At 36.9% G+C, this 122,223-nt stretch overlaps 3 protein-coding genes across 6 annotated transcripts; 2 read left to right on the forward strand and 1 right to left on the reverse strand.

Moving 5' to 3' along the window:
* The first annotated feature begins 47,840 nt into the window (after nucleotides 1-47,840).
* On the forward strand, nucleotides 47,841-49,115 carry LOC129729154 (odorant receptor Or2-like). The gene is made up of 5 exons (XM_055687635.1): nucleotides 47,841-48,074; nucleotides 48,131-48,214; nucleotides 48,276-48,791; nucleotides 48,851-49,059; nucleotides 49,112-49,115. The coding sequence occupies exons 1-5, from the start codon at nucleotides 47,841-47,843 to the stop codon at nucleotides 49,113-49,115; spliced, it is 1,047 nt and encodes a 348-aa protein (XP_055543610.1).
* A 17,956-nt stretch (nucleotides 49,116-67,071) lies between these two features.
* LOC129729155 (odorant receptor Or2-like) lies at nucleotides 67,072-68,537 on the forward strand. The gene is made up of 5 exons (XM_055687636.1): nucleotides 67,072-67,305; nucleotides 67,372-67,455; nucleotides 67,517-68,032; nucleotides 68,095-68,304; nucleotides 68,358-68,537. Exons 1-5 carry the CDS (start codon nucleotides 67,072-67,074, stop codon nucleotides 68,457-68,459), a joined length of 1,146 nt encoding a protein of 381 aa, XP_055543611.1. The 3' UTR covers nucleotides 68,460-68,537.
* Nucleotides 68,538-74,586: 6,049 nt separating this feature from the next.
* LOC129730031 (protein peste) lies at nucleotides 74,587-118,130 on the reverse strand. 4 transcript variants are annotated; one of them, XM_055688996.1, is made up of 7 exons: nucleotides 117,639-118,130; nucleotides 91,262-91,461; nucleotides 90,685-90,990; nucleotides 80,731-80,937; nucleotides 75,720-76,226; nucleotides 75,582-75,655; nucleotides 74,587-75,525 (listed from the first exon to the last, which is right to left on the reverse strand). In XM_055688996.1, exons 2-7 carry the CDS (start codon nucleotides 91,382-91,384, stop codon nucleotides 75,117-75,119), a joined length of 1,626 nt encoding a protein of 541 aa, XP_055544971.1. In that variant the 5' UTR covers nucleotides 91,385-91,461; nucleotides 117,639-118,130; the 3' UTR covers nucleotides 74,587-75,116. The 4 variants fall into 4 exon arrangements, with proteins under 4 accessions (XP_055544971.1, XP_055544970.1, XP_055544972.1 ...); XM_055688995.1 differs by lacking the exon at nucleotides 117,639-118,130 and adding an exon at nucleotides 102,265-102,414; XM_055688997.1 differs by lacking the exon at nucleotides 117,639-118,130 and adding an exon at nucleotides 102,260-102,369.
* Between the last annotated feature and the right edge of the window lie 4,093 nt (nucleotides 118,131-122,223).

The following is a 122,223-nucleotide window of genomic DNA, read 5'->3' on the forward strand; positions in this document are numbered from 1 at the left end:
ATATAGAAATTGTTTTGTCTGCTGATATCTGCAGGTTTTGAGGTTATCTTTTAGTAAATAAGTGCGTTGTTTCGTTAAAAATCGTCAATAAACAAAGAAATATGAAAAATAAAAATAAACTTTTTTTGATAATAACATTGTAGAATATTGAAACAACATTGTAGAATATTGAAAAACTGTAGAAAATCACTACTAAAATGTTATATCGAAAAAATTTACTTTTAGTGTCAATCTGTAGAAAAGTCTACAAAAGTCCATTTAAATAGGCAGATAAAGGTATGGTGTCTTTGATAAAGTTGTTTATATTAGGATGTGCTACAACTTCGCCGAATAAAGTGAATTTTCATTTGCGAAAATGAAAAAAGTTAAATTCGTTTTTCACTATATTAAACACAAAATTGCAACCTCTATAAATTATATACCTCTATAAAATAAATCTATTTATATAAAAGAGAAGCTTTGTATGTATGTATGTATGTATGTATGTCCCAGCATAACTCTCGAAGGCCTGAATCGATTTCAACTAAACTTGGCATACGTGTTCTTTGTACAAAGGAAGTGGTCATAGAGATATTGGATAGGGGGAGGGGTCACCCTTAAAGAAGGAGGGGGTCAAAAGTAATAAATGTTCATACAGAATGGAAACCTTTCATAGAAATTTTATGATTTTCGGGTTCTTGGGCCGGAAGTTGATGTCCAGAGACCGAAACATGATGTTCGATGCCATTTTCAATCCAAGATGGCGGCTTCCGGTTTCTGGGAAGCCATTTGAAGCTGTGGAAAACGCTCACAAACCCCCCAATGTTGGTATTTTCGGAGCAAAAATTACTCTTAAGAGCCAGTTCGCGAGAGGCGCAACCGCATGTTGTTTTGATGTTCTCCGATTGGGCTGAAATTTTCAGCGTTTGTTTGTCTATTCAAGGTAGGATGTTTTGCAAAATTTCAATTTTTTTCATTGAGGTTAAATGGGGCAAAACGGCTCTTGGAAATGATATGTCCAAAAACGTCCATATACTAAAAAGTGCAATAACTCCTGCTAGACTTGATGGATTTTCCTAAAAAATTATGGCAATGAGGTAAATTGACGAAAAATACGCATTTTTCTTTTAAAAATTGTCAATTTTCAGGGTCATCCTACTCTTCTCAACATCGCTAGAAAAAATATCTGAATATGGCGTTTTGTAGAGCAACTCAAGAGCTTTAATGTCATGTATAAGCCAAGTGTGCCAAATGGGGTAAAACGGCCCTAGAAGGTTTTTTTCAAGAAACCGTCAAAATCATTTAAATTACTATAGTTCCTGCTAGACTTAATAGATTTTATTGAAAATTTGGATTATCACTGTACCTTACCAGAACTACCTACTTTACCAGAAGATACACAATTTGGGATAAAACGTTCCTTGAAGTTTTTTTTTCCGAAAAAAGCCGTCAAAATCACCAAAACTGCAAGATTTTGGGTTAGACTTGATAGATTAACTGAAAATGTAGATTATTACACTAAGTTAATACGAACTTCACGGCAAGATGACTAAGGGGCCATCCACATACCACGTGGACAGGTTTTTGACGATTTTTACCCCCCCCCTCCACCGTGGACAAATGCCCATATAAATTCTTTTTTTTTTTTGTAAGGACCGTGAACATTACACAACAACCCCCCCCCCCCCCCTCAAGCTGTCCACGTGGTATGTGGATGGCCCCTAATACGAACTTAAGGGCAAGATGATTCCAGAGTGTTGGCCAAAAAATCATATTACTCTGGTTGCTGTTGTATCAATAAAAATGAACAATTATTTAAAAAAATCACGAATTCGAACACTAATGCTTTACAATTTATACTCATGATGTTCTTCAACATTGTAGATTTATCGGCTTAATCAGTCCGTGTATAGAATCAAAAACGATTTTTTGTTTCTTGAACCGACAATTTCGGTGACTTTATTTTAAATAAAGTCACCGAAACTGTCGGATTAAGAAACAAAATATCGTGTTTGCTTTTATACAAGAACTGAATAAGCCGATAAATCTACAAAATTAACTGCTACAGTCGACAAACAAACGATGTTGTTCCGCGTTCATCAAAGAACCATCTTCCTTTACACTAAGTTTGCCTACATAAATATTGCAGGGAATCGTGCAAATAACGATTTTATTTGCTCCACGGATAAGTAGGAACTCGGTTGGAATTGTTTATTTTCGCAACCGTCATATCGATAATATCTTTTACCTTGTTTGATGCTTTTTTTGAAGTCAAGGAAAACTATAGTCCTTTTTAGTCGATTTCCAAAAGATGCATCTGGATATTATGTCTAATAAAAGCTCTGTAGTCATTTTATGAAATGCTAACTTCGGGTTCTGGACCTTTTCTGTAGAGAACATAGCCCCCCGAAAATCGCTAAGTATTTTTCAAGAAATTTTTTTTTTTCGTTATGTAAATCTATTTGTCACTTTTGTCATCTTGCCCTCAAGTTCGTATTAACTTGAAGTAATAATCTAAATTTTCAGTAAATCTATCAAATCTAACCCGAGTTCTTGCAGTTTCGGTGATTTTGACGGCTTTTTTCGAAAAAAAAAAATCTTCCAGGAACGTTTTACCCCTAATTATGTACCTTCTGGTAAAATTGGTAGTCCTGGTAAGGTACAGTGATAATCCAAATTTTCAATAAAATCTATTTGGTCTAGCATGAACTATAGTGATTTTAGTGATTTTGACGGTTTTTTGAAAAAATCCTTCTAGGGCCGTTTTTCCCCATTTGGCACACTTGGCTTATACATGACATTAATACTCTTGGGTTGCTCTACAAAACGCCATACTCAGATATTTTTTCTAGCGATGTTGAGAAGAGTAGGATGACCCGGAAAATTGACAATTTTTAAAAGAAAAATGCGTTTTTTTCGTCAATTTACCTCATTGCCATATATTGTGACCATGCGTTTTGAAATACTCTTAGTGTAGAATAATACCACAAATTTTTAGGAAAATCCATCAAGTCTAGCAGGAGTTATTGCACTTTTTAGTATTTGGACGTTTTTAGACATATCGTTTTCAGTTGCCGTTTTACCCCACTTAACCTCAATGAAAAAAATTGAAATTTTGCAAAACTTCCTACCTTGAATAAACAAACAAACGCTGAAAATTTCAGCTCAATCGGAGAACATCAATACAACGTCCCTCAGAAAGGCGGTTGCGGCTCTCGCGAACTGGCTCTTAAGAACCGGTTATCGGTGTCTGACGATACTTTGAAACTTGGGTTGCCGACTTCCGGTTTCTGGAAATCTGCGAAAATAATAATTGAATTATATACTTGGCAATATGGGTATTTTCGGAATCGGAATGACGTCGTCATACGAAAATCGATCATATATTTCCAAATATTGGCCTTTTTTGAAACGTAGTGACGTCTGTTTACAGCCAAAAATCGGCTTTCTAGAGTTTCTAGAGAGGTGTTTCAAAACATCCAACCATTGTGCCGTGTCAAATAAATGTTGTGTAAACAAAAAAAAAAAACAAAAAATCCAACCTGCTTTGATCCGTTTTTGGATCGATTTCTTGACATATTTCTTACATAATTTGAAAACAGAGAGTCCAATGTAGCGTTTTGGATAGAAAGTATGTTTGGAAAAGTTGCTGAAGCTCAACTCTTACCGAATTGAAGTTTGGTTAAGAGTCTCAGGTTAAGAGCATCGATCAAATAAGATAAGAGCTCCTAAAATCCAGTTATTTATTTTAAAAAAGTTTTGTATGTATGTATGTTCCAGCATAACTCTCGATTGACTGTACCGATTTCAACCAAACTTGGCATACGTGTTCTTTGTACAGAGGAAGTGGTCATAGAAATATTGGGAAGAGGAAGGAGCAACCCCCAAAGAAGGAGGGGGTCTTAGTTGGTCAGAAAATCAAGTTTTTTTATGCATTATGTGAGCTTTCTGAATGAATACGATAGTTTTTAGGCCTTTGGTCATGTCTGAAGACCGGAAATTGATTTCCAGAGACCGGAACATGATCTCGAAAAGAGGAAGGGGCAGCTATCAAAGAGGGAGGGGGTCTTAAGTTATAAGAAAGTCAGGTCTTTTAGTGCCCTACCCAAGTAACAATTTAAGTCGTATTGCATTCTTTTAGCGGTTTTCATGACCAATTTCTTAAAACTGCTGGTAAAACTAGAAATACTATCAGAACCTCCTGATAACCGCTATAAGTTTGCTTTACAGCCAGGTGGCCCACCCTTGCCAAGCTTATTGAAGCAATTATAAGAATGGCAATTAAACTGCTTCAAAACCACATGGAAAGAGTACCGCATACTATATGCAGCTGGCGTTACCTCTTTAAGTGCGCAATAAGTTTGGTTGCATTATTGCGCTCTGCTACTTGCCACAATAAGTCCAATTTTTATTTGATGTTGATATTGTAGAAAGATAAGGCATAAAGAGGGGTTTTTGGTAGGTTTTGTAGCTCTCAAGCATATGCGCATGAATTTTTGTCGTGCATTTTGAGAACATAGGCGCTTAAAATTTATGCGCCATCAATCATACTATCATACTATACGGGCTTACAAAAATGATTTGATTGTTAGCGATATTGTTTCAGCTCAGTTTTTCAGAAAAAAAATCTAGACGTGTTCTTTAATGCTGAGATAGATCAAAATCAACTTTGGATGTTCAATTTATTTGTAAGTCAGACGACGATTCGATTTTCGTTTCAAAATCATAAAAAGTTTCAAAAATATCAATATGGGGCGGTTGGTAATTAGTTGGTATTACACACATCTTACGTAGACTGCGACAGAATTCTGTATCACACTAAACCAACTAAGCCGCTTTTGTCTCACCTGTATGTATATCATTGCCTGCATATATTTGTTTACAAGTTTGACAGGTTAAAACTGGGCACTTATTACAATTTCATGAGATATTTATCATAGCCAACTAGTAGTTTTTTAGATTTTGAATGACCGCAATAAACCTGGTTTCTATGTTATATGATAGCAAGCTGGAATGGTTTTATGGGGCAATAGATAGTATTAATAAAACCAATAATAAAGCAAAATCACATTGACTCTTGCCGGTTTTATTGTAAGTTTTATTAGAGTTTTATTGACAGCTATCAGTGTTCATTACGACTTGCTATTTTTTGCAACGGGTTTAACCGCCATAAAACCGTTGGTAATATTCATTGCTGTGATAAAATCGTTAGAAAATCAAGTAGCTAAAGAATTGTTACTTGGGTATGGGAACTTTTTGAAAAGGTACGATAACTTTCATGCCCTCGGTCAGTCATGGCCAGAAGTTGATGTCTAGGGACCGAAATATGATATCCGATGTTTTTCTAAAACAAAGATGGCGACTTTGGTTTCTGGGAAGCTGTATACAACTGTAGAAAACGTTTACAAACCTCCAAACATTGGTATTTCGGGAACCAGGATGACCATTAGAAACCAGAAATAAAAGTCCAACGACATTTTTTAAATTCAACATGGCGACTTTCGGTTTCAGAATTTTGTGAAAAACGAATATATGTTCTGCAATTTATATATTTTCGATATCAAGATGACGTCCAGAATCCAAATATTCATGTCCGGCGCAAATTTTTTAATCGCACATGGCAGATTACATTTTCTGGAAAGGTTACTAGAATACAAAAGAAGGCTTGGACGTAATATTGAAACGTTGTTTTGAAATCAATTCCACGATTTCTGCTTTCTGTCAAGCTTTGTAAAATTGAGTAAAATGGTTAAATAATGTCAATATTTCTAGAAAGAGAACTATGTTCAGAAAAAGACAACGGGCGTCCAACGCTTTTTTCAAATTCAAGAAGAAAAATATTCAAATACTTCCTGTTATTAGGTTCATAGGTCAGAGCTGACTCCCCAAAACCGAAAATTGGTGTCCTAACGTTTGGTATAGTGAGGGTTGTTTTTCTGCATTGGAAGTTATTCAAAACTTGAGGAAAATTTGGAGATAGTCCCCGTATCTCCAAATCGTTAATTAATTCATGAAGACTGATGTTCAACTATAAGGATGATACAAAAGTAAAACGAAGAAACATAGCAAGCAATAATTTTAACTATCAGAGGTGAGCTTAGGCTATTGATTATGTAATTTCAGTGTAACTTGAGTTTATTGTAAGTTAATCGATACCATACCGTCGAAGATGCCGATGAGGCAATCCATTTTACAACGGAATTTTTGAACTCACTCGACTCAGCTAGAATGCCTCCGCATCGATTGTTAATCAACGAAAAAGGTGGTATATAAGCAAGTTTATAACTAAAATAGAAATATTATTTGATATGATGGGTTGGAAAAAAATATGGAAATATAGAAAATTATAGAAACAGCAGAAATTTTTGCACGAGCAAGGCCGGGTACATGCAGCTAGTATATTATAAATGAATCAACTATGGTGAAGGCACTACGGCTCTAAAGTCAAATTTTTGGGTCAAAATTATATCAATCACGATTTTGCAGCTTTAGAAACAGCGTGCCTCTGGTGTACAGAAAAACTCTGAGAACGAATTTTAGGGAACTGAATTTTTCACTCAAGAGTTAAGTTTCAATTTTTTTCAATTTCAACATTTTTGAGAATAATCAAATTTCAATGATGCGATATGATACTAACAATAATTTTAAATCGTAAAGCTTTTGACAACTATCTTTCGAAATACATACATTCGTTTAAAATTATCTCCCAGATGGTCTCGAAGTACGACGCTGGCCTAACAAGTCAGTCGTCGTAGGTTCGAGTCTTGGCTCGGGAGAGACTCTTAGTGTCAGTAGGATCGTAGCGCTAGCCCCGCAATTTACATCCGTTTGAAACTTTGAAGTAAAAATTCGTCTTACATTTCTTTATTCAATAACTTTTATCAGAAGTTTGGGATTTATGTTAAATTTTTAAAACAAATTTTGTTAGGGAATTATTGAATTCTTTTTTAATTTATTGTATAGTTTGGTGTTTGTGTTCTAATTATCTTAAAATAAATTCAAAATAACTTGAAAATGAATGCATTGACGAAGTAAATTATTATAAACTTTTCTGTTTGAAACGAATATTTAAATCGTTTAAAATCATCGAAAATAATTTTAAAAATAAAGGTACAGGCAGTTATGGGTCAGCTACAATTATGGGTCACTTTGACGCAAATACGTCTATTCTCACGACACTGAATAATTTTCATAAACAGTGGTATTTTTTGTAACTTACTTGTAACCTCATTTATACGTTTCAAATTATTTAAACTTGAAAATGTCACTAAAAACTATGATTCTGCTCGGTGCAATAAGTGAAGTGACCCATAATTGTAGAAATGTTACATTTTGCGGTGCACAATTGTGAGTCAGTCCATATTTTGGCTATTTTTATTACTTTTACCTGATAATAAAATTTCAAGCTTCCTAAAAAAAATTTAGAACACATTAAACTCTTTTTCTTTAAATTAAAATGTAATGTTTATTAGAATTTTTCGATAATTTTTTTCATAGTGTATATTTTTTTGTAATTCACTTTTACTCTCCTACAATTCGTTTTATACATTTTTTTATATTGCAATAGTTTCCAAGCTTCAAAGCTTTGAACAAAACCTATGCCAAAATTCGTAAGCCTTTTTAGGAAATTAGTCTTGAGTCTGAAAAATTTGTCCACCCGCGGAAAAAACTCAGTTTGCTAAGTCAGATACGTGTGCAAAGTTTCATTCAATTCAAAATTCGATTCTTATTTTTTTTATTTATTTGATTCTTTGCTTACACTTGCCAATTTTTCGTTTTTCTGACTCCTCGACTTCTCGATTCTTGACTTTTCCGTTTCGTGTTTTATTAATTTCCGAATTTTCCACGTTGCGTATGTTCAACTTATTGAAGCTTAAGCTTTCAATTTTTAATTCTTTGCCTATTAATACAGTTTTGTTCTTTGCTTAAGGATGCCTCGATTGTTAGTTTAGCTGACTCTAAATAATACATTATTTCTATACTTTCTAATAATTGAAAAATAAATTACCCTTTTGTAATTTTGTTGTTGTTGTTGAGTTTTCCTAGAAGCGTTTTAACGTAGAACATCGTCTTACTTTCATACGCTGGCATGCTGTAAAAATTGTAACAAAAATGGAACCTTTCTAATACATGTTACGTTATCACCACTGAACTGCTTTTGATCACTAATATCTTGATTGAAACGTGAAGGTTGCCCCGAACTTATAGTATAACTATTGGCATAATTTTGCGATGGTGAAATAGTAAAAAAATTAATTAAAATTCAGTTTAGTTTCGCAGTTTTCAACTAATCATAACGTAGCTTTCCCTTCGCTCGCTTTCAGATGCTTGTTGGTTTACTATAAATAGAGAATGTGCGAAAATCAATCACTCAGTTCGTTGTGGTAGCCGTGACGATCTAACGAGCGATGTATACTTCTGGCTGGTTAAACTTGCTGTAGCGGTAACAAATCCTTATCATTATCGATTTCAGTTGCTCTTTATCTTGCTGCCACTGAACGGTTTTCGAACTGAACTTCTGATAATTAAAAGTATTCGTCTCCAAAGTTTTTCAATAATTTGAAATATTTATTTTTAATTTCAAAATTTTTACGTTTTTCTAAAGTTTCGATTTTTTGGCTTTTTAAAATACTAACTTTCTATTTTTGATGATACATTTTTTCGATTTCGGGCCTTGTTTTCAATACTTCATACACTGCGGATTTCCGACTAATAAACCTTCCGATTCTGCGACTTTTGCATTCTTGGACTTTTAGATTCTTGGACTTTTTGACTCTTCGAATTGCCAATTTTGACAATTGTCGACTCTATGACTAACCATTTTTAGTTTTATGTTTTAAACTTTGATTTTTTTTTTGTTGTATTCAATTGTCCAATTTTTCCACTTCTCGATTATCTATTTAAACGAAATTTTATTTTCTCAACTATCATATTTTCTGATTTCTTATATTTCCAATTCTTTGACTTTACGAATTTTCGATTTCTCCATTTATTGATTTTTGAAGATTTGAAATTTTCGCTTTCAACTTTTCTACTTTGCGAATGTTTATGATTGAGTTTTTTACTTTTTGTCTTTTTTTCACTAGCTTTTTTTTCAAAATAACCTCAATATTTTTGGTTTAATCCTCTTATACTTTTCGACTATTAGACTTTTCCCATTTTTGACTTCTCAATTCGTTAAAAATTCAATTTTCAAACTTTGCGTTTTTATTTTTTACTCATATGCATTTCAATTATGCGACGTTTCACTCTTCAACTTTTTTCGATCATAGACCTTCTCGCTTCTGGATAACTCGACTCTACAACAAATTGTTGCTTTTTCAATATCAATTTGCCTATAGTTTAATTTTTCAACTCATTTATTATTTTTGCTTCTCGAGGTTTAGACTTTCCAACTTGCAAACTTGTCGATCATTCATTTGCTAAAATATTTTTTTAACCTTATGACCCATATTTCGATTTTTTATTTTGCTTGTTTGTCAACTTTCTGATTCTTGAACTCTAGAATTTTTATTTTTGATTTAGAGTTTTCCAATTTTTTGATTTCATGTTTCCTCGAAAATTTTAATTTTTGATTTTTCCGACTTTATTTACTGCCGGTACCCGCATAACTGTTTTACTGATTTTTGTCAGTTTTGAGTTAACCCGATGTTAATCGACCTAATTGTTATCGTATTTTCCGAAAAAAAATCTAAAATTGATACTTTTGTATGGAAAACATGGAAAAAATACCAAGTTGTGTTTGTCCCATATTTAAAGTACCCGCATTACAGTCCACTGCATAGTGGTACATACTGAGAACATATAATCTTGCTCCAGATTAGTGTAAGTATGTCATTCTATTAACTAGACTAATGTTGTTTTTCTGTAGTACAATCGACGTTGCCGGTGATACTGCCGGTTGCTGGTTGAATTTATATGGGATGGGACAAAATATGCGAGTACTTTTGAAATGTACCCGCATATTTTGTCCCATATTGTTTTTTTTTTCAGGTTATATAACGTAAAGCCAATTCTACTCATGGTTTTTTGTTCTCAACGTTGAACTTGTGGTGTCATGAAACTGTTCTGGTCATTGGTTTTGGATGTAATAGCTGAAAATCAGAAAATTTACGCATAATATTAAATCGCCGTTTCCTCAACATGTTGTTTTTCATTATGGAACAGTTATCCGGGTACCGGCAGTTTAGACCTATTCGACTTTTCTACATTGTGGTTTTTAGTATTGAAAAGTCCGGGCTTTCATTTTTTCCTCCATTGGCGACTTCTACTGTTTATGTTTCGATATCAAGATTTGTTACTTTCATTTATGTTAGGTTTTCCAAATTATAATATTACATATCTTAACGCGGGGGTCCTTTGTCCTGTTTTACCGTTTTTTACTGTTTTACTGTTTTACTGTTTTACTCTTTTACTCTTTTACTGTTTTACTGTTTTACTGTTTTACTGTTTTACTGTTTTACTGTTTTACTGTTTTACTGTTTTACTGTTTTACTGTTTTACTGTTTTACTGTTTTACTGTTTTACTGTTTTACTGTTTTACTGTTTTACTGTTTTACTGTTTTACTGTTTTACTGTTTTACTGTTTTATTGTTTTACTGTTTAACTGTTTTACTGTTTTACTGTTTTACTGTTTTACCATTTTACTGTTTTACTGTTTTACTGTTTTACTGTTTTACTGTTTTACTGTTTTACTGTTTTACTGTTTTACTATTTTACTGTTTTACTGTTTTACTGTTTTACTGTTTTTCTGTTTTACTGTTTTACTGTTTTACTGTTTTACTGTTTTACTATTTTACTATTTTTTTTTGTTTTACTGTTTTACTGTTTTACTATTGTTGTGGTTATTCTGTTTTTGTTTGTTTTCTTTTTCTTTCCAATTATTTTTCCTCCCTAAAATTGTTATCCAACGGATTTTCTATTTTTATTTTTGGTATTTTTTAACTTCTAGACCGCTTGGTGCACACTCCAACTACACAAGAATTTGTTTCCACAGCTGTCATGGTTTCTATTTTCAAATCAAATAACATTGTTACGAACGATTATAAATAATTACTTTCGACTGTTCGAGGCCACCAGTAACACGTTCTAATATGAAAGATAGCCTCGCATGGCACGCGGCAGTATAAGGATGTGGGTTGTTTTCAGAGCTACCGTTTTTCTTTCCTTTTTTTTCCAAAGGCCTTCTAGTTAGGCTATCGCTGCGAATCACGAGCGTGAGGTGCGTGCTTCTTTGCTGTTGTGGTTGCGGTTTGTTTAATCTTTTTGTTACTAACAAGGGAACTATAAACACGGTCTCTCTTGCATGCGACAAATGTGCCATAAGTGCACAACAAAGGTGTGCGAGTTCTTTTTTTTTGTTACCTCCTTCACCGGCGCTGGTTGTTGCCTCGCTCGGTAGCACTCTGTAGGGCAGGCGCGCGTGCAGCTTGTTATACTTTACTACTCTGGCAGAGTCTTGCATTTCCTGAGACTAGCAAGTGGCTGTTGTTCAGATAGTATGGTAATGCACAATCGCCTTGTTGTTTTTGCTTTTTCTTCTCGAGGCAGAGATAGCACTCTATCGATAGCCATATGAATGTGTAGCGGTGTGGCCATACGCGTCATATTTGTGCGAAAATGCCTCGCTGTCTGTGCTGGCTACCGCTTAAACGCCCCCCTGCAACGTGAACGGGTGCCATTCGGAATAAGGCATAGGAAATCCTATAAGTCATTGGCAGTTGCTTTGTTACTTTTGTTTATGCCGCCGGTTTTCTGTGCCCGCTATATTCGAACGACGTTCTGGAATGTCATTTCCAATGGCATTTGAATTTCACTGCAAAAATGCTCCCCCAAGTGTTTCTATTTGCGCTAATATGCTTTTTGTCTGAGTCATGCATACACACACGCGCGTGCTTGAAACTCCTAGTGCAATAATTATAGCACCAACAACCATTCCATGGGAATCTTTATACCTGACTTTTACAGATAGAGTAAATGATTCAAAGTAAATTTGAGGTAATGACGAAACAGTTAACACGCGCGTGATGGTTGTAGTCGTCTGCATGGAAGTTGTTTTTCAGGTTAGAACTCCCCGCTCTTCTGCTCTACAGAAATTAAAAACCAATTATCATATTTCTTTGATAAACAGGCAGGAATTCTCAAAAAAAAAATATAATAGGGCTCTTCTCATACTGCTGGTAGGCATCTAAGCAATTATAACATCTTTAAATTCTAAAACTTTGTTGAAAAAAATTTGCTTAGGGTTGGAAGCGGAATAAATGATCTGGGTGGTCAATGCCAAAATTATAAGACCAGAATTTTCGGGTAATATTAAGAACGAAATCGTATCTTCAGAACGGCTAGTCTGACATCCACAATTGTTTGGATTTGTTACGTAAAATTTTGCTATACATATTCCACTTATAAGTAGGTATAACAAATGGGAGTCGTTATGGACCCTCACAGTGAAACCACGTTTGCCACGTATCTTTTAAACAGAATCAAACAGTTTTTATACAAGATCACGGCTTTCGTAACTTTTTACTTAGAATTGCATTGCATATTTTTTTACATCAAAGCATCAATATAAAAAAAAACGGTTTTGGTCAGTCTTACAGTGAAAAGACTACTGTAATGACTCGAAAAATATATATTATATTTTTTCAAATTTGCTCGGACATCCAACATTAAAAATTTACCGCTCATAAATCGTGCACGGTATAACCAGAGTACCGAGAGTACCAGAGTAACAATTTGCTGTGATTTTTTACAGCAATTCAAAAAAATCAGTAGTAGATTCTAATCTGTTTATACAGTAACTTTGACAGCGAAAGAAAATTGATCGACTCATTTTCAAAATTAACAAAAATTAACAACGAGCTCAAAAACTAATTTTAGTCAGTATCTAAAGTTTTCTTTAGGCACCCCCTCTACTTTCACAAAAACTTAAAACAGTTTTGACACGCGTCACGTCTCACTAAAACATTTCGCTTTCGTTATGTCTAGCAAATTTAGTTCAATTTATCGCTGCACTGAGCAGCCAGACAACAACGAAGACCTGAGACATTTTTGTTGACGGCCGACAGTTTACGACTCACCATAAACGTCATTTAACGTGTGTATTTCGGTTGTGTATATTTGCAGCTTTGTCGTGTCGTGTCTCTTTGATCCATCGAATGCTGATAAGAACATTGCGGCACAACGGTTGTAGACGAAACGCAGACCAAAAACAGAATTCAAACAACAGTCAACTCCTTTCCGATCAGACTAGACAAGTCGTAAGACCGATTCGCGACCTGGTTTCAGAATTCGGGCTCACTCAACTGACCGAAATTTACCGGATCATGGTCAGTCGGAGAAGATATTGCTGCTTTGGTGTGATCATCGAATCGACATTCGACAATGCATATTTCTTTGTTTCTTGGTTGAGAAGTCTATAAAAACCAAAGTACCGGCTGGCACCGGCGGCGGCGGTGGTGCCGTCTGCTGCCGTCACGACTGTCCGAGCTGCATTCAAACATTATGATCAGTACGGACTTGCAGAGCGGTGGGTGATTGGCAAATCATGCGCGAACGAAAGATGTTTTTAGCAGGTTGATTGTCAATTGGAATTATTGATTGAATTATGGAATGGCGCTACCTAGATGATCGGTGGATCGATTCGAATCGATTTGGTGATGCTCCGACAGGTCACGAATTCGTTGTGGTTTGTTCGTTAGGGTGTCTGCAGGTTGTTCGTGTTACGATGCCAATTGAGGGTTATGATTATAATTTTATGATTTCATACTACTTGGTCAATTGGTTTTCTATGATGCATAATCACTTCATAGGCGGATTCCCGACAGCTAACAATCGATTCGCGTTTGTACGGCCTTACAACCTCCAGCTATTTTTAATAGTTTATATTGTACCTTTCACTGTCCCTACCAAAAGGTTGTACAGATTTGTAATATTTTTAAGTTGTTTTTTTTTTACCTTGTACTTGAAAAGTTGCATTCAAACCGCTCTGTGTTCATTTGTTTGATCACCCTTTCAAAAACTGAGCGTTTCAGCATTCGCATTCAGTTGTTGGCACAAGTCGTTATTGTAATCATTGATAAACCGAACCAATCGGTACAAGGCTTGTTGGAATAGTAATCGTTCCGCTGTGCAAACGACTAAGGCCAACTTTCCACTTCGGCTGATGGTAGCCGAAAATCTGTTGGTCAATCTGTCGAAATCCTGTTAAGTCTCGAAGCTGCGCCTGGGTAACCGAGGCAACAGCGACTGGAGCAGTTCGCTATGAGCATTTCGTAATTCCACCCACCGCATCGCGTTGCTACCAAGCCAAGCCAAACAACCAACCGGCTAGTGAACGCGAACGCGGCATTCCATTGGTTTCATAACGTCGTGACTGGCCGATTTAACTGCACACTCAAATATACTCGTACCATGGGGGAATTTGAATGTCACTCTAAGATTAGAGTAGGAACGATCCGCGCTGCCCGTTCGCGACAGCTTTGTAGGTGGCATAATTATAATGCAACGGCGAAAATAGGTCAAGTTGTCACCAAAGGCCCCGTCAGCTGTGGGGCCACGGAATCGCTCATTCGAACAAAGTAGTAGCGGCACTGGCCTCGAACGCACGTTGCGACGTCAGCCGGGGGTTGCTTGGTGGTAGGTTCCGAATCAATGGCCAAACCGGCGGTGCGCGGTAAAGTTTTTTTTTTCTCCCTTTACGTCACTGTCACAGCAACAACCGGCAGCGGCAGCAGCCAAGTGTCACATGTAATTCGCGCCGCACGTGAGCGAGTCACCTTTGCGGATTGTTTTACTATTTTTCTTGCCGGTATAGATACAAACCCGGTACCTACGATTACCTCGCCTACTGTGCAGTGCAATGGAGGACATCATCACGTTAGGTAAATAGCTTCTACGAAAAACACATCAACAAGTGGTTTGACTGAACAGGGAAAAGGTAAACAACTAGATAAATGGCTGATTTACACACGTTCGGTGGTGGCTCGTGCACTCGGCGGCAGCGATCATGCCGCACCTCTGCAGGTTTCGGGACAGGAAAATAAATTGCCATGTTGTTGTTAATCCTCCATCGAGCATTTCGGGCTACCCAGACCCACTTCGATTTTAAACTCAATTTTAAATAAATTCAATTATTCAACCAGCTTCCTGAAATTTTCAATCCGTAACAAAGCCAAAGCAAAGCTACTGACATTTCGCTGACGAAACTTGACCATTCTGTTCATTATACACAGACTTTGCTGCCAACTCTTAGTATAGAAGCGACGATCCTATTGATACTAATAGTCTATCCCGAAACCGAGACTCGAACTTAAGACGACTGGCTTGTTAGGCCAGCATAGTACTCGAGACCAGCCAACAAAACTACAGAACAATAAATTAATCTATATCTATAAATGCGAATGTCTGTCTGTCTGTCTGTCTGTCTGTTCCCTATAGATTCAGAAACTACCGAACCGATCGACGTGAAAATTTGTATGTAGTGGTTTTAGAGGCCGAGAAAGGTCCCTATGATAGTTTGAGACCCCTCCCTCTTCTGGAAGGGAGGGGTCTCATACAAACGAAGTACAAATTTCTGTACAACTCAAAAACTAACCAAGCAAATGGAACCAAAACTGGCATGTGGATGTTTTTAGGAGAAACAAATATGTACATATTGGTTCGACCCCCCTCCCTCCTCTGGAAGGGAGGGGTTCCATACAAATGATACACAAATTCCCCCACATCTCGAGAACTAACCAAGCAAATAGAACCAAATTTGGTAGGTGGTTGTTTTTAGGGGTAACAAATATATCCATAATGATTTGACACCCCTCCCTCTTCTACAAGGGAGGGGTCCCATACAAATGAAACATGAATTTCGCACAAATTGGGTATGTGAATGTTTTAGAGGTCACAAATATGTCCATAATGGTTCGACTCCCCTCCCTCTTCTGTGAGGGAGAGGTTGCATACAAAAAAAAAACAACAAAAAAAACACATCAATATTGTTTTCGGCACATTTTGCATGTTGTAGGATAAGTACAACGATACACCGTGCCCCAGTGCTGAGTCGAGAAAACTTCCAGCTCGAAAAGTTCCTCGACCTGATCGGGAATCGAACCCGATATCACAACCGTGTAGGAGAGCTAGCCGACCGACATCGCTAACCACAGAACCACGGGGACCACTAACTAACCAACTAAGTGGAACCAAATTTGGCAGGTGAATGTTTTTAGGGGTAACAAACATGTCCACAATGTTTCGACACCCTTCCTTCTTCTGGCATATCTCCAAATACTACTTCGAAATCTAAGATGGCGACCTCCGGTTTCTGAAAAACAGCGGTAAATGACCAAATACCACCCAATATGGGTATTTCCGGAATTGTTACGATGCACTGAAGCCACAAATCGACCTTAGACAACATTTCGAATTGTAAGATGACGACTTCCGGTCTCTGGAAAACAGCCGAAAATGGCCAAATAACACCTAATAAAGGAGTTTCTTAAACCAGAATGACGAACAGAGGCTAGAAATTGTCTTCAAATGCCATTTTGCAATCCAAAATGGCGACTTCCGGTTTCCGAAAAACAGCAGCAAATGGCCAGATACCACCCAATATGGGTATTTCCAGAATTAATCACGCACTGAAGCCACAAATCGACCTCAGACAACATTTTTAATTGTAAGATGGCGACTTCCGGTGTCGGGAAAACAGCCGAAAATGACCAATATGAGCGCTTCTTTAACCAGATTGACGCACGGAGGCCAGCAATTGTTCCCAAATGCCATTTCTAAATCCAAGATGGCGACTTCCGGTTTCCGAAAAACAGCGGCAAATGACCATATACCACCCAATATGCGTATGTACGGAATTGTTATGATGCACTGAAGCCACAAATCGACCTATCAACTTCAGGCAACATTTTGGATTGGAAGATGGCGACTTCCGTTGTCTGGTGAATAACCGAAATTGACCAAATACCACGAAATATGAGTGTTTCTTTAACTAGATTGACGCTCAGAGGCCAAAAATTGTCTCCTAATGCCATTTCATTTTGAAATTCAAGATGGCGTCTTCCGGTTTCTGAAAAACAGCGGCAAATGACCAAATACCACCCAATATAAGTATTTCCGAGAATGTTACGATGCACTGAAGCCACAAATCGACCTCAGACACCATTTTGAATTATAAGATGGCGACTTCCGGTGTCTGGAAAACAGCCAAAAAATGACAAAATACCACCCAATATGAGTGTTTCTTCAACCAGAATGACGCTCAGGGGTCAGAAATTGTCTCCAAATGCCATTTTAAAATCCAAGATGGTGACTTACGGTTTCTGAAAAACAGCCTGAAGTGACCAAATACCACCCAATTTGTGTATCACCGGATCCAAAATGATGCAAGGAGCTAAAAATTGACCTCAGACACCAGTTTGAATTGTAAAATGGCAACTTCTGGAAAACAGCCGAAAATAACCGAATACTACTACATGTGGATATTTCCGTAATCGAAATGATGTATAGAAGCCAAGCATTGACCCTGGACACCATTTTGAGTTCGAAGATGACCACTCACAGTTTCTAAAAAACAACGAAAATAACTGAAATGCATTCAATATATTTCCGGAATAGAGGAGATGTACAAAAGCCAAAAGTCGAGGATATTGTCATTCCGATAAAACCAATCATTTTAAATGATATAAACAAATCGCAAGGAATCAATGAATTTGAAATGTTTAAAATTATTAAATTGAACACTACAATAGGCGAAACGAAGTTTGCCGGGTCAGCTAGTAAGTAGATAATTTTAAGTATTGAAAAGCTGTACGTAAACAACTCATTCTGCCAATTGATACTGCATTCATCATTTCTGTGCTTATGTGCGAAAAATAAATGACATGATTTCTGTATCGCAAAACTCACAGATTGATGAGTAAATATGTGGATATCCATTTCGAAATCAGTATGAGAATGGCCTTGGCGAAAAAATCAAGTTTTGTGATTTCGAAAGATATAATATAAAATAATCTCCGGAATAAAACATCTTATACCTCGTCACTTAAAAATGGATTGAATTGCTGTTCTCAAACTTATTATTGTATTATTTACATGAAATGAAGGCATTTTTCTGTTGCCACGACCAATTACAGGTTTATCCATTCTATCGATAAAGGAACCTGTAGAATTCCATTAGATGAAATAGAAGAAACATTTTGCGGCTTCTATTCGCGAAAGCAGAGGAAAATATCGAACTGTGTACAGCATAGATGGGTTTTGCATCAATTTTAACAAGATTGAGCAGTACGAAGAGATAGTGCATTTCATTTAGACTTTGTTTTCCCTCCAGAAAATTGATCATAATGCCTTGGACTGCCTGGAAACTCGGCTATTGCGGACGACAGTGGTACCATTAGCTTTTAGTATGCAGAGCAATTCAATTATGCATTCTCTTCAACTACATTTTAAACTGTTCATATCAGAATTCTACGAGCATTGACATTTTGCTTTGGGCACAGAAATTGAAGAAAATGGTAGCGAAACAGGGATTTTATTTTGTCGCATGTTATTTTGATATTTGTGTTTTAATCTGTCTACTAAACTCATTGGTAAAAGTTGAACAATTTCCAAAAAAAAAAAAATTTTTTTTCGCATAAGTAAGCTTTGAACTAAAAATTCTAATTATTCTAAAATCAAATAGTGACTTCAATACGTTTCATTTGACACAAGAACGTTGAAGTCGGTTTAGCTATCTTAGAGAAAAGTGAGGTTAACTGATTAGTTCAGCGTCCTAATTTTCCACATGCGAGGTCATTCCAGTAATATAAAAAAAAATCATTTCACACTGACCAGTAGTATCAAACAACTCTTTTCGATAATGTACAAACAATTTTGTTGAGATATTTCACGCAATACAATTACTAAATAAATTTTGGAGAGCCAACCTTTCTCGAGCACTTTGTATCGTTCAGATAGCTATTACGCTACACCGAGAAAAAAACAGCTGCAAATGATATTTATACGCATCCGCTTTCACGCTTCAGATTATAAAAATTACATACAAATCTGAAAATTTCTCCTTCTGGGCATCCTCGCGGTTTCGAAAATATCAATATTTATTAGTTGACGGCCGACTGGCTTTGATTGTCACCATTCCAAAAACGTTGTTGCCAGAATACAGCAGAACGTCACACTGGAGGAAGTGCTGGCCATTGCACAATGGTCCAGAAACCAAATTTAGGGGGAAATTTGTGTCTAGAGCTCTATAGCAACATTTTAGAGAAGAACTTTCTTTTACAAAGTTGTTACATATGATAAAGCGCTCATTGAAAAACTATCAAAGTCGTTTTTTATGGTCACCCTATTTCGAAATTAGTCACGCAAAGTGCTTTAATTGTGCTCAAAATAGCAGGGATGCATCTCTGTTGAAAATAATCAAACCCGTATTGTTTCGTTGGGTTGTTAAGGGGACTAGCTGCGAAATAGGGTGACCATAAAAAACGGCTATATTCGATGTATTTTATTTAAAAAAATTCATAACTTTTGAACCAGTTGATAGATTTTCGATCTTTTTGGGTCAAATTAAAGGTGATTACGTCTAGTTATAAGAAAAAATACCAAAAAAATAAATCTGGGTGCTTTTATATGCATAATGTATAAAATTATTGAAATTTTCGTCTTATTTTTGAATTGAATTTACTCAAATTAAAAAAATAACATATCTCTGAAAGTTCCTCCATTTATAGAGTCAAGTATGCCCTTCAAAATGAGACCAAAAGATATTTTTTATGTTTGCCCCAAAATGAATGACATACAAATGAAAAACGCATATTTTTTGATGAAAAATATTAATAACTTTGAGTAAAATTGAGATATTTACGATGTCAGCATTGCAAATTGTTTCTTTCAAAAAGCTCTAAAAGTCGTTTAAAGGCAGTTTTGAGATGAAACTTGAAATAAAAAAGTTAAAGCGTAAAATATGTTTTTTCAATATAAATCGGTTGTTTTCAAAGATAGAGAAAAGTTTTATTTCACAAAGTTACTTAAAATTAATGGAGATATAACATTGTAGAACAAATTTTTCTTCTATCTACAAAGATAAAAAAGTTAGATACTTGATTGCATCGAAAATGTTGGTCACCCTAATTTTCGATAATTTTTCAATGAGCGCTTTATCATGTGTAACAACTTTGTAGAAAGGAGTTTTTCTCTAAAATGTTGCTATAGAGCTCTAGACCCAAATTTCCCCCTAAATTCGGTTTCTGGACCATTGTGCATTGGCCAATGCACGTCCTGATACTACCACTACCAGACAAAGGCAGCTTTTTTTAGAGGAAGAAGTAGTGCCGCTGCACACACCACTGACACTGCTACCACTACCTCTTGTACCAGCAGCCACAACCACAGCCACTACTGGTACCAGCTAGTACTTAGTTAGGATCGTCCTAGTGGCCATCTACAAGTAAACTGATTGGTTTGAGCAGAAGCAGAATCATATATGGCCACTAGTGACACGCGGTCTTTAACAATTGATTTTTTGCCTCAGTCCGATTAAACGCAGTAGAATGAATGATGGACCCCCTCATTCGCCAAGGGGTGAACAAATTTTTGGAAAAGTGAAATTTAAATTTTTTTTCAAGCTATATTCGAAAAAAAATTCACTCCAAAACCCTTTTCAAACAGTACTTCATCATACAGAAAACATCAGGGGTTACATATAAAGCGATTAAAATTTTGGCCGCCATCTTAAATTCGCCGCCAGTGCATTCCCGGTTAACGAGGTATAATATAACCGTTTAAGAAAAGCGAGCATTAAATGACCAATCAGATCAATCAAAATCTGAATTTTAACAAAGCTCAACTATTTGCAATAGTACAGTTATTTGCATAATTAAGGCTAGACAAGTTTCAAGGTTTGATTATGCGTTTTAGTGTCGTATGGAAGCAGATAACAGAAGATACCGCACTAAGTTACGCTATATTTTATTATGGTGCTGTTGGGTGTTTCATATTTTTGACGAAAAAGAAAACTAAGATGAAGTCCAATTAACAACCGTTCCAACATTTTGAATGTGTAATGAATGAACAAGGAACTATTGACTTTTCAATTAAGTTTTTAATTAGTCTTAAAAAGGACAATTTATTGTTCAATTAAATATCGAATATGACGCTGATCGCATCTATGTGCTATCCCCGACACTCTTTTGAAAACACAGTGGATCGCTGTTTTCCCACTGAAAATTTGAAGGCCCACAGAATTTGATTGCCATCCCAAACGCTTGTGTGTTGTGACATCCCAAAACGTTTGTGTTTTGTCAAAATACGTCAGCTTTCCACTGTAGGGAGTGCCGTTCGATGTACCTACTGCTGATACTATCGCTATTGTGCGGTAGCTTTTTACTAGAGGAAGAAGTAGTGCCGCTGCACCTATCGCATAACAGCTAGCTACCATTACCGCTACAGCTGGCGCCACCACTGTAGCTAACGCACAAAGGCAAATTTTTAATAAAGTAAGTGTCGTTGCTTCTTCTACTACCCGTTGCACTACTTATCCGTTTGCGTTGCGTTTCAACAAGGCTTGACAATTTTTAATAGTTCGAACAATCAAATTGCAATTTTCTGCATTTGGACGTATGCGAAGATGATTTTTTAATTGGTTGCTGCAAGAACGGAGGAGATCCATAAATCCATTTGGAATTGGACATATTTTTTCCTTTTTCCGTTTTTATGTTTTTCTTTTACACCCCCATGTAGCCGAACTTCCTAAAAGACGTAGTTCTACGTCAAAAATAGTACAAAATAACCCAAAAGTAAATGATCGCCCTTGACATCGTTATAGATAAGGTGGCCATTCTGCCAAAGAAATCTGGATTTTGCCGATTACAAGTCTAACTAACCTCAAATTTTCCAGATAAATGACGACGAGTCCGATTTTTGACGTAGGACGTAGTTAGTTCCTATACCAAGGACCAAGTTACTTTCTGTAAAAGTAAAAATAAAATCGGGCATTTGTTAGATTAGATTTCAATCGGTAACAACTTTATAACCATCGATTATGATCGATGATTGTCATCATCTAATAAATAAAATGTAGGTTAATTTTGTAATAAGCTAGTTATTATTACTAATTTATTGTTTAGTGTTAAAAGTTGACGAAGAATTTCAAGGTCAAATTTACGCGGACAATGAACTAATCACATTCGATCATACCTAGCACAGATGCCATGAGTGCCATGAGACACTGACCGTTTACTACGATATACCGTTTTGATTCAAACTTCGAACAGTCTTTAACTTGGAATACTTTACAATAAAAATCGAATTATTATTCGTGTAATAGAAAGAATTATTATTATATACCATTTCGTTCCTTGGAATGTCCTTCACCCAGTGATGTATCCAGCTTTCCACGAGCGGTAATAGCGGACAGTGCACGCAGCCCATTTTGACGTTTTCTGTAGGTCACGGAATTTTCAATCGCAGTAACGAAGTAGAACATCTAACAACGTAGTAACGCAGCATAGTAACTTCAACAAACAACGGGTGTCTTGTTATTTTCATTTCGTCGTGCGCATGCGCGGATCAAAATGAACAAAACTGTTTATTAGAGTTGCTATGCTACGTTGCAAATTTTTTTATGTTTTTCACCCCGTTGCTGCGATTGAAAATTACCCGACCTACAGAAAACGTCAAAATGGGCTGCGTGCACTATCCGCCATTACCGCTCCTGGAAAGCTGGATAGCTTTTAACTGTAGGGCCACTTCCGGAGACTCAGCAGGCGTTGGAAAAAGTGACTGTCAGTATTAGACGGTTTGTCTATCTATCTCTTAGCTATTACATTGAAGTGTTCGGAGTTCGAATCACAACCGATTTCTAAAATCTCCTTGTTTTATATGTAAAACGTGTTTGAATGTATATAAATAGCACTTAATTGCAACAACAATAAAATAACCAACATGCTAAACCTTTGAGGTCGATGAGAAAGTTAATTTTTCGTTGATTCTTTAGTGCAAGAAGTTACATCATAGCTTAAGTGTTCGAAATCTGATGCAAATCTGATGTACTCTAAATCAGTATCAAACAACCTGTTAACACAGGGACGTTACTGCGCGATGTTACCACAAAGACGTCGAGTTCCCAGCAAACCGACAACTTTTCCGTCTGACTTTAAATAAGACGATAAGATCCTGTCATTCTAGAAGTCCTTTTTGAGCTGAGTCATTGGAGAAAGCACACGCGTTATAAACCGACCGACCAAACCGATTGTCCAAATTGTTTAATTAGAAATTGTATTAGTGAATATTTAAAATTGAAGTGAATATTTAAAATTGTACTATTAAATTAGAGGTACTATTTCGTGATAGATTATGTATTAAGCTTACTATTTATGCACTTTAAAGGAAGACTTAACCTAACCCAAGTTGGCCAGCCGAGAACAAAGGCCTGCAATAAATATAATAGCCACTGAATTGTAAGTTACTTAAAATTAGATTTAGACGAAAAAGCATTAAAATTTCTTGTAGATTGGAACAACGCAAAATATAGTTTCGATACCAGTAGCTGCACCTTTTTAATTCGCTGCGCCAACACAAGCATAGGGTAAGCAAGTATAATACGCCCTCCCTAAGGAACATCGTCAATATTGTAGTTATGTGTATCATAAACAACAAATCATTCATGCAGTTAGATACACGATTTAGTTGGCAATGAATTGCTATTATTTTGTTTTGCAATAACTGTTACACGAAAACGCCATAATTTTATTAAACATATGATTAAATCGCAAGCTCCCTAATCTACCGGAGCAAAACACCCTAGATGTAGTATAATATATCCCCATATAATAGCCTCATATTTCGGAGCCCATCTACAAAATCTCCTCAAACAACCAAGGTTTTTGTGTACTAAATTTAAAATGACAATGTGTTATTTTCTGTCAAATCTCCAGATTACCGATTCAGTGGACAATTACCATAATTGAACTAAAAATGTACACCATTTTTTTCATATACTCACTATATATTTTTCGAAGGACTGTCAACCCGATCAAACGATTATAACGAACGGGTAACACAAATATACATGTTGGACTCGATTATCCGGAATGCCCTGGTCATGCCCTGTACACCGTGACGCCAGGTCTGAATTAATAGCTTCCCTTCTGGTTGAAGGTAGGCAGCCGGCTGTTCCTGTTCGTGATGTCTTGGCGAGCCGTGACCTACCCTACATGTTCCTTATATACGTTTTCCTGAAATCCATCCATGCCCCAGTCAAGTCCTGTTCCCTTCCGCCTATATCCAACCATAAGACAAGATCAGGTTAAGACCCTGGATCCGGAACCAGCAACCAGACCCGCATGATACTCTCAGGGCCCGAAGGAGACAACTCAATATGCCAGTCCGTAATATCTTGGCCCTGCAGCGGAACATATTGCATATGTTGCTTACCTATGGTAATGGAAAAACATCAAACAACAAACCAGTGCTTCTAATGAAAAACATTCTAGCTTTAAGTTAGATTTAATTTCAGCTCGTAGTCGGCAGCGAGGATAAAAAATATGCTTTTAGTTATCAAGATAATTTAGAAAGTAAGACACCAGATATAATTGGCGCTGTTAAACATTAATTTGTATTTGGGCCGTGTCAAATAAATGATAGATGAAAAAAACACAAATTGTACATTTTAATTTTTTCCTGCCAAAAACCTTACAAAACTTGCTAAAATTTGTTTGTTAAGATTTGTTATAATCCTGATATTTTTGACTGATCAGGAAAATATACTATTTTTTTAAAGAAGATCCAAAAATTTTTCTAGCCTAGACCTAAAAAACAATACTATTAACGTACTTTGCTAAATATTTTGTATTCTGAAAAAAAAACAGACAAACTCATAATCTAATATCAATTTTGAAATTCACGTCAAATATACTGAAACAAATTTAAAAAAAAATAATAATTTCACAGGCATAATTGTTTTATGAGTAGATGTAATACTAATAGTAGAAATACAACATGCAAATCGATGCACATTGACAAAATTCCAAAACTCATGTCATGTCATCACTCTGCATTGTTATCATATTCTCATGTGCATTTTTTTTCACCGCATCCTACTTAAATGAGTCTCAAACAGTGCGGTAAACCGAAGCACTGATGAGACCTTCTACGTATGTTATCAAACTGAGCGCTCAAAACTTCATCCAACAATCCAACGATCCGAAACCAATATTTGATTTGATGATAGTACGTACAGTGACCGCTAGCTTCCTGCTTAACACATACCCCCATACGTTCTTGGTCGTGCTAATCCACAAGACAATGGCGATAGCGGAGCTAATTGAGTGGAAGGCCTCTGAGCAAACATATGTATATACAGCAACAAGCTGCCGCTGAACTAGGCAACATTAGTAGCAGAGGCAGTACACACATAGTGACCTATTTGGCACCGAACCGAACCGAACCGACCACAGGAAACGATATGGCCCAGTTCGACGATTCCACAACTTGCTTATCTGCAGTTTCAAACATTGACCCAACTTGACGCCTTCTAATGGTGAGCGCCGCTAGACTAGACGAAGATGGTGTCGGCGATGGGCAATCTGCTCAACAGTGGCGCGGTCAGTTGTTGCTGCCTGTGATTGCGGTCACTTGATTGGGGAAATTTCAATTTGTCCAATATTTCCCTCCCGTCCGTCGTCGCAGCGAAACATGTTTCGATAGACACTAGCTCGAGCCCGTAATGAGCGATTTGTCGTAAAGATAAACTCTGATAAAGCGCCATTTTGGTGCAAAGGTCAGAGTTTATTTTTTTATTTCTCCAAGTTCAGTAAACTTTTTTGGTTAGCTTATAATATGTACTTTTTGCAGGAAAAAATTCAGATTCATGAAAAGTTAGTTTTTTGATATATTTAATCTATAATTATATTTTTCTGTTTTTTAAAAAAAAATGTTTTCTCATAGTGCACATTTTTTCTGTAAGGGTAAAATTACTATCATTGTTGAGCTAATCTTTTGTTGTTTTCATGAAAAAAAAAGTTGATTTCTAAAATATGAGCCGAATCAAAAATGGTTAATTAAAATAGTTGCCCCTTTTTTGTAAAAATTGCTCTGTATTACTAGTTCTTTTTTTATATTACTTTACCTTTACAATCTTGAAAAGCTAACTCAGATTAAATGGCAAAAAGGGGCTACAAATGCTTTGAAGCATTCTCATGTTTCTCAATTATTAACACATAAGTTAGAACTGTGTAGCCGCTACTTTACTAGCCTAGCCACAGAGCATGCATTCATCGAATATAAAAAGAATGTTTTCAAAAGCTCTTGATAGCACTGGACTAGTGCCAAACATAATAGCTTAGGTTAATGTTTCATTTCAATGCGAGAATGCAATGCAGCTCAAAAGAACAATCTTATTTCTTTTTCTAAAAGGATGTCACTTGAAAAGCTTTCAATTTTTAGTAATTGGTACTCAATATGAGCAACTTCAGAAAACAACTTTTACACAAAAAACAATGACATTTAGCAGTGCTAGTCAATGCCTAGCTCTGCACTCGCCAGGTTTGCCAGCGACCTTCGCGTTTCGTTCGTGAAATGCTGCCGCCACAAACAGCTTACTGGCTGCCTGCGGTGCCCGAAACCGATTGCGGAACGTGACGAGGTAACACGTGATCCCCATCGAATTATTATCAGCGTATTATTCACGCTTACAGTTACTAGTGTAACGGGGCACCGACAACGGCAACAACATCGCTCTGAACTACGTCCGACAGTGACGATGACGGGTGATGGTGACGACGTCAAAATCCTCCAGAAATTCGATGGTTCGCCACCAGTGGGGTGAGATAAGTCTATTGCACTCGAGCTTAGCAGGCACGAGCCGTGCCATAAGTCGTCGCAAGGAATGGGAATTTATTCTATTTATTATAAGTACTGATATCAGCGCCTGTTGGGTGACTCCTAAACACTTCTAAAAAACTAGTGATTATCATTAAATCACGTAGAAAACGGGGTGTTGTTCAATCCGAACCCGGCATCGAATTTGTTGTCATTTCGATTCGAAAACAAGTGATGTAATTTTTTACAATTATTTCATTCATCGTTACGACGATGCAGCGGAAAGAACGCCGGCATACAGACAGATGTTGTTTACTGGTGCTGCTCGTACAAACTTACGCCGCTGCGCCGCGCCGCCCGGCTTTAGGTTAAGTACCGAACCGACCGCTCGATGTAATCTATGCTGACATCAACTAATTGGCTAGTTCGTATGTACGCTGTACTGTGCGGTTAGTTTTCCCTTGAAGGGAAACTGGCCTGTCACTCGCCGGCACCGGTGTATGTGTACATATGTATATGTGCGCGCGTGTATCGGCTTGTTTGTGCAGTAAGAGCGGCAAATAAGGGTTTGTTTTTGTTGATCCGACTACTTGACAGTGACTGCGCAATACTCAGGAGTGAAATAATCTGTCTAGTTTATTTGCTTGCTCGTCACAATACTTAGAAGACTAAACAATAACAAACGTATTATTCATATAATTCAAGACCTAATACCCAGTAAGGTTCTATTGTCGATTAGAAAGCATATCTTTGACCTGAATATTTGGTCCAATAACGCTAAGTAGGGCTTAGTGCGGTTCGATTTGATATATCCTAACATAAATATTGATCTACGTGCTCTTTATCATAAAACATTTTCAAATACAGTTCGATGTCAATATCTCTTCCGAAGAGTTCAGGAACAAATCCCAGTTTGGGAGGTGTAACTACCGACAGGCACGCATATCTAGGCAAAATTAGAAAGAAAAAAAAAACTAATCCCGTTACTCTTCCTCAAAGTTCTACTTTTATATCGTTTCGCCCCATACCTACACAAACTTTAGCTCCCTACCTGAAGTGCGTTTGGTTCGGCAGCGTGCTGCTCCCACCGGGAGGAGGAAACACGCAATGGAGCATCAAAGTGCGTAAAGTAGACGAAACACAGAAAAAAAGCCAAGCCTACACAGAATCACGATCCCCGCGCGCTGAGACGCACACCACAGGAACGCACTGGCACCCAAAAGAACGATCACGGCCTCGTCTGCTTGTTAAGACGCAAATTTCCGCTACACGTGTCGCTAACTGATAGCGACGGGTTAGTCGACCTACCCTCACGGTGCCCTCCTCAACTCCGTTGTTCGCAGTGCTTCCTATCCTACCGCCTGCCTCCCAGACTAGACTGCGACCGGTGTGTATTTGTGTTTATAATAAAACACAATAATCGCACGTTGTATAAAGCCAATTGGAGGCAGTGTGAAACGTGAAAGCTTGCGGTTTATTTCCATTGCAGAGATGAGTTGCGAATAGAAGAAATGAATTCGAATCAACAACTAAAGCTTTTGAAATAGCAATAGATGTAAGAAATCAGAAATCGAAATTTTTAAATCTGAAACCAGATACCGAAAAAAACAGCAATCAAATGTTGGATATCAGAAATAAGAACCGAAACCAGAAAACAGCACAAACTAGAGAAAAATGAAAGATTATAGCTTTTCAACCATTCCTGTGAATTTTGATGCCCCTGGCAGAAACAACTTTTTCAGAGACTTAATTGAGTTTGCACATAAGCGAACGTTGAAGCGACGAATCCGGCGAGCGCTTACTGTGCGATTTTTTGGAGCACTTCTGCGTACAACAGGGGCAACAAAATTCACAGGAATGGTTAAAAAGCTATCTAGGGCAATTTATTTGTGCGTTAGGGTAACATTTTTTCGCTTTTGTCGACTAATGTATTTGTTCAATCTTCGTTTCACATAAATCGTTCAATAAGTCACAAATGTAAATTTAAATTTCAAACATTGAAAATGTGAAGAAAAGCATTCAAAGTTATAGGTAGTGTTTCCACACTACAATCATTTAAATTATCGAAAAGGTTCAACACCCTAATAAACTGTTAAAATGTCCAAATGTCAGAAGTTTTAAAATCATCGAAAACGTCAATATTGTCAGGGACGACAAAACAGCAAAGTTATTGAACATCAATACTTCAGAATTGTAAATAAACGTTTAAAACATTGAAAACTATTAAAAACGATTAAATACTAGTAATTCAATAAAAAATTAATTTTTAACTTTGCACTGCAAATTGAAAGTTCCTATAGGCTGAGGTTGTCATCTTGTGCCATTAGTATTTTTTTCGAATCACAGCTAAGTTTTAAAGTAAAAATGGTTACAAATGTTTTAGAATATTTTGAGAGTAAGAACGGTTTGTTTGATTGGAGTGACGTCTTCAGCAAATTTGTAGGTAAAACAGCAAAAGCTCAGAAAGGTATAGCGATCACTGCAAAAACTAGAGGTATAAAAGTGTTCCAAAGGGCCGAATGTTGTATATCACTCGACTCAGTTTGACGAGCTGAGCATTTTCTGTGTGTGTGTGTGTGTGTGTGTGTGTGTGTGTGTGTGTGTGTGTGTGTGTGTGTGTGCGTGTATGTGTGTGTATGTGTGTGTGTGTGTGTGTGTGTGTGTGTGTGTGTGTGTGTGTGGGTGTGTGTGGGTGGGTGTAACGCTCTCCCAATCTCACTCGATTGTCTCAGAGATAGCTGGACCGATTTTCATGAAATTAATTGCAAATGAAAGGTCTAGTTGCCCCATAAGACCCTATTGAATTTCATTGTATTCGGATTTTTAGTTTAGAAGTTATGTACCAGAACGAGAAAATCACGAAACATCATTATCTCCGAAATTACACAACCGATTTGAACAAAATTATTTTCAAATGAACGAGCTACCTAAAAAACTCTTAACTTTTGAATTTTATTGAGACTGGATATGTGGTTTAAAAGTTATGGACAGAAACATGTTCTGGAGATTCTTTAATCTCCCTCATGTTTCTCAGAGATGGCTGGACCGATTGTCATAAAATTAGTGTCAAATGGAAGGTCTAGTTGCCCCATAAAACTCTATTAATTTTTTTTGCAATCGGACTATTACTTTGCCAGTTATGTTTAAAAATGTGAAATCCAGCAATGAAAAGAAACAAGTTCCGAAGACTACTTAAACTCACTCACTTTTCTCAGAGATGGCTGAACCGATTTCCACAAAATTAGTGTCAAATGAGAGGTCTAGCTGCCTCATAACACCTTATTGAGTTTGATTGTAATCGAACTGTAAATGTGTCTGTAATGTGTCAAAATGTGAAAATCACGAAACTTCATTATCTCAGAAAATAAATAACCGATTTGAACAATGTTGATATCAAATAAACGGGCTAGTTAAGGGTTAACTGATGAATTTTATAATGATTGCACACGTGGTTCAAAAATTGTGAAAAGAAACGTGGTCCAATGGCTTTTCAAATTCACTCGTTTTCCCAAAGATGGCTGAACTAATTTCAACAATCTTGTTGTCAAATGAAAGGTTTGGCTGCCTTATGGGTACCTATTTCATTTGATTATAATCGGAATTTCATTTCAACGGTTGTGTATTAAATTGAAGAAACAACAAAAGTCTATCATCACAAAGATTACACGACTTATTCGAACATAACTACTGGCTGTCTGTCAAACTTACAGGTAACAAATTTCATAACATAATAATACATGGTTTAAATGTGATGCAAAGAAGGGAAATTGATCGATCAAAATATGTGGCCTCGACATAATTCAAACTCGGGATTATACTAGCCAAAAGTATTTTTCTGAATTTAGAATGGTGTTTGAGGTCGAATTCTGGCTTCTGTGTAACATTCCGGTTTAAAAAAACCCATATTGAATGGTGCACGAATGCACCTCAGAAACGAAGGGAAATGAATATGAATTTCCTTAACTGCGTTAAGGAAATTCATATTTAAATACAAGATCGTTTAAATAAATTTATAAAGAAAACAAATTTCAATTATGTCTTGTAGTTATTTTTGTAGTCAAACGTAATGAAAATTTTTAATCAGTGTATATTTATTTGTTTACTTTTAACCCTAGACTTAAACTAGCTTATTTTTAATTTTTCAAAGCTTATGTAGTTTCATTAAACTCTGGTGTTTTTTATTATTTTTATTCAATTTTGATTTATTTTAATATTTTTATTTTCTTATTTGAATCTATTTTTTGATATTTTTTATTTTCTCTCAATTTATATAAGAAAAATTTTCTAGGTTCCTTTCTTTTATTTTAAGAATTAATTATGGAATGTCTATTGATTGCGCAGTACAAAATAAATATTTCCGAAACCCTTTTCTTCTATATAGATTCTAGAAATTTTTCGCGTGGGTCGCAACACATTATCAGATAGCCCTCCCTCTCTCCTTCTCAAGTGTATTTTATGGACGTTTCCTTGCGACGTTTCAGCTTTAGATGAGTCATGAAAATAAAAATAAAATTCTGCTATAAATAGAGGAATTTAAAATGATATATAATCGATTATATATTTAATCCCGTCCGATCTATATATGAGTACAGTGACGTTTCGATTACACCACGATCAAAAAAAAAAATTGCGTCATTTATTTGAAACATATTTATTTCATGTTATTTGCATGTGTATGCTGGTCTCGAGGTACGATGCTGGCCTAACAAGCCAGTCGTCGTAGGTTCGAGTCTCGGCTCGGTAGAGACTGTTAGTGTCAGTAGGATCGTAGCGCTAACCCCGCAATTGTCCTGTATACTTAACAGTTGGCTGCGAAGTCTGTGTATAATAAACAGAAGGTCGAGTTCTGATACGGAATGTAGCACCAAGGCTTTGCTTTTTTTTATGTGTTAATGTATGTTCATATGTGTGTGAATGTTAAGTTTTAAATGTTCGGTATAATTGTGCTGTTGGTTACCAAAAATTTGTGATTTAGAGTGAAAAATAAGTCCAGCAGAAATTATCAAGTGTATCTAAAAGTTTTAACAAATGACGAATGAGAAAAGCTGGGTCTCACCGCTAGGTGGATTAGTTTTAGTTAAGACTGCTGCAGAAAACTAGCCGAAGCAAACTACTGTTCGAAATCTTGTATATTTTGATTTGAAGCACGAAATTATTATCTACAACTTTGCTGAAGACACTATACCAATCAAAGAAGCTCCAAAAATATTTTATAATTAGGTGATAGCATAAAGAACTTAGTGCTGACATATGAATCGAATAAACTAAGTCGAGGGCTAATAATGATGGAGATATTTTTAAGACAAAACGGGTCACAGTGCTCTCACACCGTTTTTATAAAAAAAATGCACCAAAAGATCTGAGTACGTGTTCAATTCGTTTGGTCATGCTGCAACTCTGGTCAAAATTTCGAAATTATCGTACGGTACATTTTTGAATAAAACCCTTTAGAAGGCGGTAGAGTACAATAAGTGACATGAAAACGACGACATACTCATTTTAAAGCACGTTTTTCAACCAACACTTCTTGAAATAACTTCCATAATAACATCGCAAGTATTAAATGGTGTACGGAATCAAATTGCATCTTTTTCAAATGACTGTAAATTTTTACTCATTAGGTATTTTCTATTGAACGTTTGGGTAAAATTTGTTCAATGTGTACTATTGACACTGTGTATGTTGCACTCAGCTGCTAGTGTAGTCGTTGCGAAAATTGAGTCGGAAGAACAGAAGAGGCGTTAAGAAATTTTGCACACATACCTCGAAATTCTTTCTAATCTAGCAATCAGCAGGACGCTAGGGTGGGTCAATCTACGGTAACTCGCCTCTTAACCCTCTAGTGCCCAAGTTAATTTTCAGATGGACTTCGAAAAAAACACTATGAATTTTTATAAATATTTTTTATGTATTGATCGAAGCTTTTTAAAGGTTCAACTGAAGACCGCCTAAAGGCGGCACTGGGCACTAGAGGATTAAATCGGTACAATAAGCGTTTGACCATCGACCAGAAAGAAAAAAGTGGCCAAAATGGATCTACGTATAGTGTAAAGGATCACAAGCGGTTAGTTCCAGCTTTTAAGAGGAATTCGAAAAGTTCAGTTAAAGATGTGACTAAAAAACTGTATTTGAGTAAAACTTTCTTTTAAGATGCGACAAAACGGGATAGCTCCAAACGGCCGAAACACAAACGGCCGAATCTCAAACGGCCGAATTATATCAATACTAACGGAAGGCCGAAATTTCGATCGGCCGAATCACGGAAGGCCGAATTTTATTTTTATTTGACTTTTTTTTTGTTACAGCAACATCGAAAAATGGATGAAAATTTAAAACTTGCCTTAGGGACCATCCATTAATGATGTCACGCGTTTAGGGGGGTGGGAAGGGGCTTCAATTATTTTGACATTTTGTGACATATGGGGGAGGGGGGTTAGCTTGAGTGTGACATCACATTTCAACTAAAAAAAAAAATAAATAAAAAAGTCACATACCTGACCACAGACATCAACTCAGAACTATTTATTATATTTGCATCATTCATTTATAGTTCTACGATCCCTTTTTTTGCTTAAGATTTGCTTTAGATAAAATAAATGACAACTTTTTTCTCGCTAAAAAAGCATAATGTTCTGTAATTCTGTTTTACCGTGCATGTTCATTTATGAATGACAGCGCAATTTCATTAATTTTTAGTGTCTCTCAATCCAATCAATACAAAAATTGTGACAAAACGTAAATAAGAATGCTTGGCTATTGTAACATGTGGAGAAGGTTTAGATTGCGAATTTATTGAAAAAGAGGAACTAAATATTGATGGTCTTTCAAAAATCAGCAATGATGCTGCAGTTACTGTCTCGGCTTTCTATGTCGTCGATATGCGACTCCATCAACAGCATCCTTGGACTAAGAACTAAACGCCTTTTCTAGTTATCTTCTATAATCTTCTTTTCCTTTTAGTTTCAATTTTTCTTTCAGTAAAATCGTTCTTATTAAGAAAAAATGCATTCCTAACAAATTTCTCGATTTTTAATCGATTATTACCAAAGAAGGGGGAGGGGGATATAAAAACGTGACGTCATTAAGGGGGGGGGGGGTCAAGAAAGTTGTGACAGCTTGTGAATAGGGGGAGGGGGGGAGTTAATTTTTTCCAAATTTTGCGTGACATCATTAATGGATCGTCCCTTAACCCTCTAGTGCCCAAATTAATTTCTAAACGGACTTCGATAAAATCATTATAAACCATTAAAAACACTTTTTAAGTATTTATTAAAGCTTTTCGGAACTTCGACTGGAGCGGCGGCCTCTCGCATGCAAACAACTGATCTACTGGATTGCCCGGATTACTGAAGCATAGGGGCAATCCCCTAGTTTACGTCCGAACGAGCGGTAACGAGTAAGGATAGCATGCGCCCCGGACAATCGAGTTGGCCGAAGGCCACGAGTGTGCTGCATTAAATTTTAAACAGAATCAATTTTCAATTTTTTTCATTCTATTAAACAATTAGGGAGCGGAAACAAAGAACAAGGAAACAAAATAAATATTTTCGAAACCCTCTTTTTTGTATAAATTCTCAAAATTTTTGGCATGGGTGGTAACACTTTATCGAATCAAATAGCCAAAATTCTCCTCAAGCATTACGTATTTTAAGGACGTTTTCTTACAACATTTCAGCTTTCGATAAGTCATATTTAAAATAAAGAAAAATTTCCTGCTATAAATAATCGAACCTAAAATGATATATAATAGAGTCTATATATCATCGAGTCTATGTATAATCGAGTCTATATATAATCGATTCTGACCTATAAATAAGAACAGTGACGTTTCGATTATACCAAGATCAATTTCTTATTTATTTCATGTTATTTTCGTGTGTATGTGTTAATATATGTTCATATGTGTGTGAATGTTAAGTTTTGAATGTTCGGTATAGTTGTGCTGTTGGTTATCAAAAATTTGTTACTTAGAGTGAATAAGAAATGCACCAGAAATTATAGAAATCGTGTAAATCTATTTTAACAAATAATAACTTCGAATAAAAAAGGCTGGGTTTCATCGCTAGGTGGATAATTTCGAGTTTCAATTAAATCAACATTAATAATCAATGATTTTTCGGCCTTTCGAATGATTCGGCCTTTTGTTGTCGGCCGTTTGATAAATTCGGCCGTTTGTTATTTCGACCGTTTGAAATTCGGCCGTTTGTGATTCGGCCGTTCGTGTTTCGGCCGTTTGTAGGTAAACCGACAAAACGTGAAGCATTACATAGGGGAACTGCTCCATTATTCATCTCATTAAGCCGATATTCACGAAGAATGCAAGAATTAAACACCAAATTTTAACGAAATCATTGAACAAATAAACAAAATACGCTTACGTGCTCTTATGGAATCGTTTAGCATTATATATTTAGTATATTTAGTAAACTAAGCTAGATTTATCCTGAATTTTGTAATTTTGTATGAATGAACGTAGCCGCAGCCCGTCGTAGTAGGTTACCTAGATATCCGCTGTAGTTGTTTACGTGCAAAGTTAGTAACCTAGGTAACCACTGCAGTGCTGACGATTTGTGTCAATTATGTTGGAATAATTCAACATTTTCAGTATGTTTTTTTCGTATCAACAGAAACTTAATTGGGAACTTTTGATTTTCTCCAGCGCAGTGAAAACAGATGAAAATACATACAGTTGAAATTCAGGATTTGTAAGACTTCATCTCATATATTTCTGATAATTCAAATTTGTTTTTGGAAATTTGAGGTGAGCATTTCAAAGATTGAAGTATTCTGAGTGCAGTGAGTGATTTTGTTTAGTGATTAAAATAAAAAGTGGTCCGCTAGTGATGAATAAAACTTTGGTTGGCTGCTGAACGAGTTCCGTTGAAGCCGTATAGAACAATGCGCGGATTTTGTTTTCTGAGGTAGGTGATTGAATTAAATGAGTTTTCAAGTACAGATGCCCGACTATAATATTACTTTTAGAGCTCTAAGTGATATTTGAGGATTTACTTCATGGGAAATTTTTAGTGAACTAAGAAGAATCCATTCCATGGATTAGCAGATTACTTCGTTACAACCGGGACGGCAATGAGCAGGTATACTTGAACGAATACCTCCAAAAGCGTGTAAAGATGTAATTCACCACGCTTGAGATCGAGAAGCCTCTTGGTTACAGCAGAGTTTTGAGAGAAAAAACTGTTCAGCTTGTCTACAGCCCTGTGTGTTATTCCATCGGTTATCTATTTCTAGCGTTTCCCATGTTTTTTCGCGATTAACGGTGGATTTGGAGGTACCCAGAAATAGCTCGTGGCCAGTGAATTGCTTTGCTGATCCTTGTCATGCAAGGTAGTCAGCATTTTTATTGCCTTCGATACCACAATATCCAGGTACCCAGCACAATAGAAATTGGTTCTGTCGAGATAACTTTCGTAGTGCTGCGCTGCACTTCCAATCTGATTTTGACGCCCATTTTATAGACTTAGGTGCCAATACAGTCGAATCCCTCTATAACGACAATTTTTATAGTGACAAATCTCTCTATTGCGACATTCTCAATGCTCCCTTCTGTTTTAAATACATAAAAATTATTCGTTTTATTGCGACATTTCTCTACAACGACGGTGATTTATCTGCTCGAGATGGTAGTATTATTGTTGTGTTAGAAGAGCTGTATTGATAGAAGCCTAAGATGTATTGTCAAAAGCGCCTTCAACAATAAGAAGAGCGCATAGCGCCGTTCCTTGATACTTAAGCGACTTTTTGATAACAGTCACTTTGCCATGAAGAGATATTTTCGTCGATTTACCGGGTTGGTAAGCGTGTTGATCTTTGTGTAGTGGCGAATCAACAATGTAATGTGTAATGAGAAACTCGCTGCGGGTATAGTTATCTGCAATTTTCTCCATTAACTTCAGCAGTGTAGATGTGAGACTTATGGGTATGAAGGTCTTAGGCAGTGTTTTTGTCTACCGCCAGCTATCTCTGATATAGTGAAACCTACGCGGAAAAGATGTATCAGTTCGGGCATTATGATCCCATCTGATTTTTGTTTAAAGTTGGGTAGAATGCCATCTGGTCCTGAAGACTTCATAGGTTTCAAAGGAGCTCAATGCCCAATTGGTTGAAGCTTCAGTGAACAATCTTCGAGCGAGCATAATTGAGTTATGGCGCTTTACGTCATGTCTTCGGAATCTGCTGCTTCGACATTGGTTGTTCGGTTATACATGTGGACCAAGGGGTGTTTATTAGAACCTACAGTGATTCCCAAGGTGCAACGGTGAGACTGCCGTCCTCTTCAACTACCCTAGGTCTACGGACATTACTTTCTGAAATCGCCTGAATGTTTCGCTTCTTAGAGGATTAGCATCAAAATCATGTGTTGATGATCTGACAAGCTTGGTTCGTCCGAGACATGCCATTTTTTGACTTTCTCGGAAATGTTTGCGCTACCTCTGCTGTTGCTATCCGAGCCGCCCCAAATCGTGTGGTGAGCATTCGCATCGCATCCGATGATGAATGGCTTATTGACTACTTCGCAGTACCGCACGAGTGCGCGAACCTCGGGAGACGGAACATCGTGCTGGTCACCGGGGAAGAAAGCGAGTGCTTGTTCGTTGGTAGCTGGGAATTCTGTGACTGAAGTGTATTTGGTTACTCTGCTTAACAGAATTGCAGTCCTCGGTTTATGCTGCGTATTAGAGTAGATTAACCTAGCTTTTGAGTCCATGAGGCCAGGAACTTCTGTGTTATTGTTCCATGGGTCCGGTCCTGGATCAGAGCAACGGTTGGTTGCTCTTTGGTGAATCTTTTGCTAAGGACCCTGGAGACCCCCTTTGCGTGAGGAAGCTCCACCTGGATGCAGCGAAAGCAGACTTTGCGTGTTGGATCCGTCCGTGATTCAAGCTGTTTAGTAACAGCTGATCCTTGACTTCCAATGCAGGGTTGCTTTGAGTAGGTGGTGATGACAAAGCTTAACGTTCCGTCTGTACCTTTCTGTTTTTTGGCGAGATTGCATTGAGTAGGTGGTGGTGACTGAACTGATTGTTCTGCATGTAATTTTCTTCTCGTCGCAACAAAAGTATCCTTCCGTATTTGGTAGTCGATCGGCCCACCCAGCCTATGTGAGCTTTACCAAACATGTAGTTTAGTAAGAAGCGCGGTAATCCGTTCGGCAGATTGTTCATCGATCTCGAGAAAAAGTTCGACGGTTTTCCCTGTCACCTTGCCACTGTCCAGCGGATGAATCGCACTATCTTCTCGTTTAAAGTGTCCGTGCTGATTAAAAAATAACTTGCCAACAGGATCGCTTTCAGCAGGGTATCCATGTTGAAAACACGCAGTTGTGCTCGTTAGGTTTAAGATGATCTTCTCCAATCACTATTGCGCTGACCAAGTAAAGAGGCAGTGTTTGATCTGGCATTTCCTGAACATAGGTCTGAGTAGCGGAGAATCCAGTGCCGCAATCCGATTCAGGATCGAATCGTGCACAGTTCCAAGTTGCTTTTCGTATAGAAATGGGTGATGGCGATATTAATAGCCTCAGCCATTTCCCTGTAGGTAACTCCCACCGAGTGTCTCGAGACCGAGAGACTATGCTCATTGCTGACACGAGATTTTTGGGTACGTTGACGTTGTAGGTTTGACCGGCCGGAGGATCTGAGGGCGAGCATTCTGGCTCCATCCCTTGAGTGATCCCGCTTAACGCAGTAAGGCAGAGGTACAGTTAGGAGTGTGCTGGTACTCGACTGGCTCCGTTTGCGGTTACTGAATATGTTAAACCCCGCTGACATTTATTCCTCGGCACGGGTCGCGTGACACCTTAGACTAGGGTTGTATCCATTCTTTTTACGTAATAGCCATGGAAAGTAACTATTACAAACATCATCCTTTACAGGGGCTCTGGACCCTTTTTAATATTCAGGGGTTAATCAGGGTATTCAATTAGTTCAGTCAGTCTAGGCAGTTGTTCCGTTTGAATTACCATCTTCCATGTTCCAGTTTCAAGTAACGTGGGAAAAACTATACCACAATATACCTAACTAATGGTGCCTAACTAATATACCTAACTAATGGGCATTGATCATAAGCGCCTACAGCGGGAACTTCGTCTAGTAATTTGTGTTTATTTTTCTTTTAAGGAATAAGATAAGAAAAAATAGTTTTTTAAATATCTGAAAAAAGTTAACAGTTTAAAAACCTTTTTATAACCGCAAAACTCCACTTAAACAATAATGGTTATTAGATCATAGAAAAAAAACTGAAAAGTTAAAAAAAATGTGAACAAAGTTTTCTTCTTGAACAGTTTGCCTATTTTTTAAAAAACCACAAAACTTCACTTTTACAATGATAGTTGTTTGAACATGAAAAAATGGAAACTTTTCATTCTGTCAATATTTTTACACAAGTTTCAGAAAATACGTTGTGAACATAAAATAGTAATACAGTGATCACCCGATTATATCTCACCCTGATGATAAGGAAAGTGATAAAATCGGGAAATTGTTAAAATATTATTTTTTTTATCGAAGATGTTAAATCAATAACTAAATACGTAAAATCAGTGATTTTAATTTTTTTTTGGAAAATTCATCTGTACAAACATGAAAAAAGCTGCAGTTATTTTTTCATAAATCGATATATCTGAATAATGACAAAAGATAGAGAAAAGTTGTCAAGGGATGAATTTGAGAAAACTGTCTGAGCTTTTATAAAAAATATTTAAAAAATTCAATTTGAGATCCTGTACTGAAAAAAAAAATTTCAAAAACAAAAAGTGACTATAAAAAACCGATCATCACTATTTTTTTAAAACATTTTTTTGGATAGATAATTCGGTTCCCTAAAACTACTGTAAAGTTTCTTGTTTTGAGATCACCTAAAACTTAGCCTAAGACACCAAGCGTCTATCTTTATCTAATAAAAAAGTTAATATTCTATCTCACTTTTAGGAGGATTGATCACCCAGCTTTCTACATCAAAAGATGCGTTTTCAAATATTTTGAAACTTCTCCGAACATATTATACGTTTATAATAAACATTTGTATCACTATTCAGTTATTCGCACGATAACAGCAAAATGTAACATTGTTCATCGCACGGTTTAAAAATTTGAATTATTATCGAATTTTCATGTACCTCTGATTTTTTTCGCAGAAATGTTGTCAACTGGATAAGAATCAAGGATCGGGAAGTTAAAAAATGTTTCATCGGCGATTTTTTGAAAAACTTGGATTTAAATTTTTTTAGCGCAAATCAACAAAAAAAAAATCCCGCTAACTTCACTAATGTCAGTCATATTAACAGTCATATTATTACGCAGCAACCAGGGCATTTGAGGGTAGTGCAGTGTCATTAAATTTCAAAAATTTAACAATTAAGTCTGTCATTTTACCACAGATAGACAGGCGTGCCACTCCATACAAAATTCTAATAAAATGTGGATCCGATTAATTTGTGCGACACGTACTGGACATATTTCGCAACCTTTTAATCTATGAATATGAATTTCATGGTACCTCTGTTTGTCTGTGATTTAACCATAGGAAATCACACTGCCCATAATTCAAAAATTGGCTAATATGCCATTTTTACCAAAATCGAGAAAACAGTTTCTTGTGATGGTAAACACTCTAAAGAAGGTCCCTATGGAAGCCGATTGTCAAAAAATGCATTTGGGAAGGCAGCAAATGTGAAACAATTTTGGCTAATATCCAAAATAATTGAGTAGTTGTCTAATATCCAATATGTTTCTACCTGCGGCATGTTCACAAACCAGTGTATTATTACTGTACTCTGTTTCGTCTAACTTTCGAAAGTGTGTTGTAGTCTGATGGTTACTGGCGACAGGTAAGCGATCGTAAGGCCCTTGCATCAACTTTGACTTTTTTAAGAACAATATATTTTATGCAACAAGAATTAATTTGTGGTGCTGCGAAACCCAATGATCAAAACGCGTGAGTATTTCCTTCTGTCATAAATCTTTACATTCTTAAAAATGCTGTTTAGCTTTTTGATTAGAAGTAATATTAAAGAGAAGATACAGGTTTAATTTTAGATTTGATGAGAAAAAATAGGAAAGTGGATTGTGAGACTATCATGAATAAAAATATTGTCGTTATATTGTTATATTGTTGTACGTAACAATTGTCTCGTCGTCCTTTTCGTCCTCACTTGTGCTTCCGTGTTTGATAAAACAAAACTTAAAACCATTTCCATCACCAACGAGCACGATATAACTCACATCGTATGGATATTAGCCAAATTGCACACCGGTTTGTCAACTGACCTTTCGTTTATAATTGAAACAACGACTACTGCATTAAAAATACGTGGTGGATGGAATTTTTCTGCAGATTTCTCTGTTTCAACTCAATGGCAAGGTTCCGGCATATATGAAGGGTGATATAATCAATAAAAAAGTTGTCATGTTAAGTCAAAACATGTTGTACCGACAAAAAACTTTAAAATGCGTTTTTCTCAATTTGATGCCTATGGCATATTAACCAATTTTTGAATTATGGGCAGCACAGCAATCAATGCATTTGAGGATAGTGCAATGTCACTTCATTTCGAAAATTTCACGAATAAACCATGAAGCTAGACCACGAGAAGTGTAGAAATTTGGTTCGCGTCTTGTGCTTCAAACTTCTTACTTCCTGCCTATGTATAACGAAAATGATAAAAAGTATCCAAGAGTTTTGTGCGGAAGTTGTTATCTGTGGGTGTACTGAAAGTCCAAAAGTAAGTGGAATGTGATCTAATTATTGTCAAATTACTTATTGCTGACGCACCTTTTCGAACAAGGTCTGAAGCATCGAGATGTGCACGTCCACCACTACAATGAAGATACTTAAATATAAATAACTTTGAATTTCTCAAAGGAAAAATGTGTTTTAATGATTTTGTTTACCTAATCCGACCAAGATTGAATATTAAGGAAATTTTCTCTACAAAAAACATAAAAACAAACTGGTTTTCTGGATTCCCGTACGTTTTCCTGTACTCCCACAAAAACTGTTACGTCTAAATTTGCGCTGAACGTCTTTTAAATAAATGAATTCAATTTTTCAAAAAAATCGCCGATGAAATATTTTTTAACTTCCCGATTCTTGATTCTTATCCAGTTGGCGACATTTCTGCGAAAAAAAATTAGAGGTACATGAAAATTCGACAATAATCGGAATTTTGACACCGTGCATCGGTTGAATTTTTAATGTAAACTGCATTCAGAATGATACACAGAATTATGAAAAATATCTTAAATATTGAAGCGTAATAGAAAATCAGTTCACCCTAACATTTTTTTAATGAAATGTTTTATGATGATGAAATCGGGTGAAAAATGTGATAAAATCGGGGGCAGATAAAATCGGGTACAGATATAATCGGGTGATTACTGCAGCACGAAATGACATCTATAACCTGTAGTACCATCAGGCTAAAATTTAAAAATGACAATAAAAAAAAAATGGTCACATGACATACAAGTTGTCGCAACCCCATAGGCTGTTAGGCAAGAACAAACGTGAAAGAAGTATATTCGCATTATCAGTGTTTTCATATTTGTCGCAAAATATGTTTGGGCTCCATAATTGATTACTTCATTTGTTCAATTTATTTCGTGTGTTTTTTTGGAATGGAAATATGAAAAGAGAAATATAAGTTTTGCAGTTCAATTAACATCGATTAATGGCTTCAAATGTCATTGAAATCAGATAAAGAGAAAAATCATATTCCTTTCCGGCAGCAAGAACATCATTACCCTACAACTAAAACAATGTCGCACGCTAACCTGTGAGGCTAATAGCGGTCTCGACCAACTATATTAGTTGAGAGAATTTATTATCTATATTGTTTTCGGCACACTTTGCTTGTTGTAGGATAAGTACAACGATACACCGTGCAACGATACACCAGTGTTGAGTCGAGAGAATTTCCAGCTCGAAAGGATCCTCGACCTGATCGGAAATCAACCCCATTATCATAACCGTGTAGGAGAGCTAGCCAATCGACATCGCTAACCACAGAGCCACGGGTACCACATATTACTACCCTGCTGAGCCGAAAAAAAACTTAAACAATGTTTAGAGCGAATATGGTATTTATCCCGAAGCTCTTGTTGATCATATGTGCTCGAAGTTTATGCTACCTTTAGTACAACAAAACTAGGATTACATTTTTCAATTTTCAACTAGGTACCTACCTATATTTATAAAATATAACACGCGTCAATGATGTGTTTTGCGAAAGTTTTTATCGACAGCATAAAAAATGAGTTCAAGTTGGAATGCGTTTATAGCTAAAAAAAAAACAACATGAGTTTTGTATGAAGTGATACCCAGGAACGAGATTAGTTACATAATTACATATTGTGAAAGAAAATTAGAAGAGCAAATCAAGCTGAACCGAACGACCCAACGAAGTCGTCAAGTAACCTGTCAACAATTCTAAACTGATCTTAATGTATCCTGATCCCTAGGTTCACCTTTCGGAACGATACCATCATCGTAATCGGCTTGTAAAAAGCACAATAGACCCATCATTTTCAGCCCGTAAATGCTTCGCTCGCCGCAAAGTAGCACTGAAAACTGTAACCGGTTTGTCAGCTCGGAAAACACCTCTACGGCTCCGAGTATCAGCGCTAGAGATATTTCATTTGGCGTGAGATTTCCCTCCCCGTATCTCGAACCGGCTCGTGGTTTCGGTTTCGAACGGGTATCGGTGCGCAATTGTCTTACAGATTTGTTGACTTGTTTTTACAGCATATCGCGCGCGCACGCCTGCTTGTAGTTGGAAGATGCGTGGGAAAGCTGCTGCCTGCCTTTTCCTTTCCTCACCAACCTACAAGCTCAGCCCGACCCTAGGGAAAACATAATTTTTCTCGTACAGTGACGGTAGCCACTGCTGCCACGCCGCAAATATAAACAAAATTCACACATCATCACACATATACACACAACCATTCGGGGCCGGTTTCACGCCATGCAGATGGGATTGCGGTATCGTGGTCTAGTGGTTAGTACGTATACTAACCGGCCGCTCCCCACATCTAATATTGCCCAAACCCAAACCGAACTGAAATGCAGTTTTCTTTGTCTTTCCTTTCCATAATAGTACAGCCCAGCCATGTGCTGCACGTGCATGTCATTTAAATATACCGGCTTCCCTACGTTCCGCCTTCATGCCAACTGGCAGTACGGTAGAGTGACTCCTAGAACCGGCTTTGTAATTCGTACCTCCGCCGATATGACTGCGGGAGGAAACGCTAGCTAAGTTGTGCGACTAGTCTCTCTCTAGTATAGCAAAGGCAAAACTACATCGCAGCACAACAACACTCTATCGTATAGCGTAGAAAAAGAAAACGACAAATACAGCAAACGGGAAAAAGTATGACAACTGGCTTTCTCATAATTCCCCTTCCGTTGCAGCAGTCGTCTCCCGGGCTGGAGTCATCTACGAGCGCACGACACGATTAAAACCCAAGGATGAGCTCATTTATTTCCAATCAACAAGTTTGGTTCTTGTGTTTGTTTTGCTCAGCGCATTTTTAAAGCAGTTTGTCGGGGTCGGCTAGACAATAGGGGGGGGGTTGCGACGGCGGCAAAAACAACGGCGGAATGACGGAGCAACGAGCACCTGAGAGTGATCGTTATTAGAGTGACACTATTGGCGGAGAATTCGGTGCAGGTAGTACCGGTTATTTCGGAACCGGCCGGTTCGTCTTTGTCGTTAATGGAAATCCTATTCTAGGATACTTTTATAACAGGATACAAATGAGGGAGCAAAGGTTTCAAACAAAAAATTAACTTAATTGCTATTTGAGCCTGGTTTTAAGCACGCTTATACCGAGGAGTAATTATCTACAATATTGTACTGATTCATTTTAAAGCATTAGAACATGCTAATAAATTAAATTGTGTTAGATAATTCCATACACAAAGCCATTTAATTTTCGCAGCTGTTGAATCTGCATTGATTCAATTTATAACAGTTAAACTCTAATCGGTCTGCACTGTTATACAAAAAATGCCACTACTATCCGCCAGGTGGCACAAAACGTTTTGCTAGTAGCGCCGCCGCGCGAGTTGGCGACCGTTTGCAGAACATATAGCTCTACAGTGAAGCCCACAGAAGCATGTTCTTTTAGGTTTATAAAATTATTATTCTTAGCTTGGGGAGTTTTATGGTACATGTTGCTACTACAAATACAAATATCTCGGTCACATATCTGTTTTGTCTGATTTGACTTGCAAACTTCCCTTATTCACATAGTGGAACGAGAACATTTTTATGTTGATTTCGTCAATATCAATACACGGATTGAGCATCCATCATAGTGAATAGCAACAGGTTGCAAATGTTCTCAGCTGTTTACTTACTTGACAAATCAATGATTCAATATTGAATCGAATGCATGTTCATATCGAATGCAACAATGTGTCACATTGTAAAACCTATACCCAAATGAAATTCACACAGTAGTGATATGCGTGATGTTTTGTAAGAAAAATAAAAAAAAGTTATTTTTTTATACATATTTGAACATGTAGAGGCTGTATCTAGTAAGAAATTTTCTCATCCTTAAAATAGAATCAATCAAATTGCTGTTAGTGGTGAACACTTAAAGTTAGTGCCAATTAAGGAAAAATATTCAAGAAACTTTAAAATTGAATAACTCTGAGTAGATTAACGTTAAAGTCTATGCGTAGAAGACGTTTTTCTGGTCAAATGTGGCCTACTGTCAATCCCTAAAATATTCACAAGAAACCACAAGAAAACCCTGAATCTGCGAGCCTTCGCAAGATATCTGTCTGTTGCATTCATATTTAATTCAATCAAAATTGAGTATGTTTTGATCGCCTATTAACTGATGAACTACTGTTCATCAATGAAGTGAATTCACAGCTTCTCTTTTGAAAGGTAAAAAAGCATATTCCTGCGTCGTTGCATTGGAAAATCGTTTTGTAGTCACAACCGCATTTGTGAGAGTTGCACCATCGCACATAGGGGTATTTGAGTGCAAAAGTTGAAATAAATTGCAAAACTCAAAATTATTATTGAGCTTCCATAATTAATACCACTAGATTCATAGATAGTGGGGGTATCCCATGGTAACTATTTTGCTATAATTTGTTTTGTTTTTGGCTCACAACAGCTGTCAAACTAGAAGGTAAAAGCAGAGCAGATTTTGAATACGAAGTTTTGTGATTTTTTCGGTAGAATTTATAATACTGGTGATTTTATTCGGCCTGTTTCGAATATGGATCTTCAAATGAGAGGTATACATTAGGTTTTGAACATTTTAGATGGAGGGTTTGGTGTCTTGTTAACTGTATATTTTGCATTGCCAATTATGGATATTTTACCTTTCGAATTGAACTTCGAAATTGTTTTTTTCTATGTTCTGGACGTTTCTGTGCACAAACAAACTCATTTTTAAGTAGATACGAGTGTCCTTAAACACGTCCAGAAAAAAAAACTTGCGCATGTTTGCGCGTTCAGGATATATCTTGATTTTATGCAATCCTATCCAATGTTTTTTTAAATTTATGAGTCGTTTTTTTGAAATCGTGACGTGTTTTCAGACACCGAAAAAAACTTTCTGAGGAAACTTCTTTGAAAATGGCTTCAAGAATCCTCTGCCACACCATGGAATGATATGTTTAGTTTTTTGGAGGCGAAGTTTTTCCCAATAATGAATCGTTCTTGAAATCGCGAAAGATGCTTAAACAGCGAATTAGTGTTATTAAAGCAAATATCATGCGCACGTGGACAGCATCTAATCGACACAAAATCCGCTTCTTTGCAATGAATGATACTTTGAGTCTCTTGGTTCCAGAACAAGTCAATTCCTCTAAGGAGGTCGTTGTAACATTTGGGTACGATTTTTAGTCTGATAAATAAACGTTTTTGTATATAACTTCGTTTAACTGTATAAAAATCAAATATAAATAAGAATATATTTCCAGCTAAATCTGTTTTTGTGCAATCGTTCATTTTTGTGCAGTCTGTATTGAAACTGTCTGCATAAAAGCAAAACTTTAGAACTACATTCCGAATCGAATCCAGAATTTTTGTTTGTTATTATTAGTCATTACTTCGCTGTCAACTGTTTGGTGTACAGGTCAATTGCGAGGCTAGTACTACGATTGTAAGAGACCTGGGCGTAGTCATAGACTCGAAACTTACATTCATAGAACATTAAAACACAATAATCAACAAAGCAAATAGTATGCTGGGCTTTATAAAAGGCTTCGGCCATAATTTCCAAGACCCATATACAATCAAACTATTATATATCACATACGTCCGACCAATTATGGAATACTGTAGCATTGTATGGAATCCCTATATTGTAACACATAAAGAACGCATTGAATCTGTCCAAAAACAATTCCTTTTGTACGCGCTTCGTGAGCCAAATTGGACAGCATTTCCCTTACCATCATATGAAACACGCTGCATGCCTATAAACATACAAGCACCTAAAGAACACCGCGAACTTTCAATGCTTTACTTTATCAATGACATTATTTCTCAGCGCGTGCAATCTTCTAAATTATTATTGCAACTAAATTTGTATGCACCCAGTCGTCAATTAAGAAATCGTAAAATATTTTCGGAAAACTCTCACAGAACTAACTACTCAAAATATGGCCCAATTAATCGCAATTATGTGTTCACAGTCCAAATAATCACTGACGAAGGCACTAAGTAAGTGTTGAAATACGTATATGCAAGTGATAAGTGAAAAGTGATAGAATTAAATAGTGAAAGTGGATAAAAAGTGTAATGTGTGGTAAGAAAGGTTATTCATCACTGCTACGTAGATATTATTTATCTTTCAGTTATAATTTTCATATTATAGACATAGAAACTGCTTAATATGAAAATTTCAGCGTTATTGTGCAGGAAAATATTTTTTTCCAACTTTTCAATCAAAATACCCCTATGTGCATCGGGTGAAATTGTGTTTTGATTTTGTTGCTCAATTAAGCTTACAGTTAATACTGATAAGGGGCATTTTGCATTCATTTTTCGATAAGCAATGTCGACAAAGAGTACGAAGATGAACTGTCTGAATTGTCCGATAATTGCGATCAACGTCTACATTTGGTACTTTTGGTCGTACATTTTGAAACACGATTTCAGGCGTTATGTAGGAACCATTCCCGGACTTATAATGAATTCGTTCATGTTCACTGAGGTTTACATGTCAAGAGGCGATTTCGAGCAAATGATCGTTAACGCATACTTCGCTGTGCTCGTGTTTGATGTGATAGTAAGTGAGATCAAATGAATATTTTTGCAGTGGTTTTAACGGACCTTATTTTGAAGCTGCGTCCAGTATTTGTGGTGTACATTCGCGAAAAATTGGAGAAATTTTTAGAGAAAATATCGTTTATGTACAAGGAAATGGAAGTTGGTGGATAGCGACTAATTGAGGGCAGAACATTCTTTATGTAACTTGTACTCATTCCAGAAAAGTGATGACCACGTAGCGCTGGGAATAGTTTCGAGGCTCACGAAGCGAGCAAGAACGCTATCTATCGGCAATATTATAGTTACATGCACCACCGCAGTATGTCTCATTATTTTTCCGCTGTTTAGTAGCAACCGTAGAATGTTGTTCAGTATGTACATTCCCGGGGTAAATGTCTCAGCTTCGCCTCAGTATGAAATTTTATACGCTATGCAGGCACTTTGGATGTTTCCCGCCTGCGGAATGTACCTTCCATTCACTAATTTATTTATGTGTACTACGACCTTCGGAGTCATTCAGATAAAAACATTACAACACCAGTTGACAACACTCAAAGATACTGTGAAGAACAAGGATGGAAAGAATCTGGACAACACTATGAATAAGATCATTGAAACTCATCTGCAGATCAAAGATTATGTGTATGAGTTGAACTCCATATTCACCAACGTATGCTTTTATGAGTTTATGACTTTTGGGGTTTTGGTTTGCTCCTTGCTGTTTCTACTGAATACGGTTTCTTTCTCATATAGACTTGTTAAAGTTACAGTTTTTAAAAGTAACATTATTTTTAGAGCGCAGATAACAGTCAGGTGTTCGTCATTGTGCCCTATTCTGTTACAACAATGACGCAAGTATTCGTGTTCTACTGGCACGCAAATGAGGTTCGCGAGGAAAGCATGAAAATCGCTGAAGCTGCTTACAACGGACCTGTATGGACAAGGAGGAATCGATCAAAAAAAAGCTTCTACCGATCAGTCTTAGTGCTCAACGTCCACTGGAGGTAAGTTATAATTGCTTAATAGTTTCTTACAGTTTCTGTCTTTGATTTTCAGCTAACATTGGGCAATGTTTTTCCGATGACGTTGGAATGGGGGGGGGGGATGTTTCAATCCTTGATGAATGCGTCCTACTCATATTGCACTATGCTGAGGAATTTCAAAGACTGAGATATTCAAGCTGTCATGCGTACGATTTTAATTTTTTTCAGCACAATCAAGTGTGTATCAGAAAATAGTAAACCGTCAAGAGCAATGCATTATTTTGTTGGGTCAATTACAAAAGTACTTACCCATGGCACATATAAGGCGTATTAGGGGGATGTATCGAGACCCAATAGTTTGGAATCTAGTCTCTACGAAGAAATATTACATTTTGATGTTGATGTTCATTTAAAAAATATATTCAATAAAATTGTTCACGGTTCAATATTTCCACAGCAAATATTCTGTTTGAATTACTTTGTAGAAAAAAATCACATGCGATTAAATTTCTATGAATTTCTACTAGCATTTCTAGATGCACAACACTGAAGTTTGTTGCCTGTTCTAAATTTGAAGTTATTTTCTATTGCCAAAATTCATTTTAAATCTAATTCACCATATCAAATACCACCAAAGTACACATTTCATATCCATATTATGTAAGAAAACATCCTAAACAACAGGTCTGTGTCATTCAAAAACCAAATTTCAAATGGGTTTACGATGTCTCACTCAATCGTGTACTGCCATGCCCAAAATGAACCCTCAAAATACCACGCTCATTTTAACAGTGTGACATTGAAGAAAAATCAATAAAATTTTTCCTTTGAATTGATATGTAAGAAAGACAATAAAAGCAGTATAAATGGCAAACATCTTTTTGTTTTCTAAATGATTGTTTACTATTTCTGCTTTAAACTAAATCTGTGTAAACATCAGTTTTACTACTGAGCTTGATGTTATGCTTATTTAAAACAGTAATCGTAACAAAAAATTTAGGCAATGTACCATGGAACAAATTTTATATGCGAGATTTCTCCACTATTTAAAAAAAAATTATGAAACATTCATCAACAACATCAAGCAACTTCTCCGGATGCTGTCCAGAAAGTTTCATTGAGATTGTTTAAGTATTACAATTAGAAACAAGTTTTAAAAGATAATCCACTTTCAAACACAATTTTCCCTTACAATTGCTACCATGCCTTGTACGCAAGCAGTGATAACGGAATCAAATATTCAAGGATTGCAATATATTTTTCTGACAAAAGCTTCTATAACATTCAAGTTTTATAATGAAACGCTTTTTGTGCAGAATATTTACATTAAAGTTGGAATTATATTTCACCAATAGCGAAGGCTTCTGTTTTGTATCATGATCGGAACCGCTTACTTCCGAGACTTCACCGCTTCACTTTGCCTGTGTTTGATATAATGATGGATTTCACATACCTAGGTACAACTCATGAAAAAGTTTTTGTTAGAAAAACTTTTTTTCCTTTAAAGTGCCCGTTTTGGAATGTTCAGAATAGTTTTAGATAAATTAACTGCCTACCTAAAAATATATAAATTCAAATATATCTGATATAAAATGGCTGTTCCGATTATGATACATATTTTGCGTCCGATCATGATACAAATTCTGTGATTCGATAAAATAATATATTTGCACGTCGAATTGGCTAAAAATTATTGTTCCTGTAAACTAGATTGTTTTGATAAATGCAATTCATTCATTTGAAAATGTTGAATGATGAAAATGTGGCATGTAAATGTATGTTTCATGAAAATTGTTCAAAATTGTTCCGATCATGATACTTTGCCTTACGAGATTTACCGTTCGCAATTTTCTTCATCATTTAAAACTTAAAACAGTCAAGAGCAAATTGACTTTTCCCATATCAAACAATATTTAGGGTATGGCACATGTTCTAAGCAGCTTTAGGAACCGCCTGTGTACTGAGACGAAATACTCGAAATGTGTTGGGTGAAATTCAAACAAAAGTATATCAATCTGTTCTTTATCTTTTTCTCTGTCAGAACTTCTTTTTAGATTGTGAAAACAAGTTAGCAAACATTAATAATAATCAATTAAAGTTACCAATCGAGGGAGACTATTCCAATCACCCCGAACCTATTTTGAGCAGTTTCCATCTGTTTTGCAGGCTTTTTTTTTCAGCACCCGGAGTGGCTCCTGAATGGCTGCAATATAGGTCGATTTGTTACGATTATTGTTTGTGCACAGATTTCTTTGTGATTTACGGTATTTCTTATATTTGTAAGACAGCTGATTGTCTACAAAGTTTTCGATTCCATCCTCGAAATTGTCGATATTGATCAGAATTCAGGAGTTTGAGGCCTGTTTTCTTCGACTGATTAGAATAGGCGCCACTGCTTAAGTCGTTCCTTACCCTAGATAAATTTTGGGTATGTGGATTGAAATAGTAACGAATTATTTAGAATTTCTGTACCAGGATCCAAATTTTATACCATAGTTTTCTTGATCAATATTTTCGATGTCGTTCCTATCATATACTGACAAAACGCTCTGCTAAAACAAATTTTCATTAAATTGCATCAGCTTTAAGCTACTAGTGATTTCTTAGTCGACAAAGCATAATCTTGATATTAGCTACTACACCATGCCGCAATCTAGAATGACAAATTAAACTTCCAGTGTCATAATTTGCTTTTGTTTGAACCCAGTTAATGCACATTAAATAGACACTAAAATAAGCACTATGCTATACTGACATCTGGTATTTTAATTATCACCAAGAGTACGCGCTGCAGTGGTATTTTAAAGCGGGATCACCACTTTTACTACGAACAGAACAGAAATTTCACAGAAACATGCCGCATAATCGAAAACTTTTATATACAAATTTACATGACAAAAAGTAGAGGGATAGAAGTTTTCAAATTTGCAGAAAACAAATTCACAGAGGGGTCTCGCCCACGTTTAAAAGATATAGCAAAACCAGTATGTCTATGACACTCCCAGTACGCTCCAATTGAATAATTTTGAGGCGCTAAAAAGGGTCATTCGTATGTCATAACTGTGACTCCGGTAAGTTAAATATATCATTACTTTCGGATTGAAATTTGTCGATGACACGAGCTGGTTCTAGTTCTCTAATTAGTTCTTCACATATATTACAATAAACATTCGATACCAGCCTATGCATAACCAACTGTTAGCAGTAACCAAACGGCTGAACTAACATGTTTGGTCATGTTCAGCAGTATCACCAGACATGCCTGTATGACAGTGCTTCCCTGTGCTTGGTCCGTGCACTATGGAAGGCTGTGGTATATATTTTAAATCACCGCCTGCTGCGTTGCGACCTGCCACAACTCTGTTTGCTGCTGGTTGATCCAATATCTAGTGAATCATCTTGTAACAGAGATCGAATAGACAATGAAGCCAGAATTTCTGCACTAGAATCTGACATCTGCTTTGATCGATTTTTTTTTAACTTGATCTTTTGCTATCATAAGTTGAAAATGACCAATAGTCATCGATTGAACGGATTTCTCCTTAGATCTACGGATTTGTTTCACATCTTCTACGGATCCGCAGGTGAAATCTACGGATTTTTGAAAATATCTGCGGAAATCTACGGATTTTTTCAGTTTGCAATTCCGGAATGAAGTCATCTAATAAATTTGAAGAGTGTTCTCCCACGATTCATTTGAAAAATATTGCTTTTAGTGGTAATAAAATTAGATAGGGTAGCGAACGGTTCCGGCAGGTTTTCTGCAGCAATCTTATACAGAAACCTGCCGAAGAAAACCAATGCCGGAGTCGTTCGCCACCCTATTTCTTTCTAAACCAATTCTAAAATTTCATTTGAAATTCTACCAAAAAAGAAATCCGTAGAATTTTCGTATTTACACTACATATCTCTGGCATCTCTGTCTGGCATCACTCCTATCAAACTCTTAGAAGTTTAAGGGTGTTATGGTCGAAAATTGATCAGATAAAAATTTATGTGAATCGATCTTTTTTATCAAAAAATTAAATCATATTTCTTTGTCAAGTTCCATTCGTACAGAATAAAGGAAATATATTGACTCAAGCTTACTTTTCATCGAATGTGAATCGCCGGATTTTTCCCGTGACTCCTTTAAACAAGTTTTGTACAGTCTTCTTGGTCAGTTTGTACGCCACAGAAAACAAGTGAGCCTTGAGCTGTATCTCATTGACAACTGTCTATCCTGTCTTCTTGAGGTTCCGTTTGACGATATCCCAGTATTTTTCTATAAAGCGGATCTCTTGTGTGTTTGCCCTTTGGCACCACCTGGACCTTGATCGCTCCAGGACCTTTTTTCCGTAATGGCAAGATGCCAAATGCGGTCAAAACAGAACGGAACAACTGTGTTGCTTGAGGAGAGGTAACCGACGTTTTTTCAGGTACTTCTGCACATAAATTTCCTTTCGCGCTTAAAATGTTGTTCTAAAAACCACAGAAACAGACTGCCTGCCACACGAGATATTTCTTTGCAAACCTCGACAGCTTAATGGGTTTGGAAAACTTTGCCACCTCTCCTCTTCCAGTTGCCGTATAATATTCCTGTCCAGCATCCGTACCACGCAATCAAACTTCGTCAGCATCTTCACCTACAATTTTAGTGGTCGTTCTCTGGCCGACTTGTTTTGCTTATCGTCACGATTTGGAGACAACACCTTTTTGTATGTCCGGCACATTTTTTAGCTCAATTCATTGTTGTAGATGACAATCCCAGCTGGCTTGCGTAATCACGGACGGAAAACTCGGACAATCGTTCTCCAAACACTTTTATTGCATTGGTGACGGTTGATTTGGCCACGTTCAATAATTTTGCCAACTTGACGCGCGAGAAGTTCGGGTTTTCGCGATGCGCGAGTAAATTTCAAAATCAAACATAAGGTATGATACTATACATCAGTTACGGAGCCAGAAATTCCGTTCGGAGAAGGAGAGGGGAGGTTCTGCTATCATTAGCGAAGCCGCTTACCGTGCAACGCACGTGCTGTTTAAATTAACCGCTGCTCCGTTTTGTCTCTTTCGAAAAAATGTTCCCATGCAAAATTGCATCTCAATCGTCGTGCATTCTGTTGTATAGTCTGAAATAGAATATTTTTTCGACATTCCTTCGCCAGAATACAAGTGCTGATAATAGACAACCCGGGGTGGCATTGTGCAGCTCGATTCGAACGATTTCTGCTATTGTCGAGCACGTCACATATTGCCAGTTTTGCCATAAGCTCAAAAAAAAACTGTCATTGTCATTCGTCCTTCAGCTCATCTAACCCGCAAAGTCGAAAAAAATACGAAAAACGAAACATGACGCCCACCAGCGACCATTTACTTTTGTTCGAGCTACTCGAAACGAAATGCCCAATGTAACCCCCGTTTTCCCCGGGAGAAACAACGACGAGCGCATGGCAGGGCAATGAGTAGGTATAACAGAAAGGAATAGCGATGATTTGTTTTTCGAAGCCAAGAAATAAAAAACTATAAAAGGACAGGCGGAATATTTAGAAAAGAACACCCTATCGAGCCCCAACCTCCCCTCTTGGCTACGCCACTGCTATACACACACATCTTTAAAACGAGAGGTGTTCAGGTTTATGAATAATGAAAATAATACGGCATATTTGCCGGCTTCTGGGTATCACTCTGCGTATGCAAATACTGATATTTGAGCGCTCTCTAAGTCGCCGTCTATTGATCAAAAATGGTGTTCGGGGCGTAATTCCTTTTGGGAATATTAATATTGATAAGAAGGTTTGATTATTTTCTTTACTTTTTCGTAACTTTTCAAAAACGGAAGTCAACATCGTCGCATCTTACCAGTCAAGCAGTGTAGACGTTTTCTAAAGTGTCGAGTGCGATATAATAAAAATTGCCGGTCTTTTGGACTGTGCCCATACATATACCAACAAACACAAAAACAATGGCAGCAACGCCATACCACTTAACCTCAAACGGACCACGTGCTAACACGTTTGTCGTGGATCTATCAAATGTGCCACAAAGAAAGATTACCATGGATTTGATAGTTAAATTCATCGATGAGAAGCTGGAAATTCCGTTCTCCAATATCATCGCCCTGCAACATAACACAGGAAAGACCATGGTGTTCATCGAGTGTCAGACAGAAGAACTTGCTATCAGAGCGGTCGACAAGAACAATGGCAAACATGAATTATTAATCGATAACCTAAAATATATTATCAATGTTCTTATGGAGGACGGTGCAACGACCATACGAGTACACGACATTTCACCACAAACGTACAACGGAGAGATAAAAAACGCGTTGATGAAGTATGGAAAGGTTCTTTGGCTTAAGGAGGAAGTATGGTCGGAGCCCACCGTTTTGAAAGGGATCAAGAGCGGAGTTCGTTCAGTTCGCATAAAGATGCATACAGCTGTGCCATCATATATTAATGTGAATGGACAGGTCACTCTAGTAACCTATAAACACCAACAGCAAACTTGCCGGCATTGCAGCAAGCCGGTTCACTGGGGACGTAAATGCGTCGAGGCTAGCTATATGGAACAACAACTACAAGGAGGAAACATCAGCGACCGATTGAAGGCTTCGGGGGTAGACTATGCAGGAGTATTAAAACAAAACCTCATAGAACATGAAAAACATGCGGGAAGTCAAAAGGTAGGTGTAAATTTCACAAACCTAAACGAGTTCAAGGCCAAAATGTCTCTACTACACAGAACACAACACAATTGAACTCTAACACAGCTAGTATTCAAGCGTTACCAGAAAACACTTTTACACACACACAGGCAGGCTCGTCAAAATCGAACATGTTTACAAAAGTATTCAATATAATTCACAACAGGCAAACTTCGCGAAATAATAATGAAAATCAAGATGATATTCTGTGTCAGGAAACTTCTGATAACAATATGTATGAATGTTTAGAAACAGATGAGAACATGGCAACTTCTGATCCAGGATCGCCGCCAGTAAAACAAAAGCGCAGAAATCGTAAAAAAATAATAAAATAAATGGATTTCTTGTCATACAATATTGGTTCAATCAATTTGAATGGTACTTCTAACGAAAATAAAATCAATGCTTTAAGATCATTTATATATTTAATGGAGTTTGACATAGTCATGCTTCAAGAAGTTTGTGAAAATGTTGTTATCAATGGGTTTGATTCATTTATGAATATTATGAATGGCAAATGGGGGACAGGTATATTGATAAAATCACACATAAAGACGTCGGGTATACAAAAGAGTATCGATTTACGTGTAGTAGCTTAAAGATAGACAACCATACTACAATTTGTAATATCTATGCTCCGTCGGGAACAGCACAAAAAGATGCTAGAGAACGTTTCTTTTCACACACGGTTCAGTATTATATAAATAATGGCAATGGAAGGTTGATAGTAGGTGGGGATTTCAACTCTGTTATCAGTCGCAAGGGTGCTAACCACTTTTCTAATTATAGTCAAGCGTTTAAAAATTTTGCACAATCACTAAATTTGTGTGACACGTGGGAAGTGAAACGAAGCAATGAAATTGATTACACGTTTGTGAGGAATGGATCTGGTGCTAGATTAGATAGGATATATGTTTCTGAAAGTATGAAAATGAACCTAGCAGACATAAAAACTTTTAATTGTTCCTTCACTGATCATAAGGCGGTGTTTTTTAAAAATTAGACTACCAAACCTTGGCCAACCATTTGGCAACGAGACATGGCGGATAAATGATGCGGTGTTTACACCCGATGTGTTAGCGGAATTTAGATTAAAATGGGTGTGGTGGGTGAGGCAGAAACGGTACTATCATTCGTGGATATCCTGGTGGGTTGGTTTTGTGAAACCTAAAATTATGTCATTCTTTAGATGGAAGTACAGCATTATCAAAAAACGATATCATAACACAACTGAATTTTTTTATTCGGCATTAAATCATTTATATAAGAATCATATAAATAACCCTTCATTATTACCGGAAATAAACAAAATAAAAGGAAAAATGCTTGCTTTGCAAAAATAAATGACAAATAATTTGTATAAACATTCAAAAACATATATCTCAGGTGAAGATGCTTCAGTGTTTCACATAGGCGAAAAAATTTTGAATGAAGAAAAAACACAAGTTAGGGCGTTGGAAATAAATGGGGAAATAAAGACCGACAGAGAAGAGATAAAAAATGAAATTGTGAAGTTTTATACACATTTGTATGATAAGCAAGATACTGTGCAAGATATATATTTCAATCCACGAAACATAATTGATACTGAACTTCAGCAGAACCGTGACTTATTGAATGATATTACACTTGATGAATTATGGCATGCAATAAAAACAAGTCAGTCAAAAAAATCCTCTGGCTGTGACGGGTTGACAAAAAATTTCTACGTAAAATGTTGGGATATAATTAAACAAGAAATAGTACAAGTAGCAAATGATGCGATACGTGGTAATTTACCAAAACAGTTTTTAGATGGGATAATTGTTTTAATGAAAAAAACAAGGTCAACGAAATCGTATTGATAACTATCGACCGATTACGTTGTTAAATTTCGATTATAAATTGGTGGCTAGGATAATGAAAAACCGGTTATCTACATTTTCACATCTATTAATATCAGATATTCAAAAATGCTCCAATGGAAATAAAAATATTTTTGAAGCTACGTGTACGACGAGAGATAAAATTGCTGAAACCAATTTGAAAAAGGTAACTTCCTTATTGCTGTCATCTGAACTTGAGAAGGCGTTTGATAGAACAAGTCATAGTTTTTTGCTAGAAATAATGTTAAAAATGGGGTTGAATACAAATTTCGTCAGATTTGTACAATCCTGCTATAATAATTCGTTCTCAAGAATCCTTATAAATGGAAAGTTATCTTAGCCAATCAAAATTAAAAGGTCTGTCCGGCAAGGTAACCCTTTATCTATTTTATTGTTTGTATTTTATATTGACCCCCTGTTGCGAAAACTCAAAGAAATATGTAGCGGAGTAAATGAGATAATAAACAGTTATGCAGATGATATCAGTATGATAATTAATGACTTAAGCAAATTAAGCTTGATCAAAAATGTATTCGAAAGGTTTGAAAAGGTTGCAGGTGCAAAAGTTAACTATGAAAAAACAAAAGCGATCAGAATAGGCCGCAACAGAAATTTAGATATTCCCAACTGGTTATGCTTAGTAGACAATATAAAAATATTGGGAGTTTGGTTTCAAAATAGCAGTAAGTTAATGATTAAACATAATTGGAGTAACCTGATACAAAAATTGAGATTTATATTGTGGAATAATCAATTTAGATGCTTAAATTTGATCCAAAAAGTTATTTACTTGAATACTTTTGCCTCGTCACGAATATGGTATCTGGCCTCAACGATAGCAATAGATAAACAATTTATAGCAAAACTCAAAAATTTATATTCGAATTTCTTGTGGTACCGTTGTTCTTTGCGAATTGCTTTCGATCAAATGTGTTTGCCACGTAAGCGAGGAGGGTTAGGCTTGATATCACCCGAATATAAGTGCAAGACGTTATTGATAAGAAGATATCTACGGCTAAAACATGTTTTACCTTTTTTCCACCATTTTACAGATAACCTACAAAACCCGCCAAACCTTAGAGAAATTCCTATAAATGCTCAATTTTTGAAAATTATGTATCTAGAAATACCTTACTTGCCAACTCAGATTGTAGAAAACCCTTCGGCATCAACGTTGTATGACCATTATATCCAAAATTTAGAAAAACCATACGTAGAGCGAAAATATCCACAATACGAATGGAATAAGGTTTGGAGAAATATTTTCTTAAAAGATTTGCCACCCGAACATACATGGTATCTTCTAATAAACGAGAAGTTGCCCTGCGCTGAAAAAAATTTCCGTTTCGGACGTTTGGAGACACCGTTCTGTGTTTTTTGTCCTCAAGAAATTGAGGATCTGAAACATAAATACTCGTCATGCAGTAAAGTCAGAAATTGTTGGTGGTTTTGGTTGGTGGTTGAGAGAAAACGAGCCATTAAAATATTTGCATTTCACCTTCACTACGTTCACAACACACCTAGAGACAATTTGGATTTGAACGAACTAATTTTCCTCCAAAGTTTAGGACTGTGAAATTTACACGCACCATATATATATATATATATATATATATATATATATATATATATATATATATATATATATATATATATATATATATATATATATATATATATATATATATATATATATATATATATATATATATATATATATATATATATATATATATATATATATATATATATATATATATATATATATATATACTAGTTGAACGTTCCCGGCGATGCTCGGGATCAAAGGTTTTAAATTTCAGAATCATTTTTTTATAATTCATTACTGCTTTAGCATAACTTACTTAAAAAATATTTCACATCTTATACGTTCATCATCACTTTAAATACTTCAATATTTTGAGAACAGAACACACATAAACTGGAAGTCGCCATATCGGATTTCCAAACGACGTGTGGAATTCCACTTTCGGAATTATTGAAATGGTTGGCCAAATACCACTTTAGGTTATTTTTCTGAAGCCGGAAGTCGCCGTTTTGGAAAATGTTGCGTGGAGTCATCCCAGTTTCGAATATACCTGTACTGGGTGATATTCGGGCTATTTGACAAGCGTTTACAGTAAAACCTCTTTTTAGGAAATTAAAGTAAGTAAGAAGAATTTAGCATGATTATTCTTGCTTATTTCTCCTCTATAATGAAATCTAAAGAGATGCTTGTGATATTTTTCAAAACGAATATGTTTGTTGGTGCCAAGGAACACGTCTGAGTAGAAGTGAAGGTTTTCTGAAAACTAACAATTGTGCTTTAATCCACAAAACTATGTAGAAAATAAAAAATGACTTTCAATGCTTAAGTCGCCTCTTGATCTATGTTCAAACCAATGAAATGGGACCTTTCCTCCAGCTAAATGTTCAAAGATCTAGTTTGGGTAAAGGTAAAAAAGTAAATCGAATCCCGTTATGTGTTACTATTCACAAATCTACGAATACATCAGAAATGTAAATTTTTTATGCTCGACTCGCACTGATTCAAAACATGGATTTTTCTGCAAAAAAAATATTTGGAAATGTTAAAGAAACAACGAACATTTTATTGAAAGAAAAATCACATGTCATCGTTTTGAATTTTGATTTAGATGCGACTTGAGCTTATGCATAAAAAGTCAAGGTTTTGCATGTATAATTTGTTTTTAAAAAAAAAATCAAAGAAAGTATTTTAAGGTGTTTCTTCGTATGCAGAAAATCATCTTCAAAAACGCTTCGAACATACGTAGTTTTTCGAGTAATATGTCAACTTTTAGCAATTTTTTTTTCTCAAATGTCTTTCCTGAACATTAACTAACATTTTATTGGAAAACAACACATATCATAGCTTTGAATTTTGATTTTAATATTTCATATATATTTCAAGTTTTAGTAATTAACCATTAATTATTTTTCCTCGAATGTCTTTCCTGAACATTAGCAAACATTTTAATGAAAAAAAGATCTCATGTCATCGCTTTGAATTTTGGTTTAGAGGTAAATTCAGCACAAAAAATCACAATTTTGCATGTTTTACGTAGTTTTGTGAATAATATCTCTAGTTTTAGTAATCAGATACTAATTTTTTCTCGAATGTCTTTTCATAACATTACAAACATTTTAATGAATAAAGAATCGCATGTCATTGCTTTGAATTATGATTTAGCCGCAAATTCAGCTTAAAAAGTCATAATTTTGCTTTTTTTCTCGTAGTTTTGTGAATAATATCTCAAATTTTAGTAATCAGCTATTAATTATTCTTCCTCATATGTCTTTCCTAAACATTAACAAACATTTTAATATCATCATCACTTCGAATGTTGATTTAGAAGTAAAAAGTCACAATTTCGCATGTTTTACGAAGTTTTGTGAATAATATCTCAAGTGTTAGTAATCAGATACTTATTATTTTTCCTCGAATGTCTTTCTGAACGTAAAAAACATTTTAATGAAAAAAGAATCACATGTCAGCGCTTTGAATTTTGATTTAGAGGCAAATTCAGCTTGAAAAGTCATAATTTTGCATGTTTTACGTAGTTTTGTGAATAATATCTCAAGTTTTAGTAATTAGATACCTATTATTTTTTCTCAAATGTCTTTCTTAAACATCAACGAACATTTTAATGAAAAAAGAATCACATGTCATCGCTTTGAATTTTGATTTGGAGACGAATTAAGTATAAAAAGTTATAATTTTGCATGTTTTACGTAGTTTTGTGAATAATATCTCAAATTTTAGTGATCAGATACTAATTATTTTTCCTCAAATGTCTTTCCTGAACATTAACAAACATTTTAGTGAAAAAAGAATCATATGTCATCGCTTTGAATTATGATTTAGAGGCAAATTTAGCACAGAAAGTCATAATTTTGCATGTTTTACGTAGTTTCGTGAATAAAACCTCAAGTTTTAGTAATTAGATACCTATTATTTTTTCTCAAATGTCTTTCTTGAACATCAACGAACATTTTCATGTTCAAACCTACATGTCACCGCTTATTATTTTTGATTTAGAACGATTCAAAATGATGATGATTATTTTACACCTCAAAGACTGAGGGAATAATATCAATAATATCAAGCGTTACGGAATTCCATTTTTATATAGTAGATATATATATATATATATATATATATATATATATATATATATATATATATATATATATATATATATATATATATATATATATATATATATATATTTATATATATATATATATATATATATATATATATATATATATATATATATATATATATATATATATATATATTTTTTTTTTTTTTTTTTTTTTTTTTTTTTTTTAATTGCTACCCTGTAAATACTGTAAATATGAGATCTGAATTATCAAAATAAACACATTTTTAGAAAAAGAAAAAAAAACATGATCTTATCACAACAAAAAAAAAATCACCGTGAATTGGGCGGAATGATAAAAATCGTTCCTTTTTTTGTTGTGGGCTTCAATTGAAATTCATGATATTTTAAGTGGAATGATACACTTTTATTGTACATTGGAATATAAGCTCAAGATACAAACGAATAAACAAAAAAGTTAGTTTCACGAACATTAAAATTAGCTATTAAACATACAATGCCAATTCGATTTTGTTCTGCCATATAGTTAAAGCTTGTATATTTTAAATGCACTTTCTACAACTAAAACTGCATTATTCTTAGTTTAGAATTATCTTGAAGGAGCGTGGTAAATCGAAATAGAATGCGTGAGCAAGCCGAATGTGAATCTGGCGAGTAGAGATAAAAACCAATCTTCCATCTTGAGGTACGATGCTGGCCTAACAAGCCAGTCGTCGTATGTCTGAGTCCCGGCTTGGGAGAGAAGAAATCTGGTCCTAAAGTTATACCAATTTTTATATATCATTTGAAAAAGATGTGTTTTCTGTGCGAAACGTGAATTTTAAACAATGTTTATCATTGTCCTTCGGTTTTTAAATAAAGAGTAAATGCTCGATATGTGTTAAATGACAGTTCACCCATGTACGATATATGGGCCAACTGTCATTTGACATCTTTCGAGCAGTTTTTTCTATAATTCATTGAAAAATCGAACGAAAACGATGAACTTCCTTTCAAAATCACGTTTTGCTAAAGAAAATACACCCTTTCAGCTGATACCTTACAATCAGTAAACCCTGTATAACTCTTAGGACCCAATTTTCCTGTACAAGATGCGGCGAAAAAAATGCGAAAATTTATGGTGTTTTTTCAAGTAATATTGGAAGCATTTTTAGGAAATAATATCAACATTTTCGAATTTAGTTATCTGTGTAAGGTCATATCCAACCCATATTTAACATTTAATCTGAGTAAGGTCATATCCATATTTACTCGATGTGTCCTCCATTTTTAGCGATGGCTTATATTTAGAACGTACCGCAACTTTTGCACAGACCGATTTGATCACGATTTGCGTACGTGCAAACCGAGGACATCCACTTCCCGTCTTTCGCTGTTTAGAGTCATCCTGTAGAGACTTTTTGATGCGACAAACTGTAACCAAATGACATCCCTTGACAGTCTCTTTCGGCATCTTTTGGGCGAACAGTAAACTCGCATTACTTATCTGGCGTACATTTTAGTTTAATGCAATAAACCGATTTCGATTCGAGCGATTTTTGTTCGTTTCGACCACATTTGACATTACCGATTTCGATGCGAGCTCGAAGCGAGTAGATGGCGTATTTATTGAAGTTGATCTTCGAGCAAAACTGTTATTACGTAATGGTATGATCGAGCTGTTTTAAGCTCGAAAGTAATGAAAATCGGTCGATATGTTGGAGGCATTCGTTTGTACCTAGGTTTGTTGATTAAAACGGTCGATGGTTATTTTTATCAAACGGTGTAACGATCGATAGAGCCATTGCCAACAGAAAATTGCTTCCGGATTCAAAGTACATGTAACTGCTAGCTTCAACGGAGCAGAAATTGTACGTGTGAAATTGTTGTATTCAAAATATGTTTAAGTGCGAAGAATCGTTAAAAACATTTTTTTAACTTTTACAGATCAAAATTTTGTTTTACTGTCAAATCTTATTATAAACGTAAAAAAATACAAATCGCTAGGGGCAAGACGCTATTGATATATGGTGAAATATTTTCAATATTCGATATTACAAAGCATTTATAGAACATTCACGAGCAATTCCGAAGGAGCTTAAGTATGATATTTTTGACAATTAAAACATTGAACGTTGCATCAAAAACATGGTAAAGCTGCACACAATTTTAATTTATGATTATTAATTCTGAAGAGCGGTTTAATTAAATCGTTCATTAATATTAAGAAAACCTTGTTGCCGTGCTAAATCGATTGGTATTTTATTTTAAGTGTATCCTTATCTCGAGCCTTCTTTATGAATCGAAAACATTTCGCTATTGGCGAAATATGAACTTTCCGCGGATTGAGACATACATCAACGCTTGGTAGCAGAAATTGACAGGTTGCAAGTTTTCTCAGGTATTTACTTGACGAATCAATGATTCAATATTGAGTCGAATGCATATTTATATTGATTGCAACAATGTGTCATATAGTAAACATCGAATTTAAATCTAATTCACTCAGCAGTGATATGGATGGCTAACTTTTATGAGCCCTCACTCCATGGTATATTTTGATATCCAACAAAAGACTGTATGAATATGGTATGATTATATGGATACTGATACATAGTTATAATTTTAATTATGTTGTGGTATTATCGTTGTGGTAGTATCATTCGTAATAAATAGTTTTTTTAATGATACCGGTAATTTAGGTTAAGCTGAAATTCAGGCAGTTCTGACTAATTGAAAATAAACCATTGAAACACTGAAAATATTTGAAAAAAAAACAAAAGAGATAATTATAGAAACAGAGCATTAACAATAAAAGTGAACGCCATGTCAACTCTTTTATCAGGTTGGGTAGCAAAACTATTTTTTAAATACTCAGTGCGTTGGTGGTCAGAATTTCAAATAAGAATTAAAACTTTAAGAAAAAAATGTCTGAAAGTCGAATGAATCAGCCTGACAATCGAAGAGATTTATATCATCCAAAAAAAACATTAATATTTCAATATTTCCAAAAAGGGCATATACCTTCAGTGGTCTTGTAACGGACCACTGTTTAACAAATTAAATCTTACTTCAAACAGATAGGTGATTTGCAAGTTGATGACTGCTGCTCCTGTAATGTGATTGTGAAGCATTTTTCAAAAACGGAGCAATTTTTTTGATAAGAATCCAATACAATCATTATTAAAATTAAAAAAAAAATTAAACCTTGCCTAAAATCTTGCAGTTACTCATGTCGTTTTCGTTTTCGCGGTGTAGCTACACTCGGACTACACTTTTGACACCGTAAATGTTTTATTTCACTTTCCGGACTACACTTTTTCTGTCCCGGACCACACCCGAAAAAAGCAGAGTGTACTGTAGAGAGTTACCAACATATTCACACGTATGTGTTAAAACTGGTTTGTTTTGGTTCTCGTTCCAAGTGGTAAAATGTCAGGTAAATTTTTTTTCCAGCACAATTGCGAGATGGACATATGAAATGGAAACGAGACAAAATGACGATGGCGATAATGACCAAAACAAAACAAATTGACAGTTATCACTATTATTCCGCATACCATTGCAACTACCCTGAAAGTGTTTTTTTTTTTTTCAAGCGGCAAAGTTTAATCCGGGACGATGTAGCTACACCTATAATTGATATTTTTTTCAAAGTATTCAAATGGTACATATTTGAATAAAACTATGGCGATTTCTTTTCAAAAATTTCGTGCTTAGGTTCAGGCTAAATTATTCGAAATTAAATTTTCGGTTTTATTTCAATTGCAGTTGCACTGTCACTGACTAACTTGATTTCATATTTTGAGGCTTTTTGTACTAAATATCTCTTAAAGATAGTATGTTAATAAAACTAACATTCACAGAGTGAATGAAAGAGAAATCACGTTTTTGAGCTCTTGTATCACTGCGTAATGGCGTGCCTTTTTATAAATAACAAACCCTTCACGGAATCTTGCGGAATCTTTATAAAAAAAAAAGCTCATTAATTCCAAGTACGGGGCTCGATTTCTGAAGTCGTTCTACAGTGCCGGGTTATTTAAAAAAGAACGTAGCAGAAATCTCAAGAAATCTTAAGTTTAGGGTGTTAGCTCAGAAATTTTAAAACAATCCATATTAGGTGTCAAAAGTGGTTTTAGTAATTTTTAACCAGAATATATTTGTTGTCGTTGTTAAAATTACGATTATTCACAACTGGTTTCGTGAAAATGGTATAACTCAAGATTGACCTCGAGGAGATAGTTATTTCTTACGTGAAATTCTCCATGGATCACGATGGAATTAACAAATTTAGTATGAAAATGGCTTCATTTGACGAAAAATTCAAATGTAATTTTAAATAAAAAAATAATCTATCTGGCAACACTTCCAGTAACAATTTTTATTGTTTCTGGATTCCTTTGTTTATTTTTATTGAAAATTATCTATCAGTATTTTTCGGACATCTTACGTCTATGAATTGTAAGAAAAAATTTTGTTTTGAAACAATGAGGAGGGTCCCACAAAGCAGGGGTATTCCAATCGACACCAAAATTGGAGTTTTTTCAATGTAAACCTAGATGAATAATTCCCAAAACTTTGAGCCTACACAGTAAAAAATTCTGAATATTACACGTCACGTAAAATATTTTCTCATTCAAATTTCAGTTGCTTTTGACGTAAACCATGATTTTGTTTGAAAATTATGTGCAATATCATTTAAATTTCTGTTGATTCTGACGTAAACCACGATTTTATTTGAAAATTATGTACAATATCATTTAAAGTTGCGTGGAATATTATGGAATTTTCCATCATAAGCGATGGAGGCAATTCTTACATGCGATTCGACATAAAGTTTTCTTACTGTGTAATCCATGAAGGTCGTGTCCAGATGGCGTGGACACTTGATATGGAACGACCAAATAAAGGTACTTCTTTTGATGGTGTTTTGATCTGCTTTTCGAGCAGGATACACTTTAATGCGATTTTCTACAATAGCAAAGGCTGATTGTAAATCGACTGTTATTTTGTTTAATCATACGCTGAAGATTACATGATTTGTCATATTTTCAAAGCCGCCTCTAGCTGAAAATTTGTGAAATTAAACCACAAAAACTAAGCGTTGACATTCGTGCTGATATCCTATCGCCCGGTGTCTAATTTCGAGTAGCTTATGTGTGGAGTGAATTTACAACTTTTCTTCAAAACATTTCTGCAACGTTGCATTAGAAAGCTGAAATATTGCGACAATATCATTGTCTTGTTGTCGCAACTGAACGCCGTATTTATGAGAGTGATACCATCCGGTAAAATGGTGTTTTTTGAGGATTATGCAAGCAAAGGACTTTCGCCATTCATTACACGGTAAGCAATGGCGCCGAAGAGTACGAAGATAAACAGTTTGAATTGTCCGATAGTTTCGATCAACGTCCACATTTGGCACTTTTGGTCGTACATTTATAGACATGACTTCAGGCGCTATATAGGGATCGTACTTGGACTTCTGCTGAATGCGTTTATGTTCGCTGATCTTTTTATGTCAGGAGCCGATTTCGAGCAAATGATTGTTAATGCATTTTTTGCTGTGCTTGGGTTTGATGTGATAGTAAGTGTTCGATCGAAGGTGAGTAGTTTCGAAGCCGCTATGGTTTCAATGGAGATTTTTTCACAGCTGCGTCCAATAAGCGTAGTGTACACTCGTGATAAATTTGAACAATTTTTGGAAAAAGTGTCATTCAAGTACAAGGAAATGGAGGTTTGTACGGCTGTGGGCTTGTGGGAGTAATACACCATTCATGCTGTTTTCACTCTTTTAGAAAATCGAAGACCATGTTGTGCTGGGAATAATTTCGAGACTCACGAAGCGAGCAAGAACGCTATCTATCGGCAATCTTGCAGTTTCATGCACCACCGCAGTATGTCTCATTATTTCTCCTCTGTTTAGCAGCAACCGTAGAATGTTATTCAGCATGTACATTCCCGGGGTGAATGTCTCAGCTTCGCCTCAGTATGAAATTTTATATGCCTTGCAGGCATTCTGGATGTGTCCTGCCTGCGGCATGTACGTCCCATTCACTAATTTATTCATGTCGGCTACGATTTTCGGCGTGATTCAGATGAAAACATTACAGCATCAGTTGACAACACTCAAGGATACTGTGAAGAACAAGGATGGAAAAAATCTACACAACACTGTGAACAGGATCATCGAAACTCATTTGCGTATCAAAGACTATGTGTTTGAGTTAAACTCCTTGGTCACCTTCATATGCTTTTTTGAGTTTATGACATTTGGAGTTTTGCTTTGTTCCTTGCTATTTCTACTAAATACGGTTTCTTTCCCAAACAGGTTTCTTTAAAAGATATGATTTTTGAAAGTAGTATTATTTTTTAGACCGCCAATAAGAGTCAGGTTTTGGTAATTGTGCCATATTCTGTGACAATAGTGACGCAGGTATTCGCGTTCTACTGGCACGCAAACGAGGTTCGCGAGGAAAGCATTAAAATCGCTGAGGCTGCTTACAATGGACCTTGGATGGACAAGGAGGAATCGATCAAGAAAAAGCTTCTGCTCGTTAGCCTCAGTGCCCAACGTCCGCTGGAGGTAGGTAGCAATATTTTGAATGGTTAATTACTGTCTTTATTTCTGATTTTCAGTTAACATTGGGCAATGTTTTTCCGATGACGTTGGAGATGTTTCAATCCCTGATGAATGCGTCCTACTCATATTGCACTTTGCTGAGACGTTTCAACAACTGAAAGATTCAAGTTGCTGTGTTTTATTGACAAATTTTTGGAGGGTTGATCAAAATTTTGATTCTCATTAATTTTAAACAAGAGCACACTGAAGCCTGTACCATGGAAAGTAAGGCCGTCAGAAAAAAACGCACTGTTTTGTTGAGTCAGTTCCAAAAGTACTGGCTCATTGCACTTATAGAACCTATTAGAGGAATAAATATTGTTCTTGATGTTAAAAATGACCTAAAAAACCTAAATTAATCCACCTAGCGGTCAGACCCAGCCTTTCTCATTCAGTTTTTTATTTGTTAAAATAGATTTACATGACTGCTTCAATCCAATAAATGTATATTCACTCTTTAGGTTCTAAAATATTGATGTTGTAATCTTTACATATAAAAATACAGACAAGTCTGTATGTCTGTCTGATCCATATAGGCCCGAAAACTACTGAACCGATTTACGTGAAAATTTGTATGTAGGGGTTTTTGGTGCCGATAAAGGTTCCTATGATAGTTTGAGACCCCTTCCTCTTCTGGAAGGGAGGAGTCCCATAGGGAGGGATCCCATGAAAATGAAACACAAATTTCGCACAGCTCAAGAACCAATCAAGAAAATACAACCAAATTTGGTATGTTTGGAATGTTTTTAGAGGTAACAAATATGTCCATAATGGTTTACGCCCCTCCCTCTTCTGGAAGTACATGTTTCTTCACAAATTTCTGCACATCTCGCGAACTAATCAACTAAATGGAACCATATTGGCAGGTGAATGTTTTTAGTGGCAACAGATATGTTCCATAATAGACATCAGACAACATTTTGGATTGTAAGATGGCAACTTCCGGTTTCTGGAAAACAGCCAAAAATGGCCGATTTCCACCCGATATAATAATATCCGGATCTAGAATAATACACAGGAGCTAAAATCGACCAAAGATAGCATTTCAAATTCTAAGATGGCGACTTCCGGTTTCTGAAAACAGCTGAAAATGACCAAATACCACCCAATATTAGTTTACCTTTAACCAGTATGCCGTTCAAAATCCAGAAATTGTCTCCAAACACCATTATGAAATCCAAAATGGCGACTTCCGGTGTCGGAAAAACAGCGGCAAATGACCAAATACCATCAAATATGGGTATTTCCGGAACCGTAACGATGCACTGAAGCCACAAATCGACTTCAGACAACATTTTGAATTGTAAGATGCAGGGTGGCCACCCAACCGGGAAAACCGGGAGAACCGGGAAAAAACCTGGAATCGTTTGGAACCGGGAAAAACCGGGAAAAAACCGGGAATTTCACCGAACATTACAAGCCGGGGTGATATTGTGCCAGTGGGGGTGGAATTGTGCTATACAAACCCATTTTTTGTCAGCCATCTCATGGCGATCACAAGACCAAAATTTCTTAAGTAAGTTTCCTCGAATACTTAACCAAAAAGAGACTAGTCTTGTGACCCGGAAAAGATGGCTGACATATCTTACAGTGCATAAAACAGTTTTTGTTTTCATTCATCTTCCTCTTGGAAGCTAACTTGACCAAGGTAAGCTCCCTGGAAGTAGCATTCAAATGGCTCGAATTTTGCCTAGAGCAAATGTCGCCTATAGATGTCGCCAAGAATACTCACAACTATTGAGTATCCATTCGACAAAGACATTGCTGACTTCCTACCTTGATACTTTTTGTAGAGATCTGATAGCTGCTTCAGGCAAGAAACTTCCTAACTTTACTGTGTTCATTAAGAAGATCCTGATTCTATCGCATGGCAATGCCACGTTGGAGCGAGGTTCTCCGTGAACAAGGAGTGCGCAGTCATGAATTTGGAAAAAGACAGACTTGTAGCGCAGCGCTTGGTGTACGATACAGTACAGGTTGCCAGAGGAGGGCACGAAATTGATATTGATGAGGAGATGCGTGAGCTGCTGAAGTAACGTGTTTTAAGTGTTATGAAAATACTCTTTTATATATTGAATCTTATCTGGTTGAGGTAAAAACGATTCCTTCAAACTTAATTTGGCCTAGAATTCCTCGGTAATGAGTATTATATGCGTTGTTCATAAGATACTTGTAGACATCTCCTCTCGGAAAGGTGACATCCGTCACATTTTTCGATTTTTTGCGACTATATCTCTTGATTTCAAGAAGGCTGAACACGTCAAGAAGTGACTTAGAGCATATTGAGATATAAATCGAAAGTCACGCTTTTTTATTCCTTAACTGCATGAAAAACTACAGAATTCAAAAGTACAATTAACCAGGAAAAATATTTTAACGAACCGGGAAAAACCGGGAATTTAATTTCGGGTTTTGAGTGGCCACCCTGAAGATGGCAACTTCCGGTTTCTGGAAAACAGCCTGAAATGGACGATTCCCATTAAATATTAGTATTTCTGGAACCAGAAAGATGCACAGAAGCTAAAAATTGATCACAGACACAATCTTGAATTTTAAGATGGTGACTTCCGGTGTCTGGCAAACAGCCGGAAATGACCAAATACCATTCAATATGAATGTTTTCGGAACCAGAATTACGCCCAGATGACAGAAATTAATTTCACAGGCAATTTAAAAGTCCAAAATGACGACTTTCGGCTTCTGAAAACCAGTATCTCAAATACAATTTTGAAATCCAAGATGGCGACTACCGGTTTGTGAAAAACAGCCTAAAATAAACAAATACTATCCAATGTGAGTATCTCTGGAACCAGAATGATGCAAAGAGCTAACAATTGACCACTGGCACCATTTTGAATTGCTAAATGGCAACTTATAGGCAACAGTCGGAAATGACCGAATAATACTCAATATGGATATTTCCGTAAACGTGATGATGCATAGAATTCAAACATTGACCCTGGACACCATTTTGAAATTAAAGACGACCACTTTTAGTTTCCGGAAAATAACCAAAAATACCTCCCAATATGGGTATTTCCGGTGTTTGATGACAGAAAGTCTGCTGAAAAATACAGAATACCACCCAATATGAATATATTCAGAATTAAGGCGATGTACAGAAGCCAAAAATTGAGGATATTGTCATTTCGATAAAACCAATCATTTCAAACGGTTCGTTATTTGACTTTGATCATATCCTATGATCGATTCGTCGTGCATTTGCAGACTTTAAACACATTGCAAGAAATCAATGAATTTGGAACGTTCAAATAGTACGATACCACATTTAAATGATGTTGAGGCCACATATATCGATCAAAGCAGGTATAGTTTTAAATAGTCTTTGAATTTCTCTTCTTTCCATAACTTTTTAGCCACATATCGAATTGTTATGAAGTTTGTTATTTGTAAGTTTGAGAGATGACTCGTTCGTAAGACACTAGTTATGTTCAAATAAGCCATGTAATCTTTGAGATAATAGACTATCGTTGTTTTATTGACAATTTAATACATAACGGTTGCTTAAGTTCGATTATAATCAAATGAAATGGGAACGTGTAGGGCAGCCAAACTTTGAAACCACGTGTTCAATCATAATTCATCAGTTAACCCTTAACTAGCCCGCTCATCTGATAATAATAATCAAATCGGTTGTGTAGTTTCTGAGATAATGAAGTTTCGTGATTTTCACAAGTTGGTACATTACAAATGAAGTGACAGTTCGATTACAGTGAAATTCAATAGGATCTTCTGAGGCAGCTAGACCATTCTTTTGACACTAATTTTGTGGAAATCGGGTCGGCCATCTCTGAGATAAGTGAGTGAGTCCAAGTAGTCTTCGGAATATGTTCCTTTGCATAGCTGGATTTCACATTTTTAAACATAACAGGCAAAGTAATTGTCCGATTGCAAAACAAATCAATAGGGTCTTATGGGGCAACTAGACCTTCCATTTGACACTGATTTTATGAAAATCAGTACAGCCATCTCTGAGAAACATGAGTGAGATTAAACAGTCTTCAGAACACGTTTCTTTTCATAACTTTTGAACCACATGTTCAATCTTGATGAAATTCAAAAGTTAAGGGTTTTTTAGGTACCCCGTTCTTTTGAGACCAATTTTGTTCAAATCGGTTGTGTAGTTTCTGAGATTTTGTTGTTTCGTGATTTCCACATTTTTAAACATAACCTCTCAACTAAAAATCCGATTACAATAAAATTCAATAGGGTCTTATGGGGCAACAAGACCTTTCATTTGCAATTAATTTCATGAAAATCGGTCATACATACATACATACATACATACATACAGAAAATGCTCAGCTCGTCGAGCTGAGTCGAGTGATATATGCCATTCGGCCCTTTGGAGCACTTTTATACTTTCGGTTTTGCAAGTGATTGCTATACTCTCTAGGAGAAAGGCAAAACCTTCACGAAAATTGTTCACGATTCAATATTTTCACAGTATATTGACAAGTCTTAAAATATATTTTAAAACGATATAGTGCAACATTCTTAAACCTTTCAAAACCCCATGGAGTGGATGTTTTCTATTGCATGAGCTCCATTCTTAACCACATCCCATCAGCCCAATAACCGAATCATACGCTGCTTTGAAGTCTGTAAATAGTCGATGATCCCACAAATTGATTTTTTTGAACTTGTCATGGGTCGGAAGCAGAGCGAATAATTAAGCTACTAAGGATCACTTTTCACCAAACTCGTTTTGGAATTTTTCAACAGAAGTTTTCAGCAAGTTCCAACTAATTTGGGTTATTTTTTTTTTTTTTTTTTTTTTAACCTTTCCCATGGTCATCGAATCCACACTTTACAAACTACAAACTCGAACTTTCGAATATTGAACTTTTTTAAATTTAGAATGGTGCTTATTACGGGAGTCACTTCACGGTAAAATCAGAGTGAAGTGAATAAAGTCTTATTACGGGACTCACGTAAGTGAGAAAAACGTCGCAAAGTGACATCTTTGGTGGAATCTGGGTTATTATGAGTGTCATATCAGTGAAGTGAGAACGGAAAAAGCGACGTTTCGCGTGGAATTATTTCACGATTATTTTGAACGGTGAAATGATTCCACGAAGATGCCATAAGTCTTAAAGTTGATTGATTTGTGATCTAATGGTAAATATTGGATTTATTCTTCAGTAACGAAACGAATCCGAATTTGATCCGTGCCTTAAAGCGGTAAAATTTTCATTTTTTTGCCCGATGAAAAAAATGCACTAGTTCAGTAAATTTTCGATACCGAAAAAACATTTTTTTATGCCGATTGTCATAGAAATGCAGAACACGTCAAGATCTGGTTTATTCTGAAAAAAAAACGGAAAAAACGACTTTCTGGGACTTAGAGATTTTTGAGCTGGGAAACAATCTCATTTCACTTGTCCTATTCCCAATTTCATTTCACTGTCAATTTCACTCCACGGAGGTGATTTTTGTCACCTCACTTGAGGTGGAATCGGGAATAGGTCTAAAAAAGTGAAGTGAGCGTGAGAGTGAAATATATTCCACCATGAAGTGACTCCCGTAATAAGCACCAATAAGAAACTGTTAGCGTCGTCTCTACGTTTCTACATCTTTCAAACCACTCGACAAATTATGAACGGAACGCATATGAGTTTTGGTAAGCATTACATTAAAAAACACTGACGATTTGCGAGAGTTTTTCTAACAAAAAGATCGAGTTCACTGTGACAAAAAGCAGAAACATTGGCAAAACCACTTCACCAAGAATATCACATCTTGCAACTTGTGAATTAGAAGCATTTTTTAATTATAATTTCAATAATGCTACATACCATGCCTTCTATATTCATGATATTAATACACTCAAGTAACATTTCACAACTTAACACACTAAAAATTAAACTTATCATTTTGCTGTAGAGAAAATATATCTAAACAAATCCGAAAATGTTACTAGCTGTTGCCAAGTGATGTATCGTCTCCTAATCTCCAAGCAGAGCAAACAATTTTCCAGCGCCTACTTTATTATCAAATCGTTACACCTCTCAGGTTACACCATGTTGTTGATTTAACCATGAAAGTACATAACCACAACGCATTTCTTCTGATGCCCAGCAGATTCACTGGCTAAGAAGAAATAAGGATACAATCTCATTAGCTAGCTTTATAGACCATAAGTTCATTATTGAACTATTACGATATATTGTCATCTGTGTAGGACATTTGGGAATATTCGGCCTAAAAGCAATTTGGTCAGACTTGTTTCAATCAACCGATAACCGGTCAACCGGTATTCGGTTTTCTATTCATTGTTTTTTTTTTTTTGCTTGTGTTTCATCAAATTCACCTGCAACACAGGAACTGTACCGTAATAAGACTCTGAAAGTTTCGTAAAAATTCCCATAAAAAAGTGGCAACTTTGGTCCGTCTGTAATCGTACTGGCACTTGGTTCGGTTTTTTTTTTTTTTTTTAGAATATTAACCTAAACTTCTACATGACTATGATTAACTGGTAACATGCACTTAACACTAAGATGAGGAATCATTCCATTTCCTGTACATGGTCATATTTTCCTAGGGATTATTGTTCGCTGTTTGGCTCGGACCAAACACCCGCCAAAAGCACAAGAAAACAACTTGTGTTTCTTCAATACAAACAGGTACTTAACAGCTAATCTCCTAAAAGTAAATTCAGAGAACTGGAACGCTTCTTTCTCTCCTGTCTCGGAAAACTGAGAGAAGAAAGTCTTTTTGGTAGTTTGTCCGTTGTTTTGCGGCCGCGGACCGTTTCACGTCTTTGTAGTGCCATTTTCGGTGACCAATCGAAGCGCCTTGGTCTCGATTAGCGGATGTGATTCAACGATCGACGCCTGGTGCAGCTTACCATTGCCGGAAGCTTCCTTTTCCTTCTCCGGCAGAAGGATCGCAGACTTGGCAAGGTTTTGCTGCAGCAGCGCTTTCTCGGTACCCACGGTATCTTTCACTGTGTTACGGCGTCGGTTCAGAAGAAGCATTCGTTCCACCGGACACCAAGCAATCATGACTGCTCCTAGAACGAGCATGACAATGCCACAGATTCGAGCTGTTTTCGGTATACTGAGAGCTTGAGCAATTTCACCAACAAACTCCGGTTTCATTGTGACGTGCTGCTCGAACCAAAGCACCGGTAAGAACATTCGCTGAACATCCTCGTATAAACTAAAAAAAGAAGAAAATTGAAATTTGCTACTTAAAAAAACAAAATTCCAGCTTACGCTATATTAGGGTGGGATTCCATAAGTATGTTCAACTGCAACCTAGCCGCAACATCCAGTGGGATTCCGGTCGTCTGAAATGTATTTGAAAACAGAACGATTATAATTTTAAGTATTTAAAAAAAAAAAAATACTCACCGGTTCCAACGTCATGTAAAACTGATGTTTGTTTTTGTCCGGGTTCAAACCTTCCACCTGGTTCAGATAATACTCATCCGCTCCGTAAAAATGCGGAAACGACATAAACACCGGAGTTCCGAACCGACAGGACGAGATGTTCAGCACACCGGAAGGTACAATCTCTCCGGAACTGAAGCAGGCGGTCTCGGGAAACTTGGTACCATTGTCTACCGTTCGTGGGCCTCCAGCATACTTGTAACCCTGAATACCGGCGACCACTTCCTCTCGTTCGAAGTCCAGTGGCAAGCTACGACACATGTCGGGTGTAAACAGTTGTATCGGAACGTCCTTAGCCAAATCGGGTGGATAAAATTCACCAGCCGAACCATTCAGCATACCACAGTGATCGGCGAAGAAGTTTGTTCTTGGTTTGTAGTTCCACTGGGCCATCGAGCCGATTTTCGCTATGTCATCCACTCCGGTGTGAACGTTATAATGTCCGATCAAGTCGGCTGAATTATTTCGCTGGAATGAGGAAAAATTATCAGATAAGTGCAGTGCGTCTTGAACTGTCCTACAGATCAGACGTTTTTTCGGTTGCTTGTGGACTGGTCTTTGACTGCCTATAGCTTCAAAGTTTGTGTTTTGTCAGTGTGTCTTTTAAAGACTACCTGAAAGTTATTTCCCATCAGTCTTTCTCAAGACTACCTACTTTTGAATTTAACATTTGTTTTAACTTTTTTCGTATCACCTGAAATGGCTGGACGGAAAAAGAAACCTCGCATCGCTGCGGGGAGGAAAAGAGAGGCATCTCTTTCTGACACATCGAGTGTCTGTAGTGACAATCCTTTTGATATTTTGCCTGAGCAAGAAGCTGGTGAAATGGAAGTTACCAATAATGAAACTATACAAAATATAAAATCTTTAAAAAAGGAGAAAGTTCCACCTATTGTGGTAACTATTTCTTCTGAATTTAATATATTCAAAAAGGAACTTTCAACGTTTGTTTCTGACGTTAAAGTTACCTATCAAATTGGCCGTAGAGGTGAATGCCGCTTATTAGCCGACTCAGTAAAGGGTCGTGATCGTCTTGTTCAGTATTTAACTGACAAGATGTACAAATTTTTTACATATGACACCAAGAACGCCAAGCCGTTCAAGGTTGTCTTGAAAGGTCTCACCAACGATCAAACCGTTGATGAGATCAAACTTACTTTAACAGAATTACTTGGCATAGCCCCTACCCAAGTAATTCTAATGAAACAAAAATCACGAGGCGAAAACAGTCAGAGAACTGGAATTTCCCTTGTTAATTATTTAATTCATTTTAACCGCAATGAGGTTAACAACTTAAAATTTTTTGAAAAAGCACATGCTTTGTATAATGTGCGTGTAAAGTGGGAAACTTATAGGAAGTATGGCGGAGGTGAAAAGCATATCACCCAATGCCGTACTTGCCAACGTTATGGCCATGGTTCCAAATTCTGTAACATGGACCAAAAATGTCTTAATTGTGGAGACTCTTCTCACAAAAAGGACACATGTCCTGTGAAGGAGAGTAAAAATTTTCGCTGTGCGAATTGTAACGGCAACCATATGTCAAATTTTTATCAATGCCCAGTCCGTTTAGCAATTGTTAAGGCAAGGCAAGGTAAACAAAATTCAATTTCTCAATTAAAACCAACTTCAAAACAAAATTCTCCAAGCGTACCAGTGACGCATAGTTTACCTACTGCTTTGCATACCCGTTTAACTTATGCACAGGTTACAGGTAGTTCGAACATTATACCGCCTAGTGTTGGTAGTTCGAAAATGACCGTCAATATGGGTAAGCAAAACACGCTAGAAAATAATTGTACACCTATTACTCCAGCTAATATTGCTGCCGAAAATATTTTTTCTAATGTCAACTGCCTGGGGCCTATTACGGCAGGTAAACTTTCTTTTTTGCAACAGGCAATGTTCGATCTTATGAACGCCATGTTGCAGGCAAAATCAATGTTTGAAGCCATTCAAATAGGCACAAATTTTACTATTAAAATTGTTTCTAATTTAAAATTTAGCAATGATTTTAAATAAAACAATTAAAATATTAAATTGGAATGCTCGCTCATTGAAGGCCAATGAGAATGAGCTTTTTAATTTTTTAACAGTAAATAATGTGCATATTGCAATTATTACTGAAACATTTTTGAAACCTAACATAAAATTAAAATATGATCCCAATTACGTGGTTCATAGATATGATAGGATTCAGGGTTCCGGCGGTGGAGTTGCAATTGTTATTCATCGCCGAATCAAACATCGTGCTCTTCCCCATCTTGAGACGAAAGTTATGGAAACTTTGGGAATTGAAGTTCAAACTGAACTTGGGATTTTATTTATTGCCGCAGCATATTTACCATTTCAATGCACACGCGAGCTCAAAAATTATTTTAAAGGTGATTTACAAAAACTCACCAGAAATCGTTCGAAATTTTTCATAATCGGCGATTTTAACGCTAAACATCGTTCATGGAATAATTCTCAAAGTAATTCCAATGGCAAAATTTTATTCAATGATTGTTCTTCAGGATACTATTCTATTTTGTCTCCGAATAGTCCTACATGCTTTTCTTCTGTAAGAAACCCTTCAACAATTGATTTGGTGCTGACAGATCAAAGTCATGTATGTAGTGATTTGATCACACATGCTGACTTTGATTCTGACCATCTTCCAATAACTTTTTCTTTATCACATGAATCAGTTTTAAACCCTATGAGCTCTGTTTTTAATTATAACAAAGCTAATTGGGAAAGATACAAAACTCATATTGAGAGAAATTTCAATAATGAGCTTGATTTGCAAAACGAAGTGAATATTGATTCCGCTTTGGAAGCATTAAAATGTGCAATTGTTGATGCCAGGAATTATTCTGTTCCAAAGGCTCAAGTGAAATTTGATTCACCAATAATTGACGAAAATCTTCAACTTCTAATTCGTTTGAAAAATGTCCGCAGACGTCAATATCAACGTTCTCGTGACCCTGTTTTTAAAACTAATTATAAAGATTTACAGAAAGAGATTAAACATAGATTTACTCTTCTGAGAAATCAAAATTTTGAGACTAAAGTTGAAAAATTGAAACCATATTCAAAACCATTTTGGAAGCTGTCGAAGATTCTTAAGAAACCTTCAAAGCCTATTCCAGTTTTAAAAGATGGTGAACGTTTTCTTGTATCCAATGAACAAAAGGCTCAAAGACTTGCTCAGCAGTTTGAGAGTGTTCATAACTCAAATTTGAATTTTGTGAGTCCAATTGAAAATGAAGTCACACGTCAATTTGATTTAATTTCTTCCCAGAATTTTTTACCTGCAGAAATAATTGAAACTAACTTGAATGAGATTAAATCAATTATTAAAAATTTCAAAAATATGAAAGCACCTGGTGACGATGGAATCTTTAATATACTAATCAAACATCTCCCTGAGAGCACAATGGAATTTTTAGTGAAAATTTTCAATTGCTGCTTCAAAATTGCATATTTTCCCAAATTATGGAAAAATGCAAAAATTACTCCCATTTTAAAACCGGATAAGAACCCAGCTGAAGTTTCAAGTTATCGACCAATCAGTTTGCTTTCTTCAATAAGTAAACTGTTTGAGAGAGTTATTCTTAACAGAATGATGTCACACATCAACGAAAATTCAATTTTTGCAAATGAACAGTTTGGATTTCGCCATGGGCATTCCACAACTCATCAATTGCTCAGAGTTACTAATATGATACGAGCTAACAAATCTGAAGGTTATTCCACTGGAGCTGCTCTTTTAGACATAGAAAAAGCATTCGACAGTGTTTGGCATAAAGGTTTGATTGCGAAATTGCAAACTTTTAATTTTCCAATTTTCCTAATCAAAATTTTAAAAAATTATCTTACTGATCGAACTCTGCAGGTTGTCTATCAGAATTCAAAATCTGATAGATTTCCTGTCAGAGCAGGTGTGCCTCAAGGTTCAGTCTTGGGTCCAGTCCTGTACAACATATTCACTTCAGATCTTCCTGATTTGCCTCCAGGATGCACAAAGTCATTGTTCTGCGATGACACAAGCATTTCCGTAAAAGGAAAAAGTCTTCGTGTCATATGCAGTCGATTGCAGAAAAGTTTAGATATTTTTTCTTCCTACTTGCAAAAGTGGAAAATCTCTCCCAATGCTTCTAAAACTCAAATGATAATTTTTCCGCATAAGCCTAGGGCTTTTTTCCTCAAGCCAAACAATAATCACGTTGTTAAGATGAATGGGGTTATTTTAAGTTGGTCCGACAAGGTTAAGTACTTGGGACTAATTTATGATAAAAAACTTATTTTCAAAGAGCACATTGAGAGTATACAAGCCAAGTGCATCAAATATACGAGATGTTTATATCCTCTCATTAACAGGAATTCTAAACTTTGTTTAAAGAACAAACTATTGATTTACAAACAAATTTTTAGACCAGCAATGCTTTATGCTGTACCGATCTGGTCAAGTTGCTGTTCAACAAGGAAGAAAACGCTCCAAAGGATTCAGAATAAAATTCTGAAAATGATTTTGAAGCGTCCTCCTCGGTTTGGTACACTCGAATTACATAGACTTACTGGTGTTGAACCATTAGAAGCTATGTCAAATAAAATTATTAACAATTTTCGACAAAAATCGTTGCAATCCTCAATTGCTACGATAAGCTCTCTTTATAGCCAATAAGTTAGCAATTAAGTTAGTTGTAAGTTTACTTCCCCTTTTCTGACAAGTAGGTTTAAAGCCCTACGAATGATAAGTCCTAATTGCGAAAGCAAACAAATCCTAACAATTAAAATTACAAATTTCTAACAGTGTTGAGAAGTCACCATTTGTGATTGGACACACATACTCATTATTTACTAATATTTATCATAAATACTTAAGCTACTAACAAATCCCCCCTTAAAAAAAAAAAAAAAAAAAAAAAAAAAAAATATCAGATAAGTGCTCATCAGATGGGTTTGATAAAATAGAAGATAGACTTACCGTGTAGAACCAACCGACCCGATCGAAGGGCACTTCGCTGGCGTCGAACAATTGCTTTCCCATCAGGACCATGTTGTCTTCGTAGCCATCGAACAGTAGCTCACCGGCAGTTTTCACGACAAATACGTCCTGGTCGTAGAGGTTCAGTCCCATCGAAACACCTTTCTGTTTGACGTAGTTCCACGTTCGGGCCCGATTCGCTGCTGACTGAGAAAAAGAAAACAGAACAGCAGGACGATTTATTGATTTTCGTCAATCATTTTCATTTTTGTTATTGAGCAGCTGTTGATTTTTTTTGTTTTATACGATGTAATCATCATCTAATGCAATTTTCACGTAACAATGGCGTGTGCTAGGTATTCAATCACACAAACACTGCATATGCAATTAAGTGCATATTCAACATATTTTATCAAGTTATCGATGAGATAAAACTTGCGTCATAGCTAAAGCACATTGGTTATCCATAATTCTTACCTAATCAAAAGTTACCGCAAATTCGCACAATATTGATGAGTTTTCGAGCTATGCAAGTTTTGCAAATTTTTGAAGTGTTCATAAACCTGGATTGATGTTTGAAGCAGCTTGCAATAATGGCCTTATAGGGTAAGGAACGGCTTGAGCAATGGTGTCTATTATGATTAGTCGAAGAAAACGGGCCTCAAACTTCTGATTTTCAATCAATATCTGCACTTTTATTGAATGAAAACTCTGATCAACTAGCTCGTTGAACACAGAAAAATCTTTGAATAAACATCAATCGAAAAAATCAACCTAAATTGTAGCCATTCAGACGCCATGATGCAAACTGCTTAGAAGAGATTCGAGGTGTTTCAAGTACTGTCCATCAGTTGGGAAGCTCAGTTGATTATTGCTTAAGTCTGGTAAACAAGATTTAAAATCTAAAAACAAGAGCTGACAGAGAGTTGAAACAAATTGATATACTTATGTTTGTATTTCACTTTGCACATTTCGAGTATTTCGTCTGAATACACAGGAGGCCGCATAAGCTGCCTAAAATAGGTGCCCTACTACGGAACCATGAAGAAGAATTTCATTTTTATCTAACCCACCTAAAATCAGAAAACACTTTTCTTACGCAAAAAAATCTATCCATTGCATCTATTTTTTAATGTAACTGCAGTCAAACTTTGAAAAAAATTTGATCAGGATATATTTATTTGTTTACTTTTAACCCTAAACGTTGTTTTTTTTTTCAATTATTTGAATTTTTTTATTTGTTTTTAACTTTCTTAATTTTTTGTTTGCATTCTTTTATATTTGTTAATATTTTTTTATTTCACTTTTTTTCAATGAATGATTCAATTATGGAACGAATTACGCAGTACAAAAAAAACTATTTTTCTATTTTTTTTTTAAACAAAACGCGCCGAATTCGTCGCAGAAATTGTCGCCATGCAGTTTGTTTCCTTTTATTTACTGCAGTTTTCGTACCGAGAAACCAATGAAAGCGTTTTGATCTGGAAGGTTTGTTTACTTAGTGGTGAAAATTTCGTCAGGATTGGTACACGCGTTGGAAATTTATCCAGAATGGAATACGAGAGACAAGACAAAATTGTGCACACCTACGTTAAAAATCCAACTTGATTAGGAAGAATGTTCGCCTAAGTTCTCAAAGCACCGAAATCGACTGTGAATACCGTGCTCAAACGTAACCGGGACACTTTGACGGTGGATCGCGCTAAACAAACCAAACGTAGAAGTGGAACATTGGACCGAAAATTGGACGAGCGAAGGTCATCTGGGCAGTCCGGAATAATCCTGAGGTCTCCCTCCGTAATTTGGCGAAAACGTTCAATGCAGCACATACATAGTACAGTTCGTCGAATCTGTATGCGTGAAGGATTACGGTCGTATCACACCGGCAAACATCCCAACAAGACACTGAAACCGAACCTGGTTGCCAAAAACCCGAGCAAGAAAGCTATACGAGCAAGTCCTGATAGAATACCGTAGTACTGTGTTGCTATATTATGATGGACGACGAAACATACGTCGAAATGGACTATGGACAAATCCCGGGTCAGAAATTTTACCTTGCTAACCGTAAGGGGAATGTTCCATGAACGGACAAGTTTACAGGAAGAAGTAAATAGTTTTGTTGTTCACCCAGTCTCACGAAGACCCCGTGAAGTTCTGGCCCGATAGCTAGCTGCCATTACGCTACGCTTGGAACAAGCATGTAATCGAAAAAAGGATTATTCCGCTAAACTGCCCACAGTTTCGTTCCATCAAATGAAATTGGGCAACAGTCAAGCGTAAATTGAAGAAGTGTGGCAAATCAATCAAAACATCATCTGATATGGCGGAGTGGCGGAAATAATGGCCGATACGGTCAACGTTGCCACTGTACAGAAATTGATGGGAGGTATTCGACGAAAAGTTCGAGAATTCATCAGAACAGCACTGGAGCAATTCTCGCTGAAACCGTCCCACTGGTGACATGAGGTCTTTCAAAAAGGATATTTTTATGTCTTAATGATTGAAAGTAGCGAGAAAATGAAAAAAAAAAAAACCACTTTGGTTCGTTCATATTGATGGACCCCTCAGGCACAAATCGGTTAAACGGTTTTTACAAAAATAGATTTTTGAGCAATTTTTGACCTTTTTATTGATTTATTTTTCTTAAATTTGCTATTGAACCCCCTACAACTAACACATCGTTTTCAAGAGGAATGATAGAGCGTTCATTTGAAGTAGAAAAAAAATGGTCGCCATCTTGGATCTCGCCACTATCTTGGATTTTATCAGAAAAACGTGTTTTTGAGCAAGTTTGCAACCACTGATTTAAAATTTGACAACACCATTGGAAACCTGAGAAAAAATGCCCAAAGATACATTCAAAACATTAGGTGAGCATTGAGTTTACCTTGTCATTCTGGTCATTTTTCAAAATCGTTCTTCAAACAGTACAACGCATGACGCGCGGCTAATATCAAATCATGCTGAGTCTGTGGTGTGTGTCTGTGTGTAGTGTAGTTTAGGGGCCATCCATGTTCCACGTGGACAGATTTTTAAAGATTTTGTTACTACTCCCCCTCTCCCTTCCCCTCTCCCACAACTTCTCATATAAGTTCTCAAAATGTTGTATGGACCGTGGACATCACACAGTCCCCCTTTCCCAAAGTTGTCCACGTGGAATGTGGATGGCCCAATGCCTGTGTGACTTTGGGTCTGTTCAAAATTACGTAAAGCAAAAAATCGTATCTTTGATCCCTTTTCACTGCATTCACGATGTTTATTTCTTCACTCCCTCGCTCCTCCTTGAGTGTAACGTAATTTGTGATCAAGCTTCTCTACGATTTTTTTGCTAGAACAAAGTTTGGTTCCCTGTACGGAGGACAGTTTTCGCGTAAATAAAGTAAGAGTAGAATCAGCACTTTTTTGATCCCTAGCTATTTCTTATCGACGAAACGGGTACGTTTGCTACCTAACGAAATTCAGCCAATTGATTAAAGGCTATTCAAAAATTACGGTGCGTGGGTGCACTTACTACCTGTGAACTAGAAATACTGACTGTCCACATCATACGCACACCACAGGCTCAGTATATTGCGTTGATTTGATATTGGACGCGCGTCATGCGTTGAACTGTTTGAAGCTCGATTTTGAAAAGTGACCAGAATGACAAGATAACCTCAATCACATCTGTTCAACTGAAGAACCAAAAACGAGACAAAATCTCTTTATTTTAAGTATCGACATCTAGCGGTGGAGAGAATGCATTCTACACTCGAAATTTCATCACGCTTATATTCCATTCATTCAACAAAAGGACCGTATGAGCTCTCGCCGCTTTTTCGTCGAGAGAATCCTTTGTTCTCCCCGGTGCTGGTATAGCGAGAGTGCCTTTTCATGATAAACGTACAGTGCCACCCGCATACGTGCAACGGTTTTTATGTAGATATATTTTTAATGAATTTCATTGTTGCCCAAGTTGAAAACTGAATATCTTGACTAACGACAATTATTTTTTTACATTGTACCTAATGTCGTAAGCAGTGCTGGTACAGCGCGTCTGATATGCAGTGCTGGTACAGCGCGTCTGATATGCATTTCTAGCAATGTTAGGTATAAAAACGGCACGAGAAAAAAATATTGTCGTTGATCGAGAAATTCGGTTTCCAAGTCCAACGAAAATATTCAAGTAAATCGACTAACGGATTAAAATAGTTTCAACAGTCGTGAGGTGTACGATCCAAGAAAATATGTTAGACAATGTTTGAATGGTTGAAAGATTTTTAGTTTAATTTGTTCTATTGACGTTGATTGTGAATTGTTACTGAAGTTCCACTTCAAAGATCTCTTGAATGCGGTCCTGTGTGAAGTGCGGTCGATCCTGTGAACTTGATTTTGATAGATTCAACTATTCAAGATCACCTTTTTGCCTGGTTATTAAAGCAAAAAAAAAATAGTTTTTTGGTGCATGTTCAAACTATTGGAGCGAACTGTTCGTACGATGCACTGTAAAATCAATGTAGGATGGAACAGCAAAAAATGAATGCGAAAGCTTGGGCACCGATTTGCTGCAGAGTTTTGTTCGAAGTTGCATATCTGTTCTGTGCCTCAATGCTCACCTAATATTTTGAATGTATCTTAGAGCATTTTTTCTCAGCTTTCCAATGGTGATGTCAAATTTAAAATCGGTGGTTTTTTTCTACTTCAAATGAAAGCTCCATCATTCCTCTTGAAAACGATGTGTTGGTTGCAGGGGTTCAATGACAAATTCCAGAGAAATAAATCAATTAAAAGATCAAGAATTGCTCGAAAATCAATTTTTGCAAAAACCATTTAACCGATTTGTGCCCGAGGGGTCCATTAATATGAACCAACCAAAGTGGTTTTCTTATTTTTTCGCTACTTTCAATCAATTCAAGACATAAAAATATCCTTTTTGAAAGACCTCATGTCACCAGTGGGACGGTTTCAGCGAGAATTGCTCACTGCCGGTAACCGCAAGTCAGCACCGGATTTTGGCCTATCATTGAGTGTTCAACAAAATGTTCAACAAAAGTGAAAATCAATACCAAGTCGAATTGTCCCATTATGAAAAGTAACCGCAAGTCAGTCCCAGAGGAAAAATAACCGAAAGTCAGTCCCAAAGTCAGTTTTAGTTTGAAATGGTGATGAATTTATGTGCAGCAATTACTGCTAATATGAATTCAGGTTCATTTTTTTCTTGGTTCGCTTCTAAGTGGATCTATCCGGAAAATCTTCAGTATCGAGAAAGCACCCATCAGTATCTAGGAAGTCGTTCCAAGATATCGCCAAAGGTGATGCTCGAACCTTAAAAGGATTTTGATCATCTTGACATTTGTTGTCGGATAAACCAACTGCAGTCCCTCATGATGTTCGGAACCGATGAAAGCTCATCCGAATCCGGATCCGGATGAGCTTTCATCGGTTCCTTACATCATGAAATTTTCCAACACCGACATTTTTGGAACTGTTAACATAACATACACTTCCGAACTGGAAGGATTGACGGATTTCCACGGCAACGAATAACAACACGTCGACAAGCACTATACTGCCGGTATCCGGATAACTGTCCCATAATGAAAAATAACATGTTGAGAAAACGGCGATTGAATATTATCCGTGAATTTTCGGATTTCCAGCAATTACATCCAGAACCAATGACAGTTTCATGGCACCACAAGTTTATCGTTGAGAACAAAAAACCATGGATGGAATTGGTTTTACGTTATATAACTTGAAAAAAAGACAAAATGGGACAAAATATGCGGGTACATTTCAAAAATACTCGCATATTTTGTCCCATCACAGATAAATTCAACCAGCAACCGGCAGTATCATCGGCAACGTAGATTGTACTACAGAAAAACAACATTAGTCTAGGTAATTAATGGACATACTTCTATATGCCTAAAATAATCCGATATACACTAATCTGGAGCAAAATTATATGTTTACAGTTTGTACCACTATGCAGTGGGACTGTAATGCGGGTACTTTCAATATGGGACAAAAACAACTTGGTATTTTTTCCATGTTTTGCCATACAAAAGTATCAATTTTAATTTTTTTTCCAGAAAATATGATAACAATTAGGTCGATTCCCGATGATAACTCAAAAATGACCAAAATCAGTATGGGACAGTTATGCGGGTACCGGCAGTATAGCATCAACATGACAATGTGACAATGTGACTGAATGGCGGTTATTTTTCTTTTCGATATAGAATGTAACGGCAAGTCAGTCACACTCAAGGTTTTTATAATTAAATCAATGATTTCAGTGGTTTTTACTACGTAATAAGTGCAGGCTAGTATGCAAACTATATTTAAGCATGAATATTGTCAAAATATTTCATGTAAATGAAGTGATAACTGAGCGGAAATAAAATATTTTTCGAAGCAGTTTTCTCGATTTCATATTTTTACAGATGGGACCGACTTGCCGTTACCGGCAGAGCAGGCAAATAATTTTTCATGTATTTTTTCCTTGAAGTTCTATAAAGACTCTGCATAAATATATTTTTCGATTTTATGGGACTTAGAATTTTTTTTAGCTGGGGCTTGAGAAGAGTGTGGCAGCACAGCTAAGCCGACATCCATAAATCACGTAACGCAAAAAAACTCAATTTTTGGACCCCCACCGCCCCATATGTAACCTTCTTTCCCCCATAAAAATTACGTAACGCTGTAGAAAGAATTGCTTAATTTTATTAATTATTATTTTTAATTTTATTATGCTCGTTTTTGAAGAGTCTCTCCAGAGATTTTTTGTTACGTAACGCTAAACTCACCTCCCCCCTCTCCTGTGTAACAAACCGTAACGCTAAAGGATACTCCCCTCCCCCCTATGGGCGTAACGTAATTTATGGATGCCGCCTAACGCCGGTACGAGTGAACTGTCTGCTTAATAAAAGTTTGCATTTCAAGTGTAGTGTTTTTCACCAGTTGTCTTTTTTTGCTAAAACTACTGTGTTTCGTGGAGGCGCTCGAATATTCAACCACAGATTAACAGACGTAACACTTGAACCTAGCTCCATCGTCACAAAAAAAACGATCATTTCAAATTCCCAATCCAATAACAGTCTTCGCGCGACAACGCCGCTTGGGACGCTGTCATGCAAACTCATACATATTTTGTGGTACCCCATTTGACACATGCCGTAACGCTAGCACTGATGTCGAAATACATGCGCTCGAACAAGGCCGCAGATGGAGCTAGTTTTACTAACGTAAAGTACTGGAATCCGAACGATGGTTTTATTGACAATTTGTTCGAAGTGTTATGTCTGTTAGTCTGTGAATCAACGTTTTCAATGGATTCATAAAAATAAGTAAGATTCGATTTTGTGTTGTGCTGATATTCTAGCATATCCCCAGAAAAAAATATTCGACACCATATCTTATGCCGCTCTGACAGTACAGGAGTAGATGTCGCATGTAAAGATTTTCTATATCGGAATTTCTATAACACTAGGCTTTAATGATCTTCATACATTGTTATGCGTTTGCTTATTGTAACGATAAGTGACATTTTCCGTACATACACTAGCAAACGTATGTAGCCATGTAGGGTTGTTTTTCTTTCCCATGACAAGTAAATCATCGCATCTCGTTGTTTCGAGTTTTCTACTTTTACCAGTGTTTAGCACCGCTGACTGAAAATTTAGCGACGCTAATCGCTAATCCGCTAACTGGAAAATTTAGCTAGATGATTGTTAAACGCTATACGCTAAATTCATGAAATAAATGAAAATAATTACTTTTGAGTGCTATTCAAAATAGGAGGTTCGAAATTCATAAAACGATGTGCATACTTGAGAATTGTGTAAAAACAAAAAGCATCGAAAGTGATTCTGTTTGTATGTAACTAAGTACTTTCAGGAATGTTTTTATAAAAGCGTAATCAGGGCCCCCCTAGTCCTGAGGCGACCTTTTTTTTGCTCGTCACCTTCCAGAACGTTACCTCTAAATGTTTTAAGAAAAGAGGGCCTCACAGACAAATTTGCTCCGGGCCTCCCAGCGTCTAAATCCGGCCCTGAGTTTACTCAAATCTTTCGGTGCTTTTTTTAATAACTGTATGTGGGAGCACCGTGATTTGGCTTTATTTCGATATCAACAATTTAATGACATGCTATCTGTGCATTTTTTTCATTGGTCAAAAAGTTAAAACTTCGCTTTGAGGCACGTGTTCTCGAACTTTGATTTACCTCAAATTTTGCATGAGTGCTTGTTTCGAGAAGACGAAACTTTTAACCCTACCTTTAAACGAAGGCCAAGTTTTTCCCAGTCATCCCATTGGCGCCCCAATGAGTACGGATGCCAAATACAGGAACAGCTTGCTTCTATATTATGAGTAACCCGCAAAGAAATGTTCAAGCGATTGCATGCTTTAAATATTATTTTAAAACAGGAACTTGGGTTTCTCATAAGTTGAAGTCACCGAACGTTGAGCGTCGTGTTTTTCGCCTGTGAACAATTGCTCTAGCTACAATAAGGAAGGGTCGAGTGTTAAATCACTAATAATTCTGTGTGGTTTGTTATTGTCTTTACAAAAACTATGCTGACATATAGCAAATTTCTTTATTTCACTAAACAGTGGAAATCAACGCAGGAATAGAGAAACGATATGGCTATTTACGATGCAATAAAGAGATGTCAGATAACCCTAGGTGAGCTCTGGGAATAAAGAAATTCGCTAATAGTTGCAGCCTTAGCACACTCCGCACGCTGTTTTCTCACCTATATACACTAATCAAAATCCACCACTGACAGTTCTGATTGGTAAATATTTGTGTATAGAAATAGTAGTTTTAGTATTTAGTAGTTTTGTATATAGAAAAGTAGACATCGTTTGGGCGAGTAAAAAAAGCATCAATATCGTTGATGCTTTCGCTTTTACGTTTTTTTATCAATATTTTTTAAACCAAATTGATATTTTTTCCTCTTCTAGTTCTTTAAAAATTTTAGGCATATTTTCCGATTTATTCTTGCCGTTTATAACCTTCACTGGTATTTGAGACCAAATTCGCATTTTTTAAACTTTTGAAAGAGTTGTGTATCTGACTTTCTGGTAAAAAATTCCCGATTTTTCAATATTTCACGGGATAATTTTTTTATTGCTTGTTGATTAACTAAACTTTCTAAAAATTACTACTTTTATGCAATGAAAAATGTGCTAAAGGCTTTAAAAAAGTTCCAAACTTTCCTCTTTTTTTCTCGAGCAAAAAGGTATATAACCTCTTAAAACAGGATGTGAGTTCCACTCACTTGCCCGATACTCGTTTTCTCCAGTATAGCATCTCTTTAAAGAGTTTTTCTTCTTCGTTACAACAAAAAAAGTTCAAATCTTACGCAATACTTTGTATGCATATTTATTTTTGCTTTCGAACTAATCCGACGGTTTCTGGGGATTCCGAAAAATACAACAAAACTTGACTTTGAAGTTGTTTAGCGGTCGCGTCAGTTCTGGTAAGCAAGTTTCTTCAGAATTCATTCATTTGTCACACTCATATGGTGTGACGGAAAATACAAAAAGCTACGCTAAACCAGTTTTCATGATGTTATCTAAGAAATTCATTATATAGTGACTTGCATTTCGATGGTTTGCAGATGAGCTGGACGCGCATCACAAACATTGGCCTGAATTGATGTTCCGTAAAGGGGTTCTCACGTTAGGCGCGAAACTACGCTGTATCTTCGCGTCGCGTGACCATAAAAAAAAACAGTGTCGATTGTCTAGGTTAATATCTAAAACATTACATCATATTTTCAACTGGAATAACCCGCAGAAGGAAACCAGTTTTTATCTTGCAAACTGACCTGCAAACTGCAGGTATAAATCGTACAAACTGTATTTCATATTGAAAATCGATCTGTTTCATCGTCCAAAACTTCCAATCTAATAGTTAAACTGTTATCAAAGTTATAATCTCGTATAGATTAAGTACTTACGAGTGCAACTACATTAATACTACTGATCACATCATCCAGTGCACCATTACTTCCCTCCTCGTCGAAATAGTACACGCTCTTCTTCCGATAGCTGACCGTTGCATTATGGTCGTGCCACACAATGTCCACCTTCTCCGGTCGCTCCGTGAACCGATAGGGACCCAGCTCCTTCAGGATCGGTTTAGTGCTGTGATTTTTGAGGTCCTCCGGATTAGTCCAGTTGAAAAAGTACACATCCATCGAGAGGGGGAAAGGTGGTGAAACCCAGGCATCGTACCCCCGGGAGGTGGGCCGCAGTTTGAGTTCCTGCGCAGGATAGAGACAAACGGTCAATTGAAATCGCGGAATCTGTGCTGCAAGCTGTGATGTGAAGTCATAAAGCCGACACGGTCGGCCGGTTGAAGTCAATCACTTGCCAATGGAGGTCAATTTATCGTTTGAACCTAACCGATAATTAAAATCGATGATTTATGCTGTAGTTGGCAGTGCAATGCACACACGCCGTTACACTGCTAATTAAGGCTAGAGATGACACTTTTAAGTTCAATTAGAATACAAAGTCGAAAACTAAACTTACCTCGTGCAGTATATCTAAGAAGACGGCTTGAAAGCAGAAGGTGAAAAATACTCCAAACGCAACCAAGATCACCCCGCCGGATGTCAGGATGCACCTTCGGTTGCAAACCTCTTTTAAGTGCATTCTAAATGGTCAACTTGCAACAGCAAGGGAATTATATTCTAGAATTTGTCGGTGGGATGATGATTGTTTCAAGTGACCTGGAAAATAGTAGAGTATACAGGAGATGGTTAATACAATGTTTCACAACAAAGAAAAAAAACAAAGGCTTGTTAAATTATATGTACAGACCAATGTCATGAAAAAAGAACAATAAATTCAACAACAGGAATTTCTGTAAAAATTAAATTACCACGTTCTTTCTATTTTTTTGTCAATCCATCAAGGCGCTAGGAATTGAGAAGCTCTGCGTCTTCGTTGGTAACAAGAAAAAGTTATACTGTGTTATAATATGCAAAGCAATGACTTGATGCTACATCCCGCTGCCGGAACTTGACATTTTGTTTTCTTTACACAAACAATTAGTGCTTCAAGACAATTGCGGGGCTAACGTTACGATCCCACTGACACTCGATCCCAGATTCGTACAACCTAAACTGAAAAGAAAAAGAGCGCAACATCGTACCACGAGACTTACTATCCTTATCATATTTTTTATAATTTGGATTGCAACCCTCAATTATCGGAAATTGAGACTAAAATACTCTACTTAATTCAAAAATTTACTAAAAGTTCGCGAACAGCCAAAAATTTAGAAAAAAAAATCAGAGCACCATAAAACATATAATAAAATTGAGTAGAAATTGAAAACAAACTAGCATAAACAAACTGCAATTTGAATTTAAAATTATGAGACAGTACTTAAACTGTAACTCTGTAACTGTTTAAAATTATTCGAATGTGTAACACTTGCAGATGAAAAAAAATCAATAACTGCGACCAGAATCGTTGATCTTTTATGAGATGAGCCCACGTGTCTACTGTATCCCGTACTTCTATTATTTCCCGCACTTTCGTTATATCCGGCTATTGAGAAGCGGCATGCTTATTTTTTATCCGTCCTTGTGTATACTGATTTTTACCCTTTCTTTTTCACGCCTACTGCTCTACCAAACCGAGCTTCGTTTTTCCTACCAAGTATCGCCACTTATATTTTCCTAGAGAAGTTTTGTTGGACGACCTTCTAGCCAGTTATAATTATAAGAGAGACTTTTTTTTACCCTAGATCTCCCCTACCAAAACACGCCATTTATTAATTTCCTGGAGTAGTTTCGCTGTGCGACCTTCTGACCAGTTTTGATAATAATAGGGTCTTATTATTTATTTTGTTTAAGAGGTTTCTACCGAGATTCGAACCCACGACCATCCGCCTAACAAAGCGGACTCTGTAACCTTGCGACCTAGCAAATAAACTTATTGATTAGAAGGAACTGTGCTCCGGGTGAAATCAATCGAGAGATACAAACTCTAGCGCCTGGTAGCAATATTTTTTTATGAATACCGGATGCCTGACCCGAATACTGTGATAAAGCATCATAGAATAATTTATGAAAACTATAGAACAAAAAATGTCTGTGTTAGAAAAATAAAAACTAAGATTCTGGCAGATATTTCTTTGAATATCCACAGTTGCAAATTCCAACTATAGAACTCAAAAATGTCTGTGTTAGAAAAAAAAACTAATATATTTGTAGGTATTTCTTTGAATATACACAGTTGAAAATTCCCTATCATGACGTTAGTTTCAGGTTAAATCAATTTGATGCTGACAAAGCTTTAGTTACTCAACAACGATTTTTTTTTTTGATATTAATTATAGTTCGATTAGACTGAAATAAAAATATTTCACTTCAATAATTTATTTTTTAAAGATCACTCTCTTCTTCTTTCCTGGATAATATTTCAGTGACTTTCACAAAAATAGTAACACAATAATTTCACATTACAATATATTCAAATTTTAGTTTAACCAGCAAGTTAAATCATAACAGAAAAATAATTTTAAAAATATTCACATATTTTTTTAATTTAAAAAAAAAAAACAAAAAACACTGAGAAAAATAAAAACACTGAACAGAAAAACTAAATAAATATTTGTTACAGGTTACGACATTTTTTTTTTTAATATAAATAGTATTTATTTCTGCATTTCTTGGTTACATTTTTTACAAATCTAGTTAAAATTACAATATTTACCAAAACGTCTTCTAAATACATGTCTGTTGTTCCATCGCATTTCTCTCACCTGTTTTTTCAAATTAAATAGATCACCTTCTCTAAACAAATTGTAACTAATGGCCCTACACACTATCCATAGGGCAGCTTTCTGTCGTTGGTTTTTTGGGTTTACTTTCCACGAAAGAATACTCTCTGCATTCGAAAACTTTAGTTTTAAATGCTTACGTAGCACTTCATTGACCCATGCCAAGACTTGATGTGCATTTTTACATGCTATAATGCGATGCTTGTTGTCATCTGGTAATGAACATATGTCACAATTGGAACTTTGAAGACGACCAATGCCGTAGCTTAATAACTTTTCTTTATTAAGTATCAAATCGTTCACGAAAAAATACAATCGTGACTTGTCCTCCATCAACAAAAAGCAGGATTTGATATTCTCCCAAATGTTTTCCCACTGCACAAGGGGAAAATTATTTTCAACCTTAGGAACCACACACTTGCTGTCAATAAAATACCAATACATCAACATAACAGACTTCAAATCGAAATTCTGCTTCAAAAATTTAGCTTCTATGAGCCATTCCTTACCATTTCGGGATAGATGGCTCAAATGACTTAACTTTAACAGGTATTCTTCATTTGCATTGTTGTTTCCTGGGGGACGGGACACGAGGCATATGGACGCTAGGCATATGGATGTTAGGCATAGTATGCTAGGCATACAGACGCGAGGCATAATGGATGTGAGGCATAATGGATACGAGGCATACTGCCACAAGGCATAAAGGACGCGAGGCCGAATGGACGCGAGGCCGAATAGACGCGAGGCCGAATGGACGCGAGGCCGATTGGACGCGAGGCCGAATGGACGCGAGGTCGAATGGACGCGAGGCCGAATGGACGCGAGGCCGAATGCGATGTTGTACGATCGCATGAGATCCAATTATGTAGTTCAGGTGTTATTATATTCCTAAAGAGTTTAAGTTGGGTATAATACCTTTCTTGAAACCATGCGGCGAAGACGCATAATCGAGGGCAAGGAAACGAGGCGGCACTAAGCCGCCGTGGTTTCCGCAGTCCGAGCCGGCCGCCGACCCGCCGTCGGAAGCGGCGGCCTCTCGCACCCAAACGACTGATCTACTGGTTTGCTAGGTCTACTCAAACAGAGTTTTCTTCCCTTAGTTAAGTCCGAACGAGCGGTAGCGAGTAAGGACAGCATTCGCTCGGACAGCGAGTCGGCCGAAGGCCGCGAGTGTATTGCTTTTCAAATGACACTTTGAAGCGAAATACATGTTATCGAATGCTGTGTTGATGATGACGATAATAACACATTCCATATCACTTCCCCTTGGCCTTGTGTCCTTTCGGCCTAGCGTTTATTCGGCCTCGCGTCCGTTCGGCCTCGCGTCCATTCGGCCTCGCGTCCGTTCGGCCTCGCGTCCATTCGGCCTCGCGTCCATTCGGCCTCGCGTCCATTCGGCCTCGCGTCCATTCGGCCTCGCGTCCATATGCCTCGTGTCCGTATGCCTGCCGTCCATTATGCCTAGCGTACTATGCCTCGCGTCCGTATGCCTCGCGTCCGTATGCCTCGCGTCTGTATGCTTAACGGGGTGTCATCGTTTCCTGACTGGTCATAAAGGATATTTTTCATGAACAGAGCTTTGCATTTGCTTTCTACATCAACCAGTCCAATGCAACCATCTTCACATCTCAAATGCAACTGATTTCGATCAACTTTGAAAACACTGTTACCCCAAAGAAACTTGCCAATTGCAGCTTTCATTTTTCCTAATTGCAGATTACTCGGTGGAATTACTTGCGCTATATTCCAGAGCTTCGAAAGAATGAATGTATTTAAATACAGGGCTTTTGCATGAATATTCATATTCCGTATTCTGTTGTTCGACAATTGAAATTGTATATTACCAATTATATTACTATATGTAATTTTAGCCATATCTGTCCACTTGTTTGCAACGTGTAGTCCTAAAATCTTTTGCTCTGATACTTCCTTCACTAAGAACGGTCCTCCTCTGCATGAGTTAATTCTTAGGAATGATGATTTGTCCAAGTTAAATCTAATCAATGAACATAAGCTGTACGAGTGATTTATTTGAAGCATCAGATCAAACTCTTTTTCATCTCTGACGAAGATGGTTAGATCATCAGCATATGCAGTAACAGCGAGGAACCTATCATAAACAAGAATGCCTGTGATACTACTTTGTAATTTACTTATCAATGGCTCGATGTAAATGACAAACAGCACCATGCTCAGCGGACAACCCTGCCGGACCGATGTTTTAATTTGATTTCTTTAGTCAGGAAACCATTATAAAGTACGCTAGAAGTGGCAGAAGAATACAAATTTTCCAAACATGTCACAAGTTTTTCGGGGAAACCGTATTTCAAAAGAATTTTCCAAAGGAAACCGTGATTGACACTGTCAAAAGCTTTCATCAGGTCAAGACTTACTAGATATCCTTTAACTCTTTTGTTCTCTTGGGATCTGGTTACTGGACGGCGTATGTTCTTAAGATTTTCAGTACATGACTTATTTTTCATACATGCCACCTGACCAGGACCAATGATTTTATCTAACATCGTCATAACTCTATTTGCAATTATCTTAGTGAAAATTTTATAATCGGTGTTGAGTAAACTTATCGGTCTATAATTATTAAAGTCTAGGTGATCACCTTTCTTTGGCACAAGTGTTATTATACCTGAAGTAAACTCTTTCGGTGGTAAATTTCCATCTATCAAGTAAGAATTATAAATGTAAGCCAGGTCAAACTTAACCACATCAAAGTTTTTAAGGTAAAATTCGTACGTTAATCCATCGGGGCCAGGAGATTTTTTTGCTGAACATGATTTTAAAGATTTATATATTTCGTCTGTTGATTTGGGTTCCATTAGCAGAGCTTGATCGTTTGCATTCAACATTGTATTCACAGCGTCTAGAGTGTCGATATTTCTTATTTCATTGAGATAAGGTTCTTTGAATTGGTTCGAAAAGTGAGTGAAAATTATTTCCCCTAATCTTTGAGGCTCAGAGGTGATAATGTTGTTATTATCTTTCAAGCGGATGAATGCGCTTGATCTTTTCAACTGCGCAGCAATTTGAAAAACACTGATTGTTTCATTATATGCCATTGTTTGCGGCCCAAGCCTAGAAACACTTTGAGATAGTCGTTCCATTTCCATTTCCATAATTCGTGATTTTGTAATCTGTAACTCATTATACACGTCGTCTATTTGTAACTTAGGTGCAAAAGAATGTTGATAATTAACACAATATTATTATTCATTAAGCATATTAAAGTACAAACCGAAGCAACACAACAACTTCAAACAAATTTGAGAAAAAAAAACAAAGAAAGGCAAATGGTTTTGATACCCATTTACCAATTAAAATTATTCAATTACAAAAGCATTACTATTTATTTATTAGTTATTTTCAACGCAATTCCATTTGGACAGCATTTTCAAAATAAAAACAGTCGAAAACCATTTCTTAAACAAAGCATGGCAATTGAAAAACAATATTTTTTTTAAAATAAATTAGAATCGAAAACAATATAAGGGAAAATCCAATCTTTATGAGGTTTGATTAAAAATTAAATAAGAACTAGTTTATAATTATAGTTTAATAACAGTTTCACACTGTAAACCACTTTCTTTGAAAAGAGAAGCGTGGTTGGTAAAAACAACGTTTGAAATTCTTCAACTAAAATTTATTATGAAAGTTTAAAATATTCCCCAAATGCTGGATTTTTTGTATAAACTAGCATAGGCACAAGCTTTGAAAATATGGATTTAACTCAAGAGTCTCAACGAGAAACGTTAGAATTTTCTTTTAATGTATTTTCGAAAGATTTCTGCTGCTACATTATTCTTTCCAAAGGGGGAAGATGTGGCCAAAACCATCCAACCACATCATCAGTTTTAAAATTTAATAATTTGACGTTCTAATACGAAGCCTTCTTTAATACAGTTTCGATTTACCAACTCTTGGAGTTCAATTATACGCGTTTATTATTTGTACAAAACGATTGCCTAATAAAATAGTAAGAGGACGTATCCAACACACGACCACATAACTGACATAGAATCAGGCTTCCGTTCTCTTGATTTTTGCCCAAATTTCCTTTTCTACCTGCCAAACCCCTTGGAGAACTAGACTTTCTCTCACACAGAGTGAGTAATTTTCACATTTAGGCGTAGAGTATTTCAGTCGCAGAGTTCCTTTGCACTCTTTATCATCACGTGTTAGGGATAAACATTTATTTGCTCTCTCAGTTCAAGAGGGAGTAGTTTTCGTTAGCTTCTCCTTTACTAGAAGAGAAGTTGGCCAAATATCAAACTATTTAGGTTCACATTGAAGCCACATCCTAACCGTTTTCGAATATAATATTATAGGAAGATTCACAACTCACCATGGGTGCGTATTCTGCAGAAATTTCGATTTTATTCTGTTTTTGCCGCACCCCAGAGCGATGAGAACGGTAACGCAATGCTCAGTTGGTCGCTGAGCAATTTATTTCATTTTTCTTGCGTGCGCGGATGAGCAATTTACAAGAGTTTCACTGGATTTTTGCTCTGTCAAATTAGGAGCGTTTTTTCGTCAGAGAAACTATTACTCTGCGCTCTCTCTACAGCAGACGGTGTGATGCACATTGAATGTAAGCTCGCAGTTGTTAAGAGGGAAGAAAACTCTTTCTCTTTAAGATGAAGATGAGCAAAACAAAGCCTGCATAGAATACGCATACTTCCTAACAAACGGATTCCGGCTGAACTACAACTTAATAAGCTGTTATACAACACAATTTCTTGTTGGGTTGGTATTAACAGAAGCTTTGTAAAGAGTGTTTCATTAATGAGTCTTAAAGTCTACTATCGTTTGTTAATTCAAATTACTCTCCATTGAATAGCCCACATGCAGGGCCGGATTTAAGGAGGGAGCGAAGGGAGCAAATGCCCCGAGCCTTTCGATTCGAGTCCCCCCCCCCTAGTCCGGGTAGACGTGGAAACAGAGTGAAGACCTTTTTTTCCCTCGCCACCTTCTAGCGAATTCAAATTTTCAAAAAAAAAGGCTCCACAAAAATATCTGCGAATAACGCAACTGATGCAAATTTCTCAACAGCCTTTGATTGACTTTTGACGTAGAATTAAGTTTTACGGCAATATGTAAACATAAGGGTACAAATTGAAAAACCGACCGCTCACTTTCAAATGCTTAAAACTCAGTTTCCAGCTTATAACAATCGAGTGGTAAATTAGCAATGCGTCTTTCGAAAAGTTTTTGTAATGCTAACTATTGTAATATTATAAAATGCAGAGCCTTGCTGAACGCATGTTTCGACTTATCAAAACTGAAACAAGGCCTTCTTCCCCGGCACAGCCGACGCCCAAGTATTTGTTTAGTATTTTAGTAAGTAATTCGCTGGTTGTTTTATTCGCTCTAGTCCACAAAGACACGTCTACCGAAAGTTCAACTCTCAGACGTCACGCACAAAGGCTAGCATGCAGAAATTAAGTCTTCATTAATATCCGATTACTGCTGCAAGAAGGTGGTTGATTCTTACTGGAAACTGAGTCCATAGCCACCAGAGCAGTATCTGATTTTAACGCAGCCAAGCTGAGCAGGAGTCCCATTTGATCGCAGCGTTTTACAGAAGACGGACCAACCAACGAACCGTAGCACTGTACAGTATTGTTGAACATGCCTGACCATGTTAGTAATTTTGTCCGGATCTGTCGCGTTGCGTTTGCTTTCCGCCATTTGGCCACTGGTAATAGCTGTGAGTGTGCCGGTAGCGTGCGTGTAAGATCGTTACGTCTGGTTTGTTTGCTAGCAGTGCGTGCGGAGCGAAGAACAACAAGACAACTAAAATCATCCCGTATCATAGGTAAATCGGAATCCAGAATCAACGACCACTCTTCGAGGTTACCAATCAATTAATAAAAAAAAGAGTAGAAAAAGAATTATCACTGAAATCTACCGCTTTACCTCAATCAAGTGTATTTTCAAACCTGTTGCAAAAAAATAGAATGACGTAAGACAAGCTGTCGTAGTTGTACGTTAACCCTGCCCTATAAACTGCCTTATAAACAACCTCTTCAACTACTTTGAGTGTGCCTAATTCAAGAATTGCGTTAATTTTTGCTATTGATAATAAACTCACGTGTACTGTGAAATATGAAAAACTCATCAACTGTTTCAGTTAAAAGCAAGTGACCGTCCCTAAAAGAACGGTTGGGTTAATTTTCTACAAAGCTGGAAAACTATCGAATAATGCCTTTTTCCTATTTTCTTTGACGGCAAAACAGCTTGGATGTTCGGAAGAACATTTCCTTATTTCCTTGGGCAATTAGTGAGGCCGAATAGAAGCTCGTTCTGTTTCTTGTCATTGAATAGTCACTTGCAGAATAATTCTCGTTCTATTATTTCAAGCAGCGTTCGCCGTCAATTCCAACGCTTCCGCAGCAAAAAAAAAGCAGCCGCTAGATCGATAGGTACTTCTGTGCCAAATCGCATAATTCACGGGTATTGACCTTGTCGTTAGCAGCTCTAAGACTGCCTGTGCGTCTTTTTTTACGTTTACGACCCACGTGGTAGGAACGTAATCACGAGAAACACGAAGAAGTAATGTGAACTTGAACCGACTCGCGCGAAAATCAGTGGACGAATGAATGATGGTGTGATGAAATAAATCCGTGTGATTGTCTTAAATACCTACGGAAAGGACTTACGCGATAGGTGGGCGGGGTAACGCACACGGTATTATGGAAGAAAGTAAAAAGGGGTGGGCTGTTTTTGTTTTATAGGAAAAAGACGAACGCAAAGTGCATTAATTTTCTGTCAACTGTTCAACCATCAACAAACCCGTCATTAAGATGGCACAAGTGGACCACGAACAAGCGGCAAAACAGCTAAGTTTGCCTTCCGTACTATTGCTGTTACCAAGGGAGCCAGCCAAGTCCGCTGCGTTCGAAATACACTAGCTCAAAGTGAATTGTTTTGTTCCTCCTGCCAAGTACAAATTACAATTAGCCTTTTTCAAGGCCACAAACACGTTCTCTAGACATTGCTGAGTTTTCTTACCTTACACATTATGAAATATTTATTTGAAGCGATTAAAAAGTGACGCTAAAATTGTTTTTCACTAAATGCACTCATAGTTTAACTATCGAGCCAGTTTGAATTCTGTTCGAAATTGTTTGTTGTTGTTACAGAGCAATAGCAATGTGAAATACAAGTTAATCAACTAGATTAAAAAAACTTCACAATTCAGATAAATCGCTGGATAAACATGTTTAAAAAATGCCGTTGATGTGCCACAATATAAAAGCAATATAAACACAGTATAAAAATAAAGACGAGGGAATGGTGGAGAAATTAAAACATTTTTTATCGTTGCTTTTGCCGTCTACGGTCAAAAAATTAACACTGAGAAGAAAAGCGAGGTTTCAAAGTTTTAATCCCCATTTGCAACGTTCTGACGAGTGGCAGAAAAATAATAACTACTTTAATTGAATAATTTTAATGCACTAAAAACAAGGCGCGTCCACTATGGACTTTGAGTGTGTGTTGGGGCAAAAATCATACAAACATAAAATCATCGCCTGCTACGCTGCGGCAATTCTGCTTGCTACTGGTCGATCCAGTTTTCAGAAAATCATCCTTTTGCTATGAATGACGAATATTTTTGTGTATAAAAATATGTGACTAATAAAAGTTATACTTCCGGTGAGCGTGTCGTTGTGCACTCAAGCGAACAAAGCAACAACAACAACAACAAATCGTTAACAGAGTCAAATCGTTTGTGTCGAATATTATTCTATGTTTTAAGTTTTTTTTTTTTTAATTAGTAAATGGAAGTGGTCCAACGCTAAAAAATTTATAACATCTTTTCGAAACTGTTTGGAGCTTGCCACCAAATTTTTGCTTCAAAATCTAAATCGTTTGCAATCCTTAAAAACATTTCCATTCATGGTTGGCAGAATACTAGCAGACTGATTTTTTCTGGCTGTGAATGCAGAATTGGATTCGAATACTGCAAGTTTTTCAGTGCAAAAACACAAAACAATGCATGATTCTAGCTCGGTTTATTACGAAATTTTGCGCCTTCCACAAACCCACCGTCAACATCGCTCACAAGGAGAGATGCAGTGGTGACAATCTTTAACACATAAAACAGTAATCAAAACTAAAACAAATCCCGCAGTTCATAATTCACTCCAACACAAAAGACACTGCTTCCTTATAGCGACTTAATTTCTGTTAGTTCTCCCAAACATAAATCAACCGGCAACCTGAACAGCGCCAACAAAGGGTCCCAACAGCTTGGCTTTGTTGACAGTTGGCAGTGGCGCGGCGACACGAATTGAATTAGACTATTTCCATCAATTGGTCAATTAACACGCCGCGAACTTTTGCTCCCGGTCGTAAGTGAAGAAGATTCCGAGACGACAGTGTTCGCCCCAACAAACCACAGGTTATTCCGGTGATGAAGCGCATGTATGCAACTCAATACCTTATTCTTAGCGGAATATTTCTCTCCGGGTTACGAATGATAACTAATTACGCTATAGAAGCGTCAATGTAGCGGCTGATCTAAATATCCCGGCTCTATTGTCACTGTCGCAAAAATGGCATCATCGACACAATCATCACCAATCTAGGTTGGAGTCAAGGCAGAGTATGTTCCTTCCAAGTTGGAAATGAACACAGAACTTAACCGCGCACCGCACAAACCTATTGATTATGCGCCAATTGAACTTTACACTGCTCAGCACTAAACCAATTACCTTACCGAAGGCACTACGGTGACACAATGACGGTTCCAGTTTGTCAGCGCAGCGGTCAATTTTGCAAACGACGCACACTCCGACGGCGCATACTCCCGAACAAAACACGTCTTTCCGCGGCCGGCACAATTCGGTGACTAAGCCGGCTTCTCTGTTGCTATCATTTTCGGTTGGTAATCGCCGAGCTTATCTTATCATAATTCTGGCGAGAGTCTCTCACATATACGCATACACTCGTAAAGATGAACGAGCACTTCTCTATATATTTTTGCAGGGAAAATGTTAATGTGCTTGAAAAATTAACAACTCGGAGGAACGGAGTGATAAGAGGACCTTCTCTGAGATACTTTCGTCACACGGAATGAAATTAGTATGCTCTCTTTTTTATAACATTCATGCTGCGAATGTTATATGAATTTAGTTTATTCAGTTCGTTTGAATTTTTCCATCTCAGTTTTAGTATTTAAACAGTTTCAAAATGGCATTCAAGGTCGCATTATTGTAATAGTTCTTGTTTTCATAATTTGCTTATGTGCTATTAAAACCAGAATTTTATGTATTTGTTTTGATAAAAAATAAATAAATATTAAAACTCTGACAAATTTCAATTACGTCAATTTTTTATCAACTTTTTCACCTTTTATTTACAAAGTCTATTCTCGTAAAACGCGGTGAGTCTTTGTGAGTATCAGCCAGTTTGTTTTGTTTATCATTCCGATATAATACGATAACTGCCTAGCAAAAGTTTTGAAAAGACATTAAACTTAAGACACATGTTGAAACTGGTTCGCTGATGGAATTCAAGATAACAGCTAAAATAACGTTGGTTGCAGTTGGTGCAGTAATTTCTTTCGAAAAAAATTACGCCACTTTTACTGTTTCGCTTGAGAAGAAACGAATAGATTTGAATTGCTGATCTGATCCAATTCGTTTATTTCCTTTCTCATTCGGAACCAATCAGCCACTTTGTTTGATCCCTACCGTAGCAGTAGCGAAAGCAATTAATAACACTCACTATCAGTAGCACATCGTGGTTTGTTTGACTTTCTATAATCATTGAAAACAAAAGATGGTAAGGCGTTTACTACATTATTACCAACTTCCTTATTGACTTCAATTTGTTGCAACCGAAGCGAAAATAAACCCTGCAACAGGATTCACACACCATCAGCTAGAATCAGAATGCTTCCTGATAGTGAAGAAATTAAGCGTATCATCCGGGGGAAGCATTCATTCGCATCTGGGATGTGTCAAAAATAGCCACTTCGATATCGGACATCATCTTTTCGGGCAGCCAATGTTAAGTGATTCCCACACGCAAGCGTCTAAATTCGTCTCAAATGGATTTAATTATATCAATTGGGTTAGGAATGTATGCGCGAAAACGGGGCCGGAATTCGCACACCGGCGGCATTGTTTGTAGATGCCAGCGCGAAGACAGCTGCGCACCGGTGACATATTCGATACAGGACTTGTTAGCTATGTTGTTATCACTAAAACTGAAGTGCCTACATACTTTCCCAGAAGAAAATGCTAATAGTACTTCTGATGAGAGTTCAGAGGGAAACACATTTTCCTTGTGTCAGCGGACTTCTGGAAGCCTTTAGAAACACTTGTCCCGTTATCTAAGAGCTATCGCTCAAAGCCCCCGATTAGCAGCACTGTTGTTTCGTTCGTTTGGACAGTTTAGCTGATAAGCCGATAAAAACAACTCATTAGAATCCGTTCGATGATGATGGGAAAATGTTGAAGCATCCGAGATTTTTTTTCGAATCACTCCTCTACCGGAGACTCGGTGATAGTGCGCTCGATTTATAACTGGCACGTAAAGTATTGCCGGTGGTTATCAGGAGAAAGACAGTTGATTAGAGCTAGCCGTTTAGGGCTGATAGGAGAGATTGATGTTATACATTTAGCTGCACCTAGTAGAGGGAAACATAAATGGGATTCTATCAATAAGCGCTACTCGAGTTTCTAATTGACTGGAAAATTTAAATTTGTTTTTCTTATCAGCTTGTAGACTTTCTTCAAAGTAATTTCCTCCTCTAACTTATTTTATTTGTATTAAGGCAATTCAATACAATATGAAGAGTATGTAGAATATCTTACTTGCTGTTGTTATTTTATAATTCAATTTTTGTTGTGAAATATGTTTTTAAAAATTCTCGAAAAATAAATTTGTTTTTTTTTATTTGTTTCTTACACGCATCATTTTGATGGTCACCTACTTGAACTCAAAGTTAGACCACAGAAAAACAGACGTGCCACTTCGAAGAAAAAGCCTCAAAAATCCTCGTCCTTATTCGAAACGTTACACTCATGCGCCACCATGTGAGCTTATTGTCTACTAACTTGTTTTCGTAAAACGGTTTTTGTCGTTGATAATGAATGTGTACGCTTGCTTATAGCGACACTAGCGGCATTATTGCCCACTAAGCAAAATTTCAAAATAATCTTTATTTTTCTGGTCGATGAGATCGTCATCGAGTGGTACGTCTGTTTGTCTGTGGTTAAAATATGTTTATCAAATTGTTGTTTAATGCAACTGTTTTTTCCTTTCAATAATATGGAGTGCAGAATACTGCAAACACCCGAGTAATATTACACAAGGCACGTAATTCGTGCATTGAATTTACACTCGCTTTAAACCGCAACTTGCGCCTTCTGGCAGGCTAGCTAATCGAAGGATAAGGACAAGACGTAGGAATACTTTGAGTCATATTTTGTTTAGACTATCAACAATTATTATTTTGAGAACACCTTGAAACTGCAAGATTCAGTGGTGATGGCAATTCACCTCGAAAATATGCAATTTAACCCCATTAGTTTATTAGCTAGAGGTTGTAATTCTTCCCTGTTATTTAAAAATTCAGTCACAATAACATAACAGTTTTGAATTGAAACCTGGTCATACACTGAAAATATATATTAGATTATTCCCCGAAAACGTGTGTATTATATACAACACCTTCTGTTGTTTTCTGCAACGAAACCAATACGTAATAAATATGAAGGTATTTTCGTCAGAACTGTCAAAGTACGTATTCGTATACGTGACGAAAGGTTTTAAAAATAAACGCAATCATTCGTACAAACAAACGCTGCATAATGTAAATAGTATGAAAAATTAGTAAGCCTACGCAATAACATATACATTATACGAAATCAAAAATAAGAGAACACAAATATTTCGTTCAAGTGAATACTCGTGCTTTAGTTTTTTTGTTCGTTGTTATCCACGTTCATACGAGATTACATTCGTGAGTTGTGCAAATCATGCGTAATGTTGCAATTCTATTCGATAACTTGCAATACGAATATTCTATACAATCAACAAAAGTGCTGTACAATCTACGAATTCCATGGTTACGAAACGTGCGTGCAGAGAATAACGAAAAAATATTTTCAGTGTACATTTGGTCCATGTAGACTTAAAAGTTGAAACTTGATGAAAACATTTCAAGCTGATTGCATACAAGGCTGTAGAATGGAACACTTCACTTGTATTCGCAACCTTGCATGCAAACCGCTCATACCGGCTTGCTTTTGCGAAAGCATTGCATTACACACAAGTGTTAACACTGTTTGTATTGTTCTATACTAAACTTTCAATTGAATGTATGGGAAAAAATTACCCTTAACGAATTTCGTTTAGCGATAGGGCTCAACAGTTTCGTTTTTTCGAAAAAAGTCCCCATACAAAATTTCAGTTCAGACTTTGAGAATGCTTCAAAGCGGTCGAAGTTTCACTTTTTTGACAGGTATATGACAGATGGAAAGGAATTGTCCATCTTAGAAATGCATGAAAGGTCGAAATAGGGTGTAAAACAGAATAAAAAAATTTGGTCGAATTTCTGAGGTTTTGAAATTTTTGAACTGGGGCTAAAAGAACGTATCGAAAAAAACTGACCTACCTTCCGATGTCTCCGGCAGAGCCGGATTTAAGGGGGGGCCCAGGGGGCCCGGGCCCCGGGCCCCCACATTTTTGGGGCCCCCACAAAACGAGAAAAAGTTCTTTTCTCTATCAAAAATGAGATTCAATCAAAAGTTCAATTTACAGTAAGAAAATTTGAACAGACCATTTCAATCTGAAACTTTCCTTCAGTGTTATTTTTTCGCGAGCGCCAATATCACAACCACATCCATAAGATTTCACCTTCGATTCTCTTGAAATGACACACATTAACACACCATTTGGATCGAACCAGCGCGCATAGGAAATCAAGCAGGAAAGAAGATAATCCACAAGTTTTTTTAATACATTGCTGTTGATTCCGAAAATAAGTTTACCTATCCGAATCAGGGATACTAGATTTGCGTTGCAAAATGCAGATTTTCAGAGTCCGTGTGCAGATTTTATTGACCTGCAGAAGTGTGTAGGGGTAAACAGGGTAAGACCGCCCTGCGGGGTAAGACCGCCCACTGTAGTTTTACTAACAAGTTATAAAATAATTGAAAAATTTCTTTAACGTGTCTATCACAGTATAATTACATAACATTTTGCACGTTTTTCTGTTTTGATAGTGCGCGAACGGTCGCAGAAATAATCAAAAACAACCTTTCAGCTGGCAACCAGTCAATGCGCTATTGTTTTGCGGCAACGGGACTTAAGGTTTTTCAGTCTAAAAATCTATTGTTTTGTTCGTGAATATACGTTTATTCGCTTGCCTGAATCTATCTTCTTTCGGGAATATCGAAGGCCGTGAGTAATCTTGTAATTTTGACTACTTTTTCGGTCAAATATGAAAATGTTCCACTGGGGGTAAAGTCGCCCACTATACAAGGGGTAAAACCGCCACGTATCCAACTGCTTGTTGTTTTACTTCAAGACCCAAATGCCTCGACACTACAAAGGGAATATTTACAGGATCAGTAAAGCAACTTCAAGCCACATAAGACATCGATGTTAATCGACCATTTTCAATTTGGTTGAAGCTTTTCTAGTAATATATTTTAACAAGACTTATTTTTGAAAAAAGTAAACCTGTGTGAAAATGGTGTTAATGAACCAAAATAATTTTAGAGCCATGACGGTTTGTTTGATCGGTATGACGTCTCCGGCAGAATTGAAAATAGTAGTTTTTTACTTCCGAAAAAAATACACACTCTAAAAAAATTTAAAGAAAAGATATAAAAATAGAATTAAAAATATATTTTTTTTTCAAATTTATTTGAAAAAATATGTTTTTGCCTGTAAAATCTACAAAAGGTAAGCTAAAATTTTATGGTTGTTGGATCATGGAGTAATAGAAATATTATTTGCTAAATTTTTGTGAAGAATTTTTTTTTGGACGGTTTGTTTGGTGTATAGAGTCGTTGATAATTTTGTTCTTCAAAAAAAAAAAACATAGAAAATTGAAAATATAAATAAACGAAAGAATAATTATTAGTATTTTTCTATACATAATAAGTCTTCAAAAGAATCATACAGACAGGTTTAATGAGTTTTAATTTTTAGCTTAAAGATAGGTATATTATGAATTCAATATCTTGAAAACCCCCAATTCTGAAAAATCTATTTATGTTGAAAACCAAAAAAGTTACCTAAACATTGATCTGAACTTGAATAATCAGAAAACAAAATAAGTTGAAACTTAGAAATTTTTTTTTTCTGCTTTTTTACAGTGTATATTTTATTTAAAAAGAAAAAAAATACCATCCACAACTTTGTCAGAGACACTATACCGATAAAATAAACCGTTTCGGCCCTAAAAATATTGTTCATCCTCAAAAAATGGTGGGCGATCTTACCCCGCTGGTGGGCGGGCTTACCCCGCATGAAAAAGATCTGCACATTTTCAATGAATTTTTAAAAATTGAAAAAAAAAACTGGAAAATAAACAAAAATATTTCAGTTCTTATTTTTTAAATGCGGGTATTGAATAGAAGAACCTCTTAGCGAAGAAAAAATGAAATTGCAGCCGCAACTTTTTTTTTCTATAAACAGAATTGCTTAAGGGGGCGGTCTTACCCCGCTTACCCCTAGTTTTTTCCTAGGTTCTGTAGATTATTGCCAGCGTAGCCCTATATTTGCGCAGTCTTTCTCAAATTGTGTGCAAATTTTTGCTTGCGGATCGCATTTTTTTCGAATTGCGGTAGGTTTTTATTTTTCAGATATCAAGAAAAAAAATCCGGATTTCGAGCAGTTGCATACATACAAATAAATTGAGCCTAATGATCTCGAACGCAACTGGAGAAAGGTCTTTATCGAAGATGAAACTGATTGAAAATAGGTTGCGTACGACTATGAAGAGTGAAAGGCTGTCAAACTTAGCATTGTTAAGTTGAGAGTACAATATTCTGAAGGAGCTGAATGTTGATTATTCAATCAATAAGTTCTCTGCAAAAAAAAAACTCGTAAGAAAAAATTCTAGCAAATTTTTGGTAACTTTTCAATGAGAAATAAGTGTTTTTAACTCGTACGATAAAAAAACGGGTTTGTTTTATTCTGGGGCCCCCACTGTAAACTGGGCCCCGGGCCCCCACAATCGTAAATCCGGCTCTGGTCTCCGGCATGGTGTTTTGGCCAATTAAACTATTGGAAGAGGTAGTTTTCCTTAAGACGAATATCAATCACCCTTCTCTATTTCTCTATGCTCCACACACGCCTCGATCAACCACACACACTACCTTGTGGAAGTAATTTGTAACTGAACGATTGCCTACTCTCACACTTGTATAGCGATATAGTAATCTAATGGGAAGAGAAGACTAGGTGATTCTTTGACCCGCTTTGAATAGCGATGTTACGGATATCATTTTTCAGACATCTGCAGATGCGGATGCAGAAGTAGATGTGAGTTGGTGATTGCAGATATGATAGCTACCGTAATTCGGGCTGACTTTGATATTTTTTTTAATGTTTCTTGAATATGTTGAAAATTTGGTGAAAAAAATAATTTGTGAAAATTTTAAAATGTGTGCTGGCATGTGTTGAACAAGATCCAATCACAATGTTAAAAGTTTGATGGTAATTTCACCATATTTTCCATTGTTCATTTACATTTTCACATCAAATTTTGATCCGAGGTGACTTTAATCACTTCATTGTATTGATGAATTTGAAGTGATATGTGAATTTTTCATTCATCTTAAATAAGTTCATGAACATGAGAAGTGATTTGAGGACTATCCACGTTCCAAATCTTCAGAGCATATGGATAATGATCGTTATAATAATGGATGATTGAGGTTTGTAAATGCCAAAAACTTGTACACGTGGAGTGTAGATGGCTCCTTAGAGGCCCTACATATTCCACATGGACAGTTTGGGAAGTGATTGGCAAATGTCTACGGTTTAAACAAACTCTTTCAATTTATTTGAACTGTTTCCCACCAGGGAAATGGATTCGGATGTCCAAGGTTCACACGTAATTTTTAAAATATATACGGTCGATAGTCCCCGGAGGAGGGAGGGGTGCGGTCTACAATAACTAGAAACGTCTCTACAAAGTGTCTGTTCACCAAGATGCTACGGCTCTAAACAACGTCCAATCTCCAAGTGAGAAGCGGCTGATCAGCGGCTGAGCTACACCCACGCAACTTCAAAGTCGTTGCGCTGCAGGAACTTTGTTGGACAGGACAGATGGTATTAAAACCGGGCAGCTACTTTCTACCCGAGTTGTTGCATCATCAGCGAGCTAGGAACCGGCTTCATAGTACCGGGTGGAATGCGCCAACGCGTGATGGAGTGGCAACCAATCAACGCGAGGAAGTGTACGTTGAAGATAAATGGCACTACCCACATAAAGGAAAATTTGAAAATAAAAAAGAATCGTTTTACGCGCAGCTGGAGCAGGTCTACAATAGCTGCCCGCGATGGGACTTGAAAGTCGTCATTGATGATATGAACGCTCAGGCAGAACTAGATGAAATGTACAGACCGGTAATCGGTTCGTGAAACTTGCAGCCTCCCGTGATGTGATTGTCTGAAGTACTTTCTTTCCCCGCGAAAATATCCACAAAACCACCTGGAGAGCTCCGATCAACAGACAAAGAACCAAAGCAACCACCTTCTAATTGACGGCAGGTTTTTTTTTCGACGTCACCAACGTTCGCATCTACCGCAGTGTGAATATAGGTAGCCTGTGTGCATAGCAGCTGTGTGCATGCGCTCCAAACGCTCGACAGTATATGAAACCCGCCGAAGTCGAACACTGCGACCCAATATTAAGCAACTGTGGGACGCAGGGGTTGCACAGGAATGCGTTACCCCCGGAAGAACAGCTTGGCGCAGCTACTCTTGAAGATGGCTGGAGAAGCATCCGATCCATCATAGGTAGCACTGCTGTAGCGCTACTAGGTACAAGGACACTGAATCATAAAAATGACTGGTTTAACGGCAAATGCAGACGGTTAGTCGAGGAGAAGAACGCAGCACGGGCGAGAATCCTGCTACACCGTACGAGAGTGATCGTGAAACGATACCGGGTACGGAACAACCAACACTTAGTCCTCCGAAGGAAGAGGCGCCAATAAGAGAATCGAGATCCCGTAGCGATGGAAGAGCTAACGAAGCTCGGAAGTTCTACGAGAAGTTGATCAAGTCCCGTAAAGGTTACGTGCCGCAAGCCGATATTTGCAGGAGCTTAGACGGCAACCTCCTTACAGACGCGTGTGAAGTGATCGAAAGGTAGAACCAGCACTTCGATGAGCACGCGAGGACGGTATGGGAGTTGATCTTGGTGCACGAGTAGAAGACAACAGGATTCCAGCTCGCGGTCTCCTGGAATTGGAGGAAAAGATTTGGCCGGCTGAAAAAAAAACAATAAAGCTGCTGGAGTGGACCAACTTCCCAACGAGTTGTTGGAATACGGTGGAGAAACACTGGCTAGAGCCGTGCACTAGGTCATTCCCAACACTTGGGAATAAGAAAGAGTACCGGAGGAGGGGGTGGGGGCTTCGCAGACCATATCGACATAGTGGCTCGGGCCATTGTGAAGATGGTGGATACGTACATCGGACTAAAGGCCAAATACAAACAGGTCGGACTGGTCATCAATGCATCGAAGACGAAATACATGAAAGCAAGAGGTTCACGAGAAGATGGTGATGATAAAATCGAGGTAGTCGACACGTTCATGTACCTGTGCTCACTGGTAACTGCTGACAACGATACCAGCAGAAAAATTCATCGGCGCATTACGGCAGGAAATTGCGCATAATTCGGTCTCTGGATGACGCTTCGATCGAGTAGAATTCGCTGCCGCACCAAGTTGACCATCAACGAGACGTTGGACTATGACATGGAGTATGCTTGTGGAAGATCAACGCGACCTCGTGGTTTCCGAGCGGAAGGTGTTGCGTATCATCTTCGGTAGACTGCAGATGGAGAACGGAACGGGGAGAGGGCGAATAAACCACGCACTGCAGGTTGCGGTGGGCTGGGCATGTATTAAGGATGTAGGATAACAGCCTGGTAAAGATGTTTCTTGAAACCAATCCGTCAGGGATAAGACGGAGAGGTGCATAGCGGGAAAGGTGGATCGATCAGGTGGAAGACGGCCTTCGGACCCTACGCAGACTGCAGAATTGGCGAATTGCAGCCATGGACCGAGTGAAAATGGAGAAGCCTTTTACGCACAGCAAAGACCACACCACGGCGCGGGACTGTTCTGTAAGGTAAGGTAAGGTAAGGATAGTTGGACCAGGAATTATTACGTTGGAAAGCAAGTAAATGAAAGGGAGAGGCTCGAGAAGAACTAACATTCGCCTTCCACGGACGGTGATCATGAATGGCGATAAACTGGAAGTGGTAGATGAGTTCGTATACTTGGGATCTCTGGTTACTGCCGGCAATAACATAAGTAAGGAGATCTAACGACGTATTCAAGCACGGAATCGGACCTTTTTTGACCTATACAAGACGCTTTGATCCAGAATCATGCGGCGCAGCACGAAACTGACGATGTACAAAAACCTAATTAAACCAAAAGTCACGGAGGACATACACGCACTAGCCGTATTTAAACGGAAAGTGTTGCGGACAATATTTGGTGGAGTGCGAACCGAAATCGGAGAGTGGCGCAGGTGTATGAATCACAAGTTACAGGCACTACTTGGAGATTCCCATTGTGGACCTGATGATGATCGTGAGGCTGCGATGGGCTGGACATGTCGCGAGGACGCCGGACGACATTACGGTGAAATCGGTTGTCCTCAAGGACCCCATTGGCACCCGAAACAGAGGGCGTGCTAAGTGGCTTGACCAGGTTGAGGCGAATCTGCGAGTGTCGAGAAACCTAGGGAATTGGCAATGAGTAGTCCAGAACTGAGAAGTGTGCAAGGTTGCATATTCAATTTTGGGATGTCAATTCCATTCAATTGGCCACATGCCGATGCTTCGCTCCACAAGTACAATTTTGAAACATGTTGTACGACAAACTTGCAGTTCTTAAGTAATGCTGCAAGTTTGTCGAAGAAAGCAGTGCTCTAACTCTTATGTTAAAGTGTGTGAGCCATATTCAGCGGGATATTCGGTCAACATTCGCGGTGAATATCATAATACTCACCGCGAATATTGGCTGAATATTGCACTGAATATGAGCTCTCACACTGCAGGTATAAAAGTTAGAGCATTGTAATATTCGATAAACTTGTAGTACTACTTAGGGACTACAAGTTTGTTAAACATCGTTCCTCTAAATTGTACTTGTGGAGCGAGCAATCGGCATGCAGCGAAAAAGCACCTTAAAATTGAACATGCAACCTTGGAAGTGTGTAGGAAAATTCTTGATTCGGTACGAACCACCACGGCCCTAGGCAGCTAATGTAAGAAAGCATTATTTCCATTGGTCAAAAAGTTGAAACTGTGACCGTTCTGAGGCACGTGTTCCCGAATTCCGATTGAGCTGAAATTTTGCATAGGGACTTTTTTCGAGAAGACAAAACTTCTGAGCCCTACCGCTAAGCAAAATTCGAAAAATCGATTTCCATTGACACCCTAGTATTAGCAACCGGCATATATTTAAAAACTTTGACTGCGAAATGACTCACACTTTTTAAAATAGATCTCTAGTTACAACATGTAATATAACAAACGAAAATCAGAATATGTACAAGAAGACGGCACAAAGTGAAGAAAGACAAATAAACAATGACACAGAGCCATGCCGGGTGCTCCATGTAACCGTAGAGAAAGCACCAAGGTAGAGATATTCGCTGTGCGATGCTGGTTTTCATTCGTTGCGTGCCGAATCGAAGATAAGCATCAAACACCGAATGCATGTTAGGTGGGAAGTCCGCTCTTAGAGTAGTCACCAAGTTTGCTGCTAGCTGTGTCAGCATATTTTACTTCAAGACTTCAATTTTAACAACATGTGAGAATCATCAGATCATCAAACTGTCTGTCAATGGAGGTTATTATAGACTTGTCAGAAAAGCTTTACTTTTGAGACATGAAAATAGCCTTAGCCCGTGGAAGCAAATATTAGATGACCTGTTGAGGCCACAGAAGACGGTTGGTGTCTGGTCATAACGTTTGTGCTTGCAAGCAGCGTTTCCACTAAGTTTTTAATAAAATCTGGCAAAACGAAAATGAAAAGTCTGGCAAAAATCTGTCACTCATTTTTGTATAAAATTCCTGGCAGAATTGAAAGTGATGACCTTTTTTTTTGCTCTCGCCGGGTGTAGGTAGGTAAAGGCCAGTCACGGCACCTCTCGCATTAATGACATTTTTGCGAGACGTTCGGATGAAACCTGGCAAATATCTGGCTCATTTACAAATATCTGGCAGATTCTGAGGTTTATCTGTTTGTCTGGCACGCAAACAGAAATCTGGCAAAATCCAGATTTATCTGGCACAATGGCAACGCTGCTTGCAAGTTCGACATTAAAAATTTCCATAGATTTTCGCTATTGAGCAATAAAGTAATAATGAAGATGACTAATCAAGTCACAAAATTGCCCATCATTTTATCTGTTCAACGACATATTGATTATGAAAAATCTATCGTTTGAAATATGCGAAAATGTATGTATGTTTGCCGCATCTCTTATAATTTGTTTTTTTTTTCGCATTCACTGTCCGTTGTATGAATTAAGATTCGCATACGTTCGGCTTAGCGTTAATTCGTTTTAACGACCATACGGTCTCTCATTTTCTATAACAAGCGTACTGTATATCGTATCCGTATGCGTAACGCGGTGACATTCCGATAAGTACATAATATCGTTATGCTTCATGATAAAAATAAAACCATCTAAAAGACCGATAGACCAGACCGTGTATGATTTGACTACGTTAAAGCTTCTGTCGTGATTTAGTTACTTCCTTGCTCCACAACGGAGCGTAAGCTTAAAACGTTGATAGTTTATTAATTCAACCGCTGATATCTGGACTAGAATGTACCTACTAGGGTGGTCGGTACCGACTTTTCGAAAAACCGGTATTTCGGTATTCATAAAAATAAAAACCGGTAAAAAACCGGTATTTTTATTTTTTCAGATTAATACAAACCAGGGGTGACTCATGGTCTTTAAACCTACTTTTTCAACTCCAAAATTCTTAAAATCATAGTTTCGGGAAGTAATGATGATTGTCTTCGAAAAAAAAAACTCTGTACTATTTAAAAATAAAACTAAAAAATAATTAAAGGGTGTCGAACGTCTCCGGAAGTTGTTTTCTTCGGCCGGTTTTCTGCTGCAGTCTTATGCAAAAACCTGCCGAAGTAAGCCACTGCCGAAGACGTTACCTACATAAATTTAATTTTGAAATTTATTTTTTGCTTAGCGTCTCAGGTTGCATCTATGTATGGACGTGTCGCTGCATGATTATGTTTTTGCATTTATGAGTATCTATGCTCCATTACGATCCAGATTTTTTTTTTTGTAAGATTAGGACCTCTGCGACCATTGTTTTGATCTCTTGTGGCATACGATCCAGATACAACACTGGATAACAGTGTTTGAAAAACTCCAATGAATGAATCTAGTGATATGATTACGAAGAACATAATTTCAAAACTCATGTAATAACAAAAAAACATGCAGATTTTTATTTTAACTTTCTTTCGTATCGCAAAGCTTAGTTTCAAATTAGTGAATAACTTTAAAATTCGTAGAAAAACAATATTTGAAACTGTTGAGAAGAGTATATGAATGAAGTAAAAAAAAGAAATCACGATCAGACCAGAATTTACTTTTCACGAATCCGAATGAATCGAAGGTAAATACTTCTTTATTCTGCTCGATGCTCTTTAAACAGTTCGTCCAAATTATTTATTATTATAATTATTTTATTAACTTTAGCTCCTGATGGAGAAACGAAATATGTGGCATATGAACAAGTTTGTAACTGAAGTAGAAATAAATATTTGAAATGAGAGGTTGGTAAAAAATATATAAAAATATAGAAAATGATAGAAAAAGCAGAAACTTTTACACGAGTAAGGCCGGATACATTCAGCTAGATGCTAATAAAAGCCCGCTGCGATACGGGCGACGAAGCTTTGACCATGCTACAGGCTACAGCTATTTAAATTTCACTTCATCAAGGAGCAGTAATTTTTAGGATGAAATTCTTCATTGGTTGGTTATTTCATCCTGTGATCACTTTGTATCAACAAAAATAAATTCCTAATCCAAATTTTATTTATTTATTTATATTTATTTATTGTTTTTAAATAGCACAAAATGAATAGTGACTTGCGTATTTTCGCTGACATGATTGTGATTACTGCCTCAAACTATGATTTCATTATTTGTAGTTAAACTGGTAGGTTTAAAACCCACGCGTTGCCTCTGTGAGTATGAATGTGTAAAGAGATTAGCTGTTATACTTAAACAATGAATGTGTTGCTTTATTGATATGAAGTTTTTTGACATATTATCGATACACACAAACACATCGTCTGAATCCGAGCAGATTGTTAGAAAATAACAAAAATTGATACATAGGCAAGGGTTAATTAATATTTAATGTTGCATATGTCTAAATGTATTTATTATACAGGATGTTAGGGAGCTCACATAAAATCCTTTAATGGGCGATAGAGGACCATATTCGATAAGAAAAAAATCTTTCTACACATGTGGCCAAAATTCAACTACTGCAGAGTTATTTACTATTTTCAGTTTTCGGTTATGTTTGCCTTTAACGAGCAGAAAATTGTGAATTTTTGAGACACTATTGCTTACGAAATTTTTTCAGCTCTCCAAAAGAACCAACATAACTGAGCTAGCTATCATACTTCTTGTGATAGACCTCGTTGAGATGAACATAACCGAAAACTAGAAAAAGAGAATAACTCTTCAGTAGTTAAATTTTGACCATATGCGCAGAAGGATTTTTTTCATCAAATAGGGTCCTCAATCACCCCTTAAAGGGTTTGATTGAAAGTGAGCTACCTTACACCCTGTATACATCATCATGTGATTTGTAACGCCTACCTAAGTGAATAGCATTCATTAGCCTAACAATGATTTATGAATATTGTGACGTTTTTTTTTTTTTCAATTTAAAGAAAAGTACCGAAAATACCGGTTTTTTCGCCTCTCCAATACCGGTATTTCGGTGCTGAAAAATATATCGGTTTTACCGGTTTTACCGGTTTTTGTTTTACCGGTAAACCACCCTAGTACCTACCTAAATCATTTACCTGTGGAGTTTTGTTTCTGTTTATAAATAGTGACCTTCTCTCTGAAGTTACTCGTTGTTGAATTAATAAATCGTTCCCTAACCTTGAGGTTCGCTAATTTAAGTGACTAAGTGTTAAATGATAACAAAGCAGTTTCGCTGAATCAACGTATTAATTACCACTCTTAAAGTGCCGAACACACACCACCACCTGACCTGACGCGCTGAAAAAGCCAATATTAGCAAAAACAAAGGGCAAACAATGATTATCACATTCCCGGTTTTCCAAAAATTAGTAGCTCAGCCCACAAACTTCGTTATCAGGATATAATATACACACTCGCCCCAAAGTGTTGTCAGAGCTTTTATTACTTTCGAAATCGTCCGCAGCTGCGAATGGACAATGCGGGCAGAAAAAAAAATGTAATCCATTCGCGGAACACCTGCTACTTTCGATAGGTTGTGCCGTCAACAGTCACACCGCAGATAACGATTATCAGGTGTCGCTTACCCCGAGATTAGGAATCGCCTGGGCTGCTTACACTGATTGGCTGGAATGTTGGGGTTTCGAAATTAGCAAACTCGACTAATGACACCAGTAGTGAGAGGTGATATAAGCTTTGATCATTCTAACGATTCAGGGAGCTTCATTAACGTTAATGATTGACGTTAACGACACACGTCTTGAAGTTCTCGTCTAAATACTGTCTATTTAGAACTTGTAAATGTTCACCGCTTCGAGCATCATTAAATCCATTATTTCTGAAGCTAATGATCGTAATTTAAGTAAACCATTCCACTAACCTGAAAAACACTTCGTGTTGGAGTATCAAGATTTTCATTAAATGCAAACAGTATAACAAACAAACCAAAACTGTTCACCAAGGCACACTACGATCCAGGAACTTGCATCCTTTACAACTGTCACAGACCGGAAAGATCACAACTACCATCAAGCACGGACAACTTTCCTTCCCACAGTCCCTTTTATGCTCGATCCGCTTTTCCACTCACAGCGTAACGCACAAACGTAAATTTAGCTGTACAACGTAATTGTCAATGAAAATTTGCTCTGCACTCGTTAGATAATTCCTGCACATGAGACTTCACCACGCGCACCGGTTCCGATTGCTAATCAGTGAAAATGATCTTCCGTCGATTTATACACAAGTTACAACAACGGCTGTTGCCATAAAAACAAAAAAATACAAATTAACAGACAGCAATCGGTGATAATGTCGCACAACTGTATAGCGCGGCGACCGTTCTAACACTGACCGCGGGATGCCGCAAAGCGCTACGTATAAACGCAATGAGTGTTTTATTCTCATTGGTATAAACGATTCTCGGTGCCGCGACCGGGAAGATTCAACCAAGAAATCAGTTCTATCAGTGTGCATTCGAGCGTCGCGCACTCCGGGAGATTCATCAAAGAGCGTCAGTGCGCGCGCGCTAATAATTCTCTCGCTTACACTCAGCGTTGCCAGGTCATTTTTTTAAAAATCTGGAAAAGGCAAAATAAAAATCTGGAAAAAATCTGGCGATCATTTCGTGGGGCGAAAGGTTAATTTTTCGGATAAAAGTATTGAGGTACGCAAAATTTGAGGTGACAAAATTGAATATATATTGAAGTGATGACCTTTTTGCGGAACAGAGAAAATAAAATCTGGATAAAATCTGGATCATCCATGAAAAATCTGGATAATTGGACATCAAAGCTGTCTACCTGGATACATGTTCAAAAATCTGGATAATCCAGCTAAATCTGGATACCTGGCAACGCTGCTTACACTAGCTTCATGAGAGAGTATGTTGGCGCAGGCATTTTTTGGCATGTGTTTCTAGTTTGAAAAGCCGCCCGAGGGACGCTTAAAGATACATTTGAACCTTTTTTTTTTTTTTCAAAACAAAGGCAATGCCATGTGCAAGGATCAATCCTTCCTTCCTAAGGACAAAAGAGAAAAAATGGTTTTGATCAGATCAGATATTTATCCTTAAACAGGGCAACAATGTGTTAAAATTATTTTAATGGGTTTGCACTGTCAGTAAACTGCCGGTACCCGCATAACTGTCCCATACTGATTTTGGTCACTGTTGAGTTATCATCGGGAATCGACTTAACTCATATTTTCTGGAAAAAAATTAAAATTGATACTTTTGTATGGAAAAACATGGAAAAAATACCAAGTTGTTTTTGTCCCATATTGAAAGTACCCGCATTACAGTCCCACTGCATAGTGGTGCAAACTGCAAACATATAATTTTACTCCAGATTAGTGTATATCGGATTATCATATATCATACATATCTAAATATAGGATTAAACAAATCCAAACCTCTTTTTTTTAGAAAAATATTTATCTTTTACAGATAAAAATCCTGCACTCGGGAACTCGCCACAGTAACGCTCAAAATAAATTTTAAAGATCTTTTCAAAACTTGTTTATCGCTGTCCAGATTCAAATCTGGCTTGAGTTACATTGAACATTTGGTGTCTCATTACAATCCGATTTGGCTTCAGTGCCACTGACTATCGATTGATTACCGGACACTAGTGCTAGTCCATCAATCAATGCATTAGAAATACATATGTCCAATCCACGGGTAAGCTCAACATTTAGCCTGCAGTCAATTCCTGCCCCGCATTGCATCATGTATCAGTTTCGAATTAACGTGTCCGTGCTGCAATCCGGCAGTCCGGTTCTTGCAGGTCTTCTAAGTCGACCTATCGAGCAGTTTCTGTACTGCTATCTACGCACGCAGTCTGTCACGGAAACGACCCGAAAGGAGAATTCTAGCACGTGCTCTCATTTGCTTCGGTGCTTCGGTTTGCAGAAAAAACTTTCACAATGTATACCAGAAAAATTAACAGGATTTACATGCTACACTTTCCCTTTCGTTTGAGTTCGGGTCTCCCTTGGAGAAAAACGAATGACGCAATATAACCGCCTTTTTTCGTCGGCTGTATTTCCATCAGGGTCTCCGGGGAATTAGTGACGAAACGAAGAACGAGGGCAGCTTGCCGGTAGGATGACGGTCGTTATGTTCAAGGTTAGGATGTCATTTCCAATGGGACGCGCTACCCCTCGGCCGGAATGCTTGCGCAATGATCGGGAACTTTGACTATATGCCGAGAAACAATTCAGGTAGGCTTTTGAAGTTAAATAAATGGTTAACGAAGCATGCACTGATACAAGCTGAGACATTCGGTGACGTTGGCGTTTTAAAAAGAAGCCGTATTATTAGAACATTTCTGTATATTGGTCAACTCCTGTGCCTAAAATGTGAATTAATCCGGCTAATATTTAGTAAACTTCCACTATTTTCTCACCGGGAAAAAAACTGTAATTTGAAACGTGTTGAGTATTTTAATGTAGGAAGATACAAATTTTAAATGGTTATTATGTCCAAGGTTGATAAATCTTTCCCAGATTTCCCAATGGCTTCAAATTGGGAAAGGATGCGTGCCATTCAGAAGTGCTGATAAAACACGGTAAATTTTTGTTGCACCACTTCTGAACAACCAATCCCTTATGCGCTGGCGCTGAATCTTGTTGAAAGCAAAAACTTTCTTCTCCAAATAATTCTTTGAAACGATGCAGCAAATGGTCCTCAATGAAGTGTTGTGGATAGTACTCGTTATTAATTTTCACACCCCTGTCGGTGAACAGCAGTGGTGACTTTCCGAAGCATTCTGGAACCGTTCCACTCCTCTTATCGGCTGGAACATCACGAAGACATGTTCCATACACACGATCATTCTGCTCGTTCAAAACAGCCTCTAACGTAAACAATTTTTCATCTGAAAAAAAATGTTATGAGCAGCGTGCGTTTTCAGTAGCAATCTGGCAACCCTGTCGACAATTCATTCTACAAGAAAATCCATGAATCTTTTGCTTCTTGAAAGTTCCATATTCAAAGTAATATTTGATTGTTTTATGCATCATGTTTTATGACTCATGTTCGTTTCATGAATTTTTCTAGCGTTCTTTCTTTCTTTAACCGTTTTGATCACCGCTGCAGTATGAATACTCCGTTTTTTACCGGTATCTGCTTGAGGACAACCATGCCAATTTCCCCGAATCGTTTGATAGTCCACAAATATTCTGTTCAAATTCTGAAATGATAGCTGCCTTCTGATCTGTATGTTACTCATTTCCTAAACCACGTGGTCATATTTTGATTACTTTTCATAACCCCCCGTACCCCCCCCCCCCCCCCGGGTTCTTTCGTGATCTTTTGGCGACTTTAACCACGTGGTCTTTTCATTTGTCAAGTGCCAAAAATTCGCTTAAATTTTTTACATTTTTTTGATCAAACTTTCAGAGGCACTCAAATGTGTGTATCACTTTCTCGGTGATATCCTGCTAGTTACTTCGGATTTTTTCGCTTGGGAAATTTGTGTTTGTCCTAATAAACCGAGATGTTTGTTTTTGGAGAAGTGTTTGACTCCAGTTTGACGAGGAGTTCGTTGAAAATTCATTCCATATGTAGGGGTAAACAGGGTAAGACCGCCCACCGTAGTTTTACTATCAAGTTATGTAATAATTGAAAAAAAAATTTAACGTGTCTATTTCAGTACAATTACGTAACATTTTGCACCCCGTTCTGTTTCGATAGTGCGCGAACGGTCACAGAAATAATCAAAAACAACCTTTCAGCTGGCAACCAGTCAATGCGCTATTGTTTTGCGGCAACGGGACTTAAGGATTTTCTATCTAAAAATCTATTGTTTTGTTCGTGAATATACGTTTAATCGCTTGCCTGAATCTGTCTTCTTTCGGAAATATCGAAGGCCGTGAGTAAACTTTTAATTTTGACTACTTTTTCGGTAAAAAATGAAAATGTTCCACTGGGGGTAAAGCCGCCCACTATACATGGGGTAAAACCGCCACGTATACAACTGTTTGTTGTTTTACTTCAAGACCCAAATGCCTCGACACTAAAAAAGGAATATTTACAGGATCAGTAAAGCAATTTCAAGCCACATAAGTCATCGATGTTAATCGACCATTTTCGATTTGGTTGAAGCTTTCTAGTAATATTTTTTTAACAAGACTAATTTTTGAAAAAGGTAAACTTGTGTAAAAATGGAATTAATGAACAAAAATAATTTTAGAGGCAGGACGGCAGGACGGACAGAACTAGCTCGAAACGAGGTGGAGGTCGCTTTTTTGAAAAGACTACCATCTCTGTTTTTTCAAGCGAGAACTCGATTCCAAGACAACTGGCCCAACCGGTCAGATTATCTAGCGTATTTTGCAGGCTGTTTTTCATGCCAACAGCCAGAGACGCCGTGACTGATACTACGCAGTCGTCAGCCAACTGGCGCATTGTGCAGCCGTCCGTCGATGTCGCTGATGTAGGAGTTGTACAACAGTGCACTCAG

This window comes from Wyeomyia smithii, chromosome 3, assembly GCF_029784165.1.
Source record: "Wyeomyia smithii strain HCP4-BCI-WySm-NY-G18 chromosome 3, ASM2978416v1, whole genome shotgun sequence".
Classification (NCBI taxonomy): Eukaryota; Metazoa; Arthropoda; class Insecta; order Diptera; family Culicidae; genus Wyeomyia; species Wyeomyia smithii.

Coding starts and splice junctions, on each gene's coding strand:
- LOC129729155 (XM_055687636.1), top strand. CDS start 67,072: ATGGCGCCGAAGAGTACGAAGATAAACAGTTTGAATTGTCCGATAGTT. Junction 67,456..67,516: donor TCAAGTACAAGGAAATGGAG/GTTTGTACGGCT, acceptor TCACTCTTTTAG/AAAATCGAAGACCATGTTGT. Junction 68,305..68,357: donor GTGCCCAACGTCCGCTGGAG/GTAGGTAGCAAT, acceptor TCTGATTTTCAG/TTAACATTGGGCAATGTTTT.
- LOC129729154 (XM_055687635.1), top strand. CDS start 47,841: ATGTCGACAAAGAGTACGAAGATGAACTGTCTGAATTGTCCGATAATT. Junction 48,075..48,130: donor TGCTCGTGTTTGATGTGATA/GTAAGTGAGATC, acceptor CTTATTTTGAAG/CTGCGTCCAGTATTTGTGGT. Junction 48,792..48,850: donor TGCTGTTTCTACTGAATACG/GTTTCTTTCTCA, acceptor CATTATTTTTAG/AGCGCAGATAACAGTCAGGT.
- LOC129730031 (XM_055688996.1), bottom strand. CDS start 91,384: ATGCACTTAAAAGAGGTTTGCAACCGAAGGTGCATCCTGACATCCGGC. Junction 90,991..91,261: donor TCTTAGATATACTGCACGAG/GTAAGTTTAGTT, acceptor TATCCTGCGCAG/GAACTCAAACTGCGGCCCAC. Junction 76,227..80,730: donor GGGTCGGTTGGTTCTACACG/GTAAGTCTATCT, acceptor TCCTCATTCCAG/CGAAATAATTCAGCCGACTT.